The 114742-nt window shown below is 45.0% G+C and overlaps 1 protein-coding gene across 4 annotated transcripts; it reads right to left on the bottom strand.

The window, feature by feature from the left end:
- Positions 1-2159: 2159 nt before the first annotated feature.
- On the bottom strand, positions 2160-68880 carry LEF1 (lymphoid enhancer binding factor 1). Of its 4 annotated transcripts, XM_065836542.2 has the most exons (12): positions 68433-68880; positions 67526-67589; positions 65885-66018; positions 30252-30384; positions 25700-25790; positions 23416-23499; positions 21440-21562; positions 20645-20807; positions 17971-18078; positions 14775-14823; positions 14072-14112; positions 2160-2669 (listed from the first exon to the last, which is right to left on the bottom strand). In XM_065836542.2, exons 1-11 carry the CDS (start codon positions 68640-68642, stop codon positions 14078-14080), a joined length of 1194 nt encoding a protein of 397 aa, XP_065692614.1. In that variant the 5' UTR covers positions 68643-68880; the 3' UTR covers positions 2160-2669; positions 14072-14077. The 4 variants fall into 4 exon arrangements, with proteins under 4 accessions (XP_065692614.1, XP_065692613.1, XP_065692616.1 ...); XM_065836541.2 differs by lacking the exon at positions 14072-14112 and having other exon boundaries at positions 68433-68879; XM_065836544.2 differs by lacking the exon at positions 23416-23499 and having other exon boundaries at positions 68433-68878.
- Between the last annotated feature and the right edge of the window lie 45862 nt (positions 68881-114742).

Below are 114742 nucleotides of genomic sequence, written 5' to 3'. Positions count from 1 at the left end.
GTGAAAGGTCTTTGATCTATGAATGAGCCCAACACATGGTGCTTGTTCACTGTATGTTAACAGTAGAAATGTTATTTTTAGCTCCTGAATTCTTCTTCACTACTAGAGCTGAAAGACCTTTCGTCCTTAAGAAAGGCAACTGTTTGCTACATCGTGTATTTGGGACGATGTGCTACGTAAAGCTAACACCTCTGTTGGGAACAATACTTTGGAAAATGAGTAAGCGTCTTTTTAAATAGCCATTAAAAAATCTAAATAAAGTCGTCATGTTTTAAACAGTTTTAAAAAGAACTGTTATCTTTGGAACATGTAATTTAGAGAGCTCGCTGCAGTAATCCTTGATTTAGAACAATTACTGCACTAGAGTATTTTTCCCTTTAAAAAAACCAAACCCAAACCCCAACCCAAAACCCAGACAGGTTTCCAGCAAAGGCTGGGATAATTAACTGGAGTGGAACTGTAGCCAAGTCTTGCAAAACTCTGTATACAGTTGCTGTTCTCTCAAAGGTCTTTTCTCCCACCCTCTGAGAGCGTTCCCTTGCCTGGTCAATTGTTTTGCTTTTTTTAAGGTAATCACTAGTTGCTAGAAGTAAATATTGCAAGGACTAATACGCTGGTTGCATTCTTACAAGTGCGGTGCACGCTGGTTCAAGAGGAAGCTGTTTTATAACATTTTTTAATTACAAAATTTCTTATGCAACCAAGTTTAAGGGTCAGTTATAAACAATCTAATCTCAAAGCTTCCTTAGGCAGTAACTCACCATTGTAATTTCTTATAGCTCAAGCTTAGTCCAGTCTCTCATCAAACAAGACTCAGGAGCTAGAATACAAGGCACGCTGATTCAACGTACAGTTCATAATACATCTTTTGCAGTGGTGCTCACAAACAACTGGAGTAGTTTATCTATGGGTATGGTGTTGTTTTCCTTTGAAGCCCCTTAGTAGAAGTGAGGCTGCTGTGTGTTTTTTCAAAGCTGTGGAATACCAGTCCTTGAACAAAAGGGGACCAATGTCAGAGAAATTACTGGTAGTGTTTGAGGCTTGAAAGACAAATTCTGCAGCCAGCTCACTGCGGGATACATTTAGACAGCTATAAGAAATTTACCTGTGGGCTCCTACCCCTTGTGTGGGCATGGACCGTCTCCAGAAAGATGGGAATCCATATTCCAGATCATCAGCTTAAAACCACTGCTGCATTCTCTGAGATTTTAGTAGGACACTGAAGATGGGGGGAAGAGAATCACGGACCCTGGTACTTCCGCTTGGCACCTTATTCCTGCTATGAAAACAAGAGAATTCTGCATTCTTCAGGGTGAAAAAGGAAGTCATCATCTTCCAAAATGACTTGACTTCAGGTGAGCAAACAGACATTGTATTTCCTATGAGGAAAGACTGAGCCAAAAGTCTTCAGCCTTAGAAGTGACTGTGCCTTCCTGGGCTTGCTTCTACCTGTGAGGGATTCTCCTCCATCTCATGCAAGCCATTCTCATTTTTTTTTAAAGCCAGGCAATTGAGTTCAGTTTTATTACAAAGCTTTTATTAAAAAACAAATGCTCAGCACATTAACTCAAACTGGAATGACAAAAAAAAAAAAAAATAAAATGGGTTGACAGTATTTTTGGCAAAGGCTGTGCCTTACTATTTTAAAAAATGGGTACATCAATGCTCATTTCAACAACTGGCATAAAATCCCACTAACAGGCTAACAAAAACAGATACAAATACAGAACAATTGAAGTAATAATTCAAGTGCTGGGCTTTTTACAAGGAGAAGGGGAATGGGTGAGAAGGAGAACTCACTGCAGTCAGATTTGCTGGATGTATTGCTTATGTTTACAGAGTAGACGATGCAAGACTGATGTGTCTACTGACCAGCTGACTGTTGTTACATTGATTTAGTTCTACAGGACACTGTATTATATAGACTGAGAGGCCACTATTTGTTACAAATAGTTTAACAAAAAAGCCACCTTTTGTCCATACAGGTTTTTCCTCTGGCAGAAAAAAAAAAAAATAAGAGAAAATAACCACAAACACCTTTTATTTAAAAAGTATTCAGATTTCTGAAAACACTTGTTTAAAAGCTCATACCTAGTAAAATATACACCAAAGAAATTACAAACTAAAAGTTAAAATATAAAAGCATTCAAGTTTCTTAAAAAAAAAAAAAAAAAAAAGCTAAAACCAAAATTGATCCTGTCGCACCATTAAATAAAATGAAAGTCGAGTGTGTCGTCGTGGTCCAGGCCGATTCCATTCCTCGCTGTGCTGTATGGGGCAGCTGTGCTCTACGTTATTCTGTTGGCTGAAGCAGGCAGAGACAGCCACGCTACTTGGTTTGCTGACTCGTTATGGACACAGATGAGACGGGGGCTTAAGAGTGCAAGGCAGAGGTGAAGACAAAAGCTGCTCTGCTGACCCAGGAGCTCATTTCTTCTATTTATATGGGGGCTGGACCTTGTGAGAGTGAAGGGTTTTGGCAGTGATTGTCTTTATGATTCAGTGTCTCTAGCAGTGACATCAGGGTGAATGACATCCTAGACAGACTCCTTGGGGGTGGTCTGTGTGGATGAAGGACACACCTAGGGTTTAACAAGCTTCCATCTCCAGAAGGGGTCCTGGTGTCGCCGCCTTTGCTTTGCAAGTTGAGAAAGCATTTCTTTTCCCGCCTACAAAGAAAGAGTGATAAAGACTATGAAACTTTTTTGTTTTCTTTTCCCTAAAAAAAATAATTCTTCAGAGAAGCTAGTCATGGGTTATTGAAACTCTATGACATAACTATATTAGTGGAATGTACATTTGCAATGTCTAAGTGCAGAGTATTATTTGCTCTTGCTTGAGGTTTGCAAGAATATTTATGGAGAGGACTTTACATATAGATGTCCACACCAACCAGAAAGGTGGGGTTTTAAACTATTTAGACATTCAACGTATTACAGAAGTAACTCCCTTTGGTACCGGACTTCATTTAGCTACAACATTTGACCCAGATACCTGTTACAAAACTTGACATCCTCAGGCATTGGTACTACTGTGGTTGAGGTCGATTAAACCTCTACCTCAGAGCCTCGAGCTCTCCAAAGAAATGCTGTCTTCTGTTAGCAGCTGGGTAGATGAATGTGGTGGGTGAGGCTTGTGTGAACACTAACTCTGCCATGCATCCACACAACGGGGGAGGATTCGTTCTGCAGAGTAGGGTATGTCTTCCAGTTGTGTAGGAACCACAGGCCTCTTAGCTGGCAGTAAAGCTCACTAGGATCGTGGAAGGATATATGTTCTTATAGCATGCAAAAAGGTCAACAGTACAAGCCTTATAGGTATTGCTTATCTGGAGAAGAACGGTTCTGCATCATGAGGTCTCTGGCTTACATCAGCTAACTTATGCAATTGCTAACTCAACCATCACGGCTGCCCTTCTGACCCAGACAACTGCGTTATAGCAAGGACTCCACCCAAAGTCTGTCTGATGAGTCAGGCTGTTTTCCAGAGATGGACTGGTAATGGTCTCAGGATTACTGGCATGTCAGAAAATCTGCTTTAAACCTCTAGGCCTCCAGGTACTACTCAGCTGCCAAACAAGTAGAGGGTTCAATGAGCGGAGCTTCTAAGAATGACCAGAATTAGCACAGGAATGCAGTTTGGTGGAGAAGGCGAGCGAATTTTCACCAGGAGAAACACAAAATGCTTAGTCACGCAAAGAAGAAACACTGCCAGCACCCTGAATCACACAAGGCAAGACAGAACAAGTTTGTGAAGAAATGGAGTTGTTGAAACCGCAAGCAAAACTTCTGTTAGACTGATCATAATAGATAGACTGCTTGAGCCTGTAAGAGCCACGAGGAGAATTAATCAGCAAATATTTAAACCAGGGTCATTTGGAACGGGGCACCCACCTCCCATCTGCACAGCTTCCCTGTAAGCCATTACAAAGCAAAGCATATTGCCCACACTGGTTGAGTGCAGCTCCTGGATCAGGAGTTACACAGGTTAATATATTCCAGGGTAGAAAGCCTCCAAAACTGATTTTGGACCCTTTGATTTTAGTGAACGCAAGCTAAGGCCCCAGAATCTTACCAAACAAGTTGTCTTCTTGTCAGAGGCCACCGACGTGACCACTGTTCTATGGGAAAGCGTGGTGGAAGACGCCAAAGAAATTTAGCTACAGACTCAGTAAGGTAGAAAGAGCAAGCACAAATTTATATCAAATTGTCCTGTCTAGCTTTAGTTTGAAGGACACTCTCCCTCACCCTTACCCCCTTCCCTGATACATAATAATTTTCACCTGCTGCTGGTAGCCACAAAAGGACATTGAAAGCCACCGTGGCCTATTAAACAGCATGGCTGAAAAGTCCAGTGGCAAAGCAGCGGCTTCAACAGAGGTGGTCTGTATTGACTAATGCAGTTCCTATTTCCTCATAAAACCAGCCCAAGTCCCAACTAAAAAAAGCCTTCTGAGCTTCCTGCCTTTTTTTTTTTTAATAGAGTAGCACAGTGCTCCGTAACACATGCGGATCAAAGAGCTACGAAGGGCTCTACCTTCCCAAGGAGCACGAAAGAGAGGCCAAGCAAACAGCGGAGGAACACTGGGGAGAGCACCCTGCAGCTTTATATTTATTTTGTGCCTTTTCATCCCAGATTTTCAAAGGTTTGGTCCAGGTTGCTCTTCCTGGGAAGGTTTTCCTCTCAGTCTTACATGAAAACATTCAGCTTCCTGTTGAGGAATGGCCTTGAGGCGCCAGGCCAGTAGTTCACAGCAGCCTGACACAAGCGCCGTGATTCAGAGCTACTCCCCATTAGCAGCCAGGAATGTCTCCTTCACCGAAGGAAATGAAATGCTCTTCTGTTGAGATGGTTCCCTGCCTCCTCCCCCCTTCCCTTACCAGCAAGCTGTCTTTGAAGTCAGGAGGTTAAAATAACCACTGCGGCCTTGCTCTGGCCCTCAGCTTTTTCAAGCGGCGGCCATCACTTCTTTCTCCATCCCAAGGCAGCTTTTGCAGCGCCTGCCTCCTTTCTGTAGCCCCTCTTGGCACCACGTTATCCCCCGCTCCAATACAGAGGCTGCAGACACTACTGTAACTCTAAGTCAGGCACAGTGAAGCCCCAAATATTTCTATTTCCAAGTGAATACTGCAGTACAACAAATTACACAGTAGCTGTCCTGAAAACAGCATCTAGAACCCAGCCTTTCCCCAGCTGCACATTAAGGCCGCGCTCTGGAAATTGCTCCTAGTGCTGATAAACCAAATAATACCTAAAAAATATGACTGATGATGGTGTTGCCTTACAGATATAAAACAGGTCAAATCAGGATTCTTTGCAAGAAACCACAGGCATGTGCTAAGGAGACTGAAGACTTCCCACATCTAAGGCTTCACTGGGGGGCTGTAGCTGAAGTCTCGCCAAGCGAGGCATGCCCTAGCAAAGCCCAATCCACGAGTGAAGTCGGCGCAATCAAAGGCTGCAATTACAGCTCCCTGGCTGTGGTTAGGCTTCAAAGAAAGTGCTGCAAGTCACATTTTACATATGTGAAGTCTTGAGCCTGAGCCACAATAATAGGAGGCACTGTCTGTGCCATTTGCAGCGTACATCTGACTGCAGGAGGAAAGGGGGGTGGGGGGAGAACACTTTGAGAAAGAAACAGAAATAAAACCCAACGATAATTCGGTGTAAAGAGAAAAGCCTTACCACTGGAGTGATAAAACCGTATTTCAGGAATCGCTACGGTAAAACTGAAGCCTCCTAGCAAGCCTGGGCTCAAGGGCTGAGGGCAAGAGCAGAGGGGGATCAGAAGTCCTTCCCGTGCTTGGGAATGGGATGGATTGAGGGGTGGGCTCACAAGGGCCTTGTGTTCCTCCGCTAGTCTTTAACTCATGTCTATTGCTCTAGAACAAGAGGGTTATCCAGCTTCATCCAGCTCATGCTAATCAGAAGAGGTTATAGAAGAAAGTCAAGAGTGTCTGGGTTGGTGCGGGAGTAAGCACAGAGTAAAAAACATAGCTAACCTTTCACAAAAAAAACAAGAGAAAGTAAATTCTAAACCAGATGCTTTTTTTCTACACCGTTCCCTACCATAGGTAGTTTTCATGCAGTTGCAACAAGAAACAAGACTGCATGTAACAGCAGTTATATGTATTTAAAAAAAATGTCAGTCTCCAAACCTGGCTTTTAATCCAATACTTCAAACAACGTGGCAAACTCAGGGACTCAGCAGCTGAAACTGTCATTTTCTTTTGAAGTCCAAACCGAACACGTTTGACTTACTGCCAGGGTTTATCCAATACTCCAGAAACTCGGGTATGCAAAACCAGGTCATTATTTATCAGAAAGGTTCCCGCTGTTTGTGAAGCCCCTTTGTATTTTCTTTAGCAGCAGAGCTGGAGAGAGTTCCAGGCGCAGGCAGATCGATGCCGGCGCTGCCGTCTGCTCCTCTTCCTGCCCAGCTGTGCCATGGTTTGTGGGGTGAGCCTAAACCAGATCCTTGAAATGTTCTGGGCAAACAAAAACAAACACTCCACAACCTTTGTTGTTTCTAAACAACAACAAAAAAAAGCGCCTCCCAACAAAACCCCAGTCATTTTAGTAACCCAATTTGCTGCAGGGTCCCACAAGCTATTACAGCACACGGATGGAGAGACCTACAGGAGATGGGAACAAGCCTCCCTGCAAGAGCTGGATACCAGCAGAGGAAACCTCTCAAGTTGCCAAAGAAATTACACAAACTTGTACCCTAAAACTGCAACAGATACTGCCATGTAGAAGCTATGTCAGTATTAATGGTTCTGTTTGCTCTGTGTGTGTCTTGCTTCCTTCTCCTCCTTGTGTCTTGCTTCCTTCTCCTTCTTTTCCCCCCATTGCTGGTAACTGTGAATGGAGGCTCCAGTAACAAATTATCCACTAGTGTTTTAGATGCCCCGAAGTAACTACCCCTGAAAATACCTCTCCACTGACTACAGGTGGAATCTGGTGTCCTAAATTCTGTCCTCTTCGTTTGACCTAAGCAAGATGCATTAGGTGAACAGCGTGATTCAGAGACCTCTTCCCGCCCAGGTACCACACAGGGCTCTGGCTTTGTAGGGCTGAAGTTGGTGATGCCAAAGCAGGTGTGGATCTTATCAAAGCCCCCAGTGTAGGCAGCATGAAACTAGAAGCTCAATCACTGTGCTACGATCTTTAAAGCGATTCTACTAAAGGACCCAGGACGTGTTTTTCCTGTTGGGGGTGGACGGGGAGAGGGGTTCCATGTTTATAACAAAGAACTGATTACCTCTAGACAGCCATCTCTAGCAGGTTCTTAAAGAAGAATCATGTACTAAAAGTGATCTGCAAGGGAGGAAGAAATAGGCTTGTCCCCTTTTTGTATCTTTATGGCATATAATAAATATTCAGAAGACTATTTCTTAAATTATTTATAGACTGAAGAGCTGTGAAGAAAGATGCATCAGTTCTAGGGGCACTGAAATTGCTACTTCAGTTTTCACCTGCTGTAACAGAAAAGACAGGACGTACTGATAAAGCAGTACGTGAAAATTCTTTCAAAAGAAAAAAATACCATAGGTGAAGTGTCCTTTGTAGATCACCTTTTCACAATTAAAACACAGGTTAGAATTTACACTGTACTTTGCAAGACAATCTCAACATTTAAATCTTCTAACACATCGAATAATTTAAATAGTTGTTTTCATCCAACCCAAGGTAAGTCAGACGTAACCTGAATCTCTTTCTTCTTGAGATTCATCAACTCTCCTGCAGTCAGGCATTTGCACAGCCACACTACCAGTGCGAGACAGCAGTACAGAAACCACTACAGAATCCAAACACATCAACTCCATTCGGATGCCATTAAGTCATCTCAGCAGAAAACCTCTACCAGTCTGAAATACACAAGCCTCTTTGCATATCTCAAAAGACACACATATGGGAAGAAACCAAACTGTTCATCAAAATGTAATCTCAGCTAGTGCCGAGGGAAATGCACACACCATAAAACGAAGTATCAGTACATGCAGATATTTTGGCAATAACATTTTATCTCATGACATCTCAGGTATCCCTGCGACAAACCGTAGAGTGGTCTCACAGAATCACTGAATGTCTCAGAACTCCCAAGCTTAATTCCGATGCAACTTTAATGTTAAGGAAGAAACATGTATCTTACTGTTGCAAGGAGGAAGCAACTTCAGAAAATACGTCTCTCTGCTCAGTTAAACCTCCTTAGTTCTCTTACCCCCAACGCCGCTCTGCTGACGCCTGTGGCAAGAACGCTACTTAACATGGTCACTGGTACCATCTCCCTCAGCCGCATCTGACCCTGCTCACCCGCTAAACGCCAAAAGCTCAGACTAAAACCCATCCTGCCTGACTGGCTGCCAGGCTCAGGTTTAACCGGGCAGACGGTGCTTCGGCCGGCCCTGCCGGCAGCTTCCCTCACTTCCAAAATTGTTTGTATGGTGCAGTCTTAATAAGTGGAAAAGGAAAGAGATTTAAAAGGTGACTTGTGTAAAAAGTCTTAAATTACAGGATTAAGGAACTGACTGGTATGAGAAGGTGGGCTCTGTTAGCAGTGACTTTTGCAACATCAAATTTAGGCTTTTTGGTTTTGTTTTGGTTGGTTTGGTCTTCTGAGTAGCTGGTTTTGCATTCATGTACATCAGAAAACCTCTTCAATCCAATCAGTCTCTAAAAGCCAGAGGCAGACAGAAACAAAACTCAGTCCCTGAGTTTGCCAAGCTTTGGTAGAATTTCATTGAATACAATTCTGTTGAAATTAGAAGATAGGTTTTACCCAAGCTTGGTCTCCAGAAACAAATGGGAAAGACTTCAACAATGTCCTAACAGCTTGCTTTCTAGGTGGCCAGTTTAAATTTCACATTTTGAAATCTTTCATGTAAATACACACACCACAAAAAGAAAGAAAATGCAGTACAGATCTGAACAACACTAAAATGCTGATGCTTTCTTCCAATTGGGAATGAAACCACATTTCAAAATCTTACATTTTCTTTATGAAACAGTTTCTTTCTCTGGAGTTCTTCTCATGACCTTAGAATTCTCATTCTGGCGGCAAGTTTACCCAATCCATTAAAATACATGGTTTTCATCCAGAAAAGAATGGTGCAGCAACAGTCAACTCCCTGTCCCCACCCTGTCCCACAGGAAGAGACAGAACAATACTCATCCCACTGTCCCTTCATTCTAGGCCGACCCGCCTACTGCTGACACCTCAGAAGTGAAATGACATTGTTTTTTATCTTGTAAATTGGGTGAAGTTCAAACTTCATTTTTGTGTCCCTAACTTCACAGCATAGAATCATCATAAAATCATTTCGGTTGGACGAGCAGCATCTGCAACTTGAGCATCTCTGCCAAAGTAACCAGGTTCTAGACTTTAACCTACTGAGTCATCTACTTTTGCCCTTTATCAGTTTAGAACATAAAACACTGACTTCATAGCTGACCTTGCTACGCCCTTTGGTTGCAAAAACTAACATTTTTTAAATACTTCAAAAAAATTTCTCCCGTTTCTCCAATCCCATGTCTACGCTGATTGTCTAGCTGAAAGTGTTCTGCTGGGTTTCTTTTATTTAGACAAATTGGCCCTACCCTGACTTACCCTTATCCCTCTCATAGTCTCTGATTGCACCCAAAATAGCTTTGTTACATTCCCTTTCCCTCACAAAGGCTCCTCCACCGGGCTGGTCAAGGAAAACGGGGAGCTCTGCTCCCCCACATCTCCCCCAGCAGTGTCAGTGCCCATTGGTAGCTGACACCTCAATGGGAGCCAGCGTTTCTTCTTCATTTGCTCTTTGATACTTTTGTTGTCCTTAGAGAGCCTGAAAGAGAGGCAGTTTTCTCTCTTTCATCCCCCAAGATCAACATCACGTCACAATTAAGTTACAGGAGGGGATGTGTCTGAGGGCTGTACCTCTTGTTTTTGGAAATGTCTGCGCCTTCCTGAAAAAGCCTGAAGTTAACTGAAGAATTCAATAATATAGATGTTTCAGTCCAGGAAATTCCCTTCTGTTCATTCTGTCCCGCTTGCCTATGCTGAAGGCCACCGTTCACGGGCAAAACATGGGTCAACCAAGAAACATAATTTTAAAGCAAATGAGAACATCTCTGCACCACCATCGCCACAAATCCTCACACACGCTAACTTCTGCGCAAATCCTTCAGGCTCCGTTTAAAGCTTCTGAGCAGTCAAGGGCTATGGGAAGGGTTGGAGTGCTTGTTTCATTTTCAGCTACTCTAGCAGCAATTTCAAGGGCACCAGACAAGCCAGGTTAGAAAACACGTGCCTCAGAAATCAAGGTACCACATCCTCTTTGCATGTCCTACCTAGGATGCTGGCCAGAAACACATGGTCAACCATGACCACAGTCACCAGACAGTTCTTTTCCACAGTATTCTGGCTATAGATCAGTCCACTTTACAGTCTGCTGTCATAACCTCACTCCATTTTATTTCTAAGTAATACAGAAGAGATAATCCGGTCATAAATTAATTCTTACAACACTATCAAAAAATCTGCACCGAAGTTTGGCTCTGATTTTCATTGAGGAAGTCTGAAACATTATAGATAATTCATTGTTTAAAGTTAAACAATCTTTTAAGTCCTGATTGTAAATCAGTATTAGTCAAGTTTTCTCGTTTTTGAAAGCTTTGCTAATCTAAATGCTAATTGTCATGGAATTTTGCAAGCCACAAATACACTTCTCTCACGGGTTTTCAAATGTCTATTAAGTTTCTCTATCACTCTTTTTAGCCCACCAACATATGCCAAAATACAATGTTAAATTACATAGCTTCTGAGGACTTCCCAACTGCATCCTGCTGTGTGTCAATGATGTGCCTTTTGCAATCACCATACGTAAGCCATAAGAAGTTAACTATTTCCACACTGCAGCACAATCAGGAAGAATTTTTGTTAGTACTCATCCATTTCCTCGGTGATTTAAAAGTACATCTGAGATGCTAAAAATCAGCATTTTTCCTGCCAGAAATCATATAGGAAATTAGGAATCTCCACTCCTGACACACAATTGATCCCATTTACAAGTCTTCTAGAAAGTTGTGCTTAAAGCAACAAGAAAACACTCACCTTGCTGAAAGGTGCTCAACAGACGATCCTTAAGCTGAGCTTTCCTCACTACCCCTTCCCTCCTGGCCTCTCCTAAACTCATTTTAGCATCATCAGGTTTTATGCCACTCTCGGTTGATTTAAAAAGGAGCGAATAAATACAAGTTACTGCTTCAAGAAATAAAAATTATTTCAAGCATTGTGTCAACTGGAAACAAAATCCTGCTTGGGGACAGTCCTACAACTCCTCAGGAATGGCCACGTGCTTTGGAGTATCGCAGGGTAATTTAGCAAAGACTGGTCATCTTATTCCTAAAAGCACTCTAATATTAAAGTGTTTTGGCAAATTGGCTATTCAGCAGGCTGGAGGGGATGGTGGAACTCAGCTAAATCCTAAACAGCGAAGCTGTAAGAAGCCTGTTGCTGTGTACAACCCCAGAAGAACAACAACTCAACAGTACTACCTTGACTCCAGCACTCCAGTAATGTTCAAGCCAAAAAGCAGGTTAGAGGTCTACGTTAAAAATCAGTTGTGTGCTCAAGTGTTCACAGACACACAAAAAACACCCCAACCAACCCAAACCCATGACCCAAAACTTTCACAGTATCTTAAATAATTTCTGTTTGCATGTCTCTTCCGTTACTTTGCTCTGAACATCCCACCACACAACCCGCCCACCGTTTCATCCTTCTCACTTACATCACCGTAATTACAGCCCTGGCTGATCTCCTTTGTGCTGATCTCCAGATTCTTTCTTTGGTCTTGCCACCTACTCATTTCTGATTCTTCTCAGATAACAGAGCGCTTGTCTCCTTCCCAGACCTCCCACCCTCCTTCCCCCTCTTCCTTGCACCATCCGCACGAGTCAGAAAGCTGGTGTTTTCCTGTCTTCAAGAGCTCTTTGCGGCACTCACCAAAAGGCATTCCCAAACTTATTATCTCCATCCAGTAAAGACTACAACAGCTCTGCTGTGGGCCTGGTAAGATATTACGCTTGTGGGCAAAACATTCTTTGGATTAGGCTTGCAAAGGGCAAGAGTCTTAACCTTCAGAAGTTTGCTTTGAAGTTGAGCTGATTTGGGTTCCCTAAATCATTCCGTGCATTTACTTCCAGCTAGAGCACATCTGTACGTCTGCAGAGGAGACCATTCCCTTGGCACGCAACATCCAGCGAGGCTGCCTGCATGCTTATAGATGGAGTCAACAGCACTTTTCCCCTTCAGTGGAACAAGATACCTGCTGCTCTCACACTCCGTGTTATAAATTGCACAAAATAGGTATTACCGGCAGGTTCCACACTGTTACAGAGCTTAAGGGGAGGGGAGGGAAGGAGAGGAATAGAGATAAAAGGGAAAGGGAGAAACCCCACATACTCAGAACATTCTTCCTCTTTGATTTCAACTCATCCTCTACTATGGAAAAAGCAAACACAGGAACTCCAACAAAAGTAGTTCAGTGTAGGCAAGGCAGTCATCCTTAGATGGTAAGGCGTCCAAGAAACCCAATATCGCCCATTTTTTAACTGTCACTTGAACCTTAGTTGTATTCCAATCCTAACTGAGTTCTCTGCATCAATTCAGATAACATTATGTGTGTTTTGCTTACTCGTCCTGTGTCAACATCAAAGGGAAAAATTCAACAAACGTGGACCTGGGCAACTAAGCTGAAATATCAATTATAAAACTAAAGGTTGAAGCACTTGACTTTTTTTTTATTTTTAATATGTATAATACTTATGACAGTCACTGTAATTAATGAGATTTTATAGCTTCATTTGCTGTGTAGGCTACAGAACCCAAACGCTGCAATCCACATCTAAAATCAGCACGAGTCAGGCATATTGCGAAGGGCAAGACTGTCTGCTTGCCTCAAGAACTTTTTCTTAGCAGAAAGAAACAAAGAACACACATTTCGCCTTTTCGCTTCAGTTAAAAAAGCCCCCAAAACATAACATAACACGAACAAAACAAATAACCAGCATAATGGCCTAACTACAGAAGATGCCCGGATCATGCTGACTGACTGACAGCTGACACTCTGTGCAGAACCAGCTTAACTTGGCTTTTTCTGGCTGAAGGTCCCAGCGGAGTGAAGAGCCAACAGAAGGTCACTCCAAGGGCTTTGTGTGGCCAAACAAGTCAGGGGGAGAGGGGACAAACAGCCCATTTCTGTTATAAGTGAGTTTAGCAAGCGTTATTTTTTGCATGGTTCCTGGGATTCTTGGGGATCTCCCCGGAGCAGTCTGGGTTAATTAGACAGTGTAGAAGCAACTATTATGTCAAATGAATGCCATTGCTACTAGAAAACATATCACAATGAGAGGAAGAGAAGGAGCAGCCTTCCAACACAAGCGCTCTGGAAGGAGGAGCTCACTGTTGCACTGTGTGTGCGCACAAGCAGCCTAAATGGTGTTACTGGGTATGTGGAATCACTCATCACTCCACCTTCTGTGCAGATGATACGATATGAAGGGAGAAAACATGCTGGACAACAACAAAAACAACCCGCGCCACACATGAAATACCACCGTACAGTTGAGGGAGAAATCTGTGATATAACTGAAATACAGTCCCATTTTCTTCACGCATGTTTTGTTAGTATACAGGTGAATAAACCTTTCAAAAGTGATAGCCAGCCAGCACCTTGTAGATGTCAGCATATAAAATGTACTCTGCAGCCAGCATCTAACCTGCTCCTGTGACAGTCTGTGGGCTGGGAGGGTTTGCACGTGGAATTAACCCATCCCTGTGCTTCACAGGCAGACTTGCAGCGACTCAGTGAGGTACATGGTCAATTTGAAAAGGTTAAGAAGTGAAATGGTGAACACCTAATAGATAGCCGGTATAAAAACCATCAGTAGTCAAAGTAACATTAGCTTTAGGATAGGATGCTTCTGCCGGTTTTGCTAAATTAATATTATTGCATAAAATTTATAGGAAAGCTTATTTTACAATTCAGTTTTATCACCAGGAAAGCTTTAGAGATGTTCTTACCATGCTTCAGATGTAGGCAGCTGTCATTCTGGGGCCTGTACCTGTAGAAAATTGTTTTCCTTTAACAAATTTCTGTTACAGAGGTTTTTGCACATTCCAAATAAGTTTGCTTGCTACAGTGTTACACGGATTTTTCGGTGCATTTTTGGTTTTGTTATTTGTTCGTGGTTTGTTTGGTTTTTTTATGGTTCTTATACCAGCCATTTTTGTTGGGAAAAACAGTGTGTTTCTTTGTGTATAATTTACAGGCAAAGAGGAGACCTCACTGATGCTTTTAGCCAACCTACTAGGCAGCTGTTAGCGTGCACAGAAATGTAAAACACAGCGATAAAAAGCACAGAGGCTACAAAAAGGTCAGTGTGAAGTTTCCAGCGTCCAATAATCCCACACAGTATTTGAGACATAGCTGGAAGTCTAAGGATGATACGACATTGATGAGGAAAGCAAAGCTAAAGCAGGACGGTGATTGCAGCAATGCAGAAGTTCAGCCAAAGATGTGGATGCCGCCAGGACCGCTGCATGGAAAGGCGTAAGGGAAAGGAGACACACACTGTGTGCGTTTTCACAAGCTTGCATTCAAAGTGAAGTATCTTAAAACATCCACCGAAAGCGAGGGTTAGAGGAAAGTTAAATAGCGCAAGCCCTGGCTTCCAAAATACACCTGAGGTGACAGGTAAGTAAGTAAGAGTTGGTTGTGGCCTACCTGATGCTGATTCCTGCAACTTTTCTCTCTTCCTCTTCTTTTTCTTCCCCTGAAAAATAGGAAATGTTACCATATCATTACACACACAGAACTTTTTTGGTCACTCCCCCACCTCACAGCGTAGAAACAAGCGCCATCTGGACACTGAGAAAGCGGTTAGGAAAATAACAACTGATTTCAGGGTAACTAAAACCTTTTCTAACCCACATCCAGCTGTTTCAATGGTAACAAAGTTTGCTCTCAGCATCTACGGAGGAATACGCACAGAAGCAATGCACAGTTTTATATCCACATAGAATTACAATTCCTGGCAGTTTTTCAACAAACACTGGCAGCCGCAAGCGTCTAAAAGACTTCTCACGCTTAATAATCTGATGACACATACATTGATATCATAATTTATGGCTCTTACAAGAACTCTTCACACATCCAGATACTTACCCTGTCATACACAGCAACACCAGACAGGGTGTTGAAAATACCTAGGACAACCATGGCTTACCCCCAGGGTGCAAACCAGCCAACTAAAACTGTTCTGATAATGCTCGTACCTTAACAAAAGCCAAGTCTCGTATGGCTGTGCCTCGAGAATGTGCTGTGCGATGAGCAAATAGAAGACTGTGGTAGAGTTGAGCAACCTGAACGTGGCCAAGGTGCAGGACAGAAATGGTCTCTCCACACCACAGTGGCAGCAGCTGTGCCAGCCCACACGCTCAGCCTTCTCCTGCACCCCATCTACGGCAAAGGCCAGAGCTCCTGGCTCACAGAGTCTTTCAGGAAACAAAAGGTCAGTTTAGACCCACAATTTTGAACCTTGCTCATCTCTCTGCTCTGCCCTGGTGAGACCGCATCTGGAATATTGTCTCCAGTTGTGGGCCCCTCAGTTCCAGAAGGACAGGGAACTGCTGGAGAGAGTCCAGCGCAGGGCAACAAAGATGCTGAAGGGAGTGGAGCATCTCCCGTGTGAGGAAAGGCTGAGGGAGCTGGGGCTCTGGAGCTTGGAGAAGAGGAGACTGAGGGGTGACCTCAGTAATGTTTATAAATATACAAAGGGTGAGTGTCACAAGGATGGAGCTGTGTTTTAATCTCTGTGGCAGGCTGACTTCAAGTGCTAAAACATACTGAAAACTGATCTAATCTAAGGTCCATCTATGAGATGCCAGAAGTAGAAGAACAGCAGGAAAAGGCTGGGCTGAAAACTAGTTGTCAGCATTCCCAAATGAGGGAGTTTCTGACAGCTCCAGCACACACAGACACCATCACTTTATGGAAATACTGTGCTTCTTGAGACTATCACACAACTTTGCAGGATTACTTTGGGTGTCAGTAACAAAAACATAACAAAAAGCACAGAGATACTGTCAACAGTTGACTAGCAATGCTTACCATTTTCTTGAAATTTCTGAGATCCTGAATAACCAGTCAAGCCAAACTCAAAGACTTAACACCAAGTAGTACGTATGTTTCAATTGTGCTGTTCTGTGAAATTCAGCCACGTGAAACAAAAGTCACCCCAAGTGACTTCCGACTCTCAAAATATTGTAGTATTTACTGGGCTAAATGAATACTATTTCATTGCTTGACTGCTCAAGTTAGAAAAAATGAAAAGCAGGAAAAAAAAGATGATATATACCTGAAAAGGTTTCAGTGATAAACTGTCACCTACTACAATCGTCACCTTGCCACCACTGCAACAAACATGCACTCCTGGCGAGGCAGCGAGGAGGGCTGCAAGAGGAAGCTAGCAGAGTTCTCCGTTGTAACATATAGGACTGGCATATGTCAGAGCTATACTGTCACACAGGATGTAGGTTGGAGGCACATCAAAGAGAGAACTCATACGTGCCACCTTACACACTCCGAATGTCTATCAAGGCATTTAAGAAACCGCAGGCCCACTGCTTCTGCTGTATGGCAGTAGCTGATGTTCTCAAAGTCAACATGGGTGAGCATCACAGGACAACCTTGAAGGCTGATGTCCAATAAACATGAGCTGACCAGGCTCCAAATTGGGTTGATTTTCCATCAAGTTCACGACAATTGAATAGTATATCACCCCGTTTGTTCCCCAGTATATTTCAGGATAGCTCTGTTGACACAGTCTGGTTACTGGAAAAACAAAACCCTACCTGTGTAAGGTCATGACAGCTTATCTGCTAGAAAAGGTGACTGTATAAAACAGGCAGAAACAAGCTGGTAGGGCTTACGGTAGTGTCTATGCTTACAAAACTGGGCACGGATCTCAGCAAGGCCAAGGCATTTACTCCAAAGACGATCATGTCGTTTCTGTGTCAAAGCTTTGCATGCCAAAGATCTCCCTAACTCTAGCTTACAAGGAAGATTTTGTTTAAGCTGAACAGCAGCTGTGCTGGATTGGAAATGGTCAGGTACTTCTACACTTTCTGTCAACACTGTATTTAGGTACCTCACTCTCTAATGTCCACAAGACAACTCTGAAGTAGAAAAATCCCACTGTCTGCCTGATACAGATGGGAAACTGAGGCAGATATAGGATGTAGACGTCCTATCACAGGAAATAACGCCACAGCTGACGGGGGGATGGAGAGGAGCATGGGTCTCAGGCTCGGTTCAGTCTCTCAGGATCACAAGTTTCATAACCTAACATACAACTGCACTGGTAGCTCATTTTAAGCACGACAGTTAAATTGTGCAGTGCAAGCCGCGCAATGTGCTAGTAACACTTGTATGATATTTAATAACCAAGTAAGAGTAACTGTAGGAAAACTTCCTAGCTCCACCAAAAAGCAGAATCTGTCATGAAGTTTACTTATACACATTTTGCAGGCTTTATTTCAGAGACTGATTATTCTGAATTGCTTTCAGCTTAAATTCAGTCTTCATTAAGACCCCATGGCTCTCAGTTCTCTTGGAACATACCCCTTCTTTGCTCAGGTCCAAACAAGATTTCCGGATAGCAAGCGAATAGAAAATTATGCAAAACTCATAGCTGTACAGTGGAGCATAAGCTTTCAGACAGTACTGGCCATTGTCTTAGAAAACAAAAAATCCATGTTAATTTTTTCCCCTCAAAAACTGTGACCTTCATAAGCAGCATCTCAACGACAACAAAATCTCAAAGTTTTCTGGATACTTGAAGTGCAAACAAATATAAGGCTTATATGTAAAAGTAAAGGAAGTTAATTTAAAAAGAAGAGCCTTTAAGTGAGTGACTTACGTAGTTGTCTCTTGCAGACCAGCCTGGATAAAGCTGCATGTGTAGCTGCCTTTCTTTACGAGCTAGTTCATAATATTTCGCTTGTTCTTCACGGGAGAGAGCATGCCACTGCAAACAGAACAAACATAGTGTTGGGCTAGGAAACAACTCACACATATGCAAGGGACGACATGAGCAAGTGTTTCTGTGACTCTGATTTAGCCCTTCCCCACTGCAAAAATGAAATTCATTAGCAATTACAAGCACCTGTGTTTATTAATGAACTTCCAGGCGGTTGTCAGCTCTGTGACTGCCAAGTGCCTTGAGCAAGACAAAAATCATTTATGGAAACGGGGCTCACCAAATAATCTGCTCACAGAACCAGGGTCTCCCAATGCTACTTTAAAAACAAACAAACAAACCAACACCAAACAACCAAAAAGCACCCTTTAGCTCTTGATAAATCAGGTTCTGTGCTGCCTTTAAAGGGCAGTGAGCTCCCCACCAGAGAAGGGCTGGCTCCCTTGTTTTTAAGCAGCAGCTATACACAGGTTTTCACACAGAGGGCTTTCTGGGCTCCTGCTCCGAGATCAGCCTCTAAGTATTGAGCTAAAGGTACCTCCTTTCTGATTTCTTCTTTTTGTAATAGAATAAAAGAAAATGGCAACTGCAAAAATTTTCTAAGATATAGAAACCACAGAACTATAGTCTTCCAAATTACATGAGTTGACTCCTATAGCCAAGCAGGGATAAACTTCCTGCTTTTATGTACACAAACCAAACCAAAAAAAACCCTTCACATTTGAACAGGCGCCAGCTACATCAGTATCTAATAATTTTGTTCTTGTTGAAACACCTATCATAGACCTGAAACAAAAAAGGTAAAGGCCTTTTATTTAGAATCAGGGTCCGCTACTGCAGCATTACACATCGTCTTGGTTTACTTTGAGAACGTGCATGGGGGCCAGGGGAGGGAGAAGATACTAAAAAAAAATACATATATATGTATAAACACACAAAATCATTAAGACACTAATGAAAGAGAACTAGGATTTCAGATCAGATCACATTTGTATGATTTAATATGTCATTTTGTTACGTCAGAAGACGTGAACTGAAGCGCTTGTCTGTCTCGTCTTGGCAAGTTCGATGTGTTACTGCAAGCGCAGGAGTTCAGCCCATTTGCAGCTCTGAGCCTCCACACGTGCGTTCCAAAGCTGGAAGGCAGCGAACACTGTGCCGCGGCATCGGAGAGCCCAGCAGCATCCACAGCATCAGCTCTTGAGAAAAGAGGTGGCTCCTGTCCCAGAGTGGCACAGGGTAACGTCAACACTGACCAGGACGACTGAACACAAAGCAGTTGATAATAATTAATCTCCAAGCAATCATACTGGATAACTCACGCACTGCCTGTACCACAGTAAAAGTGGAATTTGAGATACTTTCATGGAGAACAGTGACTTGGAAAGCAGGAGTGCAAGGTGTGGATAAAGCAGGCGATGGAGCACTGAGGCTTCATTCATTATACGCCACTGCCCTCATTCAGGCCAAGAAAACAAGGCTGATGCACTAAGCAACTCAGATTGATTACTGAAAGAGTGAGAAGTAAAACATAATCCTAGAGAATTGCATGAAACAATGGAAAAGGCAAGAACTGAAATGTCCTTTAAGAGGAGGTAACAATATCAGAGAGAAGGCAGAAGGCTGCAGGAACCAGAACGAGTACCAGTAGATTTCTGCTTTGTTTGGGCTGGGGGGGGGGCAAGTCTTCAAACCGTAACAGAGAAGTAGCAGTTAAGGTCATTTACTGACTTCCCACGTCAAAAGCACAGGATTTTCAGAGCTGCAGTGCCACTCAGTACTTCCTTAGCGGCCAAGAAGAGGAGTTCACTGAGCAAAGGGATTTGAATAATCTCTACTCAGACTTGGGTTGATAGCAAAAACATCCCTTTTCTCATTTTTGGGACAGTCAAGAGCAAAACGGGCATTTACCTCTTTCCCTTGGAGGAACACCACTGACAGTGAACATGCAGTTTGGAATTGTGGGTTGGTCTGCATGTCTTTTCTTTGGAGCATGGAAAGAACAAAACATCCTACAATGCCACAGAAGCAAGTGTCTCTCAGCAAAGCTCTGGGACGTGTACTGGGATCATCAGTACTCACTTGTCCACTTTAGATACATTCAAAATTTGACTGAACGAGTCCCTGAGCGACCTGATGTAACCGGACCTCTTTGAGCAGGTCTTGGACTAAACGACCTCCATACGTCCCACCTAACCTACGTGACTTTATAATTGGACCACGTTATATTCACTTTTGAGTTCCATTTCCACTGGCATCCAGCGTTCATCTTCGAATGCTCCCCCCTGCTCTGATAGACACCAGCCTAAGGGAGGACCCAGAGGGTGATCTGCATGTTCCTACCATGTGTGAATAAGGATATTTCATGCCTGAGGTGCCGACACTATAACATGAGTGGAACAGGCACCAATTTGACGATGTTGCTAATGCTGAAAAAAAGAAAATCAAGCTACTGCTTTTCTTTTTAGTTGCATTTTTTAATCTTCTATAGCTAATTTGATAGTTGCACATTAGTTATCACCTCAAGCAGAAAGTGAACCATCACACCCAACTAAAGGGAAACGCACACAAATTAGCAGCACATGCGAGTACACACACCCCCTCCCATACATACCCTTCTGCCAAGAATCTGGTTGATAGCTGCGCTTTCTTTCAGAGTACACTCTGCTACAACGTTCGCTCTCATTTCTTTCATGTACAACATGAAAGCATTCAGAGGTTTCTTAATATGAGGTCTTTTTGGCTCTTGTTCTTTTCTCTGTTCGTGCTGAGGCTTCCTAAAACGTGGTGGGGGAAAGGGAAAGGAGGAGGGGGGAAAAAAAAAGCATCTATTTACCTTCAGCCTAAAAAAATCCAATGGAAAATTACCAACCTGTGGTTACAGTAGCATTTAAGTAGTAAGAATGAGAATTTCAGCAGCCATATTCACTCTCATATCTTTTCAGAGAACTGACTTAATTTAATACTCAGGGGGATGTCAGGTTGATGTTCTCTAACAAATAACATTTGATCTGTGAATCGGCTCCAAATTCATCGCTTGTCTCGATTCTCTTTTTGAAAGGCTACCCATGGTACCCTAGAAGACCAGGAGGATAGCACCTCATCCATTTCTTTCTTAGGCCTTTTGCCTTCAAGCACTGAGCAAAAAGGCTGCTTTTTACCAGTAGATCTTGCAGTTAAGACTTTTCCGGTAGAAGTTTGTGAGCTCACACTCAAGGAGCATCCACAGGTAGACAGGTCCATGATTACATCTGAATCAAATGACTGTTGCTGATCAGTTTAGTTATAGGAGAGGAACTAAAATTCAAAGAGGTCTTGAAAAGCACTTCCTTTGTTTTTAACCTTCTTCGGATAGATTTAGTTCTCAAATATTTAAACATTAAAGGCTAGTGCAGAAAGGCAGACTCACACATGCATTAGCTCACTGTCGTTGTGCGGATGTTCCTGTTTTACTTGAGGTGTTACAATAGCTGGGTGAGGGATTCCAGTTGTGTGAGGGCCCGGAGGACCAGGAATCATGTGATGTGAAAACCTAAAAGAGAAAACAAAGGAAAGCCTGTAACCCTGCTGAAGACAGGCATCAAACATGTATGACTGTAGCTGGATGCCCCAAGAATGCAAACGCTACAGAGCTTGCAACGGAAGACAATTCTTTAAGAGTGCATGAAAAATATTTGGCTAAGATTTGTGTATTGTAGCCCATTTATTCAAGAAAATCAAGTGAACAAACAGACAAACAAATCATTGAAAATTTGGGTTGTAAATAAATTATTTTATTACCTTTTAGGCAAACTGTTTCAGCAATGCACACGGGAAACATTTAATGGTTGTACTGTTGCACTGACTAGCAATAAAAATACACATTTCTTAACCAAAAACGGTATTTCCACGCCAAGATATAAACATTTGTAAAATATCCACCACCAGCCAATGCAAAGGAGGGAACTGCCATGCAGAAACAAATAAAATAAAAGAAGAGTCTTTTCAAGAAGTCCCTGGTGGCTCTCTAAGGAATCTCTTACTTTCCAAGGTACTCACACTACAAGTCTTTAGCATCACTTCATCTAAACTCACTGTGCTTCCCTCAAATGCTTTAAAGAAAAGTAGATTTTAAAAAATCCTGCATCCTGGAAGAAGGGGAGGAGAGAGGCAGATACTTTTGTCCTAAATAAACCTTCCTTTTCTGTGTACAAGAAGGAAAATGGTAAAGAAAACTAGAAGTACCACTAACTCAATCATCCCACCCTACTGACCCAGGTCATCCTCAAGGATGGATCTTGAAGGTGCTGAGCATTGCAAGCTCAAGCGCAGCAGAAAACCTGCATGCTTTCTTTTGAGCTGGTGGAAAGTACCACTAACAGCAAAAGCAAGATCATGCTCCAAAGCTGTGCTGAATGAGTGCTAGTTAAGGAATCACATCCAGCCTCTCCTTCCTCCATTCCCGCGTCACCTTGCACTTTTCCTTCATGCCGTCAATATAAAGCAAAGACAAAGCCCTGTAACCAAATCGGGTCATTCTATTATGGAGAAATAATGGGTGTTCTTCCCAATCACCTTGACAGGCACATGCTTATCATTCCCCTGTAAAGAAGTAAAGGGATAGTGACAGCCCACACAAACAGAGGCAAGAGGACCCACCACTTATCAAGTGGCCCATCTTAAGTCCCCATGCAAGAGGATGTGTCTTCTACAGGTCACACAAAAAAAAGCCCAAGAATGCTGTATTTCAACCTCATGTACACCAAGCACAGGACGCAGAAGCTGTCTGTAGAGCGCAAAAGCAGAGGAGAGAAGGTCTGGAGTGTGTCATGGCCAAGTCTCAGTTAGCATTGCTTGCTTGCACTTAGACATAAAGACACAGTGCCTGATTCACACACCAGTACAAACACCCTGTGCTGGCATCCCTTGCCATTAGTGGCTTTGGGCTATGAAATACCTACTTATGAGCAAGTTTCCACACGGAGTGAAACCTAAATAATTCAAGACTAATTACCAACAATGAAATTAGAACTAGAGAACGCAGATGAGAGTGACATTCCACCTGGCTGCATACTTGCATGAGCAAAACCCAAGGATGCACACTATATGTTGCATCTAGAAATGAAGTAACGACTTATTTCAAATTAAATAACTCAATCGGTTGTTGACAATTCACTGGTGCTCCTGATTGCAATACTTCAGAAACTGCCAAGAACATGCTGAATGAGACCAGTGTGGGATCCAGGCAAACTGTATATACACAAATATATTAAATAAAAAATATATGCATAAAGTTTTAGCTGACTGAAAAGCAAGCAAAGGCAGACCAAGATGCAAGCAGAAGAGCAACCTGCCCTCTAATGCCAGCAGTTACTCCCCAGCCAGTCATTCACCTCCTACACCTACCTGGACATGGAAGGGTCGACTGAGAGTGAGGATGGATAGGGCTGCCTGAATCCACTCGAGATGGGATATACAGGCTGACCTTGCCTGAGGTCACAGAAGAAAGGAACCCATCAATCATACGATATGGTATTCAATAATTACTCTAGAGTTACAAGCACTTGATGGGAAACTCAGTAGTAGTCACAAAAAATAGGCGTAGGTAAAACTTTCAAGAGCTCTGCTGTATTCAAAGCTAATGAACGCTTCAGACTTCCCTCGCTATTGAAATATTCCCAGTCTGGGTTTCCACTGGGGAAGAAAGCAAAACAACCGGCCTTCCCCCCAAAGCACACACACATGCACACACACACTCTACCCCTTTCTCACCTAGTTTTAAGAGCAATGGAATCAGATTGGGTTAACTAGCTCTTAGGAAAGAGGCATTTTATTCCAAATAGTTCTACTGTAGATCAGCGCAAGAACGCCAAACGGCGAACAGTCAAGCTAGAAAACTTTTTGACCAGTTTTATTAATTCTTGAAAAACTTAGGACTCTCTCCATCTGCATCTTCTAAAGTGAGGTACAAGTGGTCAGCTTTTTCAAGAAAGTAGAAGTTTATTTGATTAAAAAAACCTTACAACCACCTAAAAGCCCACAGCAACACAAGTCCATCTTAACTACTTAAAGTTCAAACTAAAAGCAGCTTGTGTAAAATTCTTACCTCCTTTATACTCCCACATACACAGAATATTCTGTCACCTGTCTGTCATTTGGACTCTCTCGTTTTTGCCATCATCACCACACTTTGGTTAACTTTCAGTTAGTGACGGTTCAGGCTGTGACTACAATTAACACCCTGAAGCCGCATGCTATGGTAATGCAACAAAATACCAGTTCAGCCCAAATACCTGAACCAGCCCAGAAAAACCATCGCATGCATCAATCCTATTCACACAGTTACTTACTGACTGACAGATTGGCTTTCAGAGGGGGGAAAAAAAGGATATTGGCCTTTGTAAGGCTTAGGATGCAGGTTTCACCCTTGGAGTATGTTAATGGAAATGAGCAGTGCTCAAAGGGAAAAAGCCATAGAGCGTAAGGGACAGCTGGGTACATCCTGCCCTGATGCTGAACGCATCCCCAAGCTTTGTAAGATCAGATCTTGTCTCTCCTCTTCTTTTTCTTTTCCCTCTTCCCTCCCCCCAGCCTCTGCATTGAAAAACCATTCCAAAGGAATGATTGGCCACATATAGAAAATGAACACCAGGAACTGCCCGGTGGTGGTGGGGAGTCAGCTGAGCAATGAATGGGGAGGAAGGGGGAAAACAATAAGAAATTTAAAAAGAGAGTCAGATCCTTCCATATTTTAGCCTGGTATCTGATAATAATTTGTTCCAAAAAGGCACATGGCACTTCCTGAAAGATTTGCCAGCAACACAGCATTTCACCGTCTTCTGGTCTCTACTTGCCATGCCCGTTGTCATCTGGATCATGTTTCCCTCCCATTAACACACTAAACAACAACAAAAAAACCCCACAAAACAAAACAACAAACAAAACCCACCAAAAAACCCCAAAAACCCAACCTGCATTGCTCATTGCATGGGCACAGGTTAGTCAAGACACAGATTCTAAAGCACTGGAATTGTTGCTGAGCTTCCTTATTCATTGTTCCAAGAGATCTGAGGGCAGGTACCTATCTAACCCAAGCAGACCTGAAGCATCCTGCCAAGCTGATTACTCTGAAAATACCATGTGTTTCCTCCAAAAGGAAAATGACACCCTGAATGGCAAAGAAAGATCCTGAGAGGGCCAGTATTAGCCAGAGCAGCAAAATTTCCCAAGGACAGAGCCTTCTCTCCATACAGACAATGCAAAAAGCAGCAGACTACAAAAGTTTGTTCGCCATTTTGGTTCAGTTTCAAGATTCCCCCACACATACACACTTCAAAGTTCCTTCTTACCTCCCCTCCCCTCAGTAATTGCATTTTTGTTTATTAAAAATTTACATTTAATTCCTTGAGAACTGTTTTCTGCTATCATTCCAAATGCCAAGAGCCACAAATCTGAGCCATAAGAAATATGAGACTTCAAAGTGCAATCTACACACTTCAATTTCTGTACGTGTTCAAAAACCAGATTCAATTCATTTCAAAGATGGACATTTTTTGATCTTTTCTACTAAAATAACATAGTAATTTCTTACTGTAGCGACACTCTTATTTTGTAAATGCTGCGATTGATTCCACACCAGTGAATGGTGTGAACATGCACTTTTGTCTGAAAAGTAGCTAAAAGATCTTACCAGCCAAGAGGTGGTGTTATCTGTCCAACCCCCCCTGGAGACAAGGGATAGAAGGTAGGGAGATCAGGAGCTGGAGGATGCCTGGACATGCCTGTTAAAGAGCACAGAACAACAAATGACTTTCCCCTCAAAATACTGCATGTGAGCTACAGTTCACAGCTTACACAGCCAATGCAACAATGGAATTAGGGCTCTGGATAAGAAAGAATCACCTTGGTTAGTGATAAAAGCAAAAGACTACCCATGTCACCTTTAAAATAGTAACTTGCACGTGATACTGTGAATAAAAGGGAAATACTAGAAAAAAATAAAATGGAAGGAGGAAATAAATGTATGGGTAAGGATCTGTGCAGGTTTAAATCTCCTGTAAAGCATGTTAAGGCAATAGTGTCCTCTCCATGGTTTCACCAAACCTGATCAGATCCCAAGGACCTTTTCTAACACAGCATGGAACAAGAGGAAAACAAAGCGTTGTCAAAGAGGCAACACAGCAGAGCTATTAGATTGGGTAAATTGCTCCTTGTACATTTTCGCGGGTTCCCTTATGGATTCACAGATTTTGGAAACTTGCTACCACTGAGGATCAGTGGTTAATTAAGAATCATTTTCAGGCCTGTAATGGTCACACTTGATATGATTCATTTGGCTTCCAATTGTCACTCCAGCTCCAACTAAGCTCTTCATCAAGTTGACTCCTGTGGGCTCCAAGGTCAATCTGTTTTGCATTGGTACTATTTAATGGAAAAATAAAAGTCCCATCAGGAATGATCCATCAGCTCGCATTCCCCAGAACAGAGTCCTACAACTGCAAGAATCACCTCAAGATTAAAGCTAATCCTTGTCCCAAAAGGGTCTGTGGTCTCCATTCTTCACCTAAACCTTGTGCTCCCAGGAGACATGGAATTACAGTTGCAGAGGCCACAAAGACATTGCTTTATTTAAATGTGTTTGGGGAAGAGGGGGCTGGAGCAGAAGGAATTGTTAAGTCTACTTCACATGTTAAATCAACTGCTTTAAAAGGGTATTAAATATTTATGTGGCGACACTCCAAAGGTCCAAGACTGAGTGTGTGCTACCTTGAGACTTGGTTTATAGATTGATGCTAGTGATTTATTCCCCCCTGCCCTAGTTTGTATTTAAATCTTCTGAATTTAATTACAAGGTTTGAAGAATATCTTTCAGGACTGTGTACAGGAAAGGACGGAAAACAACAGTGGTGGTTTTACTGTCTCAAAAAAGCTAAATTCTCAGACTTGGGACCACAACCCGAGTGAGGATCAAATTTCTGGCCAGTTGTCTTTTTAAAGGTGTGAAACAGCTGGTTGCTGACAGGAGAGGGAACAGTTCTCTCTCATCTCTGGTGCCGGGTGATGCTCCTGGGAGAGATGACACGAGTTCTGCGCATGTGTAGAGCCGCACTCCTGACCATGGAGATGATATGTCACTGCTCTCTCTACAGTTATCACCAGTCCAAAACTTACGGCCTCTTACAGGGGGCTGCCAGCTACCTACCACCCAGCAGGAGCACACACGGTTACCGTATGGTCAGCGCTCCCCAGAGCAAGGTCTTGCTCATAGGAGGGTTAAGGAAAAAACCAAACAAAAGGGAAGAACAAAGTGACACACTTTAGCAAGGTGGTGGCTGCGTGTCCATCACAAAGTGCGAAGGGTGCAAGCAGTAGCACTGTGAAGATGCTGTGGACCCCCCACCATCTCCCTGCAGGGGGATTTTGGTGGGACGGGGCCACGTTGGGGTTGGGGCACCAGGGCAGCGTCTTGCTCCAGACCCACAGCGGGAGGCAAGAACAGAAACAATGGTTGGAGGCGTTTGGCAGAGGACCTGAGGGAAAAAAATCTTCTCTTCACAGCAACTGCATGGGCCACTTCACTGGGGCTGCTCCCACATGCCAGCGGCACCGAAATGGGGAGTATGGAAAGACCACACACATCAAGGAGACCGTCACAGCCAAAACCAGAAGTCTCCAGCCCATGTTATCCATCCCCATCTCCGCCAGACGCTGAGCAAAGGGATCGAGAGCCCATTCAGGAGTGCCAAAGGGACACGAGCTCCACGCCAGAGATGCCCCCAGCTGCCCCCCCATACAGCCCCTTGGTGGCTTCTGCTCAGGGATGGGGACGTAAGCGGTGGGATGCACAGGGCTGGAGAGGGTGAGATGAGGGAGAAGGGAGGACAGGCAGCAGAAACCACACACCAGATGTTGTTCAGTTTGGATCTGCAGGAGAGGAGTACTGGAGGTAAAGGCATAGAACTGGGGTGCAGTAAGAGGAAAAGCTCTTGAGCTCACAGTATCACAGTATGTTTGGGATTGGAAGGGACCTCAGAAGCTCCTCCAGTCCAATCCCCCTGCCAGAGCAGGAACGCCTAGATGAGGTCACACAGGAACATGCCCAGGTGGGTTTTGAATGTCTCCAGGGAAGGAGACTCCACAACCCCCTGGGCAGCCTGGTCCAGTGTCTGTCACCCTCACTGAGAAGTTTCTTCTCAAATTTAAGTGGAACCTCTTGTGTTCCAGCTTGATCCCATTACCCCTTGTCCTATCATTGTTCGCCACCGAGAAGAGCCTGGCTCCATCCTCATGGCACTCACCTTTTATATACTTATAGACAATAATAAGGTCCTCCCTTAGTCTCCTCTTCTCCAAACTAAAGAGACCCAGCTTCCTCAGCCTTTCTTCATAACGGAGATGCTCCACTCCCTTAATCACCCTTGTTGCCCTGCACTGGACTCTCTCCAGCAGTTCCCTGTCCTTCTGGAACTGAGGGGCCCAGAACTGGACACAATACTCCAGATGGGGTCTCACCAGGGCAGAGGAGAGGGGAAGGAGAACCTCTCTCAATCTACTAAGCACCCCCCTTCTAATACACCCCAGGATGCCACTGGCCTTCCTGGCCACAAGGGCACAGTGCTGGCTCATGGTCACCCTGCTGTCCACAAGGACCCCCAGGTCCCTTTCCCTTACACTGCTTTCTAATAGGTCATTAGAAAGCTCACGGACTGCAGCAGCGGGGTGTGCCCCAGCCATCACAGCCAGCTTGGGCAAGAGGTGGAAATCCTGTACTCTAATGTGCACAGCACCCGAGGGACTTCAAGGAACGAGTGTGAATATCCTTCTCCTGGGGAGCGATGCAAAAGAGGAAGACAAACGAGGACAAGAGGTCTCCACTTGCTTCTTCCAACTCTGAAAATGATATTATAAATGTATTTACAGGCCAGGCTTTCCAGGCAGAGTGCTTTTTGTATTCTTGCTCCTTAAAAAAACCCAACCAACTAATCAACAGAAAACACAAAACCACAAGGCCATGGTATTTTTTGGACGTAGCCCATGTTATTATCCATGTAGCAAGGCCAAAAGAAAAGCTAGGCATTCAGGCAAAGTCAGAACTAAAAAAAGTCTCTCTCTCTGGACAATGGTGGCCAGATACCTTTGCAGATAAACAGGACAACTGTGGATGTAGATGTGTGCCCAGGTAAAGCAGAGCTTCATGAACTTGTCAACTAGGTGTCACACCATGTGGTGGTGAGACATGCGTGTGCAGAAAGAGGCAGTGAGAGGCACTCTCCAGGCCCAGCATTGATAGAATTCATGCCCACACACCGACGTTCAAACTACAGCAAACATCTACATAAACCCTCTGCTCCCTCTCCTTCCCTCCTCACCACCCTGTGCAGGCTTCTCCTGCTTGGACCAGTTACCCAAACCCTGGCTGGGGGTCAGTCTGCCCCTTGCACAACCATCACGTTCCCCCAAGCTCCTGCATCCCAGGACAAGCAGCACACCCTACCCAGGAATCCCCTGGGTTCACCAGGCTGGAGCTCCCAGTCCAGGCTGGATTCAGCACCTTGGACCTTTTTGGTGCCTCCTCGGGGGTCTCAGACTGAGCCAGCACAGGTGAGGATTGGGGAGGGTTGCGTTTTTGTTTGCTTTAAGGAGTCCTTGAGGCACAGGGAAAACTGACACCCGCAAGTCAAACATCTAAAACGATGCTATTTGCAGAAGGCAGCAGACATGAGAAGGTTAAAAAATGTCATGTTTGCAAAGCCTTAACTTGCGCAGGCTCAAAATCGTGTTTTATGGGCTACACTTTAGTTATGCCAGCTGAGGTATGGAAGAATTTGGACAGACAGAATACAGGGACATGAAATACCATTTTGAGTAAAAGGGATTCAATAACACCACTAATAAAGTAATCTTCTCCTGGTTTTGGGAAGGTAGGGGATGACTGCTGTTTCCACATCTGCATGCTGCAAGTCTTGGGCACTACATGGGATGGTGAGGACTGGCTGTTGCTTATTGAGACTTTAAAATGTTCTGATGAATAAAGCAAGCCTGAACTCTCACATTAGAAAGAACATGAAGATCTAAACGGCCAAGTTAAACATCAGCATCACAGCAGAATGACTGTCTCTGAAAGCAGACACACATGCCTGGAAACCTCCCTGTAAAATCTGAAAAATCAAGCTCTATCAGCAGCATGGGGGGACACCAGGACTGCTCTGCATCCCCACAGTGCTGGGATGGGGGGGACTCACCTTGTTTCGAGCTGACGTCGGAGGGGATGTGAGATGGGTGCGACCCCGGGGAAAAGTGCTCATCGCTGTAGGTGATAAGAGGGGTGAGAGGGTGAACCGCATGAGAAGGCTGTACCACTGGCACCTTGTTTGACTGCAAGAGAAGAAAGAAATTAAATTAAATGGTGTTAGAGTGGTGGGGCTTCTGCATCAAAACAAACAAAAAAAGGGCACTTCTAAAATGTGATTTTTATATATTTGTATTACTGAAGTTGGGGAACAGATGGACAGACACAACATAGACACTGGTGGATGGCAACCAGATTTGCTGCCAGAACCATGGGTGCCTGAGGAGGGATGCGGGTGGTGAGAAAATGCAGGAAAATGGGTGGGGGGTGGGAGCAGGAGGAGAGGTGTTTGGGAGACAGGGAGATGGGGCCGGGGAAGCAGCAGCTGCAGAGCCACAGGGCAGGAGGAGCATCGTGCTGGGCTGGCGGGCACCATGGGCCAAGGGCTGTGAACAAGGGATGGCAGAGCCAGCGGCAGCGCCCAAGAAACTCTTCAGTTATGGGATCAGCATTAAAAAAAAAGGGGAGTTTGAAGTGCAGGCTTGCCACATACTCAGCCTTAAGAGCAACTCAAGCTTCCTCGACTCCACTCCTCTCCATTGGCCTCCTGCATGGTCATGGCATGGTGTGGTGGGGACAAGCCCCTACTGTTTCCAGATGGTATGGTGGGTTTTTTCCCTTGCAATTTTACAAACTTTGGTTGAAATCTCTTGGTCTCTGCAGCAGGTAACTAAAAACCCACCCTTTAAAGTCTAATTTCATACATAAGTGGTTGGCAGCAGCCTCTCGGAGGGGTCAATTAGGAAGGAGACGTGCTGACCGCCTGGAGGTGGCTGAGAAGCCACATCACATAAAGGAGAAACCAAAGTGCTACAAACAACCGAGAGGCTCCCAAAATGGCGACATCCATGCAGGCCAAGACACACGCTTCCCACCAGCCCTTCCCACAGAGGTGCAGGGGAGGGAAAACTCGGCATGATGCCGCCCAAAATCACGCTCTGGGATCAAGGCTGCAAGACAACAGGACTTGTCCGTCCGGAAGAAATGCTGCTTGAAACACAAGTTGGTCTCCCCATGGCAGGATGAGCCATAGTGGTGATGCCACCATGTAACAGGCGCTCCTCATTTGTACCTCACCACTCCACCCTTCTCCTTTGCAAAAATAAGTATAGCACAAATAGGTTTTTAATATAATAAGAGGAAAAAAATAAGGAAATAATTAAAAAAAAGGCTGTCCTTCAGACAGAAACAGTGATAAAACTCAGCAAGGACAGCCTGTCAAATATAAGGATTTAAGAAAATCATTTAAAAGCGCAATGAAATTAATTTTCTTTGAGTTCACTATTGAAATCCCAGCACAAACAGATGTTTGGACAATACTCCAAGTATAAACCCGGGATTTCTCTAGACTTCTGGAAGCAAAAGGGTTATTGAATGGACAACTCAATTTATTGTTAAGGCCGGTAGGAGTAGAAGAAAGGGAGCAAATGGGAACCGGTGCAGCATTTTCTGCTTGCCTTGTTTCCAGAGCACCACCTTAAGGAACTTGCATTAGCAGGCGGTATCTTCTTAATGTCTGACCTATCCCTCCAGTCATATAGCTCAGAATCTGGTGCCATGAATTTTTGCTAAATTATGCTATCCTTGCTCTCCTCTTAATTTTACGGTTTTCAACACAGATTTGCTTTCCTGTGGGAAAGAGATAAGAACCTGAGGATTTTAATTTAAGCTTCGGCCTTGTCTTATATTTTGCAAGATGGAGAGAGAAAGCAGTGCTAGTAGGTGTTTAAAAGCCAACAAGCATTAGGTCCATTTTTTGTGACCAAATAATAAAAGCAATATGAATTCTCAATAATATATATATCAGTTGAGTTGTAAAGGGGATAGTTCAGTCTGCTATTCATCTTCCCTGTCTGTAAAAATTCAACAAAAAACTGATGCCAACAAATTTCAGATGATTTACAAATCAAGCCTCAGTCTTTAGCTATGAGACTGTGGGCCAGCCCACCATTCAGCAATGCCTTTATCAACAATAAACTGTATATTATGAATAAAGATCAAGCAAGAGATGTATTTAGGTCACACACACAGCTGCTAATCAGCATTAATTTCTCAAAATTTAGTAATTAACATTTTGTATTATACTGGATGTAATTGTCATGCAAGCCCGTGGTATCAGGGTTGCTTGCTTTCAGAAATCACCCGTTTGTACTTCGAGCAAGCCAATCCCCCCCGTATCCCCTCGCTCTCCAGCATCCTGCAGATCTTATTTTATTTTCTAATTCTCGGCACCTTATCCCCTAAGCCCACGGCAGCAGCTTTCAACGGGCAAAGGAACCGTGAGAAGTCAGGAGAAAAGCAAACCGCTTGTCAGTGGGCTTAAAATTAACATATAAACGGGCCGTATCTCCATTAAGAGCGTTTGGGGATCTGTAGAGCCAGAAACTGGGGGAAAAAAAAATAGCAACAATAAATAATAACAATAATAAAAAGCTGTCTGGCCTACCCGCCCCATATTGCTGAGGAGGACCCAGGTAGATCTGGCAGCTAAATCCTGGTGGGCACCCAGGCCTGCCAGTGGATGGGGGCTCAGGTTGATCCCCTATTCCTTGTGGTTCCCCCCAAGACGACCACAGTGATTGACAGGGGGAGAAAACACAGGGCAACACGTGCAAAATGAAATGAGGATGAGAAAGGCCTGATGACATATTTTCCAAAAGCCCTACAGACCAAATCAGTTCTGCTATGGCACCTGCCCCACAAGACAACCCAGATGGGTTATGTGTGCCCTCCTACCAGAGAGGGTTCAGGGCAGGAGACCAAGACCTCATATGCAGTCCCGGATGTCACTCTCACCACCCCTCAACCCTCCTGCCCCCAGGCCAGAGTGAGATGAGGAGTAGATTGGCCCCACACATCTCGGCTGCCCCATAGATGCTCACCCAGACTCTTTGCTCTGGGGACATCTGGACAGGGGACAATGCCAAAGCCCCTTCTAACACCTACTGCTCGCAGTGGGCATTACCACACCAGAGGCTTTTCAGGGCTGCATGACATGGCCAAAATCCTGCCTCACACTGAGGAACAAGACAGTGTTGATTAGAATCCTCCTACTGCAGCCCTGTGTCTTTTCCCACCAGCTTCTCCTCCTCCCACAAACGTGCCATCCCTACTACATTACATTTGTCTCTCCAAATCTGCTGAAAACGGTGCATAAGTCTGCAGAAGCACTTGAGCGACTGACAGAGACTTGAACTGAGTGACCACTCATCTGGGTCAATGTGATCTCCATGCAGGGGTAATTGAGTCCTCCATGCTTCACTCAGCCACCGCGAACGAGGTCAGCAACCACCAAGGCTCTCCTCGACATGCTCACGACATCTACATCTAATATAGGCAGAGTCTGCAGACCAGCTTTTCTCCTCAACACAACCTTAAAATTTTCTCCTGCAAAACCTGATCAGTCCACCTGCCTTCAGTAGGACAATTACATAATTACCCATTGTCCTACATGAGGTTCTTCAGTATTTCAGTACAGAAATTATATTTCATTCACCCAACATAAGGCAATATTTTAGTGCAAGTTGGTACCTAAGCAGCTTCTAGAAACACAATTAAGTAGATAAGGATGCAATTCTCATTTCCAAAAGAATTTGAAGAAGCTGGACATCTGTTGAAATGTTTCCTAACGGAACTCGAATGCTACATATGTGATGTACACCACATCAGTCTAGGCCCCTTCATTAAACTCTGGGCCTGAGCTTCTTCACATGACCTGGGAAGTAAAGGAAAATGAATGTACAGCCTAGCTCAAGATCCATTAATTAATAAAAAAAGAGAACAAAAACAATCAGGACTTCTGGTTTACAAACCCGAAGACCTTCTGTTATGCTTTAAGGCACCTTGTCATGCACGTCTCATAACCAGTCATTAACATCAAAGGTTAACGGCAAAGGGATCACCCATGCCTGTTGGCCTGGGGACACCCAGCTGTGCCCCAAGGGACACGGCTCAAAGGGACACTCGCTGTGAGCGACTAAACCTTGGTGGTGTCCATCTCAGTGGCCACTGGCCCACCCGGGCTCCAGTTCCACTGTGCAGTCTTGCAGCACAGCCTGTGGCAGCACCCTTTGGGAAATGGTCTTGCACTCAAGGGACCTCTCCCCAGGGCACTTCTGCTGCTTGGACATTTGCTCATCAGCTTCACCTTCTCAACCAGTATTTTTCATTTCTCCAGAGCATGTGCTGAGGTGAGGCAGTGGAGGAAGGGAACAGTCCCCTGAAGGGACACCAACAGGGCAGACAAGCAGGGCTCGGAGAATATACAGGCTCTGGAAACAACAGGAGCTGAATTATTTGGGCAGCTAGTGCTAGGATGAAGCTGCTATTGGGTTTTATGACTGACCTGAAAAAAGACCAAAATTCCTAATAAAATGTTGGTGGGCAAAGGGTAAGAGCTCCCAGGAGAGGGACCCTGACCCAGCAGTCGGCATTACCCCAGCAGGAGCTTCGCTATGCACCACATACCACCTTAAAACTGTTGTTGTGTTAAAATGAAGCAGGAAAAACCACCCAGTTTGGTACAAGAGCAAGTGTTTCCCTTGCAAACAGCAGTCACGGTCAGCAAGTGGTAAGGCTTGAACTGTACTTGGGCATTTTGAGAAGAGCAAGGATGGGGGGAAGAATTCCCCCTGCTGCAGCATTGGCACAGCTGCTGCCACATGGCTGGGTAACCCCTGCAAGGGCTCTGCACTGGCAAGGCTGTACCTGGGCTCGCAGAGTTCCTCACCATTTTAAACATGTACTTGTCCCCTCATCCACTTTGAGACAGTATAAATTAATCTCTGGCGAGTTGATGGTGAAATGCTGCATCTCGGATTTCGTCTGAATCCAGGAAGTTTTCCCTCACTTTTGAAATCCTTCTGAAGAAAAGCAAGACTACCAGAAAACAACAAAACCAAACCCCAAACATCTAGCTAACGCTTCAGCAAAGGCCCGCACCTGTAAGGTATCCTACATGCAACATGTGTGCTAAAACTATAAAAAGCCTGAGACAGACATGGCAAAAATGCCTGTAGGTCAGCGCCAGGCGAGGCGGGTGGCTGGGAGGTCCCGCTGGAGCTGGAGGGACCATTTGTTCCAGCTGCTGCACAGAGTAGATATTAAATTAACGACCCTTCAAAGGACGTGCATCCACAAAGGCGGCCACAGACGGGCAGGGAGGTTTGCAGAGAACTGCGAGCAAGTGAGCCCCTACACATGAGACCCAAGCATCCCTGGGTCAACACCCAATGAGGTGCTGGGTTCATTTTTGGTTTGGTTTTCCTCTTTTCTTTAAACATAAAGCTGCCTTTAAAAAGCAAAAAAAGGCCCCAGTCTTCCCCTCTGCTGTCAGCAAGTTGTACATTTGGTACAGGCATTAGCAGATGGTCTTCTCAATTCAAACTAAAATAAGCCAATTTAAAAACCAAAACAAAAACAAGCCAACAACAAAACAAAGAAAATTTAAGAACGGAAAAACGCACTCATTCCCGTTTGCTCCCGAAAGAGAAGGCTATTTTGAAAAAAACGTGGCTTCAAGTTTTTGACAGCAAATGTTAAATTCAGGAGGAAAACACAACAGATAGCTCCTCAAAAAAACACCAGAAGACCAAAGAAACAACAACTAAACCAAAACAAAATGACAAACCCAAACAAACAGAAAACCAACCAGCCAACCCCAAGTCATTCCACTATTGCTACAGCAGTACCTCAAAATAAAAGGATCAATGACTTTTTGGAGGATTTGGGGATACCTTGACCTGAAGAGACAAGAAAAATCCATCCTTTTTTTAGCCTATTTAACTTCTAATTTCCAGAGCCCTGAAATCATCCTTAAGCAGAAGGTTTTGGCAAACCCCGAAGATGGCTATTTCAGTTGTCCTCAAAATAGGGATAGCATTTAAATGGCTAAACTAACTCTGCATTTATGCCTTTGCTGACCAGCTGTTGCAATAAAAATGCAAGACCAAGAAGAATGTAGTTTTGGAGCAACGTCAAAACCAGGCCTGTGTTCATCATGGACAAGTTTTAGCACATGCAGCCCAGAAGTGGAAGAAGAGGAGGTAACAGCAAGGTGTTTTGGCCAGAACTAGTTACCGATAGATGAAACAAGCTCATCAACAACAGCAATAATTGCAATTACAATTTCCCACCTCCCTGGGAGCTATCACATAATGTCATTCTATGGACAATTTTGCAGATGATTTGCAGCAAGCTCGATATATAGACAGCTCAGGTTACTCTCACTCATCCCCAAACCATCTATTCAGAGTTTTGTGTCAAAAGCCAACCTTCTTCTAGGCTCTTAACAGCAGAGATAATTTTATGCCTAATTTTCAAAACCTTCTGCAATCCTTAGACAATACAGCTGGGAAAGCAACATAGCAGATCTGAGGGTGGTGGATTTGTAACCTTACTTTTAGCCACACCTGAAGCTAAAATGAGCAGGGACAGGAAAACATGCTCACAGTAACACCCCACTCACAGGAAACAGGGGCTTAGGAATATTGTGATTTATGAAAGCCAAATAAAACAAGCACAGCCTTTTTACCCTGCTTCACAACTCGGCAACGGGAGGCCATTTATCTCACTGACCTTTCGTGCTTAAAAACAGCGGGGGTGACACCCCAGGGACTCCCCACGGTAAGGAGGCAAAGTGAAACGTCGCATCTACTCCAATGCAAAGATTTACAGCTTTGCAACTGCTAACACTTAGCCAGAACAAAACTAGAGTCAAAATCGCATGTTTTGGGGGGTAGACTGATGGCTTGTAAGGTCAGAATAAAACCTCCTGGTCCCCCTTTTCCTCACACCCTGTACTTCAGTGCTTCACCATGTACTTAAGTTGTATTTAGTGCTGGGAGCCAGGGAAGGGGAGAAGAAGAAAGTTAATTTAAGTTGATCATTGAAAGCTTCCCCCCCTCCCCAGGACACATTGCATCAGGCGACCACAGTCACAGCATCCCAGGAGACCCCCAGGAGATGGACAGAGGAAGCCGCCAGCACATCAGTCGGCGAAGGAGACACCCAAGACCCTCGCTAGACCTTCCTGTGGTTATTCGGGAGCAGGAAAAGTTTGTGCCCTTTTTCCAGTTGCCCAGCCCACCTTCCTTTTTGGGAAGCCCAGCGGCAAGTGGCTGTAGCAAAGGGGGTGGCACGGCTGGAAACGCAGGCAGCGTACGAGGAGAGGCAAGAGGAGTCGGAGCAAATCGCTCTGCCTGAAGCCCAAAGGGTCGGCGAGTACAACAGCCACAGGAGCATTGCAAAGAAAAGAGTAAATGCGATTTGATAAAGCCTGGGATAAGCATCTATCTAGACGGATTACAATCAGTATCTGGATTCAGGTTAATTGCAGTGTTAGTGAGAAAACATCGCGCTAATGCCTTGTCTACATTCTTGTCTTTTTCCATCTTTTTCTTCCCCCTCCCCTTCAACCTTGGAAATTAATATAGCACAACTGTGACGGGTTTTTGCTGAAAAGGTGTAATAAACATTTGAGTTCCCTTAAGACAGCTTTAAGAACACGGGTGTTGAATCTCTGACAGAAACATGCTTTATTTCAAATGTTCATTAAGCACCGCCATTAAGTAAGTGATTAAAGCACACCGAGTATTAAAATAGCTTGATTAGAAATCCCCTGCTATCTCTGTTTTCTTCTCTCCCGTGACTTTTTAATTTGTTTGTTCTCGCCTGCTCAGGAAGGCTGTTGGGAGACCTGGAGTGCTGGTGAACCACGCAGGGAGCCAGGCAGGTCCTGCAAGGCTCCGATCGGGGAAGGAGAAGCCCCTATTTAAGTACTGCAAGTTCACATATACACAGATTATACTTAGTTTTGCACAGCCCAGTAGTTTTAGAAATACGTATTAATGACTGACAGGGCATTAAATTGCCAGCAAAGCCACATGCTTGCAGGGAAAGTTTTCCCCGATAAAATATTTTGCAATGTTTTGTTTCATTCTCCTACCTAACTGCCAGTAAACGCTCCGCAGTTTGCCAGCTGATGCTCATTTGAAGCTCCAGTTACTACAGGATGGTCCTTTGCCCATCCTGGACAGTTCATCTTTTTCCTGATGTAAATATGTGCACCAAGAATCCTGCACCCAACAAGCAGCAACCTGCAGCATCAGCTCATACACTCAACCCCAGGAGTCACTAAGCACCCCCAAAACCTGGTAAACAGGACCACCAGCACTGGAAATACTTTGGATGACAATATGCTCCATGGGCTGCACCTCCCTAGCCTTCACCCTGAGCAGCATCCCTGCTTCCCTTGTCACACACAAGCTGGTCCCATCAGCCGAAAAGGCATTTTCCCCCATCATTTCCTGAGCTGCTCGCAGCCCTTTCTGGTCTTTATTGGCCAAGGGGAACACAGGCACCACAACGTTTTAACAAGCACAAACTCAAGCCTCTGAGTCGCAGGGGTCTGGTTTACTAATTGCTTTGATGATAAGGAGCATTGCCCTAAATCAGCAGAGGAAGCCCATGGGACATCAGGGCCCGTAGCCTGGGGCAGGATCTGCAGGGGTGTTATGTGCCAGGGAGCCCCAGGGGTTTTGGGTGGTGGGAAAGATGCTGGAGTTCATTTCAGTGTCGCCCCTTGTGCCATCTTCAGCTCTTCCCTGGCGACAAAGCTGCTCTGGTTTCTGTCATCAGAGCCGCCTGCTGAGTTAGGACAAAGACACAAGCTTGTTTTGCTTGCCTCGAGGTTATCAGGATCTCTACTCACAGCAACTTTGATATCTTTTCCGGGGTACTCAGGACCATGAGCTAATGTGCATCTCCTGAGCAAAGGGATGCACTTTGGTCCAATATTCACACCAAGGATGCCTCTGCACCATTGAACACCCACTTAAATCAAGCAAGAAAAGCGCTCATGCAAGTGAAACGCCATCTCTGCAACATAAGCACACAAGTTTTGTGTGAAAGCAGGCGGTGTGACAGCAGCTTCTCAAGCCCAGCGTTCCTGTTCTGGCAGACAACATGCGTCACAGGATGGGACGACTTTTCCTCATCGGCCTCCTCACGTCCCACAGGATACGGACCCAGGCTTCTGGGGGAACCCAGAAAAAAACCCATCCTGCACCCTGGTGACAGGAAGATGCCTTTCGACACTGCACACAAGGCAGATCAAAAGTGCTTGAAATAGGACCTCACTTAAATGTATTTATATTAAGTGTACGTTACAGCCTATTCAACACCACATGCAATAACAAAGACCGTCAAGAGGCCTCAAAGACTGAGAAATGGGTCAACTTCTCTTTGAGTGGCAGTTTTTAAGATACACTGAAGAGAAATGTTCTTGATTAAGAAAATTCAAGAGCTTGACATGCATTGGGAAGACATCCTAGCTCTGTCGTGTAGAAGGTAAGGACAAGGGCTCAGATGCCTGTGCAAGCATCTGACACACCTTTACATGTGCAAAACCTCTGTTAACCATGACAGCGTATGAAAGAAGCACCAGAGGGGCCACCTTCTCCAAATTTGAGGCTCTCAGGCACCGCTGACCCTGCATATGCACTGGAAAAAGTTTTCAAGTAACTTCCCTGAGTCTGGCTAAACCGTATTAACAGATTTATCCAATAACATGCAAATTCAGGTTTTAATGAAAAGTCTTAAGTCCCAGCTCTAAGTGATTTGGACTTTTCTGCTAATGGCATCTGCTAATGACCAAAGATTTAATGCATCAAGTCTTAGCATACATCAGTGCAAACAATATAACCATTTAGTGGAGGTAAAAAGTCATCTCATTAGACATCCATCACTGGATGTGGGCAAGATGGTCTAAAGGCTTAAAATAAAATATTCATTTTTGAACTAAAAAAAACCCCAAAACCTAAAAATGTACAAATTATTAGGCCAAAAGTAGCAGTCCACTAAAGCTTCACTAGGATTGAAAATGCAAACCGCAACGTTTATCTCGAGGTAAAACGCATTTGCAAGTACTTAATTTCTGCAGCACTGTTTCACAGAAGGCAAAACCAATTTTAGCAGGAATTAAAGCAATAGGGCCCTCCAGAAACAGAAAGCCTCTTCAACAGGTGATTTGAACCATCAGTTAGTAGAAGGCCAAAACAGAAATTATTTTTCTACCACATTGTGCAAAATGATTTCAGTACAAACAGAAGTGTTGAAAAGCTACTGATTTAATTTTATAGGTCAGTCCCACAAGGGTCCATCACGTGAACGACACGCAAAAACATGCCCTAAAATTACATTTACATATAACTAAAAATACAAAAATCACACCACAGAGCTAAGGATGAGCAAAGAATGACTCGAACAAGGCACAGGCTTAAAGGAGCAGGGCTGCAAATGCTTTTTTTGGCCCAAACTGTCAATGCTGACTGCTTCATTAGGGCTCTTGGTGCAAATGTGATCAATAAATCTACCACAAAACACCACTGTAGACTGAGTTACCAATGTGTAATCTAAATGCTTGGTAATTTTATTTCCATTTGCCAAACGGCATCTCAGAAGGCAGAAAAAAGGGACTGACAGCTCCAGGCACAGGGTACCGGTGGGAGAGGACTCAGGTGATGGCAGCTCTGTAACTATAATGGGCCTGTGCAAGCAGCCAGCCTGCCTGCAGAAGCAGCGGAAAAAGGAAGGGAAGAGGGGTACCTGTAAAAGCTGGAACACCTCACCTTCATGCCTGTCTCCCAGGGAAGCTTTAGAAAGACGCTTTTTCTCTCCCTCCCTAAAAAGCAGACATGGCAACCTCATGGCAAGCTGCGCCTCCAGCTGCAGAGCGGAGCCAACGAAGGAGGCCTGGAAGGATGCTCCTACATCAGCTTTGGGGCTGGATCAGCCTCCGAAAGCTGCCCATCCCTGCCAAAACACCCTCATGACCCAGGGAGTCCTCAGGACCCAAAACACATCTTTCTCAGTGTTGGTGGCATTGGCTCTCAAGTGGCTGGGGTGGCCCCAGTTTGGGCAGCCCTTGAGATGGGGATAAACGTGGAACTCATCTGCTTCCCCTTCCACCCTGCTCAATTTGGTCTGTTACTACTAAGCTCCTTTCCTCAGTTGGCCACAGGGCTTAAAAAAAAAGGTTGCTGGTATGCACAATGCACGTGATGCCTTTTAAATCGTGCGTAGGACATTTCTGCCTGCTGCTAGACTTTTTTTTAAATTCAAGAGCTAGCTGCCCTTTAAAATTTAAAAAAATCACTCTTAAAAGGAAAAAAAATATACCCAGTCCACAACCTAAGTTTTGTGCAGCAGGCATCTACATCCTCGTAAAAACCCTGGGCTGGGCTTTGTAACATGGGTAGAAGTCTAAACATCGTAAAAAAAGAACCTAAATTGCCAGATTGCCCAAGCCTCCAGTAAATCACCCTTCCAGATGGGCTTACAGCTGCACACGGAGCCCCGCTAGTAGCAATGGGTTACCTTGCAATTATATTTCAGCCCTAGTAAACTCAGCAAACACTACATGAGAGTTGTGCTCAGTTCCCTTAAAGAGGCACTTCTGAAGTTTACTGTTGCCCCATCATTACCAACAGTTTGATTTTTCATGCAATTAGCACTCCCCTGTGCAATTAACTGTCCCCCGGAGCATGGCAGAGGAAGAGATGGACAATTTCTTATCATAACTGCATCCCTCCTCAGTACTTTTGCCTGCAATAAAAGCCACACTTGGGAGAAATATGGCTGTATTAGACTGCTAAACACTGCTAAACAATTTATCAGGCAAAAAACTAGCTCATGCCCGGCAAGCTTGGGGAAGCACCCAGCCACCGACAGAGGTGCCCAAGTGCAACACTAACCCCTTTCTTTTTGGGGCTGGATACAAGAGGTATCTCCACAAGACCTGCCCGTTGCATACACACTGCTCTCCCCTGCATGTTGTTTTAGCTTTTTAGCTCGATGCTCTGGGATCTGAGGATCACCTGGCGGCTGGGCAGCAGAGATGGGTGCTCCTGCTGCGGGCCCTGTGAATGCTGCACACAGATGTATTTTCAGTTTGCTCGAGCAGCCGTATGTCCACAGGTAGTTGTACAGCTTGCCACATTTCTTTGCAGATGAGGTGAATTTTTTTATTTAAGAAACAAGCTGGAAGACAGATTCAGGGGCAGCTACTTCAGACATTTAAACAGGTAATAAAGTGCTTGTGTTCCAAGACAAATACTAATTTTCCCCTTTCATGGCACTAAGTGTCCTTGTTGTGTAAATACCGCATGCTGCTGGAGACAAGGTTTGTCTAGGTCTCTCTTAACTCCTATCCTATACCTAGGAGAAGGATACCTTAGCCTCATTTAAAAATAAAAGCTACCCCCAGTTTCAGGCTGTTAACATGCTTCCACCATCTCACACGTGCTGGGTCACAGCCGAGAATGCTATCACACTGTGAAACGCAGGCAGAAGTCACCCCCCCTGCCTTTCATGTCATTTCAGAACCCACGCCTGAAGACAAAGCTGGCAAAAAGTCTTAAAATATATATATATATATATATATAATTCTATGAAAAACACCAAACCAACCAACCGGACTCAGGATAGTCAGCCTCCAGCTACAGCCAGAGATGGGGCTGTAAAACATGGGGTGATTCCCCTTCACCCCAACTCAAGGGGTGCAGCCCCTCACACCACCGAACTAGCGCAGACGCAAAAATACAGCATCTAACATGTGGAAGAGGAGATGGGATTTGCTCATCTCGAACATCTCTTCCTTCCGCTCGCCCTCCCCTGTCCACGCACAAGCTGCTCATGGGGGATAACCAGCTCAACATGAATAATTAAATACCAGCCTATCAAAACAGTGAGAGAACAATATCCTCTCTCTGGAAGGTATTGTGGATAACTGCTCACATAACCAATATTTTGGAACTCACCGTTTGCATCATTCGCACCAAACTAGGAGCTGAGAACATGAGAAAAGCAGCTCCCTCGGTGTGGCACAGAGACAGAGCACAGCTTTTCTCAGCATCAAGCTCTCGCACTAAATCAGAGGAAGGAAATACTGCCTCCCCCGCCTTTTTTTTTTAAAAAAAAAAAAAAGAAGAAAAAAAACCACCTTTCCTCTTACAGAAAGCCCAGGCCAGGTGTTACATGCTCTCAACATCAAGCTAAGGCCAGGGTGGCTAATCTGTAGGTTCACTCGTTAAGGAGATAAAGGATTTGAGTGTGGTGCTGCAGCCGGGCTGTGGGAGCCGTGGGCTGGAGGAGTGCTGCCGGCAGCCCTGTGTCACTCCTGAAGGAATGCCTGACCTTTCCTGGGGCTTTGATCATGCTGGCTCGCAGCGTGAGATAACCAGCCCTCTGCAGAATCCGGAGGTAATAAAAAAAGCAGCTTTGAGGCCTTGTGTTTTTTTGCAGGCAAATACTTACCTGTGCTCCCAGCACACTGCCCAGTCCCAACCACCACCACCCTGCCCAGATACCGCCTGCTTTAAAGCCAAACCCACCACTGTCAACTAGGGGAATCACATAAAGCATTCAGGTGAGAGTTGTTTGATTTCTCTTAATTGAAGAGGGTACTTGTGTGCGGCTCTTATGGAAGATGCACATACAGAGACGCAAAAGGGAGCAGAGCAGCAGAAGTATGGTCTCCAATTAGTATGTGATTACGCTGTAAGCAGGATAATAGGAGGAGAAATATTGCATCTTACACAAACAAGATAGCAAAAGAGATAAATAAAAGCATAGAAGGGGAATAAAGCTTTATCCCTGGTTCCCCTCTGGACACTGAATCCGTACAGAACAGAGTGGATTTGCTGAAGGGTTTTTGTTTGTAATTATTTTAAAGCAGGGGGGTGTCTTTTTCAGGACAGTTCATGATGGGTGATTTAAACAAACCGGTGTAGTACCAGATTAGTAAAGCGTGAAACACCTGGAGCTCTGGGTTGCACGTGCTGAATCTGCAAGCAATAACTGCATCAGTCTTGACTACTTCCTTTAATAAGTCTACGCAAACACCATGTCCACCCAACCTGCTTTTAGTCACCAAGCTAGAGAAGTCTGCATGATCTTCCCAGGCTGGGGCTGGTGCTTTGTTTTGTTTGGGCCACTGAAGTACAGCGTCTGAGGTTGGAGCCGCAATTCCTGGGCGCTCTCTGCAGGTTGAAGAGGCGGCGCGGGGCTCGCTCTGCAGCACCGCTCAGCTGCAAGCATCCTGATGCCAAACCCAGCAGACCTGGATAAGTTACCCCTCTGGGGGGAAAAAAGAAGTTGTGCTTAGCTATGCCTTCTTCCTCACGGGGGTTAACTATGTAGATTTCAGATGCAAATTTTACTTTAGGGCAGGCTTTATGGTATTAAGAGCCTCTTTTTCAGCCTTCTGAAATTTCATATGTATACATGCTAGAGCTCTCTCATCTCTGTTAATTGGGTTTTGTGGAATTTCAAGGCCCGGGGGCCAAGCGGGGAGCGCTGCTGATTAAAGCACGCCGTGCAGAAGTGTTGCACAGTAACAGGAGGGGAAACTGAATTCCTCTGAGCTACCTGCCTTCACCCCTGCACCCCGCCTGCCGCTTCGGAGGAACCCCATCTTTTGCTCTGGCCTTCTGAGGGTGTGAGGGTGGCTCCTGCCCCCTCTGACAAGCGTTGCAGGGAGGATGCTCGCCCCTGCTTCTCTGGTCGTGCACATCGATTTTTGAGATTTTGAGGCTGGTCTGCAGCCACATTTGCTCATTGCACGGTGCCCGTGTCCTTGCTGCAGACCTGGATGGGCTGTCTGCCCACAGCCATGACCCCAAAGCGGTGACAACGGAGGGAAGGCAGAACCCACGCCGTGACCTACACACTTTAGGACCACTGAGGAGGAATAAAACGCTGTTTAATCTCATTTTATCCCCTTTCATAACCCAGTATATACTTGTGTGTCAGAATTTGTTAGGCTGCGATGCCTGAATTGATGAAACGATGTGTGTGTGTGTCTGGCTGTGTGCATTCGTCCGTCCCCACAATGAGGGCGCAGAAAATACCCATTCCTGCATTTGGCCAAACTGTATCTCTCCACGTATGAGGATCCAGTCCAGGAGCTTGCTCGCTGGAGCTAAATACAGATATTCACACACCCATTATAAATGCAGTCTGGTTTCATTTTTAACCCACAGGAGGGTGTGGAGGGAGAAGACATCAAAGCACGGACACAGGCTACCCTGGCATTCTGGGCGTGCAATTTTGTCTTCCCCTCATTTCCCTCCTCTCCAAACCAGCTGCTACAACTATCATGATGCTTGCCCTCCGGCCAGTGTGCTGGAAAACTGGCTTCCAAGGCAGTCATTAATCTCTCCCCATTACCCAGCTGGCACAGGATTTTGCTTAGATCAGGGGACAGGCAGCTCTGTGCCCTCCGAAACACCGGTGGCAGCTCCGGCAGCCACGTGTGCCAGGCACCCACCGGCCCCGCTGCCTGGCACCACAGGCGATGCTGCAAGGGATGAAGAGGGTAAAACTCAAACATGTGCACCAAGAGCACTGAAAGAAGATCTTTGATACGAATCAAATACAATTCGCCTGTCAGCAATGATGGCGAAAAGAAGTGCGATGCATCTTTGGGGGAAGGTGGCTCGGATCAGGGCCAATTTTAGAGGCTGACTTCTTGCATAGCAATAGCAGCAGAGAGTAGCCCCTACATATGCAAGTTATGCAAGTGAAATGAAGATTCACAGTAAACCTTCAGCAAGAAAACACAGCTGGGCAGTGTTACGCTCTTCCTTCAGCCATCAGGTTTCAAACCATCTGGGGTAACAGAGCTGGAAATACACAGATAGGTACGTGGTATGCTGAGCACAAGCAAGTGCTGCTCCAGTACAGCTGAGCTGACACAAGAATAAAGCAGGCTTAGAAAGTAATGACGCGTGCCACTGCAAGTTTGCAAGGGAGGTAAAGTGACAAGAAGTGTGTTTTATGTGATTACCACCTGAAAAGCAGCCGTTTTACCGTCCCTCATCATATACTGCACTGTCCCAGCAACAATATGAGGCAATGTTTGACCAGCTACCTCGGTACAAAAATCATCTTTTGAGGCAATACTGTTTTGGTGTGTTGATGGGGTGATTCATACTAAACCTGTCATATCCTCTCAGTAATATCGCTCATTTGCTACTTTTAGAGGGGAACAACGGGGCCTGCTGGGAGTCCTGTGTACACGTACATAAACCTGCATTTGATCTGTCAGTAGGACCACAGGTTCCCCCAAGAAGAAGAAACAGGCAGACATGGTTTTGATCTTCCTTAAAGTACCGCTTATCTCAGCTTTTGTTTGTTTTCTGTTTTTCGGGTGTGGAGTAGCGTCTGATGTGAATGCCACCCACCGTAAGCTATCTAGGCAACGAAACAACCATCATAAACCACCACTGGAACAAAAATAGCAGCACCTTTCTCTCCCCTGCCTCCCCCGGGCACAGGCCGCATGCAGGATGGTACTGCCAGCATGCACAGCTACACGTACATTTTGCAGATCACAAACTCAGAGGCTCTAAGCGTGGGTTTCCTATCATTGTCTTGCACCCAGAGGAACCACAGAGCCCTTCCCGATGGCTACCAGAAAGAGCAGCCCTTCCCAACCAGCCATGGAGCAGGGAGGGATGGTTCCCCGCTGGTGGGAACAAACTCCAGCTTGGCCCAAGGAAAGCTGCCACCTGAGGTACAACTGAGTGAGTGAGCATCTGCAGAAACAGCTCAGAATGGTTTGGACCCATGAGACAAGCCTAAACCACAGGGTGCTGAGCCTTTCCTTGCTGCCCAAGTCTTCATCTTCTCATTCCCTCCTCGCTGTCTAGAGGGAATGCCAGTCCACAGCTGGACACGCAACAAGGTGCAACAGCAATGGTACCAAATCCTGACTTGACTGGGGAAGTGGTCTGAGAGGGATTTACTTGAGGGTGCAGGTTAAGCCCATGCTTGCAGTTTAGTCCCTCTAAACTCGGGAGCATGATGGCCAACTGTGGGGAGAGGTCTCCAAGTGACTACACTCCTACTGGTTTTCAAAGGGAAGAGAAAGGACCGAAAAACCCAGCAGCCAGGCAAAGGAAAGAGCTCTTAATTAGCAGGAGGCAGCAATCAGCTGCTATACTGTCTGTTTTGCAGCAGCCAGCTAGACAAGCACACAGTGCATGGGGCCACCAGCGAGTACCACGTGAGCTCTCCATCCCCGGGACATCCTTCCTCACTGGGAAAGGACACAAACCCCCGGGAAACCGAGCTGCGGGGTCTGCTGCCGAAATCCTGCAGGGCTCCTGCTGCAAAGCGCACTTAAAACGCATGCTAAAAATAGAGCCCGCGTTGATGCTATGTTTAGCAGGAGGGTGCACGTTTTCGGAAGGGCTGTCGTCCCCTCCAGCAGCAGTGTGAGCCCTCAGGATGGTTCCTCAAGCCGGCCCCACTGCAGCCTCAGGAGAGCTGCATTTTCCTATGGAAAGGAGAAGGCGGGTGGCAGGAGACCATTTGCAAGCCCACTGGGGTCCCTGTTCTGGAGCAGCCGAGCTGCGCCATGGCCTGTCCCACGAGTGGTTGCTTCCTTCCCTGTGCCCATGTCTTCCACCTGTGTAAGCGCAATAATGATAGTCCTGCTCTTCGTAAAACACTTACGGACATATTGCTTCATCCAGGCACTTGGGAGAGCCAGGCATGGCTGTAGGAAGGAATGTTTAATAAAGGCCACTGAAAATTTGTCCACTAGTGAAAACACAATATGTCTCACTTAGCCAAACATCTGTCAAAACCCTTCACTAACCATCTCTCAAGTAAGAGCAAAACACCCATCCACTGGCTGGACCACTTAGACTATGGAGGTAGACATGACAGACACCGGTTTCTGCATCAGCAAGCCCAAAGGGGCAGGTTTGCACATTCCACATTTCACGCTGGGTTTCCTCTCTCCCAGAGCAAAGCCGAGGCGATGCACAGCACGAGGGGAGGATGCCACGCGGTTCTGTGGATGCTGCATGGGACAAAGTGGCACCTTTCCCCACTGATGTGCAGAGCCCCGTGGGGTGGAGAGTGTCCCACCTCCGGCTCTTGGGAGGAACCACTGAAAGCCGAGATTCTAATTAAGACCATGGCTTCGGTTAATTGAGTCCAATTCACCTGCGACATGAAGAGCCCCAATCCCATCAACAATAATGGAACTGCATCGGCTTACACCAGTAATGACTTCAAATCAGCAGCATAATAAAGCTAATTCAATACTTCTCCAGGTCCAGCTGATGAGGCTGCTATGGGAGAGAGCAGGAGACAACCGCCGTGCCAACACCTTGTGTGGAAGAGAGGGTGATGCAAATGGTCAGGTCGCTTAGAAAGGCAGGAAATGTTAAAAATGAAGTAAGTTTCAAAAAACGAGGCTAAGGCTTACTTTTAACATTGAATTACTCTTGCAGGTGACACTGCGCAGGCGCTGACTATGAGGCAGTGCTCCCCACACCTACCTGCCAGGACGAGGAAAAACAAAACGCTGCAAGGCAGCCATAGATTTGCAGCCCACCATGTGCTGCTGGGCCACCCCGCCGAGCCGGACCCACCGATTTGGGGTGCCGGGGGCAGAAGCGGTGTCACACGCGTGCCGGTATCGCCCGCCAGGCCGTGGGAAGGAGCTGGCAGGAGACGGCCGCGCACTGGTGGCCCCAGGGAGGAAAGCGCAGCAACACAAAAGTTGCCCGACGTAGGCAGACATGCAAATCAGCAGCTGCACGGCTGCACCGGCAACCTCCTAATTGCTGTGATGGCAACCTCCTAATTGCCACGCCGCCACTGCTCTCTCAGGGCAGGGGCCAAGGGGGAAAGCAAGGAGGAGCGGGAAGGAGCAAAACCCTCCTGCCAGGGCAGGGGATGTACTGTGGGGACAGGGCCACCCCGGGACAGCCCGAGTGCCCCGAGGGGTGGGAATGGCACAGCTTGGCCCCCAGCCGTCCCACACAGGCCACTGCCTTGCACACACAAATTTGTCTCTGCCTCCAGCCAAAAAAAACTAAGCCGCCACTCTTCTAAAGAGACACGCATTATTTTAGAGCAGTCAAGTTATGACTGGTCTGATTTCCATAACACACGCTCTGCAAACATCTGCCTGTTATTTAAGGCTTGGCTCCACCAGGACAGAAGTTGAACAGGGCAGACCCTTGAGCCGGTGCATCCGCAGGGGGATCCTTGCTGCTGGAGCCACCTTAGGGCAGAAACCTGCCTGTCGGGAGGTCAGGGTGGTCACTCCTCACTCCCAGGACCACAAGTGACTTCATATTTCTGTGCTTTTCCCTGAGCACCGCCGATGCTCCCACTCCCATCCCAAGAGGGCTCTGCCCTGCTCTCCACCAGAAGTACCTGCTCATGGCAATGAACAGCCCCCGGACCTCTGCCACCCGCAGGAGGGCCCAGCTGGAGTATCTCACCCAGAGAGACACAGGCTGTGTATCACCAGCACCGAACAAATCATTTGGCACCTTCAGGCAATCTGCCATTTTTGCAAGCCGACTGTTGAAACCTGAGTGTCCCAATTAGACGAAGTTAAACGCTGCCCTGAACGATGAGAGACGAGCGTTGCTGGCAAGAAAGTCATCCCGGTGTTATTGGACTGCTCCCTCCCTACTCAGAGACCGCAAATTGGTGTTTACTTTAGAGGCTAAGTAGGCCAGCTTTGAGAAATCGCGCCTGCTTTGAGAAATCACGCCTGTCCTGCCATACCCCAAGCTCTGGGGGCTCCCCAGAGGCCACAGGACGGACCCCCAGATCCTCAGCATGAACCTCTGTGCCGTGCCCTTGCTTTCTGTTTAGCCCCTGCTCCGTCCCAGCCTGACACAGCATTTGGCTGTTGCTTTTATTCCCTGCATGCTGTACTGGGAATGCTGAAATAACGGAGTCCCTGTACCGCACTGAATTGACACAGGCTAAATCAATTAGCTGCTATTGCTGGGATGCTCAGCCAGGCCAGATCAAACAAGACAAGGAAAGAAAAGCCCCACGCCGAGAGGAACCAGGCACAGTCAACACATTCATCTCCAATACTTTAATCATCATATTTGAAACGGGAAGGGCTGATGGCTGATGCTTCCCAAAGTGAGTAGGTGCAGGCTTGTTTTCCTAGGGTGGGGGGGCAGAGAGGACAAGCACTCACCTCCGCTCTGCCCTTTGTTTCCATTCAACACACACCTCAAACAAACACAAACAAAGCAAAATATTCTCTAAATTCAGTTAGGACGCTTTCCATTTCAGATTGGGTTAAGCCCTGTACATCTCCTAGTTTATCCTGATTCAAACCAGCACATTTTGGAGCTTGTGCTTATCATCCTTCAGGAAGGTCACAGAAATGATCACAACACACTGCATGCCTCCCATGCCCAACTTCTCTAGGCAGGATTAATTATTTTGCAGTAAATTTTGCTCTGCATCTGCTGTCCCAAGGACTACTGGTCTTCCTCCCATTGACTTCTGCAAAACCACAGTGGTCCCATACCCTGCATTTTGAGTACCAAGCCCTGGATACATTTTTGCCTCCACAAAACATGTTTCCTTTGAGAGACTGACAATTGCTGCTGACAAGGCTTCACCTACAGCTGGGACTGGAGGGAACGAAAACTGGTAAAGGATGAAAGCGGCTCCACACCACCCAGCTATAGCTGGGCAGCCTCCAGCTTCAGCTCAGCCCTTCGTGCAGCCACTCCTGATGAGGGGTATCATGCCATGCTGCTTTTCACTTCAAAGAACACAACCGTAAGGAGAGCTATTAAAGCAATTAAAAAAAATTATCTTTAAGATGCAATCTACCCGGAGATGAATGGGAAAAATTATCAAGCTGCAGATTTTTGTGTTTTGTTTTGGGTTTTTTTTAAGGCAATAACTGGTTGAACATTTCTTCTGAGTAGAGTTACCTACAGTAACTTCTACTTTATCAAAATGAGAGACTAGAGGTGTCATTTTTTCACATTGCGGGCCACATCTTCCATACCATATCTCATATTAATAACAAGCATCTATACTCACTAACCCTTTTCCTGTTCATTTCGTAATCCCATAAATGCCTCTGTAGCTGCTCATGTAACTGTTTACATAGAAAATCGTGATTTATGCTTTTCTCGAAGCAGTGAAGGCAGCAGTTCCGCAGCCTGAAGTGAGCAGAGCCAGCCCCAGGTTGCCACGTGCCTGTCTGAAATTGCCTCCTCAAACTCTTGGTGGAGAGCAAGACGTAATATTAATACCCTTGCCTCAATTTATCTGCCTCTGCATATCCAGAATCCTTTCTTTTTCCTCTTCTGCTCTGTTGTCCCATCTATGATATGGGTATCACGCCACACTTGCAGGGAAACAGGCTCTGAGACATCAGCTACTGTGCTGAAGTTGTGCATCAACTAGATTTCCCCAAATCCTTCAAATATTAGTTCAATCCTGTATTTTTGCACACAATGTACAATCCATGCCTATTATTATTATTATGCCGACAGCCACCTTGAGCTCCTTCTGACAGGACTTGAACATGTGCGCTGGTCCCTGTTATAAACCTTTAAAGATGCAACAGGAATAGAAGAACCTCAAAGCCAACAGACCTCTTTCAAGGAAAGCTTTTTTGGTTTGATTGTACTCCAAGATGTTGATCCTGAAGAGGGACACAGGGGCTTAGCTTGTGTATCGGAACTTCAGGGTGCAATGCTCTCTTCTTTGCAGCTTAAGGCTTAAGCCACGTACTTGATTCAACCAAGACAATTAACTGGCATTGAAAATTTCATAGATCAGCTGTCATAAAGGGTTAAAAAATACATTATTTTTTTAAATCAATATTTTTAAATTCCTTTTCAATTTATATTTCTTGGGAGGCAGAGGAAGGGGGGAAATATCACCAGAAAAATAACAGTTTTACTTTTTTTTGAGATGACGCGTCTGTCACCAAATACTTAAAAAGAAATCTTGATTCATATTTGTAATAACAAGGGATTATCAGCGTCCTTAATTTCGTGTTGAAGTCTGGGATGAAGTTTTGTACCTCAAATGAAGTGCAGCCTAATCCCTGCGTGTGACTGCATTTAAGAGCGAGAGGGAGGTGTGCGGAGGGTGGGGAGAAGGAACTTTTATTGAAGACAACGCTTCAGGCAGCCCCGGAGCAGTGTGGATCCAGTTTGAAAAGAATTGGCAACCCTAAAACTTTTTGATAAGATAAAAATTCATTGATGTTGGCTCGCACTAGGCCCACTTCAACTCTGCACTTGTCCTCTGTGTTTCCTTGGCATATCTGTTCCTTTCCTCTATCTGCTTTAGCATAACTTTATTTTTCTCTTTTATCTTTAGCTAACTGCACCCAGGGACTGGAGGGATTGATTTTTTGTTTTGACTTATTGTTTGAAGATCTGTAACTCAAAGCAGCTTCTTGCGCCTCTGATGTCTAAGCCTGAGCAGTATAAAAGGTAAAGCTCATCCTGTGTACCGAACTGAGCGGGAATACCATTTTATAATCAGTCATCTGTGTTTTATTTTGCCTTTTTGGGAGGAAAACTATTTTAAGACTTTATAGGCAATAATACTTTAAATAAATATTCTCATGGCAGATACTACACATGCCAGTTCTCTTTTTAAAGACAGTCAGCTATTGCTCACCACTCAGGGGGAGAAAAAACCTGAAGTTCCTAATTAAAGGAAGCCATTATACACCAGAAGATATTTTGAGCATCACGTCACACTACCGACAGCCTACTGCAGCCAAAATGTTACCATGCAAATCGGAGAACGCTCTCGCTCGGGGATGTGCTACCACGAGGCCAGCCTAAATCCCCGCTGGGAGGGGGAGGCAGGAGATGCGAGACGGCTCCTCGACGCTGTTCCCAAGCAGCGGTCCCTCACCGCCGTGGCGATACCACCCCGTCCCGAGACGCAGAGGAGGATTTTATTTGTTTCTGATGGACAAACTCGCGAGGTTTCTCCTTTTCCCAGGCAATTCTTCCCTCCCCACCCCCAAAAACGCCGCTGGGCTGTTTTAAACAAGCAGCTCTTCGGGACGCAGCACCCAGGTTTCTCACTGCACGTAGGCATTTCGGTATCATAGAAAGCCGATAGCCACGGCACACACCCACTCTGTTTACCATCGCCCGGCTCCGCTATTCCCTGAAGTTGCCCAGCTTGCTGAAATATGGTTACATATGCAAACATTATCTCCCAATTGTAACCTCATTTTCTGCTCTGCTGGACAGCGTGACCAGCATTTGTCATCTTGCCGCCCCCGCCCGCCACATCATTCATGTGTCTATAATTGTCATCAAGATGTGGCATGTCAGCAGGACTCCCGCGTCCGCTGCTCCCCATCTCTACGCAGTCACTCAGGTAACAAACCCATAATCTCGCCCTGTTTTCATGATGGTTGAATTACACATAATTGTTTCTGCACAGTGATTGATTTCTGCCTGAATAGAGACCTCTGCCTTTTTTCAATGCGAGCGAGTGGCAGCCAAGTCTCTCCATCTAGGAGGAGGCAGCAGCCTTTGAAGAGATCAAAGCCAAGGCCGCGAGCAGTTGTGCGCCCTGGGAATATGGAAAGCCTTTATGCTCTCAACCCCATTTCCAACATCATGTTGGATTGCAGCTGCATTACATTCTGCCAGCATTCTTAATGCTTTTAGTATTGACTCTGACATCACCGATAGCTGTTTTAAAGTAACAAAAGCTGAAGGATGACTTATTTTCACAACTCCGTAATTGGAACATGCAAAGTTAGGGGAAGGGAGCATTTGTTTTTAATCTGAGATACAAAAGAAAGCACAGAAAATTATATAAGTTCCCTAAAATTAAAAACACGTTTTTCATATGGAAAGAACAGAGGGGGCATTTTTATAGCCTAGACCACACAAAATGAACTGATTATGCACATGCTTTTTCAAGCCTAAGGGCTGAAGTAAAAATACGATTGGGCAAGCGAGTCAAATCGGGAAAAAATATCGCGACCCACGGTACGTTTAGTGACTTTTAGCACCTGATGCAAGGCGAAAAATAATGCAGGTGCCCAGGCTGTTGCCTTCCCTCTGCAGCGCCTTGTAGCAAACCGATAGTGGTTCACTAACCCTAAACCAGACACATGGCAAACGAACACTAAATCTCTATTAATTATCTAAAAAGAGAAATAATCATCTAAAAGCATAAAATACCACAAAGCTTCCACTAAGACTCCCTCTCCTCCGGACAGACAACTCTTAGGCTGGCTTAAAATTACTCTTGCCACAATATTGTTTTGAGGGGGCACCCAATGCTCCCGCACTCCTCCTCTCCACTCATCTGGCTTCGCTAGGGAAAACAAAGGTAAATCTCTATCAAGAATAAGGATAAGGAGGATGTAAAAAGCGATAAACAGGGAGGGGGCAGCAGCTGAACCACTCACTGGCCAGTCTGAGCACCACTGCTACTTTGACAAATATTTTTATTCATGTTAAAACCACTGAATAGGAGCTTTTAAGAGCAGTAATTTTGAAATATGGTAGCTGCCACTACAGCGTGCAGAGCGGTGAGGAAGAATGTGCAAATAAAGCATAAGCTGTAAAGAATTATAAGCTGTAAAGAATTAAACATTATGAGCACCCATGTATTAGCAATAAAAATAATTTCCTCTTAGCCGTATCGGTTTTCTTCTGCTGTTCTAACACTCCTTTTTTTCCCCTGTAGTCATTAAAACCCTGACTCAAAGACAACAGCGAAGGGATCTGCCCTCCCTCCCTGTGGACACAGAGCTTATGGCCCTGTCATTTCAAGGCTGGGAAACTGTCTTGTTTCTACTTTGACTGTTCCTTAACACACACAAACCATACTGAGGCTGAAACTAGAGCCAAATGTAGCAAGCTCTTTACCAAGATGTAAAAGCTTATGTTTTTTTAGTGGTATTAATACACTAGTCTTTTCTGCGTTAATCCAAGGTTTGGGGTTTCCCTCGCCCCTATGCTCCTGCCATCCCCAGCCTATTTACTGCTTCCTTTGCACAGCCTGCTTGCTTAAATCAGGACTAATTCTTTGTGGCTCTGGTGTTCACTTCGATAACCAGAGGGATGCTCATAAGGCAACACTGAGGACAGAGCGGCAAGATACAGAGCGCTGGAGCACTCACTGTAAACAGAGGTATCTGCTGCCATGTCGGCAGGGCAGCTAATTCAACTTCTGCCTATCCCACAAGGAGTCTCAAGTGTCTGGAAATGAATGTCAGCCTCCACAAACTGAGCAAGCAACATGTGTAGTATTGCAAAGGTCTCCAAAACACTCACCACTACGAAGAAACAGCAGCAGAGAAATCACTTTTATATGATGCTGCAACCCTGCCTTTCAGCGTCAAACCATTACTGTGATGAAAATGTCTGTTTTACCGTAATTACCGCTTATTTCCCCTCGCAGGGACTTTCGTGTTCATTTGCAGAGGACTCACTTGCTACTTGATACTTTTGCCTGAAAGCTTGCTACTTTATTTTTTGCAGCTATTCACTGAACTTTAAGAGACATCATCCAGTCCAAAAGAGGTAGGTGAAGTCTGCTGGCCAGGTTTTCACCCTGCACAGCCCACCACATTTACCTGCACAGGCAGCTCTCTGTGCCCAAGCAGAGGCACAACTTCTCATTCAGGATTTTTGGTGACCTCATTAGGAAGAGCCAGGGGATCTGACAACAAACCTCACCAGTTCCTTCAATACTGATCCCTGTAAAGCAATGACCTCCATGACTGCAACAAACTGAGTTTTAGGTTGGGTTGTGGTGCTGGGGGATATACGTTCGCCAGCTGTGGCCGTCATGTATAAGCTGCAGCTTATACAGGGTAACCCCAGGGAGGTGATGCCACCGCGGCACCCAGATCAAGAAACACAGAGCTGGGCTGCAGAGAGCACAGCCTGGGCACACATTAAAGTAGCAGGTATTTCAGGATGCTTGGGAAGAAATGGAAAGCCTCCAGCTTCAAACCAGCCTGCACCTCCTTGCAAACGGCTCTTCCCACCAAAGGCTGCTGAGGCGCAGGCCATGGACATCGCTGAGGCCACGGCGGGTGCCCACCGCGGCTGCAAAAGGAAGACAGGTGTCATCGCTGCCGAGATGCCATCCCAAAAAAGCAGCTTGGAGAAGCAGCTGAGCAAGGTCCTCCCAGCTCCATGGTAAATGACAAATGCTGCACCACACCGGTGCCCTGGGGACCTTGCTGAGAAGCCCTGGTCACCTGTTCCCAGCGCATTGAGTGCAAGAGCCATGAATTAATGGTGGCTTCCCGGGACAGGGAGTGCATCGTTCTGGTTATCTCACTGTGTTTGCATTGAGTTTCTGAGATAGGGACAGGGACAAGAGTGGTGGGGTGCAAATAATGATGCTGAGAGCTGAGCCTGTTACTCCTGTGGAGGGAGAGCAAACTGAAAACAGAGTGGGAAAATAGATGTATTGCTGCGATGGCAGGGAGGGAAAATGAGAAAAAGTCTGACTTTTGACAAAAAGTTTTTAAACTAATTTTCTTAAGCCTCTTCTTGCTTTTACTTAGAAACTTCAGCATGATTGTTTGGTCCTTAATTGAAAGGTTAGGTATGGAACACAGCCACAGCCAGCATGGACACCAACATTCTTCTTATCGGCACTGGCTTTAATCCTCTCATTCCCTCCCACCATGCACATCCCAGTTTTTCCTTTCTCAGACTTCTGGTTTGCTCTCATGAAAGAAAAAAAACACAAACCTACAACCCAAAATATATATCTGTAAAGATGAGCTGTATTCCAGGTGGGCTCCTGAAGCAAACTCGGAAAACGTGTATTCTGTTCCCATCTCTGCCACCACCTTCCTCCAAGTCTCTGAATAAACGTTGCTTTTTCGGGTCCTCATTTGCAGAAGCCTCCTCCCACCCTGTGCCTCTGCTTTTGGGAGCAGGGTGAGGGGAGGCAGAGGACACGACCCCCTCAGCAGTGCCAGCGTGGGCGCCTGGGATACCTCCCGGGAATCTGCCGGCAGCCACCGACGCGCTGCAATTTCCACGGGTCACGTCCTCACGCTAGACTCTGCGTCGGGTAATTATACACAGAATTTACCTATTTCATGCTTAATTGCACAGGAACAAACTTTTGCTCCACCCCCAAAACAGCTATAACCTACCAGCAGCACTTGCATTACTACAGGCAGCTCTCCCAGTCCCGGCTTAACTCGCGAGGCTCAAATCTCAGCCACTGTCTTAACCAGCCACCCCCTCCTGGGAGAACCCACAGAGCCCAGCAGAGGAGAGGGGATAAAGGTAATATGAAAAAGGTCAACATCGGCCCATGGGTGAAATGCTGCCCCAAGTTGAAAAGTGTAAGACCCATCCACACGCTCTTCTGCTGCTTGAATCTGAAAAAATGCTTTGTCCAGTAGACGTTGGCTTGAAAGATTAATTTAATGGAGAAGGGCATTTTTTTTGTGCAGCGAGCATAACTGTTTAGCTAACTTAATATATTTACTAAGAGTCCTGGAGTTAGAGCTGTAAGACAAGCTCCCCTCTGAAATCTCTTTCTCCTAAAAAGTCTGCCCGTGCCTCAAACACAAGGGTTTCTGAACTAGCCTTTATTAAGCCACATTTCCCAACTGAGTATTTATTGTTCTCTCCCATTAGCCTATAATATTCTCATTTACACACATAACCCTGGAAAGAAAAAGGCAGTAAAGGAAGGATTTAAAGTCACAAATACAGAGGGAAAGCCTTCTACACAAGTTGTTTTGGGAGGGCCCTTGAATTAAAAATGTTTCATGCCAAACAGCATTTTGACCAGCTCTCCTAGAGTCTCTTAGTATTTCCTTATTACAAAGTATGAAGTCATCTTTTACAGGTCACTCCAATAAGAAGCTTAATAGTTGCCAGCGTAAAAAGAACCCAAACCATTTTGCAATAGTGCTGTCAAACTGTCTCAGCAGTTGCCTCACAAATTAGCATTTTTTTATGCTTCTCCTATTCCAAGTTTTCCTTCTGAAGATTTACATCTAAAACAGGATCTCTGCACTATTATCTTAAAAATGTCCTCAAAATAACGGGGAGAGAACAAAAAGAGTCTCAACAAAACCAGAAAAATCTGCACACTTAAAAGCTCAGCTTTTTAAAGTTTTATTTCTTTTTTTCCTTTCAATCCTGCACAGTTTCCTCCTCTCCCTATACCCCGGGAATTTAAGACATGAAATAATGCATGAGAGAGAAGGTTTTGAGTAAAAAATTTTCCAAATCCAACATGCTCGGTTCAAACTTACTTTTTAAGCTGAATTTCAGTTGTGTGCAGGAGGAAATTGGGCAGTAAAGGACAGACACAAATCCAACGCAGCACGCTGGTGTCGGAGGGCAGCGAGACAAAAAGCTTTAGGGGCGTTCTCCTGGGTAAATATCATCAAATATCCTCAAAAGCTCTCCCAGTGCCGGTTTGGTGAGCTCTCTTTTCCTCTCCATGCCGATCCCTGGAGGGGACCTGGGCACGCTGCTGCCTGTCCCACCACCCTGGGCCCCTACACCTGACCCTCACCCACCTGCTCCCAAAAGCTCCTAAGAGGCTGAACTTGCACGTGTGTTTCTATTTGGAAGAGGAGGACCCGTACGTGAACCATCTTTACTCTTCACAGGGATTAATTCATGTGCAGACGTTGAAGGGAGAAATCAGTCTCCCTCAGTCCGGAGGGGCCCGTCTACTTCCCTGCTTCACCTCGATTTTTCTGTAACAAGGGTATCTTCAGTTTAAGAAACAGAAACTCCGCCAACCAGGCTGGAAGGAGCAGCACACGATGAAACAAGCTGCCACAAACCCTCCATGGAGGAGAGGGCGCAGATGTGAGAAGGAAGCTACTTTGTAAGAAATGAATTTGGAAAGCTGCGAGGGGGAAAGACGCGCTATGGTGCTGTTTTGTGGGATGTAGCACAGGTCAGAAGTGGGAATCCAGCTCACCATGGGGGTACGTTATGCGAAACTGCAAGGAACACCGTACAGGATTGGGGATGGGGGGGATAGAGCGCAACCAAAACCACAATTACCATTTGTAACTGCAGCTTCCTAAACCTGATACAGCACCAGTCAAACTTCAGAAACTAGAGACCCTAAACAAATCACTGGATTGTGACTTTTTAACAAAGTAAACACAATTGCACCGCTGGACATAGTTTATCTGCATTTTAGCACATCACCAGGGAAAAAAACCTTCTCCCCAAGTACCGTCTGCATTTGACAAGTGTTGACACCTTTAATCGTCACCCCCATGTTTTGTACTTTTTTATGCTATACAAAGCTTGCCAATGCGAGATTTAGGGGGGATGAAGAAAGATCAAGGCAAGATGATATGCCAAAACTGCAGAGAGACAACAGACGTTCACAAAGATAAATCTCTGAGGCAGTTTTCAAATACAGAAGGAGGCAGAAAATTGAAGAATTAGAGTCTTGTAGCATAGCTAAGTGACCAGTTACTGGGACAGAGCCTTGGCTCTGAGCAGCCAGTGTCACTAGGACCCCAACCAGAAATACAGGGCCTACAGGAATAGCTTTGTAGGGCTCACAGCTTTTCACCTCTGAGGCAATGAAACTGCCCAACAGAAGCCCCATGTTCACCTTCTCTGTTTTTCTGGATGTATGTGACAAATCAGACCATTTCCAGACTGATTTTCTTTGGACAACCCCTGCATCCCCATCCAGAGCTCTGTTCAAAGCAGCCAAGGGGGCAGCTGAGCTGCCACCAGCTTCGTTCGAAGCACCAGCACTTTCACAAGGCACTTTGTGGCAAACACGTGCATGGAATCCCAGGCTCTGAAGGGACTTCTCCCCCGTGCAGCAGGCTGGGTGAAGCAGAGCGGCCTGCTGGCTTGTGCGGTGCTGTTTGAAGTACAGGGCTACAGTGCTGAAAGGGCTTGGACAGACAGACGCCTTTGGGAATTAACTGCTCTCTGGCTTGCTTGGTAATTCCCAACCAAAGCAATTCTCTTGTTTTACGTGTTACAGCTGGTGACAACAGTACACTTACTTTTAAAGTTTAACTGCCCATTTTATAAATATTCAATCAAAGCCTCGTAACTTTACATTCGTTATTTGTGCTGACAAAGCTCATTCTATTGATTTTATGCCTCGATTTCACCTATACCCACAGACACTTAAAGAAAATAAACAAACGCCTAATCGACTTCTCAGGCCCATGAAAATGCTCTTCTACACGAGGGATTTGGTATCTCTGAAGATCACAGGTGAAGATATTCTAGGTCCTTCATCTCAAGCTGAAGCATCAGCGAGCAACACCACTGCCAGAAGCCAGGGAAGGCAGGTACTTGCAGTTCAGACCACTTTTCTGCCCCTTTAGGAGAACAGGCAATCCCTGGTTGATTAGCACAGTTGGCACACACGTTACCTCCCTCTTGCACTTTCAGCTCAATCCCAAAGATTCAATGAATACGTTTTTATTTAAGTGCTCAATCACTTTCTTGCTGAGAGGACAGATTCCTTTGAAGTGGGAAACCCAAACTAAATAAACATATCCACAAGATCCAAGTCTCGAAATAGAAGCCATTGGGTTGCTAGATTAACTTATTCTGAATGCAATTTTCTTAAGTAAATCTAATGCTTAGGAAGGGCCAGAGTGACAGAGACACTAATCCCCGGCTGCCTGGGCAGGAGCTGCACACCAAGCAGCTGCGTCCCACAAGAAGGGACCAAACCCCATGGTCAGATGAGAACAGTCTTCACGCCAAATGTGCCTTATAGCCAAAAGCAGCTTAGCCATGACTGCCTGCTAGCCAAGACAGGGGCAGTTTGGGGCAAATGGGAGTCATTCGTGCACAACCGGAGCATCACAACGCATGGGGAGGACGCACGCCCAGGACAACCTGCCTCCACCAGGTCGAGGGCTCACAGACTGCCCAGCTTCACAGCAGTGTTTCTCTCAGATGTGTCCGTCTGTGCAAGAGCAACGTGGGAGATCACAGCGGGCCACACAACACACAAACCTCAGGATACAGAATGTTCCGCGTCCATATTAAAGGATGCTCTCACACGTGTGTCATCTTCTGAGAGACACAGTGTTTTACTACTAGCAAAAAAAGCACATGTTTTAAAGGGATTTCAGAAATATTACACCCGCAGTAAAAGGCTCCTGTGTGGGTTATTTCCTTCCCGTATCAGGAGTTTTGCCTAACTATAAACAGAAGTTAAGTACTTGGGAAGAGCCAGGCCTGCAATACCCAGGCTTTTTGACGCCTGCAGCCATGCAGTGCTGCAAGTATCTAGAAAAAGCCTTTTCCTTTTTTGATGCCTGAACCTATGGAGCTTCACGCTTTCTTCTTGAGCCATATCCTCCCTGGCACTCGCAGCCTGTTACAAGCTATTAACATTTTTTCTGCCTGGTATTAAGTTGGAGAAGAGGTGGCAGAGCACCAAAACAACAGGAATGACAGCTTGCTTTTAAACTGCCTTAAAATGAAAGCGGCAGCTCCACCTTTTACAGTTTGTGTCGAATTAGTTCCTAGATATATAGGAAAAAAAGCAGATTTAGGACGTGAGCATGCACACATATCAATATACAAATTAATAATGGGTGGGGTTTTTGATTATGTTGCCCGTGCAATGCATTTCTCCAGGCACAAACCTGGGGTTGCAGGAGGAAGAAAGAGATGTGCAACAGGACCACAGCTGCCTACGGCCCTTGGAGCATCCTGCTCCAATGCCAACTCAGGAATTACTGCAAAGCTTTCTGATGGGTGAAACGGGAGCGGGAGATGAGGCCCAACATCTGTGCCACAAAGCCCGTTTCATTTTGGGCCTGGGAGCTTTCAGCTGATCCAGGCTTCCAGCAAGTGCCTACGATTGCGCAGTCAGCAGAAGCCGGCTCTCAAGAAGAGGTAATACTATGAAAAATCAGGTTCACGTCCTTCTGCAGTTGGATATGCTAGCTATAACACTCCCGTACATTCCCCTAGGGGTCCCAAAAATGCCCCACAAGCAAGTGAACCAGCCTGCTTTCCGAGAGACAGCAAGATGCAGCTAGGGAAATAAACCCCTCTTACTGGAGGCTCTGTAGCCGCTTGTTCTTGCTGTTTCTACCCTCATCCTTCCTTCTTGCTCTTTCTACCCCCATCCTTCCTCCTGTCCACATTATCTGCAAGATTTTTCCTGGAACATTAGCTCTTCAAGACAGGACCTATGTCCATACCCCATGCCACGCAGAAGCACAGGAGGAATATCCAAAACTTGGGCAAAGTAGGGAGGTCCTGCGTATAAACATTGTTCCTTGCATTCAAACACTTTCAGCAGAATTCCTTATCATTTGCAAAATGGATATGCTATGTTTTGCAAGTCCCTGTAAGGTGTTTATAAATTGTACCCTCCAACCTATTTAACACCTCCAGCTGCTATAAAGAGACAGTTTAACCACAAAGGAATAAGCCCAGACCCCAAGAACAGATAAGAACAGACAAAAGGGAGGTTGCAGATATCCTCTGTCTTTCCACAGAAAGTTTAATTCATTGGGAAAGAGAGAGGAACAAAGACAAAATTATTTTCTGGATATATTTAAGACAGAGAAATTTCTTCTTCAGTCACCTCTTTTGTCCTCACATTCCCAACACAAGGACAAGAAAGGTTTGCTACTTCAAAACTGGTCTTGCTAAGGAAAAGGTAAGAAAAAACCCACACGTGTTAGAAAACAAACGTCTGTCTCCATCTCCCATCTTCAGTACCGTCACGATGCTGAGAAACCACCAAAAGATATCTCGAGCAGACAGGATGCACGTTCACCAGGTGTCACTGCGGTTTTAGTACCACCATGTGCCACTTCTCCTGCAGCCTCCCAAACAAACTGCTTCGCTTTTTCACTTACTCACCCATCTGATAAGAACACCTACTGCGGTGCGAGGGCTGTAGCTGAACTTGTCATTAACACTCTCCCGCTCCTACAAATCTGACTTGTAAAAGGCAAATTGGTTGCCAGTAATGTGAAAAAAACCCTAAAAATAATTAAAAATAATAATAATAAAAAAAGAGTAGGAGTAGAGGAGACCACTCTAACAACAGCAGATTTAGGAAAATTTGAAATCCTCCTCATACACCCTCTCCCCTCTAAAAGCTGCACTGAAATTACACTATAGTTTTCTCCTTTTAAGGCTTATTAGACAAGTTGCGTCTGACTGCAGATTTGTATTTTTAATTTTACAGAGCAAAGATGTAAAGCATTTTTTCTTTCCTTTTCTTTCCTACATATGTTGGTGAAGGTAACTTTTTCCCCATTCCGAGAAAGCTTTGCTCTCTCTGCACTGGTGTAGCAAGCTGAGGCCACCTCCATCAGAGATGGTCCTGGGTCTGGCTGCCTTTCCCCCAGGGTGCATCCCCTGGGTCCTTCCAAGGGTTTGTGCCGGGAGGAAAAAAAATTCAGCGCCCCAGGGCGGCTTTTTAATCCTGCCTAACACCTCCAGGCAACAGATGCATTAACAAGAAGCGGCTTTGTCATGCAAATGGCAGGGCCAAGGTACACACCGCAGGGCTGCTCCCCGCACAAATGGCGGGGGACTGACACCCCAGGGGAGACCTCCACCTCCAGGCCTTGCAGATCTCGGCTGCTCCTTGCCCCCCAGCCCTGGCACAGCCCCCTGAAACCAGGAGCAAAAGCAAAGCAGTGATTGGGACCCCGCAAAGGTGAGCAGGCAGCAATGCAGGCGCCGGTGCCCCGTTTAGCCATGAGGCGAGCGAGCGTGTCATCTCCTGGATGTGGCGTTTTGATTTCACACGTATTAAACCCCAGCTGTCAGCTAGGAGATTGACAAATATTACAGTTCAATTAAACCAAAAAAATTATTTAATAACTCAAGCGTGTAGCCTTGTGGTTAAACTGAAAGAACTCCAGGCTTATGTCAACATCGCGGCCCTGCAACAGCACTATTTTGCCGAAACAGTGGTGCTCCTCCAACATGCAAGAGCAACACTGAGCTACATTAGCCCCTCACATGTTCAGCAGGCAGCTTTACAATCAGAAAGCAGATGTATTTTCCCCCCTCCTCCCCTCCAGTGTACCCGTGTAGGATGGTTCCTAAAGTACCTGAGCAGGCAGCCTCTGCAAGAAGCTGGTATTTTGGGGCATCCATGTGAGATCAGCAAAGAGCAGCAGCCCCACGGCATGCATACATGGAGAAAATCCTCAGTGAATAATTAAACTGGATTTTGTTGTTCAAACCAGCACTAGGGACTTTCTTAGGAACGTAACATGGGCTAAAAAAAAGGCTGAAGTTTCCCTGTCCTCAAAAGGTTTGAGACTCGGTGCCCTCTCGAGAAGCTGCATCCTTTTCCCCACGATTCACCCCAACTCAAGTTTTCTGTAGAGCAGCGTTTACAACAACAAATATCAACAGATAGTGGTCATCATACCTCACCCTAAATGGCTGTAGGCCTCTGAACTGTACCTTATACACAAACAAGGTCCTTTTTAAAAACAAAGCTATGGAAAGCAACCTAGTGCAAGAATTTTGCATCTTTCAAACACAAACAGCGACATATAAAAGGGCAGATCTGTGTGTTTCCCGGTGCCAAACCGCCCTGTCATTCTGAATCCAAACATCCAGTTATCTAACACGCTTTTCTACCGTCAAATTACCAACACAGATCAGGCTCCCCCTTTTTTGTTTTTGAAGTCAAAAGCCACAATCCTGAAGAAAAATAAGAACGTCAGAGAGTAAAATAATGCCAGTTGTTTGACAGAGACCGCCAAGTAAAAATCTAAGAGGCAGTAAGACAGAAAACTGCTTAATCCCAGGGAAATAACAGCATCCAACTTCTTGTATCACAGCACACACAAGTGCAGTGGTGTTTTTTCAGCAGGATGCCTACAAGCTCATTTGTTTCCTGCTCCACTCCAGTCCTACTTTTCCACAGCTCATTTTAGCATTGCCTCTCCATCATTCTACACGTATACCAAAAGGTTTGCAAAAACGAACGCGAATTGGCTAATTAAAAGTACATTAAAATCCATCAAACGTGCATCTACACCAATGGAAACAGAGGGATCAACCTGGAAGTATCAGTGCCCGCAACAACGTAAAAGAAAGCTGAAACTACTGTGTTGCGGTTGATATTAATTCTTCAACAACCATTTCACAATTTGTGGCTGAAGATACGGAATATGTTTCAAAGCAATGCTCCCAGATACATAAAGCCTTCACACAGAGAACTGACGGCAGAAATAAATATCAATCAGCAAAGAGAAATGCCATATATGAAGGTAAAAAAAAAAAAAGAATCTAATATTTTCATCTTACTGACAAGCAACTTCAGCAATTCTGCTTCCAGCCCTTGATTTTCCTCAACAAATGAAGAGTTCAAGCCAGAAAATTCACATCTGTCCCAGTCACTACAAAGACGGCATTTGCATCATTCCATCATACATTATCCTACAGTCGTAAACCAGGGCTCCCCCCAACAAAGCCCCCAGCCCTGTTCAAAGGATGTCAGACGCTGCAGACGTTAATCTCAGCTTTTCCACCGCCACTGCTACCAACACTTCTAAGAGCTCTCAAACTCCACTGGACGAAGGCTCTGAACAGCAGAAGTGCAACCTTCACCGTAAGTGAAGCGACCCAAAAAACCCTGGCATGAACACGCACGGCAGATCGAACAGGAGAAAACCCAGCTCGCCAAAACCGGTCTTTGGAAGAGATAACTCACTGTTCTGGGGATGGGTGGCGACAGAGATCCATTAGGCATGTACGGGTCGTTATTCATATTTGGCATCATGATATACCCAGAATAACCAGAGTATGATGGTCCCTTGCTGTATAAGCCACTGTCTGGATGCTTTCCTATGGAAGAGGAAACAATGATTACATTATTCCCCACATACACATTTCTTGTGAAGTAAAGCACTTAAACAGGTACTGTGCATTCATAAAAAATGTTCTGCATGCAAACGTGTCCTTACTCATGGAAATTACCTCTGACAGAAAGTGATCCCCGGCAATTTGCAATAACATTTTTTCAAGAAGAGTTAATTCTTAAAGGACCAAGTACTCTCAGTGAGTAGCTTATGCTTAAAATAAGGAATAGCCTCAGAGTAACCCATTTATTTTGCTAGTCCCTGTTCAAATCAAGGCAGGAACATCAGCAATGGTATCACATTTCTCAAGCAGCAGTTTTCCCCGATTTTATACATCCCTCTAGGATGTCTGGATTCAGAAGTATTGCCAGGACAGGTTCCCAACAGCATTGTTAGGAAAGGGAGGAACAGGGCAATGATAACTAGATATAATCATTTCCTTCTCTTGTTGAGCCACTGTGTACAGCAAACAATTAATCCTTGCCACACTCACTGGGAACAATTAGAGGGCAGGGGCTGACTTGGAAGGAGACCCTAACGATTTGGGGGGGGGGGCTATTGAACACACACAGCACTACAGTCAAGAGGGAAGCCAAGTGAGGGAGGCTATTTTGTAGGAAAATAAAGAATTTGAGTCCAGGTCCTGTAAAAAGGGGCGAAGAGGTCTCCCATGTACATGACCGTTGACAATGATACCACTCAAAGGTGAGATTTTAAGAGGATTCAAGGCTGAGAAGAAAACCATACAGAAGGGATCTCCTCCCCCTCACTACCAAAATGCTGCGAGCATGGCCACTATTGCTTTTAGGCTGTTTAATGACCAGTTTGGAGAACGGTCCCCACAGAGTCCCGGAAAACACCAGAACTGAACTGTGGCTGTCTTCACATGGAATCTATGATCTGGTTTAGTTCGTGACGATAATTTTAAACATAATCTCCCATCCTTGACAGCACAGATTCTTTGTGTGTGTGTCCAGCTTCCTAACTGATATTCAACAAACTCTGTTATTTCCTCCGTCCTCCTTAATCAAAATTAACCAGCTGGTACACTAACAAAAAAAATCAAGAGGTCTGTTCATGCTTAGATTTGGAAGCAGGGATTTAAGCAACAGACTTTGGCTATGAGGAAAAAAGCAATGAGTTTCTGAACATGCACAACTCGGCTGTGTTGTATGAGTGATGAGATAGATGTCTTTTAGCTGATATCCTAAAATCAGTTATTTCTTCAGTGAAGATCCATTTGGCCTACTTATCAGTTTCTAAACAACTGAAATACCATTTGGTCACTCAAGATAAACGTGCTGCACGTTCATCTCCTTTTTAAATGCGTTTTGATAGAACCCTGGCATCCCCCTTCCCCAAAAGGTACTAAATTTATGTTTTAAAAAAACAAACCAAAACAAAACAAACAACCTCCAGTTTGAGGAGCTTGTGGAGGTTCACAGCGGGACTAAGCGGAACAATATTGCAAGACAGGACCATGCGCTTCTCACCTTCCTCAGGGTGCTCTCTGCCTTTATCATGGTAGGAATCCTGCGCTTGGGTCTGCCTGGAAACCTGACCGCAGGGAATCCAGCACCAGAAAAGAAGAAGAAAAAGAAGAAACGTCATTGTATGGATGCTCATTTATTGATCACTGCGCTACAGCTTCTTGCAGAAATAAAGAAGTTATGGCAAGAGATAAGCATCTTTCTTTTCCCTCTTAAGTCACTTGGAAGGCAATTGTACCAGAAACATTGGTTTAAATGATCACCTTATGAAAGCACTGGTAACTATGGGGCTTTGCAAAGCATTTCTAGCAGAAGTGTTCTACATTAAAGAAAGGGGCTCTTTTTCTGGAAAATATTTGGAGCTTCGGCAGTCAAAACAAAAATAATAATGAAAATCAGGTTGCATCATTACCAGATCTTTAGGGAAAGGGAAAAAAAATAAAGAAAAATAGGCAGGCTCTCCACTGACCCTGAAGTTCTTTAAGCGCTGGGAATTTCTTCCCAGTTTTATGCAAATCCCTTAAAGAGTTTACGGTTAATGCTCCAACCCAGCTGATTTTACCGACGAGATTGCATGGTTGCTTGAGGTCTAACACCACCGCACCGTCGGGGGACTCGCGGGAACTTTCTGGTCCCGGGCCGAAGCGCGGAGGGGGCCGCCCCCCAAAGCCCGACCCTGAGAGCGGAGGGGCGCGGAGCCCGCCCGGCTCTGCCCGGTGCCCCTCTGCAAACGGTAATTGGTGTGGGATGATTTTTTGGGGCTGGAAATTCGTTAAATAGGAGTTTCCCCTGTGCCCCGCCGAGGCTCCCTCCCTCGCTCCCTCCCTCCCGGCAGCGTCCGGCGCCCGTCGGCATCCCGCGCCCCCGCGGCCTCTCCGCGGTGCCCCGCGGAGCCCCCGCGGCCGCGCACCTCGTGCCCGTTGGCGCCGGGGGCGATCTCAGACTCGTTAACGAGGGAGGACTTGATGTCGGCCAGGTCGCCCTCCTCCTCGGGGTGGCTGATCTCGGCGAAGATCTTTTCCTTCTGGGGGTCCCCCTCGTCCTTGAAGGGGATCATCTCGTCGGTAGCGCAGAGCTCCGGGTCCCCCCCACCGCCCCCGGCCCCCGGCAGCTGCGGCATCCTCACGGCAGCGCGGCTTCTGCTGCGGCCGCCGGCCCGCCGCGGGAAGGGGAGCGGGAGCGGGAGGAGCAGCGGGGGGAGGAGGAGGAGGCAGAAGGAGGAGGAGGAGAGCGGAGGAGAAGGAGGAGAGAAGAAGGGGAAAAATCCCGTGAAGTCCTCGGGGTTGCTCTCGGCAGCTGGAGACCCCCTCCCGCCCGCCCCCTCGGGCTGAGGCACCCCCGCTCCCGCACGGCACCAGCACCCCGGGAAGCCTCGCCCCGCCGCGCCGCACAGCCGGAATAAGTCGAAATACACCCGCTTGTGTCCCGCCCGCCCCCAAGGACGGCGCCGGGGCCCGCCCCTCAGAAGCCCCGTCCCCCCCTCAATCCACACCCCCGGGGCCTGGGCTCACCCTGGAGGTGAGGGCAGAGGACCCCGCCCGAGTTTTGCCTCCGAGTGAAGTTGCCGCCACCCGGACCGGCCCGAGTTAAAATGGCTGGGGGAGAGCGGGCAGAAGAAGGGGGAGCCCCGGGGGACGGGGACAGCGCTGCCCGCGGCGCGCACCCACCGCGCCTTTGTCCGCCGCTTCGGCCGCGGCTCTGGGCACGCCTGGGCTCGGCTCGGCGGCACCGCGGGGGGCAGGGAGAAGAGGAAAAAACAGCCCCGGGAGATGAGGGAGAGATAGAACGGGTAGGGAGGCGTCCCCCCGCTCCCTTCCGCGCCCGTGGGCAGGCAGAAAAGTTGCCTCCGCGGAGCCTCCGCTTCCCCGGCCGCCTCCGCGCTCAGCGCCCGGCGCGGGACCGCCTGCCACAGCCGGCGTGCGCGGCGCCCCACGGGGGGCGGCGGTGGGGCGCGGAGCGGCGGCGGCGCAACTTCAGCATCGCGCCCGCCCTCCCCTCCCGCTCTCCCTCCCTCCGCCGTCGGGGCGGGGCGGGGGCGGTGGAGATGAAAGGAGCCGCCGCCGTGACTGACACCGCGCCCGGGTCGGGGGGGCCGGACGGCGGGGGCGGAGGGAGAGGGCCGGGGCCGGTGGAGAAGGGGAGAGTGGGGTGCGGGGCTACCCCCGGGCAAACTTTGTTCAGGTTGCGCCGAGCAGCCTGTGTGTGTCTGTGTCTACATGTATATGGATGTGCGGTCGTGTGCGTGCACTGCTGCTCCTCTTCCCCTCAGATAGGAGCCCGCTGAGGAGGGCAGAGGCACTCGCCGCACCTCCAAGCAGACAAACCTGCTTTTTCTGGGCTGCTTTGTGGAGACTTCCCCTTTTGGGGGGGCGGAGGGGGGTGTTGCGGCCACATGGCGCTGCTCGGGAAAGGGGAGTGGGGGGAATGTGCGAGGATTTGCCCGGACGCTGCCCGCGCCCGCTTCGGACGAAGGGCAGGATTTACACATCGCCATTAAATTCAGCAAGTGCCCGGCAGGAATGTGTAGTAGTCCCCGAGCGACAGAGAAAAAAAACAGCTGGGGTGAGCTCTCCCCTGCTTCAGCCCGGTAAATGGTGTCAGAGCAGCAACAGAAATTCACCTCTCGCCCCGTCCCATTCCTTCCGCAGCCGCGCTGCCCCGTTAGCTCCCGTGTGACACGGCATCTCCGCGGTGAAGGGTACACATAGATTAAAAAGATAAACAAAAAATAACAAAAGCAGGCGCTGCGTTTGGGAAACGTCAGGATCCGCAACTTCTTTTATTTTCTGACTGCGATGGGTGCACATTTTGCAGGAAACAACTTCTCACGATTTTGGCATCGGAAAAGTGTGCTTCGTGCTTTGCATATGCCCCGCGAGGTTGCTAAACCTTCAAGCGCCGGGAGACGGAGAAAGGGGAACATGTGGATGCTCAATCCGTTTTCAGCAGATGCTGGCGGCGGCTCGGCTGGCTGGGACCCGGGCGGGCTGAGCCCGGCTCACCGCACCGCTGCTCCCGTCCCTGCATCCCTGCCCACGAACCAGTAATTAAAATCCAGCTGAGAAATGAGACCCGCCAAACTCCGAGAAAAGGGAGCAGGTAGTGGGAAACTGGGGGTGGACTTGTCAAGTCGAACGAGCGCGTAAAATATGTAATCGAGAAACCAAGAAATTAGAAATGTAAACCCTGGGAATGGGCTTAATTGTGCAACGCTCGCCGGATGGAGGGAAAACCCCGTCTCTCCCGAAGGCGGCTGGAGAGAGGATATTGGGAAGCGGTTGTTTGGCACACGGCAACTCGGAGATGGTTTGTTCGCGGAGATGCCGCCGCATCCCTCCCGCCCCTCTTCCCTTCTCCGGCGCTGGGCGGACACCGGGCACCTGGGCCAGGGGAAGGAGTCCCGGTCCGCTTCTTTTCGGAAACTCCCCCTAAGGCGAGCGCCCAAGCGATGAGAGCGCTCCCCACGACGGGGCGGCCCGGCCCGGCAGCAGGCAGGGGTCCCCGCCGGAGGAGTCGGCAGCGCGGCCACCCCTCTGTTTCATTACCGAGTGCCTCTGGAAAAGCAGCCTCCCCCCGCCCCTCCGCCATCCCAGGGTCTCCCCCTTCATGTGAGCTGGAGTTTTTCCCAGATCAGTTTTTGGTGGAAGGATTTTGAAGGCAGAAAAGGGCCGGGGGGGGGGGCGGCGGAGCGGGGGGGGGGGGGGCGGACGGAGGTGGGGACCGTAATGATTTATGACAAGAGGATAAACTCAGGAAACCTCAACTCCAACGCCACATTTGACTGCAGACAACACAAAGCTGTCGCTTTACTCGCAGTTCGAGGGGCTGGGGAGGGAGGCACGGCCGTGGAGGGCAAGGCCCGGGGAAGGGAGGGTGACCCGCGGTACCCCCACCCGCGCCGCGCCGTGCCCGCTGCTTGTCGCCACCGACCCCGCACCGGCTGCAGCGCGGTTTAGTACCTTAACAGCGTTTATTTTTGCGTTTTAGGTATTGGTTGATTTGGGGTTTGTGTTGTGTTCTTTTTTTTTTTTTTAAATTTCATTTTAGCGTTTTTTGTTGTTGTTGTTTTGGTTTTGGGTTTTTTGTGCTTTTCTTTCTTTTTTTTTTTTCCCATTTTGGACGTTTTCGCATTTTAGCTTTTTTTGATCGCTTGAGCGCGTTTTGGCATTTTAGCCTTTTTTTTCAGCGTTGTGAGGGACCGCACTTTAGCACTCCCCAGTCAGCCCGGCTCGCCCGTCCTCGGGGAGGGAACAGAGCCGGGAAACGTGCCGCCGCTCCCGGGGCGGACCGAGCACCAGCGCTCGGGGCAGCGGAGCGACCCTCGCAGGGTTTCCGCGGGGTGATCGGGGAGAACGGGGCTCCCAAGGAGGACGCCCCCCAGGGCGAAATAAGCGAGGCGGGGGCGGGGGGAACACACTTGCGTGCAAAGCGCCGTCCGCCGCCGGCGCCCCCTATATAGGGGAGGGCGGGAGCGGGGCGGGGCGGCAGCGGCTTTGATGTCCCGCCGGCGGCCCCTTTCATCCCCCCTCCCCGTCCCCCTCGGGCCCTTTGTGTGACTAAATTTGGCAGGAGCATGGAGGCGCGCCAGGGCGCCCACGTGTGCGCCGAGCTCCCAGCTGAGCGAGCAAGGGTTTTCTTCCGGGTAAGGAGACAGCGGGGGAGATCAAAGAGTTTGGGGAGCTGGAGCCGAAATGTGCGGTGGAAATAAAATAAAAAATAATAGAAAAAAAAATAAAAGCCCCTCCGCCCTGGACGCATGCCAGCCCGGAGGCATGGGCGAGAGCAGGGGAGCGCTGCGCACATGGTGGGGAGGGACCGGCGGGAAGGAGCTGCTTTTCTCCGGGAGGGGAAAAGTAAATATTTTTGCAAGGGGGGTTGCAGTTATTTTTTGAGACGGAAACGAAAAAAAAAAATCAACAAACCCAAATCCCAACCCTTTTGTTTAAAACCACCGGGCTGTGGAGTCAAGCGGGCTGTGCCTGGAAGAGCCGCCCGACGGCACGTCCCTGCACCCGGCCGGCCCGGGGCTGCGCGGCCCTGGGGGGAAAGCTCCTTTATATTGACCAACAAATGAGCAAAAAGGCCTCCCCACCACCCCACCGCCCGAGAGGACAGTGCCGGTTTGGAGGGAGTCTTTCAAGGCAAACCCTCCACGGGTTTGTCTCCCCCGGGGGTGAAATGTTGAGGGTGGCCCCCTGAGGAGTGGGTGCGCTGGGGGGCAAGAGTCCTTTGTGGCACCCCACGCTGTGCCTTGTGGCTCCCCGGCGGGACAGGAGTGCACCACGGCTTTTTGTGAGCTGAGAGGTGCATGGGTGGCAGAGCTGGGGTGCGGGAAGGGAGCCCAAGGGGACCCCACCACCACCCTGCACACCCCAGGCCCACAGGGACAGCCACCCACCTCTGGGTTCCCGCTGCTCCCCCAGGATTGCAAAGCACGCAAAAGGATGTAGGATTCCAAAATCTCTCAAATCAAGCTTCCACAGTGCCTCTTTGAGGCAATGTGACCAAATTATGCATGTTCCCCAGGCCTGTGTTTGCCACCCTATTTAGATAACATCCATGATTTATGTGCAAGTTGAATATATAGGCTGAATTCCCAAGTTCCTTCTGAAGCAAATAAATCCTCCTCCGTCAGGACGTGGGGCGAGCGGGGCGTGAGCAGGGATGTGACGATTAGCCCCGGGCTCTGCAGCGGTATCGCTTTGGTCTCCCACTTGCTCCGCTGCTGTGCGGCACTGCCAGGGAGCCAGCCCTGGGCTGCTCAGGATGCACAAGTGTATTTAGAAATAAGGACCTGTTCCTCACCTCTAAAACAAGGATAATACTACTAAGCCTCTTTTTCACGGTGTGAATAAATGCGATGTGTATAAGAGGCTCGTGTGCTCCCCTGATAAATGTCGTAGGAAAAGCTGTAAATAACAGATCAGGGTGGTTTTGGGGCAAACCCCAAAGCACCATCACTCTTGTGTTTTACCAAGCAGACAGTCTCTTTGGCAGTGCAGTCCTTTTTCAGTGATTTTACTAACGCAGGGTCCAGATAGCTGGTGAGGCTTTGGATTTGGGTCCAGGTTTGGGTTGCAGATGCTGTGGCCTCCATCCCCATCAGCCCCATCCAGCTGCTTGTCGGTGTGATTCACCTGCTGTGGTCTCCAGACACTGCTGGGGCTGTGGGGTCTTGGATGATGAAGCAATGATGCCAATCCTCAGCAGTTTTGGGGGAGCTTAAGCAGGGGTGATGTGGGGAGGATTTCTCACTGTGTGTATCATCACATGCCTTGGTAGCTAAACCAGCTTCTTTCCCACAGTCTGTGTTTGGGCGAAATCAAGAGGACGCTGCTGACCGAAGGGAAGAGCTTCATATCTGCTGCAGATTTGTGCGTGGAATGGAGGAAAAAGCAAAAAAGGAATAATGTGTGCTGGTTTTGGAAACTCAGTTATTATGACTCTTTATGAAATGTGGACTAATTTTTTAAAATTATAACAAAGGGCATCCTGACTATGTTTCTAGCAGCTATATCAAAGAGTAACTGCACTTCTCATTCAAAGCTACTTTGAAAGAGATCACATGTAATAGGTATTAGGATATTGAGAGTGTATATATGCTTTTTGCTTTTTAATTTACACATCCAGCTTTCCAGTTCTGGGATGCCATTAATGTTCTTAGCTCAGAATTACTCTATTTAAAGAGCTAGGTTTTCTTAGCCCTTGCGACAACATGGGCTTTATGAGATCTGAGTGGGCAAATCTCACCAGTCCATTTTTACTATAAGAGCTTTTGTTTAGAGGAAGGCATTGGTGGCTCAGATCTCACAAATATATTAAGTTATCTTATTTTGAGACTAAAATAGTTAGCAGTTCAGGGGCTGCTTTCTTCTTCATCGTTTAAGCACAAGATAAAATACAAGGGAAGTGGTACGGTTTATTCAAATAAAGAGTGACATGAAGTAGCTTGTGAACTAACCCTTACAGTGTCGTTGCAGGATTATTATGTTTCTGATGGCTCATCAGATCAGATAATCCACAGCATGTGGATAAAAGCGGAGGGAAGACTCAGAGTCAGAACCAAACCCAGAAAGCCACGCATATGGGAGAATGCAAAATGCGAGGTTAATATATTAAAGGTAAGACCTGAAAAGAGCATAGCAACTCACTGCCCCCCAGCAGGGATTTTTAGGCTGGGATTTTTGAAAGGACCAAACAGATGTTCAAAGGGAGTAGAGTACTACATCCCCGAGGGGGCCTTTGAAAATCCAAACTTTAGTAGTTTTGTTGGACTCTGCATTTATGAGAGATTCTGGCTGAAGAAGCGTGTTTTAGTTGCAGAGCAGCAGTTTTCCCATCTACGTCAACATTTTCTACTTTCTTAGAGGTGGAAGTTCCGCTCCTGAATAAATAAATGTTATATGTGGCCCAGAAGGAATGAGATTTTCTCCATCCCCAAGAGCCAGGATGCGATACCCGGGTGCAGGGTCCATGGACACGCTGTCAAAGGCACCTCTGACCACGTCCTGCTTCTGCTCCTTTGAACTCCAAAGTGCTGGTGCGTCTCTCACGCTGCGACTTCTTGGATGAACCGGAGAAAGACACCGAGGGGCTTTTTCAAGGGGTTTCGTGCACACATTGTCAGAAGCCTCACACTGAAAATGTTTATTTGTATTGGTACTTGCTCGTACAGTGCAAAATTAGTATCTGTAGCCCTCAAAGTACGTGACGTACTTTGAGGTCATCCTTCTACAAAAGTCCTCGGCTATAGCTAGGCCTATTTTGGAATTCAGCTTAAACCAATTGGTAATATTCTGCCGAATACATAACAAACATGCAGAGCTGAGTATGCACAGCGTTTCCTCCCAGCTTTTGAAAGGGCGGCCGTTCCCTTTCTGCGCTCCCAACAAAATCAAAGCATCTCGTAATCCCTCACTTGTTTTTAAGTGACAGTAGTCCTCTGTGCCCTGTCAAATATTGCCAGCAGTAGCTCCAGACAAGGTCCTTTGAAAGAGGTGGGAGGGGAGGGAGGCTCCGCGGGCAACTTTCCAGCGGCAGCTGTGCACTAATGGCATGGGAGTGTGGGAGGCTTCTCCCGGGTTAGTAAGACAGTTCAGCAATGCAGTGAATGTGGGCTGCCAGTGCACGACTCCTATTTAGTTTTTTACAATTCTTTGACCCCTGTCTGACCAAGTCTGTCTCACATACGCAGCTGGATGGGGAGGGGAGAGCAGCCGGGCTGCACCGGGGATCTTGCTGCGCTCGGAGAAACGCGTGGCACTCCCCCAGGGGAAGTGTTTGAGGCGAGTAAAGAGGTGGTGAATTTTCCTTCTTGCCGAGGAAGTTATTTGGAGGTGGGTTTTATTTTGAAGTACCATCTCTTTCTTCCCAGGGAAGCAATGGCCATTAATTTGCCCGATGGAGGTATTCAACAGTAAAAGCTGAATGGCAGTCAAAGGCGGTGGTGATTGCTAGAGAAGTGCCAGAAGAAAGTTAGAAATTTGCAGGAGTCTGGAATATTCTTCAGAGCCTTGTCACCTTAGCGTTGCCGCTTCATGGTTTTGAGTCTAGTAACAATCCAAAAATACGTGTTTTCGTGGTGTGTGGAGTACAGAGAGGCACAACGCATGGGGACAGCAGTTGAGGCTCACCTTTCGATGAAGAGCGAGATCAGTCTCAGCTTGCAATTGAGAATTTCTCTAAGGATGAGGGAACTAAAGGGATGTGAGCAAAAGTCCTACAGGTATGGCTGGATTGTCAAAGGAGGGCAAACCCCCCACACAAGGAGGTTTTGGTCAAATTCTGCAGACCTTGATTCATCATTGCGCTGGAGCAGGGACTTATAGATGAGACCCTGAGCTGAAAAAAGAAGAGGAGGAAGACATTAAAGGCAGTGTGGAGTAAAGGAGAAAACCATAAGTGAATGGTTGCACTTACCGTCCCAAAATTCCCCGTGTGGTGCTGGCCTGAGCCCACTTGTGGTTCCTGCTGAGTTCAACCAGAGCTGTGGGTGCCCAACCGCGTGGGAATAAGCCCTGCCTAAGGAGGAGGATGGTTTCTGCCTTGCTGGAGAAGGTAATGAGAGGAGGGACCTGCTGAGAGTGGCCAGGCGACTTGCTGAGGGTTGAAACCAGACAGGGTCCAGACCGTGGCTGTTGTTTCACATCTGCCCGGTCAGGCCCTTACGCCGTGATTGATCATCTGTGTTTGGGCTTGCACATCTCTGCAGAAAGCCATGTTTTCTCCTCACTGTTTTCCTTACCTCCTCTCCTGCTTCGTGCTGGCCAGAAGGAAGGAGAAACTGCAAAGCTTGCGTATCTGGGTGAGCCTCCAGCAGCCTTGCCCACCCAGCAAGGCTTTTCAACAAAACAAGGGACTCTAGCTGGTAATACTCTTCTTGGCTAAAATACTTTATAATAATAACTTTTACTGATTTCAGTACGTTTTTACACAATGTGTAATTAAATTATGAAGCTCCTTGCTGTAAGATGTTATGGAGGCTGAAATGATGAATGGATTCAGAAATGGATTAGGCAAATTCATTTTGGCTATGAAACATGACTGGTCGGATACAATCTCCAGTTAAAAAGTCCCTGAACCTCCAATTGCAGGAAGTCCTTCCAGGCACAGGGAAGGTAGCACAGCAGAGGAGGAAAACCAAAAACTGCAGAAACCCACCCAAACGCGTGCTGTGATGGAAAAGTCAGATGTCTGCAATCCAATCTAACTTAAATGAGATTTAATATATCAATCACGAGGATCACCTCTTTTTTTTCCTTCAGAATTTGGATTTGCAGCATGCCGTCAGTCACCGGCCTCAAACTATAACCAAGATTAATACCAGCTGATGTGCGTATGCCGCTACTATGTTGATAATGAAATAAAACTTTCCCTGGTTTATTTGTCTGTCCCTTGAGGAATTCAGTCTTTCAGACCTCTCTCGCAGCCAAGACTACTTTTTATAACGTTTATTTATGTTTGCTGGCCATGAAGCATCTAAATAGTGTTTCATAAAACAAAATCTTTATACAAGAAAGATCGGAAGTGTTGCATGGTATTTATATTTCTTTAAAGAAGGTATCATTGGCATGCAGACAGGCTATGGCTCAACATTATGTGTTAACAAAAGATCATCCATGAAACATTCACCACAATAAAATAATATTAGATGACTAGAAAAATTAGCTTTTAATGGGATTTAATTTAATTTGTGATATATTATTTTGACTTTCAGTAAACCTTTCTGTTTTCCCTTGAATGCAAGCAAATTCCTTGTTATGTTGAGCTCTCTTCTTTTCCTCTCCTGCACCCTGCATTTAGCCTTGATACGGGTGTAGAATTCACAAGATTATTTTGCATTAGAAGAGTGCTATCTTTAGCGAGAGCAATTAAAGCAAAGGGGCTGCAGGCCAGAGCACTAAAGCTGTATAAGGATATCCAAAGCTGTAGATTAAGCTATATATTAATTACTCAGTTCCCTACTTGGAGCTATGAACAGTGAATTCTTTAATTTTATGTTGCGTTTTTAAGGTAGTTTGTGGTTCACTAAACCCAAGACATCAGGAGATTTTGTATGTAGATACTAAAATGGTGGTGCTTTAGGAACTACTATGGTGTTTGAAAAGCAGCTGAGGCAGACTCCAGAGGCAGATCCAGAAGAAGGGTGCAGAGCAGCTTTTGGGGGTGTTCAGGTCTGTGGCTTTATGCAAGTTCTTTTGCAGGGTTGCAGTGAGCTGGTTTTCTTTTATTTGCACTGTGACCTATGCTGGTGAATTTGATGTTGTGGGTCTGAATGAAGGTCTGATTCGGGCAGAAAGATGTCCGAACCTGCTCCTGGTTTATGTCATGGTTTATGAAGGTGCCTACGCAGCCTCTGCTGTGCTTGGGATGCCCTCCGAATTAGCAGGTCTCTGCCCCAGAGAAGCTTCTGCTTTGGAGAAAGCTCTTGTCTTTGAACATATTTGAATGATCCTCATCTGGGGACATGAATTATCCTTCGTGTCCTCACCTCTCAGAAGATCCCTGCCCCCTCAGTCACAATTTGTCTCCGTTGTTATTGCTGCACATCCTACCTATGAGCTCTCCCCACATCAGCAACATCCCCTGGGACTGACTGCTGATTTCAAGCCGGGCAGCAGGGCAGCTGCATCGTGCCCAGTGCCCAAACAGGAGAGGTTATGTTGATGTTATTTTGTTTGGTTGATCTGGATCTTGTAAAACATAGGTGCTTTCAAAAGTCCTGACTCTGACCTGGGAAACAGGTGGCACCTTGTAAGCCTTTTCAAGGGCAGTTCTCATCTGCTGTGTAATTTAGGCCCCTTCATTGAGTATATAACTCAGTGTGGAGCAATGCCTGTAACTATCATGTGTGGGCCAATGCCTGCATGTCAGTTCAGTGGCAGTCTGCATAAATATTCCCATCACAAGCACAAATACTCATTTAATATATAGTAGAGGAAGAAATGGTGGCAGCAACAATTTTTACGCTGATTCTGAAATCCATCTCAATGATAATGGGGAGATTAATATAATATAACATAATTTAGTAAGCACGCAATAGTTAATATTAAATGTCTCTGCCCCTTTGGTTCTGCCAGGAGCATAAATGACGGCCATCACTTGGGTGATGTGGAAAAAGCGTGGCTTGAGATTGACCTGACTTCTCAGCTTCCTCCAAGATTGCTGTGCAGCTGGACGATCACAGAGAAAGGCGTGAGATACTGTCAGGCCCAGGAGGAAAGTGCCTGTGCCTTGATAGGGTTGTTGAAAGTGGTTTTGAGGGAAGATGGGCCAGGCTGGCTGGGGACAGAGACCATCCGGCATGGTGGTGTGCTTGGCAGAGGAGCCTGGGAAATGCACAGGAGCAACTGGTGGCTAAACCAAATGGTGTTGAAGAAGATGGGGGAAAAATCATTGAAAATGGCTTGCTGAGCATCCCAAGGCTGGAAGAGCGTTCTAGTTTCTCTCTCCGTACTGAAGGTGCAAGCTCTTCTGCCTGTGAAGTTATGTGCAACAGATGGATGGTGCGAAAATCGCCCGAAGGTCCCTTACAGTCTCTTGGTCTTAGTTTTATGAGACACAGACGTGAGGCCAACAAAGAAAAAGCAAATAGCATTGACCAAGACCTAGGAGCCTTTAATGTCAATTGGTGCTCAGTGAAGGACAGAAGACATGAACACTTCTCAGAGCAAGTCAAGGAACTGATTGCCGGAGCCACCGTGGTGCTAGTGGGCTTAGGGTCCTGCAAGAAACCATTTGAAGGAGGCTGGTTTCTCATTCCTAATCTCTCGGCCCCCAGCACAAGGGACAATGGAAGATTTTTCAGGCGCATACTTTCAACGGTCTTGGCAGCAGTTGCTTAAAATTAATCCTTGCTTGTGGTTTCAGAGACATGCCTCTTGGAGCAGGCCCCTGGTATCCTCTGCATTTGTGTGGCGGGGAACACAACGGGACTCCAATCTCGATTAGAGTCTGAATATATACCTATATGTGCGTGTGCATATAAGTGTTTGTATACATATAGCGTATATAATCAGGCTGGGCAGCTTAGTGTGAACATCTCTGTGGCCAAGGCAGTGGCCAGAAGGGCCTGGGCTAGCCTTCCTTTCGCAGGGCCAGCAGCACAGCTCCCTGCCTTGCCACAGGAGGAACCTTGCTCTCCCCGCTTCTCTGCTCGGGTGAAGTGTATTTGGCATGCCTTTCTCCCGGCAATTCTAACACTGCAGGTCTGTGATAGTCACAAATACTAAATGCATGTCTTATTTTAATTCATAAGTGCTTCTTACACTCTTTGATCAGCTCATCTGGAGGGTGGTGGGGATCTCTCAGAGCACCGGTATTCACTTCGGCCATACAGCACAACACAGCTTTGGTTCTGACAATTGAACATGTCTTTATTTCAAGTAGATGGCCAAGCTGGAAAGCTGTAAGGGATTTTCCTAAGGAGAATATTCAGCCCCCTCTCTGGGAAAGGTGGGAGGCTGTCGAACCAGGGCATTTTATTTGTTGGTACCTCCTTGTTCTGCCTGAGTTTAGTTCATGTAGCTATGGGGCAATGCACATACACCTAACTGGGCTAGTTTGTTGGCTACGCTTCTCCTTTCCAATGAAAGCTTTTCTTCTGTGCAAGTTACTGTATATAAAAGCAAGCTATTGTGCTGGGCTATGCCATTGCCCATACTTAACCTAGGAGGGTTTCTGTAAACAGTCTGCCGTTTGTTTAGTAATGGTGAGTAGCTTTGGCCATTGGGATGCACCGGCATAATGAGAAGGGTTTATTGGCAGGAGTTTTGCAGGAATACAGATTTATTTCATTTACATGAAAACTATAAGGAAAGCTCTGTAAGTTAGTAAGGCTTTAAATGTATAAACCAAGTGAAAATATTAGAAAAACACAAAACTGCTCACTCAACTCTGCAAGCCCGGATCCCCTTTCAGAAACCCACTTCTGCTGACTGCAGCCTACATATATATTATCTGCAGTGCATAAAGAGCCTTTGCTGATGCTGTCCTGATTCTGAAATGATTTGACAGGAGAGTTGGTCAAACATATTATACTATCCCATCCTCTGCATGTGCTTTCTTGTGTGTTTTAACTTAAAAACGCTTTTTTTTCAGCACGATTTTTGAGCAAGATTTATTTTTAGTTTCTTTTAAGGCAATTTTGAGCCAGAAAGGAACAAAAAAGCCTTCAAACCCCAAACAAAACAGTGTCACGGTACAAAAGGGCTCCTGTTCGTAAACTTCCAAGTGTTGGTGCATATTCTACTGGAACAGTTTTTCATCTTTCACCTACACAGTCCAGTTTTTAAAATACTAACCCATTCAAGAGCCAAGTACTTTTTAGTGCCTTTTTGAGTGCCTTTCCAGTGCTGCGTCTCTTTCCCAGAAAGCTGAACTTGCTTCTCTCCTATCGATCCTCTTAGATAATGACTCCAATGAGTGTTTCAGTTTGCAGAGAAGCAAAGTTAAAGAGGCTGAGCTGATTCTGTCCTGTAATCTGTCAGCCGCAGAGCCTTCATCACTTAGTGATCCTCACCTCATGTTTCTGCCACTTGCAGCACAAGAACAGGACTCTGTTTCAGGAAAAAACAGCACAGGCACAACAACAAAAATCCCTTGCTCCCCCCCTCAATTTTCCTTTGAATGTAGACATGGTCTAGCCAGGAGACATTTTTTTCTCTGCACTTCTACCTTAATGTTTCTGTCTACATTGCTTTGCCTTTCTCTGCCATCAGAGCTAAGTGTTTGCTGAATTAAATAAACCATGCTGCGTTGACAGAGCTCGTGAATGCTGCTATTGTCACCAGAATCCTTTTGCTGATCTGACCCCAAATCCTAATGCCAACTCTGCGCTTACTGGTGCAGTAGTAAGTGGACAGGAATTGATCACGCTGCTGAAGCTAAGAGAACCTCCAAAAAGTCATTTTATAGGCTGGTTTTGTCACCAAGCGGCAAAACTTTGGGTGTGTTATACCTGTTCCGGTCCTGCCTGTCAGGAAAGATTTTAAATTAGTAAATGCTCAGTAAATTAGCAACACAGTTGAGAAGAACTTTTCGTCCTATCACTGAAATAAAAATAGTTGATGATTTCAGTTGCAAGGTGGTTAATACAGTGGATTTAATGGATTACCAGTGTTTGCGTAATGCAATAGGGGATGGTGTAAGGAAATGGATTGTTTCTATCTGTGTTGTGGTGAGGAACCATAGGGCTGATGCAACATGAATTCTTTAAGATGAAAAATTAGAACAATTTCTGGCAAAACAGTTTCTTAAGACCTTAAGAGGAGAAGTCTGAATTCTCAAAACCAAACCATAATAATTAGAGTCCCCTAATTTTGCATGTTTTAAATGCCTATATGCTGCTATATATTCCAGAATCAAATACTACTGAGAAGTTCATGTAAAATATTTGGTCTACTCTTTTTGTGTGAGGTCTGGAAACAGATGTGTCCACCTTGGACTCCAGTCGGTCTTTGTCAAACTACACAGGAAAAGAACATCCTACATCAAATCCCACGCGGTTAGTTCCTCTGACACCTATTGTTTCTTCTCCTTGTGGGCATGCTGAACAGTAGCAGCAGGAGAAGAGACATTTTGGGGAGTGATGACAAGGAGCTGGTGGCTCAGACCGGTATTGGTGCTCCAGAAGTGTTACTGGCTTAAGATTTTGGTTTGTCTTTTAAAGTATTTGCGTGAGGTAGAACAGTAGCCTTTTTTTATTTAGCAATGTTTTCCTTTCCACTTTGTTTTTCTTTCTGACAATATAGTGCACGAAACCTGAATGTGGTTGTATAGAGAGCTGGTGTGTGAATGACTCACGCTGCCTCCAGATATTGTGTTTCACCCATGTGCATCCTAACCCAAGAACTATGGTCTCAGCGCTGTGGTTTAGGTGAGTCACGCTCAACCCAGCACCTGGCAAGAGGAGAAAGGCAGCTTTTGGTTACTTTTCCCATTTCGGCCTTTGTCAGGGCTTAGTTACTGCTGGGCTGATTACCTGTGGTCTCGTGGAAACGCTCTATCTGTTAGGCAGGGCCCCCCTTGGTGCTTTGGTGTCAAAGAAGGTTGGAAGATGCCTCATTTTGCCAAAAATGGGCCCTTTCAGTGTGAGCTTCACTTCTTTTCCTCAGCCAGGGGAGACAGAGACCCACGGTTTTACAATATCTCTCATCCAAATGACGATGCCCACCTTGCCGAGGCAGCGATCAGCAGAGTCTGGGTTGCTGTTTGTCTCCTGCTACGCAAGCAGAGCCTGGTACAAACCGAACTGATAATTCACATGCACTGGAATTCAGATTGCAGCTCAGAAGTGACTCTAAAAGCTCTGGAATAATTATTGCACCTGGAGTTGGAATTTTTTCTCCAGGCTCGACTCACAGTTTATAAATATGTGAGATAGGAGATTGGTAATTCAGTTTATAGTTTGTATGAACCCTGAAGCTTATGTCAATGCTGTTATCTATTATAGAAATGCAAACATGCTCTTTGATGTGTTATTCTCAGTGACTTGGGAGGATAAAGACGGAATACTCTATGGGCATTTGTAAAAGAAATTCAGAAATTGCAAGTCTACTAGGACCTAATAACGTGTTTTCATTTATTTTTTTCCTCTTTTGCAATCTGCTTGATTACAGTAACTTAAAAACAGGAGAAATATTGCAGCTCTCTAGGTTTCTGCAGTAAGAGAGCTCAAACTGTTTTCCCTGCTATGCCAAAACCCCTTTTTTGAGTACACCGAGCATTTATTATATTGTAGCGGAAGGGAAATTGGGTGCAACATATCTATGATTTATTCTGTTGGACAAATTTTCTTGCTATAGGAGCACCTCCTGCTGGCTCTGCTCTGCACTGCCCTTGCATTGCTGTTTTCCATGCTTGGGAATAAAGACGGGAGCCAAGCGAGGTTTCTTGAGGTAAAGGAAAATGGTCAGTGTGGGATCGGCTCTGCTGCTGTCAGTGGTGACAGGGACAGCTCTGGTGACTGACACTACCCGGTCTGCTTTGGATACGTATTTATATAGTCACTGATGGAGTGTTTGTACTCCACTAACTCAGTTCAGGAGGGTCGGAACACACTTTCTGTTCTCGTATTTCCCTGGTGACCCAGCTGAGGTCCACAGAAGAGTTGGCAGTAAAACTTGGTAATAGGGAGGTGAGAAATAGCAGGGTGACATTGTGCTTATCCCTTCAGCTAGTCCATGAAAAATGATTCTGAATGTTTTTCCAATAAAAATACCATTTTTATTAAAAGAGCAAATGTCTGGTTGGTTTGTGGCCATTTCAGTGAATTTTATTTGAAAATATAAAAGCAAGATATTAATACGCCTCTTTTGATTACTGCCTCAACAAGCAGCTTCAGTGTTTTGTTTCCAAGCAATTTTTTCTTGAAGGTTTGTTTTGTATTTTTTTAGGAAGCAGTTAAAAAGTCATTGAAAAAAATAACATAAATCAAATTACAAATGATACGTTAAATGTAAGCTAAATAAGCTATCCTGACCAGGGTGTTGTTTTCCCTGGAAAACTAAAACAACTGACAATACTTGCTGTCATTCAGCTGCACAGCAAAAATAAGTTTGAAATATCAACATTTCCCCCAGAAGGAGAACACTGCCAGCTCTGGCGTGTTCCCTTTGGTGATCAAAGCCCTTAGGATGGATGGAGATGACAGAAAGAAAACCTGGTTTGTTCATTTAAATGCAGTGGGTGGGGAGAATGAGAGAGCAGAGTGTTGTACGGAGCAGGGCTCAAACAGAAAATGCAGTAAAGATCTGTTCATCAACACCTATTACTAGTAGTAAGTGTTAACACTGCAACAGCACTTAAAGGCTGCTGTTATTTATTGCTATTCCAATAGTATATAAAGAGGCTGTTGAGATAGACACCAGAAAACAAACACTAGAAGACACAGACCTTGTCTCTACAGCAATTAAGCTTTTGTTTTACAAAGGGGCGATCCTTGGTTTATTACAAAAACGTTTCTCTCTTTATTGTCCTGGTTTAGTATTTTGGCACACCCTAATGAAAACACAGCATGCCACTACAATGCTATATACTGTACTCTGTTGTCGTGTATTTTGTGGCTGTGTGCACCCTCCGGTGTGTTTCTGGAGCCTTCTTCCTTGGTTAATTGTCCCCTGTGGCTGCTGGCTGCTCCGAGGGACCATGCTACCAAGGTAAGTGACAATGTTCACCTGACACACACGCGTCAGCCCAGACACGCTCAGCTGGGACAATGCCCACGGTCCTACACCCTGTGTGGCACACGTTTTACAACAAGGAAAACTGGGAAATAATTTGGAAATATTGTAGAAAATGGTTTAAAACTTTTCTGGGACTATTTTGGTAAATCTTGCTGCTTGTAAAGCCAGACTCCTTTTATCTCATGGAGACTGAAAGGCAGAAGAAAATTATGACTACTACATTTTTAAGAATCAGAAAAAAATTCCTGACTCCACATATTTGGAATTTCAGAATATTACCATTTAAGGCTGTGATTTTCAAAGGAGCTTATTGGGAGTGTGGCACCCATACCCACTCTTTCCCCCATTTAAATGCATATTAATTTGCTATCAACTTTCATGTGAGGGATCAAAACTCTTCAGCTTTCACTGAATTTCCCTGGGAGTTTGGTGACTGTTGCAAAAATCCCAGCTCAAACCTTCTAGCTGTCACTCTCCTATCAGGGGGAATTGGGTGCCTATTGCGAAAATACCAGGCTGAACAGCCTGATAACACCTGGCTTTCTGGCCGGGAAGCAAGCACTGTGCAAACTACCCAAAAACCAGCAGGAATCTCTCTTTTCCAGTGCAGAGGGTTTTGACATTTTGCCTTTAGCTACATCCCTCAAGCTGGACAGAGTCTGATCTATCTGAGGCTTGTGATGGGTTTCCTTTATTCGGGGGTCAAGGAGAATCTATGTTTTGGCAAGAGAAAGCAACACTTGATCTGGCTGTAGTGATCCATTCTTGTTAGTTACTGTTTGAAAGGCGCCCAAAAATTTGCAGTGACAAAAAGTGGGTATTGTGAGCTGGACCAACGGGTGAAGGTGGCTGGGGGAGTCACAAGGATAGATTGCCATATATTCCCAGCCCATTTCAGTGCCACTGTCACACAGGTGCCTTTCTTTTTCTGAGACAAAAAGTGATACGTGTGTTATTTCATAAGAAATTACTCCAACGAGGTTTGCTCAGACACTTTGCGAGTCAGCGCAGGACATAATGGGTGGTGGTCAGTGGGATGCCGCGGGGGCAGAGGTGGTCACTTGTACGAATCTAATGACACGAGTGTTGTGTGGGGGTGCGTTTGCACGAGTGTACGTGGGGGTGCACACCCTGCTGCTTGCACACGTGTGCGCAGATGAGCGGCAGCTACAAGAGGGCAGAAAATCTGCTTTGCAGCAACAGCTCTGGATCTGTGTTTTATTTAGAAGAAATAACGCTCATGTATCAAACAAATAAAACAGCTCCGCTTCACCATCTCAAAGTGATTGCAATTACATAGATTTTTGGTCAGTCCTGTCATATTTACTCCATTAAGTTGATTAACCTATGTAATGAGTACAGGACTGTGACCAAGACTGACCCCACATCAAAGGCTGGTATTGCTGCTGTGTGCTGACCTGAATTTTAATTGTTCGCTAGGTTTTATAATTAAACCACAAAAGTGCTAAAGAAGAGATTAGGCATTTTAGCTGGCAGTGTATGCATTTTCCCAGTTGTGCCAACTGTGTATACTATAAAACGTCTGATGCCCACATCAATAACCAAGGATCGAATGACATGCCACTTCACAGATACCTACAGCCTCTTCTGTATTTTTTTGTGCTTGGTATCTTAGACTGGGTAACAAGTGTGATTTGTATGCTAAAACTTTTCTATATACATTACTGTACATCGCCAGGGCTCTCGCATAAAGGAATATAAATAAATCAACAATGAATAAATTAGGACTTCAAGTGTCTGTGAAGTTCCCACAGGCTTACACACTCGGTCCTCAGAGTCCAAAAAAGCTACTGCAGACAGATGTGTTTTTCCTTCTTCAGGATCATCAATGTGGTACATCTGTTGCTTCAGCCAGTGGCTATGCCAGACTCAAGAGAAAACACATTGCTCCTTAAATGAAGACAACTATCAGAAATAAATGAGAACATTTGGAAAGCTACCCGTGCCTCACTTTTGTTTGAAAGACACTTCTCTTTTGGAACCCTTTGCAACATAAAAGAGAGGAACTGCACTGCCTCGCTCCACATGAGCCCTCCCTCTCTCATTTTGCTGGAGAAAAACACGTGTTTCAACATCTGAGTTTTCCAGCTTGTGTTGCCTTCTACCTCATGTGCCTTTTCCTTTGGTGAGGAGCAGTCCAGGGTCTCTGTTGGCACAGCTCCCTCATTTGCTTCTGACCACGCAGAGGAGACTGAACTAGAATAAAGTGGGTTAATCCGGAGTTGGGTGGGTTGCACTGGAAGGGAACAACTGGGAAGAAGTTCCGTCTTTCATTCACAACATTTTGTTTGAAACATATGGGAAGAATTAGGAGCTACATTTTGATCTTGATGAGCTGGGACTTGGGAGCATGTCTTGAGATTTATGCAAGAGCGTGAATTTGGTTTGAAACTATTCTTTGCTGTGCTTATACTTCTTCCATCTTCCTGTGATTTAGCCCTCTGTGATCTACCGGTGATGGGTGTCGTCAGGACTCAGAAAAAGCTGTTGACTCTGTGGATTTGGTTGTGAGCAGAGAGCTTGACTGAAGGAAGAGCAAAACACAGATTTCTCTCCTACAGGAGGACTGTTCTGTATAAGGAATAATGAAGGCAAGATGACAAAATGCGGCAGGCATGGGGAGTAGCAATCTCTGAAATGCAGGCTACTTGTCTCCCACCTTTGATAGCCAGAGTTCTTCTAGTATGGGCAATTTGTAGTTCTTTACTGATATTCACATGTGTCTGTGTAATTTACTGAGATGCTGAGACAGTCTTATTTTTTTTAATAAAAAACCCCCTGCAGACCCTGTAGACTATAGCAGCACCCACCTGGCACTGGATAGTGTCTTGTAGACACTGGTCTTAATGTAACATTCTCAATGTGGTCTCTAGGGACAATCTCTGCTTTGTTTTCCTTTCCTGTGTGCTGCCCAGAAATCCCAAAGGCATCTCTGGGAAGATTTTTCTTTCAACGGGAGAATTGTTTGTTCAGCCATGTAGTTGAGTTCACCAGCTGGATGTGTTTTTCCCTTTGGAGCGTGCTCCAGTGTGCCTTGGTCCACTCCGAGAGCCCCAGAAGCCAACAGAGCGCTGCTTGGGTGTGAACTTCTCCGCCTGTTTCCCAGCTCAGGTCACTCTCAGGCACAACCTGCTTCGGTTGTTCTTGCCATGAGGGTGATTTCTACATGCTGGGATTTTTAAGAGCACCGATTTTTTGTCATACTGGCAGCAGCATACTGACTTCTTTCTGTCGTTTTGCAACAGTTATTCATCCATTCCAGCATGTGAACAGCCTTTAAAAACCAGTGAGAATGCTGAAGTGCGGACTGCTGGACTGCTTGAAAAATGATGCCTTCGTTATCAGACCTTAATTCAATTCGGTTCAGAAACACACTCGCCTTTACAGAATACAGCATTTCTGAAGCCTGCTGGGTCTGGCCCTCTTGAATGTATTTGCAAGGACTGAGCATTAAGTAAAATACCTGCTAGCTAAAGAAATTAATGTAGCTTGACCTAAAATAATGATATGGTATATTCTTTAAGGGTGCATCTGAAAGAGGGGATTTTAGATTGTAAGACCACCGAGTTTTCCTCCTGTCTCTGAAGCTTACAATGACAAAAGCCTGTGCAGTGCACAATGATGACTCCAAACCGAAATGTGTAAATGTGCTAAGAAAAGAGAAATATTTGCTTTCCAGAAATCTCAAGCTCTATGAAATAAATACATTTTGACTCTTAAATCAAGACAGTGGTATTCAAATAAAATTAAATGGTGTATCCCAAGATTGAAATCCTAATACAGGAATTAACAGGGAAGAAAAATCATAAAAAAATTACTGAAATATAAATTTAAGGTAAATATGTTAATTTAAAATAAGCTTGCATACTAATTTGAAAGGTGTAGTTTCAAGAGAGAATAACCAGTTTAAAATTAATATAATTTATTAACAATTAAAAATGATAACACAAGCAGAGAGAGGTTGGAGGTGAAATATTGAGTTTCCTTTGATAGGTAGAGTAATTATGAAGTATGCTTTTGAAGTTCAAGAAGAGAGCCTTAGGACACAACATTTTTTAAAGTAAAAATTGGCTTGCACTCTGTTCGAGTGATTTATTTTGCACTAAGAAATGGGTGTGAGACATGATGTGATTTAAAATGTCATCCCTTGATGGAACTGCTTGAGGGTGACATAATTTTGTTTTTCTTTTTTTTTTTTCTCTCCTTTTATTTATATATTGGGCTGCTTGATTTCTAATGTTTCCTATCTTAGGGAATCTACTGAAATGATACAGAAATTAATAAAAAAGATCACCAACGTCCCTGCCCTCCCCAAAATAAAAGTTTCCCCTAAATTTCAGGAAGCTAAAAGCTGGGCTCTGGAGGGAGCCACTGGGAAGGAATATATTTTTCACCTGGATGTGTCATCTGTGTGGTTTACCTGGTGGCTGTCCCTAGGGAATACCATTTGGATGCGCCACCAAACAAATGCAGGCAATAGATGTTGCAGGATCGTTGCTTCTTTTCAAAAGCAGCTGTCCAACACGTCCCTGGGCAGGCAGGACTGCTCCTCCTCTGCTCTCCCCATGTGCCTTTTTGCAGGAACGCTTCTAAAAGCTGGGATTTGACTTATGTACAAACAACACATTACACGATATACACGGTAGCTAATCAATATGATCACGTTTGTGACACATTAGCTGGCACTGGGCTTTACTGGCAGGAGGAGATGAAGCTGATTGTTGTGGCAAAGAGGTGGTATGGCCACCCTTGTTTACCTTTGCAGACTCAGCTCTTGTAAAGCTTTTGCTTAAGCCCTGGTGACTTTTATAATAAACCTCACCACTTTTGTTCGAAACCCTAGATGTTGGAGGCAAGGATGTCTGTGAAAATCTGATGATGTTTCACCTGCTGCTAGCTGAAGAGATCTTGTGGGTCTCGAGTGCCGCAAGCATCTGGACACAAAAAAGCTTGGTGGGGCTGCTATAGGGAACATCCACCTGCACTTGCTACCTGCAGAATTTCCAGCCAAATTAAAAAAAAAAAAAGAAAAAGGAAAAACACAAAGCCTTCAAGTTTCACACAGATGTGGACTGGGAAACCTTGAGATGTGGATGGTCTTCCCTCTCTGAGCTCTGCCAGCTCTGTGGGGCTGAGCGACTGAAAATCAGGGGAATGTATTTCATCACCGGCATGAATAAATTGTAACTGAATACACACAGGGCACAGATCTGCCAAGTAAGAGAAGCCACTTTCTTCTTTGTCACTTTTCAAATGAAATTGCCATCTAATCTAAAATACAGCAGTCTTACTGGAAGTCTATGAATTCTCTTTGTACGAGAAGCTGCAGCAAAGTTCGTAGCCAGACTCGTTACAAAAACACAGAAGTTAAAAATAGCTGCGCAGTCATGGAGCAGCACCCAGCTCTAAATGGGTGGCCCAGTTTGCTCTCACATTCAAGTATCATAAACAAAAAGCAACCCTCGTCTTTTCAGGCTGCTGATGATAGCTTGTTCTCTTGCTATGGGGAAATGTTGGTGCTTCACCATCGTTTGACAACTCTCGATTATTCTTGTGGTCTGTGTTTGGGAAAGGTCTGTGTCAAGAAAGCACCAGTATAATTTTGACTGTGAGCAGCACATCAGTGTTTCTAGTGGAGGAGAAGGAGTAGCTTTATTGTATTTTTATTCTTTTTCAGAAGACTGGAAAGATTTCTGCAGGACCTTTTCAAGGAGCTCACTACACTTTTTTCCTGGGCTTTCCGTGGGACTTGCTATTGCTCTGGTTAGCAGAGAGAACTGCTGCTGCAGTGAATTGGCTCCTGCTCCCACTCTGATAGCCATGAAGCCTCTATGAATTACACAGCCCTGTGTTTTGGGTGGAGCGATTCTGGAAGATTCATCCCAGCTGTGCTTCACACCAGGTGGCAAAACAAACTATAAAGGGCTGAGGATGTGGATTCCCATCTTCCCTGCTGTGTGGAGGGGTTGATGTGTGTGATTGCTGCTCTCCTTCTACCATGGAGCAAGTTGAGGCTTTGAAGGAGGAGAGGGTAAGAGGTATCTAAATTGGTGTAAGTCTGTGACAAATAGAAGTATTGAGTTTTTTTTTTTTTTTTTGAAATGTTTAATTGAAGAACTGAGGCAAACTCTCCATGTTTTTTCATGTGTGTTAATCCCCAGCCTTGCTAGAACCTGTGCTATTTTATTTTACAGGCCTTGTGTGTGTCTATTAAATACAGCACAGAGAGGTCTGTCTATCTGTGAAATGGGAGCGTAACGTTTATTGATCTCACAAGGGTTTCTTGAGATAACTTTTTGTTTTGTTTTTTGACTGTAAGCCTTTTGAGGCTGAGTTCTTGTCTTTTGTGACTGCTTGGTGCCAAGCACAGGTGTTGTTAGATGCAGACTGTAAAACGTGTTTTAAAATCATGGTGTGTGAGGGCTAAAGAATGGAAAGGCATTCCTTTATTTTACTTGTTTAAAATGTTGATGGTCTCTGGAATGCTGTAGGCATGTCCTCCATTACTAACTCATATCTTAATGTGTGATCTTATGAGTGCAATATGTTGTTTTTTTCTAAAGCTCGTATTCCTAATGCTTTACACACCTCTGATACGCTGTGAGGAATAAAGCCAAAATATGTATCTATTGCCCAGGATGTATTTGATGATGTTGTAACCCGTGGTGTCCTACTGCTGAATCAGCTTTTGCAACAGGCTTGGAAAGCTGTAACAAAGCTGGAAAGCACACGTCTAATCCATAAAATCTTAAATATGTGTAAAGCAATGTGTAAATGACACCTACTAACTGGAAATTGCTACAGATAAAAGAGATCCGGCAGCTGAATCACAAAATATTATTCAGAGTAAATACTTACACCAACTTAATAGTCTAGAAACAGTTCCACCACTTAAACAGCCTTCAGAAGTATCAACTAATTTGAAAGAGTGGGCTGCTGTTAAAATAATAATGAATCCAGGCTTTTCCTTTCTCCTTGGTCTCACCCAGGCTTTCTCTGGTGGTGTTTCTGGTGTCTTTTTTTTTTTTCTGATTCAGTAAAGCACTAGGCAAATTTTAATCTTAAACACAAGCTTAAATCCCTCTTGGTTCAGAATAGCATTTCAACATGTGCTTAGAGTTTAGTGTTCCTCTTTATCAGCAGCAAGAGCCCTCTTGGAACAGCATGTGTTGTCTCTTGGCTAGTGAGACCTTGAAGTAAGGAGGCAGCAAGCCTGCTTCCATGCTGCTTAACTAATATATAAGCACTTGAGTGAATGTCAAATTGTTTGTGTCGGGATGGAGAGATGGGATGGCTGTTGTCTTGCAGGCAGTTTTGGCAGGTGGTGTCTGGTGGCCCTGACCAAGCTTGCATGGGGCAGACTTGCAAGCACAGGAGGAGACAAAGGTCTGTCATGAGCCAGGGAGTTTGTCTGTGTCTGTCTGTTCCTCAGTACCTGATTAGTTGAGCATCTACATATGGGCTGTTCCTCACTCTTCCCCATCTCAGCTTCCTGCAGTTTTAGCTGTGGATTATACTTGGGCCACCACACCATCCCCAGCAAGGTGACTGGTGATATATGAGGATTGGGGTCCTCTATGCTGGTGGTGCTGTTGCCCTTCTTTACTTGTGGGTCCCCTGCTCTGTGGGTCTGGGCAGCAACACCACCTGTGTCGACAGTAACTACATTTCCCTGTGGTTGGGGTCATTGCCCTGTTTTGCCTGCTGTGAGGATTTAAAATGACTTTCTAGCATTGCTAAATATCAAAGCAAGACTCAAAGGTGACACTGTTGTGTGTGGCTGAGGGTTTGCCATACAAGAGCCTTAAATACTGATTACCTTATACTATAACAATTTCAGTGACTGTAGCAAAAAACCCCTAAATTCCAGGAGAGATGTCTAATTCTTTCCCAGAAGGGAGTGGGCCTATTAAAATGAATGACTAAGAACGTGCCATGTTGATGGTGCAAGTCATTTGCATATTTAGCTAATGAAGAACTCCTTGTTTTAATTTAAGTGAAGTTCCTGCTGCCTCATCAGCTTGGTGTCTTGCTTTGTAGTTCAGGAACTACTGGGCATGGAGTTCAAGAGAGCTTCTTGCTTGTGTCTGAAGGAAAAGGATACCCTAGAAATTAGAGTGATCTAGGATGTGACAGATTTAAGTCCACCTCCTTGCTCCTTAACTGACTGCCTGTCTGATATTAGGCTTAGCCTCCCTCTACCTCATCTTCCTGCTGAAAAACAGACATAATGAGGACACAGTGGTGGTGCGAGACTGCTAAAAACTGCCTTTGGATAATACAGTGGTAGTATGGTCTAAGGTATCCATGCAGGTGAACATAATCTAGTTTCTGTATACTAACATCTAGAAAACTTGGCAGTGGGTTGCACAAAAGCTGCTCCTGGTACTCTGAAGGAAAAGGAACAAGAATGTTACTTTACTTTTTTTAGTTAAGGACTTCTGGGCACTATAATTGCAACAAAATTAACTAAATTCTGCTCATTGTGGGTCTCTCTTGCAGTGTTCATAGGGAGGTCACCTGCTTAGCTCTGGGCTGTGTCTGGTGGGGCAACTGGTTTGCTGAAAGCTTGATATCTGCTTTGCATTGCAGGGTGCAGGGGAGGCAAACCTTTAGCAGATGATTTCCTGAGCACTGGTCCTTCGTGTGCAGCAGATACTCCTTAGTGACTACTGCTGCCTTGTGTTGGTCACTTCAATACAAAGTGAGTTCTTGCTTATCTTTCAACTGCGGGATAGGTCAGCGTTGCAATGACTAGTGTTGTGTAAGGAGGAAATATAAAAACACAAGCACAACTCCTGTTGGTGGATACAATTTGTTATTTATATTTGATTAGTGGCTGTTGTTCCAGGTTATATGCAGGTGATCTCTTCATAGTAAAGAGAACAAAACTCTGTCTAAATGAGATTCCAGGTTTTCTGTAATCATCCGTGAACTGTGGTTCAGTTTCTCTGTATGTGATGTCTGGAACTGGGCATGAGATATATAGGAAACTCTTACATAGTGCCTTTTGAGTTTTGTGCTCATAAACACCATGAAAAAGGCTACGAGGGCTTTACAGATTCATAAGAAGCTGGTATATTACTCATGCATCTGTTCCAATGAGTAGCCAATGCTCAGCATCTCTAAGGACCAGGTCTGTACTTGTGGGGAAAAAAAAAGAGAATTAAAACCAAACTTATTAGGCTGAAACATTGATTATAACTCTTTGGGCTCATTATTGGAGACCACTGGCAAATGTTACAAAGAAGAAAATAATCCATATTATACCTGTCACAAGTAGGAGAACCCCAAGGGTGCGTGCAGCCCAGCTGCAGAGCTGTTGGCTCTGCTTCTCTCAAGGAGAGCTGCGAAAGCCGCACGGTCTCTCAGGATGCTGGATTTTGTGCTTGGACCTCTATATGAAAACTCCTACAGAGTGACAGCTCCCTATTGGATATACATCTGAAGAGCTGCAAGACTGCAAGTTATTTCAGCAAGGGTCTGGTATAAATTACACTCAGTAATTGGCTCCAGATAAGTCTATTTTGGACTGTGGAACATGAAGAACTTGTGTGGTGCATAAAAGCCTCCTACTTCTTGCCCAGACCCTGTCTCTTCGCAGGGAGCTGCCCTTGCAGTTGCAGAAATACAGATCTGGAGGTTGGCAGGTTTTGGATGGCAAAAGCCTACTGGATCTCATTTTGCACAAAGACTGCTGTTAGCCTCCTGGGCATATTATTTAACAACTGGAGACATGCAGTGGGATCTAAGAGCTGTATCAGATGCTTCATTTAGCTTTAGCAAGATCTTTTTAAGTGGCAGCATGCATCTTGATTTTGATACGTGAAGCCTGTAATTATAGAAAGGGTAGATATGGTATAGCTGTTTAAACCTCAAAATATGCTTTAAATAATTGATTTCCATGCATCTAAAGTAAAGAACCGCTCTTCAAAACATTTATATTTGCAAAAAAAAAAAAAAAACAGTATGACAAAATAAATACTTATAAATAAATTAAAACATATTTGGAGGCTTTTAGTGTTGAAAATATGTCTGTAACAGCGGTAAAACCGCAATAAATATTATTTTATAATTATTTGCATATTTAATACATAAGCATGCTATTGAGTTAAAGTTTTAATTAAAAGTTTGGCAATGGGGTATGAGTTTACAACACCGTCTCCCAAGTTTACTCTTGTTTTGTGAAAGGTGTGCCCAATTATAAGTATATGAGAGGAAACTGGTGTTTATGTTAAGAATCCCTAATTATTGATCCAGTACAGATGCAAACCTGTGCTTCATGATGTGACAAAGCTGGGCCAGAGGAGGTTTAGACTTGACCTTAGGAAGCATTTCTTTACTGACAGGGTGGTCGGACACTGGAACAGGTTTCCTAGAGACCTGGTTGATGCCCCAAGCCTGTCAGTGTTTGAGACACCTGGACAATGCTCTTAATACTATGCTGACTTTAGGCCAGCCTTGAAGTGGTCAGGCAGTTGGACCAGATAGTCATTGCAGATCCCTCTCCAGCTGAGCTGTTCTATATCAAGTGATGAATGTTTGGTGGGGCTCTCTAGGCTGTGAAAGCCAAGCAGTGCAAGGTGAATTTTAAAATGGATGGAGGCAGCTGAAGAATTTCTTTAAACTGATGAGATTTTGACTGGTTACTGTATATGCCAATAAAGTTCTGCATCTTTGTGGAAACTAAGGCAAGTGCTTTTAGTGGCATGTCAGGGTTTAAGATACGGAGAGCAATATTGCTAAGCTCAGTCACCCACTGGAGTAAGGACTGAGACACCTCCTAGAAGACATTAGGTCAAGGACTTCTCTAGCACTCTGCCTTTCTCAGAAGCTGGGCTGCTGGCCCAGTGACTGTGACCATTCCTGTTCTCTGCCCCCAGCAGCAATGCAAACCCTGGTCCCTTTGTCAGGGAGTTCTAGTTCCATGCCTCCATCCTATCTACTGATACATATGAAAGGTGAGGTATAATTCTTGCTTTATGACAAAAGAAACAAGCTGGCTGCCCTTCCTTGGGTAGAGTTTCTGCCAACTTCACCGAATGCTTCCTTGGAATAAGGGCAGCAGGGCATGCACCATAAGAACATTTAGACGCTAAACATTTGGTGTCACTCGGTCTCAGTTGTAATGTAATTAAGCTACCTGCCTGTAAAGTGTTCCCTTCCTGTAGTAAAATAACTGTTTTTTGAAATCCATTTCAGATATTGAAGTTTTCTTCCCATAGTGAGATCAGTCCTGGCAAAAGTAAATATAGGTGGATGTAATAGTTTTGTAGTCTGTAGGTTTTTGACCTGGTTTTGACTGTATGCCTGTTATATATTGTCATAATGCAATTGGCTTCCTTGGAAATAATTGCTGATTGCAGTAATTTGAAGGCTTGGCTACATGGAGTGTGTTTAATAACTGAATTAGGGTGTGAATGTAAATCATGTTAGCTTTTCTTCAAGTCTCTGTGTGGATACTCTTGCTCTGAGTGCCTTCATGGAGTTTGGGCTAATCTACATCCAAAGTTAATTAGCATATTAATCTGTTCAGTGGTAACTTTTTCCATGGTTGGCAGGCTAAATCAATATTGCACACAAATCACCTGTCTCTTTTCTTTCATTTCGTTATATAGCAGTGTGATTATATACTCAGTGTTCCTAAAATATTCTCAGCCTGGAATTCCCCAGTTAGGAGTTAAATGTTTCATGTTGTGCCCTCTCTGTCCCTCAATGTGCTGATGAGGGTACCTGTATACATGTGAAACTCCTAGGTCTCTACAGTGGAGAAGTTTAGGTGAGAATCTATCTTCCATACTATCAAGTACTATTTTGCATGCTTTTATGAAAAGGGTAATGCAACACAGAATGCCGTACATGGGTTCTTCCAGCTCTGAATTAGTCTCTTTTATCTGTCTCTGACCACAACAGATGTTGGCAGCCTTTCTATTCCATATCCTTAAGTCAGACTAAGAATATCAGTTCCGCTTAGAGAAGCCGTAGGGGAAAAATTTAACCCTTTCAGGAGGTTTATTCCTAATTTTATTTTTATTTTCTTTTCCTTTTTAATTTTTTTTAAGCTCTTGGCTTAATTTAAAGGGAAAAAGTCAGCAAGTATCCAAAATGACATATGTCTTTTGGACATCCTAAGTTTAACTTTCATAGAAGTATTCATCGATCTCCACATTTTCAGTCAACTTCCCTCTTCCTGAGGACACAGAGGCAGAGGTTAAAAAGATCACTGAATGTTTTTAACACACAGTTGGTAAAGGAATTTGCATGGAATGTCAGCAGTACTGTAAAAGGCTTGTGAGCGTAATCTTCAGTGTAGACAGTACTGGCCATCTCTGCGGAAAATCAGCACCTCTTGCACTTCTCAAACCATCAATCAGTTCATTCTATTGCACTGATTATGGTATGAAGAGAAGCAACCTATTTTTCCCTATAGGCAGAATTAACAAGAGCTTTGTGTACCTGGCTTCTCTTCAGGATAACCTTGGGCTGTTTGCTTTCATCTTAAAACTGAAACAAAAGCAAGCAAGGAAAACAAAGTAGTGAATCTACAATTTAAAATAATTATGAGTGTGCAAGTATTTTAGTCCTATGTTTTACTTAAAAAGCTCATCAGAATGTCATAATAAAAATAAAACACCATAGATATAAACTGTAGTAATCTGTGAAGCACCCATTGTATCTCCACAAAGCCCTTGCAGCCTGTTCACTGCCTCTGAGATGACCAGCTATTGGAAAGACACTGGCAATGGCAGAATTAAGCCAGTGTGGTTCTTACCATTCTCCTGCTGCACTTGTGCCTCTGTAACATCCTTGTACAGCCTGATGTGTAGCTAGTTATGTGTCTTCAAGGGAGAGGGCTGTAAGGATCTAATTTTACAGGCTGACATGGACTGCAGAAGTGTATGCAGATTGCTCATATCCTTTGTGGAGTTAGAAGCAGAGCCACCTTTTTTCTTTTTCTCTTTTTTTTTCCTCCACCACACAGAGACGCCATCACATATGTTCAGAGGCTGATGAGCTGGAAAGATCTGGGAGCCACATGTGACCAGCAGCATGAGCATCAGACTAGAGTAGAGTTTCAGTGGGAGATGACTTCTGGGAAAGTTCCCACAGAAATACCATTGTAGCATTTCTGCCCTTGCTGGGCCTGATTTCGTTTATTCTGAGGCTACTTTACACGTCCCTGGCACTGCAAAAATACCTTTAAAGTTGGCATAAAGCACACATGTGATCATATCAGGGCTCTCTGGCATTGCCAGAGGGTGCCAAAGGGCTGCTTGTGTCAAGGAGGATCTGTCCCACTGTGTTTATTCATACAGTAGCTTCTGCTGAGTCACAGCCGGGAAAAGGAAAGGCTTGTTTTCATTAGGGGACATCAACGCTATCTGGTGGCTGCAGAGCACTGGGGCGCAGAGCGTGCCGAGGGAGGGTCACAGAAGGCTTTCTGGAATGCTGAAGCAGTAACATTTCAGTGTGATGAGTGATGCAGTTGGAAAGATGATATTTTTCAATAACACAACAGTCTGTCCATAAGGCTTAGTCTCCCAAGTGTAGAGAGTGGGGGCTGATCCCTTCTCCACTGTGAGAAGCGAAAGACCTGAGGAAGCGGGGGTGACTGCACAAGTAGGCAAGTCTCCAACCAACTTGCTTGTGAACGCGTGGGCATCACCTTCCCTGGGGGCAAACCTGTAGGTCCCCTGGCCTGAATCATCTTCTGAATTAGCAGCCTCTTCACAGAAGGGAGGGACAAAATCACACTGGAGAAAATGTAGAGGAAAGAGAGTATTTTCCCCAAATTACAGGCTCTTGATATCTTGGGTAAAGTTTGTTGTCTAGCTTATAATGGACTTCTTGGGTGGACAAAGTGTGTGGAGAGAGGGAATGGGGGTAGGTGTTAAGGGGAGGGCTGCTCTGTGGGAGCACTGGTCTCAGTCATCTTGTTTAGTGCTGGAGATGGGGCTGTGGAAGCCATTGAGTTTCTGCTGATGGAAATGTGAACCCACAGCCTTCCAGCAAGCTGTTAGATGCAGGCAGGAGGAGTCAAGATGACAAGCAAGGGCACCCTTCAGTCCTCCCTCTTGATGCTAAGAGAGTGTGGTGAAGTATAGACATGAGGTCCTACCTCTGAGGGAGCTGTCCTGAGCTCTGGCTGGGGAGAAAATCTGATCCCACCAATTTATTAACTTATGTCTAAGTATTTTACATATGAGACTTGCAATTTGGGGAAAACTGCAAGCCAAGCATATTTCAGAGGCAGTCACCCCCACTGCTGTGAGGTTGTTAGGACATAGCAGAGAGGTTCTGATCTCTGCTGCCATGAGTTGGTTTACAATTTATATGGGACCATGTAGTACCCACCAGCACCACATTCCTGGGTTCCCATCTCCTGTATTGCCAGGGTACCATTAAGGGCCTCTAGCCAGCATACTCCTGTGTACATGAAGATGATTTATGCCCCCTCGGGCAGACAAGGGATTGGAGACTGGGTGAGTGCTCCATCCACTTTTAAATAAACGAGACATGCAGTGGCCTTCTGCAGTTTTGTGCATCTGTCCCTTTGCTTCATTTGATTCACCTCCAGGTGCCCACAAATGAAGTGTTTCATACTGAGGACATGCTTTGTGCCCACTGAAATGGCTCGCTTTCACTGTTGTGAGAAAATAAATGAAAATTTCAGAAAGCTGGCAGTCAAGACCTTCCCCTGCCCTCCCTGCTTTGTTGCCAACACGAAAAATCAGTTATGCCTGGAGTTGGACTATGGGAGTAATGTCAACGTGTAAGGGACAGATCATGAAATGTCTTACTGTGCTGAGGGCTTTGGAGCTTCTACCAAGAGACTTGTCTTTTCTTCCTGTGAATTAATCTCTTGTGCTTCGTGTGTGATTTAAACAGCAACATATCCTGCAATTACTATAAGATAATGTTAACTGATTTTGGAGCACGCCAGGCCTGTTGGTGAATGTCTAATAACTGATAGATGGAGGGTTTCTTAATTGCTTGTGGTAATGTGGTCTTCCTCTTTGCAGTATTATTGGTCTTTTAAGTGGGATACAACAACTTTACTCAAAAGAGTGGAATACAAGATTCAGCCAAGAAATGCTTTGAAATGATGTTTAACCTAAGGCTGCCAGTGTTACAGAACAGGAAGGGATAATATTCTCTCTCCCCTTCAAATTCACATGATTAATTGAATTATTTATCCATAGCTAAATACTGTGTAAAGCTCTATCTTTATTAATCTCCATTGCAGTTCATCAGTGAAATATTTTTGTGTGTTTTATATAGTTTCAGCTCAGTGTTAATTTCTCTATTTCATTAATGTGTACTTTTGCATATATATAATTATAATATTCTGGGATTTTAATGATAATTCCTTTTATGCTTGATAACCATCTAGTGTTCATTGAAGAATATGGAAAAAAAACTGAAGATGAGCCAAATGACACAAGTGACAGCAATACTGGTGACTTCCCGTAGTCTAATCTGTGTGTTTGTGGATGGTTTTCTGAAAGGGATTCCTGAAAGCCTCCTAAGCTCCTTCTACCTTCCTAAGAATATGAAAAAGCCCCACTGTCCCCAGGTTGGCTTACACTGCACTGTGGGACAGATGTGCTAGAGATGGCTCTATAGAAACTGGATTAAATTCCAGAAAGGCTGAAGACATAGCCTGGGATATTTTAAACTGGTCTAAGAATAACACTTAGGGAAAGGAAAGGTGTAAAGGAATGAATTAGGTGCTCAGAAGGTTCTCTGTCTCTGTGTTAATGCACTCCTCTCAGTTTTCCAGTCCAATATAAAACTGGAGTTGATACAATTCCTCCAGTTTTACTTTTTACTATATTTGTACTCATTTCTGTGAAGTAAGCTGTTGTGTCAGGCAAACAGGCCATCACTGGTGCTCTGCTCCACTGGTTGCAAGTGAGTGTGAATGAATGGTCAGAAGTCTGTGAATCTGAGAAAAAGAAAGGCTGGCCTATCATCCAACAGGTAGAGACTAAGACTTGAAAATATCTGTCCAAATCACATTAATTTCCTTGAGCTCTGGTGTAGTGTTGGAAGAACACAGGGCCCAAGCTGCTGGGTACTTGGTTGTCTTCTGCTGGTTCATTCTGGAGCCAGAGTTCTGTTAATGTTGGTGCATGTTCACATGGGTCATTGAGTCATGTCACAATTACAGATCATATTGCTTCTGCTAAAAAGGCTGTGGGTAAACCACACAAGCTCAGATTTTCTTTAGGTTTGTTATGCTCTCTGGGTCTTTCAAAATGTTTCCATGTGAAATAGTCCCAAGATTAAATGCTGTTGCTAACCCCCTATGGCAACTAAACAGTTTCATTAACTGGATGCTGAGGTCTTTGAGGAAAAACTCTGCACTTGTTGGGACAGGAGCAGGTGTCAGTGTGTGGGGTTGTGTGTGTGTGGTGTGTTTTTTTATCATGATCCTCTGGGATGTGAGACTTTGAAAGTGTTTTGATTTGATGGGCTATTGGTTTCTTTCTCCTCTGCATAATATTCCTTTCTTGCCTGCATATTTTTATTGTGGCATATGACCAATACCAAAATATATTTTGCCTCAATCAGTGACCATTATTGCAGACAAGTGTATCTTTTCCTGATACTTAGCTCTCAAGGAGTGTTTAAGACTAGATTCTAGAACATCACTGAGACTGTCCATCTATGGGCTTTGGCTACATCTGGCCGCTCAGATTCATAGACTAAAATTCCATTCTGCCATGGCCTTTTTTTCTTCTTATGTCTTGAATGTCACCTCCATCTTGTTGGAAAAAATAGGCTTGGATGAGAATAGCAGCTCCCCTTTCCTATTTTGTTGCCATCTGACGTTTTAGCTGCAGATGGTGGCTGACGAATGATGAACATCCTGTTCCCTTCTGCTGCAGGAAGTCCACGCAGGAGAAATAAGAGGACAGATGCACCAGGAGCCTGCTGGGCTCCCCACTGAGGCTGTCTGCCCTCCATCCTTGAGGAGCTGCAAGGGGCAGCTCGGTGCTGAGCTTCCAGAAACTGGGGATGGCACAAGAGGCTGCTGGGTAGCTCCTAGTGCCTCTTGGATACTTGCAATGGTGATGCACCTGACTCTGTGTTCTTCTGCATTTGGGTGTGTTGTTTATTTCTTTTTTAAAGTGAAACGCTGCGGTTTTGGGATTGGCCATTTCAGTCCATGGTTTGAAATTTTTTTTATGGCTTTATTTGGAGGAAAATATACCCCTGGTGATTGTATCTCTGCTCAAATATGACCCTACCTGAGCAAGTGTTGGTAAAAATGAAATAGATCTTCAGAGCAACACAATTTTTCAGCTTGGACAAGAAATCCCTGCATATTTCAACTCCCAGGACTCCTGTGTCTTGCCTGGGTGGATGGAGTAAAAAATAAGGAGGCTCTGAACTGTTAAGTTCAGCTACAGCGAACTCACCAGCTTTTGCTTGAGAAGATACTCCTCCTTGAGCTATTCAGTCTCCCTTGAGCCAGAAAAGCTCTGAACTCTCTGAATAAATCCACATTAATCCACTCTTGTAGCCTTTGAAAGGATCCTGAGCAGAACTTGAAGTTGTCTGGACTGAATGTGTTGAACTACTCTTCACTCTTTCTGCTTTGGTGGCTTGGAAACTTGTCTGGACCATCTGTCCAGTTTCAGGAATGCTGATCCTCAGAAGTGATAGAGCTTTAATACACAAGTCATTTCAGAAAAAAAGTGTACAAAGATTATGTTCACCCCACATGAGGGAGTTAGCTAGCTAATATTATTCAACTGATAGGGAAAGATACTAAAAGTGTAGGTTGGTATTTCTCTGTTTTAATGCTTCATGGATTCTAGTGTCTGGCATAGTGAACTTTGTGTGATAAACTACACTTTGTTTATTTTTACTTGCTTCACTTTTGCCATTACCTCAATAAAGTCCCATGAACTTATGTGAAAATCTTCAGAAAATAATTTAACCAGCTAAGAAATTGTAGTGTGGTTATTTTCTTCTTTTTCGCACCTGTATCTCTAAATACTACATATGCCTAATGTACAGGAAAGAAAATATTTAGGAATAAACTGAAGCTAGATTTAGTAAGCAATGTGTCACAAGCATATAGATGTAAAACCAGGGCATTTCAGCTATTAGTGACAGTTATTCTAAGCCTCCCAAAGGACTACACAAGAACTCCTTAGGGATAGAAAGGAGCCAGATGATGGATGTTAAAGTAGTGTCATTTTTAGGCATTTTTCAAAATGTCTATTTTTCTTGCCATTTGGGAGCCACATAGCAGGATTAATGGTAACTAATGCAGCGTAGGTTTAGACACAAAGGAGTCCCAGCAAGCAATTTAAGAAGTCTCTCCAACATTATCTGATACTGTAAATAAATCACATGACCTGATTTGTTGGCATGAGTATGGGACACTATTGTTACCTTAAAGTAGCATATCATTTAAAATAACATGAAAAGAGTTTTCCAATACCCATCCCCATCACTCTATATGTACTGCATTTCACAATATTTTGCTATATAGTGTGGATTTTGCATGTGCTTTCTCTCTGGCAAAGTTTACCAACAGCTAGACAATTTATAAGTATCTGGCTGTATATACATCCATTATATTAATTTTACTCCAGGTCACAGGGGAAGCATTCATTGTTTCTATGCCTTGGGAAAAAGTTGTAAACCTTGTAATAGTTGCTTTATAAAACAACAGCTGCAAATACTTATTTGACAATGCCCTTTTTCTCCTGCTTTTTGACACCTTCTGCAAAAGATTAGTAATTTTTGAAAATGGAAACATCATAATCCTACCTAAGCTCAGAAGTTAAGTTTGGCAATCTTAACTTCAATTAAACTCTTTCCCCACAAAGATGCGAAAATAGAGGGAAAACAGTTGAAAGAAATATCCTAGGCAAAAATTTGAAAACAACCAAGATTGTTGAGAAAAGAATACCACTTTTGGTTAGAAAATACAGCTATTAAAACAAACAAGCAGTGGACTAATTATAGTTGTGGGGCAGCTATTTCATGAGAGTTGCAAAAATGAGGATAACGGTCCACACTCAGGGGAGAGAAGAGGAGTGGAGACAGAGGATGCTCCGTTGTGAGCCAGGCAGATAATGATACTTCAGCATGTCTAATTGTCTAATGCTGCAGTGTGTATAAACTAGGGCAAGCTGTATATTATACAAATTAAAAGCAACCCAAGGCTGTCGTCGTTTTGCGTGAGCTCTGCTCTACTGCAGAAGAGTTGGCTTTGATGGGAGTTGTGTTTTCTGTGTTGCTCGCCACTTGGCTCTAGCAATATGGAAGTGGAGGTATCATTCAGCTGGTTTTGAAAGATGCGAGTGTGTCAGCACAGTGTTACAGTGAAAGACTTCCTATAATTTTGTCTTTGAATGATCTCAGCCTCTCCTTGAGAGATTTAAGTTGTCAAGTTAAGCTGTCAAGTGCTCAGCATTGTTGTCTTTGGGTGTGAACTAAGGTCTCATGAACTTCTAAGCTGGTGTGTGGAATGTTCCCATGAGTGCATCCTGTGCAGAACAGGAGAGGTGTTGGAGTGGAGAGGCTCTGCATCATCTGGCGTTGGTTGTTGGAAATGCTTTGATTAGGAGCTTATTCTCCCTGTAGTAAATGCAGAGACAGGCTCCTCAGATGAGACTCAGAGTACCTAGACTAGAGGCCTACCTCTTTCAAAATTTTTCTGTTTTGGAATTACAGCAACTGTAAAATCCCTCCTTAAGGATATGAAGACCTGAAAACCCCTTGTTTGTGAAGCTGCTGAAGGAGATGGGGCCTAACACTTTGAGGAGAGGGAGAAAGAAATAATGAAGCTAATAAAGTGTAAAACAAAACTCCAAACAAACAAACAAAAAACCCCACCAAACAAGAAACAACAAAAACCATCAAAAGGCAAAGAAAAGTTAGCTTGGGAACTTCTGTTTTCCCTGTGCCACAAGGTTCTACCTTGCAAACTCACCAACCTCTATCACAGAAATGGAAGGTGGCCAGCTATGCCTCAGTTTCCTCCATGGACATTTACCTCGACTAAGCATCATTTGTCTGCCTCTTCATCCCCACATCCCTTGAACCTATCTTTAAATCTTAATTCACCTCAAGCGTTTTGGTAATGTTTAAGTATCTTGTTGAAGATCTTAATTCAATCCCTGTATTGTCTTTGAGTGGCAGTAAGCGCTGGCTGGTCAAAAAGTTAAACTGTGAACTAATCTTTCTGCAGTGGGAAGAGCTTGAGGCTTGTGTCCCATCACATTTTCCTGGACTGGGTCATTTGGGGTCCAGCTCTGTTCCAAACTTTTTCTAGCACAGGCTGCTGGCAGCTGCTCATGTGGGATGCTACTGAGCATCCTGTGCCTCCAGGACTGAAACCATTTTGGCTCTAGCTTTAGCAAACTTTAGGTTTTTTGCCATAGTAAGAAAGATCTGTGCAAAAACTAATGTGAATTAGCAGGGCACTTAATGTGAAAGGAGTAGCGCTGCATCCACCTATGGCATACGAATAAAAGCAACAAGCAAGTGCTTCTTTTTGCCAGCATCATTTTAACAGGTGCTGAAGCACAGGAACACCAGTGCTTTCGCACAAGCAGTGTATGAAATGGGTGGTGTGTTTCGTAATCCTCACACAGGATGAGAAAATATCAGGTAGGGAATTTCATCTCTCAGTCCCCAAAGTCAAGTTCTTGTTTTGGTTACCTGGTTAAAAACTAAGTAGCTGTTGTCCATACTCTGCCTTGAAGGGATAGGAACTGTAGAGAGATTTGCAAAGTCCTTGTGCTTGGACAAGGATTAAGCCCCTGCCTTTGCTCCCTCTGCAGTAGAGCTGAGTTTATCTCTAATTTTTATCTTTATAGTGTCAGATTTTCTTGGTTCTGGTTGGGGGAGAGAATGGGAAAACGTTGAAGCCTGTGAGAGGGCCTGAACCTGAGGGGTTGCCTGGTTCAGGCTGAAGGCTCACCAGATGGGGGTCGTTAAGCAATCACATCAGAGTGTTTATCAGAAGTAACCAGACTCCTGAACTGCTTGAAGTTGTCCTGTCAGGAGTTGAAGGTTACAGGTCAGATCCTCTGTCAGGTTTCCCTGCAACAGGCTTTCAAAAGCAAGAGCCAGTGCTCCTCAAACTGCCAGCATTAAACATCTCCTTTTGTATCATGCAGACTAATGTTGGCATATGCAGATGTATGCATGTATCTCTAGTTACCACGACTCCTTCCAGTGTTGGAGTAAAAAATTCCACAGAACCAAATCTTTAAACACCTTGATACAAAACCAGAGATCTCAGCACACCCAGATTTGAAGAGTTTGAAAACCTTATCCTGATTGGTATTTTGTCTGGAATGCGCATCTCTACTATAGCCACAAGTTCAGTTCACTCATGCCTTTTAGTAGTTATGCAAGAAAATACCCGGAGACAGATTTGTATAATTAAAATCCTGATTACTGAGGGGATCAGCATGTGATGAGGCAAGAAATGGTAGCTAATATCTGATGTTATCTTGCAAAAAAGAGAGCCCTAAAGCTTGCATTTGTTTAATGCTCATTTGGCTTCCCATGTATGAGTGATATTGATCATCTTTTGACAAGCACCACTGATGATAATGAGTGAGAGCGGGAGCGTTACTTATTTTGGTTTGCATCTCTGAGCGTGACATTTAAAAGCATAGAAAGGCATTTGTTTCAAACTTTCCAAGGAGCATTTTCAGAGTTGAGCTACTTGAGCTTCATCTTCCCATGTCTGTGAGATCAGGTGCTCACCATCTGTGACCCATCTTCTATGGTACTGCTGAAGGACACCTCTGTGGCTGTTGCTGGTTTTGGTATGTCTATAAAAAGGTTATATGATGTTTGATTTCTGGGACAAGGGACTGGATTCGATGACCTAAAAATCCCTCTGAGAACTAGGTATGTTTGTATATTGTCAGCCTTTCTCATGAATTGGAAGCTTGGCAAAGAAAAAGACCAGAATTACTTTATTCCCTCTGAAATTTCAGTGTTTCTGAAAATCATATCCATAGAGAGCTCTAGTTAGGCACTGACAAAGAATCCTTGCCTTTTAATTAAATTGTAAGTGTTTCTTGGTAGTGATTACAGTTATCATTTTAATTATTTCCACTATGTACAATACCACTGGTTCACAGTAGAGCTCTTCAAAACGTATCTCTCTCTACCTAGAAAGACAAATAGCACGCTCTGATCAGTGAACTCCGTGTGGTTTGGAGATACTGTAGTTTAACAGAGATTAGCGTTACTATGATTTTAAAGATTTAGCTGTCATCTTTCGTCTACTTTTAAACCTCACTTTTCTTCTTTTTATCCTGAGGGCATTACAGAAGCAGTTTCTTGTTAAATTTATCTTGGAGTTATCCAAACTGAGAAAGGAAAATTGAAGAATACCCATAGTTCCTATGAGAGGTATAGGAAACATGGAGATTATTCAAGCTTTATTAGAGAGAAAAAAAAAAAGGCAAGAAAAGAATGAAGATAATTCTACCATGTAGGTCAAAAGGGCACCCCAGCTTGCAGAAGGCATTGTGTAGACTGTGGGGTGGGTATGGGTTGTCAGAGCTCCCTGGTAAGCTGTCCCCTGCTTATCTACTCTCTACTGCTTTCACCTCAGAACTGTGCAAATCCCCTCCTGCCCCAGTGCACAAGCAAGGGGACCTGCTCCTGCTTCTTAATCAAAATGACAGCATCACTCACACGAGGAGCATGTGTGGTGCTGTATGATGGAGGGTGTGCATCTCTATGAGATTGCCTGATAAGAGCTGCATGATAGTCCTTCCTGTTCCTGGCTGGGGAAATTGTTAGAGGTGGGACCCAGTGAATACTTCCAATTGTGAGTAGTACACATCTGGCAACGTGAGGGAAGGTGTCCTGATATAGACCCCACAAATGTGCCTATCAAGAGCAGTATGTCTCAACCAACTGTCCACCTCAAATGTAGCCTGGCCACTGGAGTTAGTGTTCCTGCCAAAAGAACATTAACATTTTGATCTGTTTCATCCAGAGAGAAAAAAATTGTATTTTAAATTTGTAAATGAAAGGTTAAAACAAATATTTTTCTTTGACTTAAATAATTTTGCAAGAAACAGACTGCAAACAGCATCGTCACCTATTCTGTTTAGATTTTTATAGATGGGACTGTTTCTAATTTGCTTAACTCCATATATCTGTCTAGTTCACAAGGAGAAGACAAAGAAGTGAAGAGTCCTTGTCCCAGCAGGACAGCCAGCAATACAAGAAAGTATTGTACAAGTCCCAGGTGGGAACACTGTCCTTCAGGCAAATGTCCTACTTCAGCTTGTATTAGTTCCTGTAGTGTCCTATGAAACACGGATCCAGTGGGTGTGATGCTGCCTCTAAGGGCTGGTCCCCAGTATTAATTCTTGTAATTTCTTCTCAGTGTCTGAAATTACTAAGCAATTTCTAAGTGCTCTGCTGGGTGACAATTGCTATAAGGACTCATTCTTCTTTGCTTCAAAAGCTGTGTATCTGTGTTTTCCTTCTGATATTTTCCCACTTCCCAAGTGCACTTTTAAAGTGTTTCTCAAAGGTTCTCTAAATGTCTACATGTCATAATTCCCCAAGCACATTAAAAAATGTCATCCCAGCCTGTAGCATTTCCATATGTTACCTTGCCTGTAAGATAAACGAACAGAAATAAAATATGATTTCTCACTTATACAAAGTTTCTGCTTCTTGTTAGATGATTTCAAAAAGGCATCTATTATGTTAATAAATTTAGTTATTCATATCAACTTTCGAGGTTTGTGCTTCACTTTCAAATACTTGCAGAAACATTTCATTCTAAACCTCTTCCAGCCCAGATCAACTTGTTTTTCCTTTTCTCCTGATTTTTTTAATAGGCTTTTATTTTTTTCTTTGCAAACCTTAACTGGCTCTGCCTTCTCATTTAGTTTCTTCCTCCTCCATTTCCAATACAGATTATTCTTCGTCCTTGGAGCTTTGAGTAGTCCCATGTGAACACTCATCAGTTGCTGCTTTGCTGACAGGAGTGTTGCAGCGTGCAGAATGGGAGAGTCAGCAATGCTTGGACCTTGATTATGAGAAGACCCTCCCCCTGCTCCTTGAAACCTCCCTTGCAAATACTGGAGGGGAGGGAAAACACATGGTGGAGCTGATATATTAATACACATACAATAGCACCAATTGCCTGCAGGAGTGAAAAAAAAACCCTGAACATCTAACTTGAGAACAAAATTAATTTTAAAATGTAGGTCATATGCTAATACAGCTCCCAGTGTAACCTGTGTAGCACCGCCAAGCACAACATTGAAGTGGATTGTGCTGCCTTGTTTTTCTTGCTATATCTGTTGCTTTCTGTGTATATACGACTAAATTAGCTACCAGACTCAATGGCCACCTGAAAGAGAGGATTCCGTCATCTATTGATCAATAACAAAATTTGTGTTATTCTTATGGTGGCAACTGTTGCTACTCCTCCATCATGGATGAGCAAAGGAGAGAAAGGGAAGGATTTCTTCCATGATCATGTCACCCTGTGGGCAGGCTGTGTTAGGGGGATACTCGCTGTCCTGTTTTGTGCTTTGTAGCCCTTGTGCCCACACGTTCTGGCCAGGGGCACTAGAGAGCTTGGACCTACCAGCAGAAGCAGGTTGTGCTTTGTGACCACCTTCTACGTGGTGCGAGAAGACTTAATGTGTGTGCGCAGTGTGACTTGATTTACATGTGTGGAGTAGGCCTGGCACTTTCCAGTAAAACTGTATGTCCCTTCTCCTTCACGCCTTTCACAGTTTGTCCATATATGAAGTCTCTGACCGTTCCTCTAACTGTTAGGTGGTGGTTGAGCTTCTTTCCCCACTGTTGAGGTTGTATCTTTACCACATGGTTCAGACCTTTGCAAAGTTCAGGATATTTAAATGGAGACTGTGACAGATTTAGAGCTGCACAGTAAGAACTTACGAATACCATATGCTGACTTGGGTTATTGGGCTGTTTACTGCATAATGATATTGTTTAATTTAATACAGGAGGATGGAGAGAAATAAGTGAGAGAAAAAGATGCAAGATAAGCTACTTCTCAATAAGTTTCAGTAATAAGTTGCAATGCTGAAACAAGGAGGCAGAGCTCACAAAGAACAAGCAAGCAAGCAAATGCAGAAATGACATTTTATATGGAAAAAAATAGTGTCTTAGCACAGGGGATGGCTGGTGGTTTGCACCCCTAGAGCACCTTTCTGGTAAAAGGCTGAATATGGGTGTCTGAGGAAACTGAGCTTACGTATCATCTGGAGGAAGCAAGCATATAGGAACATAGCAAACATATTGGTTCTCACCTGTAGAGCCTGGGTGAAGGGCATAGTGTGCATTAAAGTGGGAATTCAGTGATGCCACTTAGTGTTGTCGGAGCTTATTCTTTTGTCTTCAGGTTGTTTGAAAAAACCTTTGTAAAAGGATTTTTTCTTCCGAGACCCTATTAAAACATTATCCTTCAGCTTCTGTATCAACAGGTTTAAGAAATTATAAGTCAAGCAAGACATTATTTCAGACCAGTAACAGTCTTTTCCTTCCTCAGCACTTCCCTTCAGTAAGAAAAACATGGGGAGCAAGGTCTCTTTTGAACTTCCTAGCAAACTGCAAGAAAACCTGTCCATACAGAACAGTTGGTTTGGTACTTTAAAACCTCCCTCCTCCACAAGCTACCAATTACCCTAACAAATTTTAAGACTGATCACTGCCTAGCTGCAGTTTAGCTTCGATGGAACAGCTGAAAACTGGATTGGGTAAAAGAGAGCAGAGGCTTTATGGAGCACTTCCACCCCATACAGCAAGTGCATCAGAATAATGCATGTTCCCCGTGCTGGTGGCACTGGGCTGCAAGCTGCTTGGCTACCTGGTTTCCCAGGAGCTGAGGAGATGTGGCTCCTGCTGTGCACATAAAAGCTGGATTTCTTGGCAGACCTGTACAGCCAACCTTGATCTTCATGTGTTTGGATCTGGAGCAGCTTGGTGTTACTGCTGGCATGGTACAGCTGGCAAAGTGGGCACAGCTTGAGCCAGCATGGGCATTGCTGAAAGCAGCAGAATCAAGAAATACTGCCTTGAGAAGATATAAGCAGGCCCCTTGGAGAAAGAGCAGAAAATAAGTGGAAGTGTTGCCATTAAAGGAAGGACTCATTAAATTTTGTGGTATGAGTACCAAGGACTGACAGCTATTTTATTGGACTGCTTCTAGTAAAGATGAACATGAAGCTCCTAGCATGAAGCATGTGAGGAGAACATGAGAAATCCTGTATGTCATTTTTGTTGCTGCACATATTTATTTGTGAAAGCTCTTTGGATAAGGTGGTAGCATGAGGTGTTGAGAAATGTACACCTGAATGGGTGTCTTACTGAACAAGCAATTGCCTGTTTAAATGTCTGCTTAATTATAATGGCACTCATTTGTCTCATGTTGTACCAGTCGTGCCAGCATTTTTAAAATAAACTTTTATGGACAGAGATAGAATTTAGATAATGAAATGTTGGTCTAGGTGGGTATGTGATCTATAAGATAGGAAAAATGTAAATATCTATTACAAGGCCAAGTTGCATGGGGCTTTAAGCTACCTGGTCTAGTAGAAGGTATTGCTGACCATGCAGGGGGGTTGGAACTATTATTAATAGATGATCTTTAAGGTCCCTTCCCACCCAAACCGTTCTATGAATTTAAGTTATAAGTGAGCATCTTTATTTTGAAGAAAATACTATAGTTGGGCCCTGTGTAGTGGATTTTGGTTTGGTTTTCTTTTTTCAAACTACAGAAAACGACTTTTCTTTTTAAATGTCTCCCAGCATCACAAGAACCCAGAAACAAAAGAAAAATCAGCAAAGTGTTACTGATTCCTACACACCTATGTGTTTTTCTGTAGCTCTATGCTCTATTTTTTAGAGGCACAGCTTTTAATGCCCTCTCAAGAGAGAGAAATAATTGAGAACAAGGTCTTTCCCTGGTTGGATTTTCTAGTTGTCTTGACTTCTGTGCCTCTAGCTCAGCTCTCCAGGTGCTTCTGTAGTTCCCCTCAACACAGCTTTGACTGCTCATTTACAGCACTCTGAAGTGAGGAATTGCTGTTGCCCCCATTTGTTTGACTAAATGTAGCCCAAATGATATTTAATGACTTGCCCAAAGGGGAGCAGCGCAGTCAACAAATGACAGAGTCTGATCTGTCATAAGGAAAAGGCAAATTTCCTTCTTTTCTGGGTAACACATTGTTTTTTAAAGAATTTTTGGCAACATATTCTTAAAAAGCATTAAATAAGATGTTACGCGAGGCTACCACGTCATACCTTATTTTATAATCCCAGGAGTTGTGTCTTCAGAATTGGAGTTTAAATGTGCATTGTCAGTGTTGCTCATCCATTTTTCACATCTGCAGGTGTTCACTTCTGTTATGTTTGTGCAAATTGAGTATCTAAACGTCAAAACCCCTGATACGATCATGTCTTTGGTTCATCTTTCCTGTGTTGAGGTAACTGCAGGGGCCTCTGATTATTAAGTAATGGGAGTTAACAAGACAAATGTAAACATTTGTTCAAAGGGATTGTACTTGGAAACCTTAATTAGAGGGCATGAAGCCATTAAAGAGTAAAAGCCTTCTGGCCTGGGGCTGGTGGGGAGCGCTGGCCCTCACAGCTACAAGCCCAGCCTGTTTCTCTGCTCTCTGCCATTTTTTTTGTTTACAGAGACACAGTTGGAATAGCCCATTTTTATTTTATTTTTTTCAGTTAAGGCTCAGACACTTCCCCCCCTGCTAACAGTTAAATTATTTTATACAATGTCTACCTTAGCAGTGTCTTAAATATACCCACGTGCTTCTTTCTGACACCTAGTGTGGCTGGTGTTGAGCTTTGTGGAAATGGCGATTTTGTAAAAATTATTGCATTTTGTTGTTTAAATTTCTGCATGTAAATAAGGCATAATCTGCAAAAGCCTTCGAAGTTTTTAATGGCAAAGGAACAACACTGAACACCAGTGGCTGGTGACTTTCCTATTTTAAAACATATTCTGCTTCACACTCTTCAGCATGTATCTTGCAGGTGTTTTAGTTGCTTTCAAAAAGCATGACCAAGGGAGAAGGAAAAAAGAAAAAACCCTGTTTTTTCATTTCTGTAGGTTTGAAAAAAACCTACAAAATCTTCCCTAATGAAATGGAGGGCAACTGTTTGCTGTTTGTATAACACCGATCCTAGTATTACTTTTTGTGGTTGCAAAAAGGATGTGTATTTGACCTGGCCGGGACGGAGTTACTTTTCTTTGTAGAAGCTTGTGTGGTCCTGTGTTTCAGATCTGTGAGAAAACGGTGTTGGTAACACACCAATGTTTTAGTCACTGCTCAGCAGTGCTTGTGCAGTGTCAAGGTGTTTTATGCTGCTGGGGGTGCACAAGAGGCTGAGAAGGGGACACAGCTGGGACAGCTGATCACAACTGATGAAAGGGATATTCCATACCTTATGATGTCATACTCAGCAATGAGAACTGGGGGAATGGAGGAGGAAGGGAGAAGGCATTCAGAGTTATGGTTCTTGTCTTCAAGTAACAGTGATGTGTGATGGAGCTTGGCTTTCCTGAAGATGGCTGAACATCTGCCTGCCCATGGGAAATAGTGAATGAATTCTTTGTTTTGCTTTGCTTGTGTGTGCAGCTTTTCCATTACTTATTTTTATCTCATCCCATGGTTTTCATATTATACTTACCCTTCTGATTATCTCTCCCATCTCCCTTGAGGGCTGTGGGGGTGAGCAAGTAGTTGTGTGGGGCTCAGCTGCTTACCAGGGCTAACCCACAACAGGGCAGAAGCGCTTCAAGGGAAGAGCAGGTGTTGGGTACCTGGCTGCCTAAATCATCCGTAGAGGGCATTTGATCTGAGAATATGAAGTCAAACTTCACATGTTGCTGTGCATTTTGTGAAGCTGCTTTTTTAGGACAGGTGGAGAATGTGCAGAAGGTGAGGTAGGAGCATGGCAAAAGGAAGAAAGCTGTAAATAAGAGAGCACAGCTGAGTGCAGTTTGTAGAGGAGTTGTCTTCAGAGTCAAAGTGTCTTTGAATTGCTAGGATGTTCTTCAAAGAGGTCACCATGAATGTTCTTCCAGTCCTTCCCTTGCTAAAGTAAAGGAAACAAATCTGAAGTGCTGCAAGTGAGTGTCCTTTCCTCCTGTAATGTCAGTAATCCACAGGGCTTTTGGACAGTGGCCTCATTCTTTGACAGCTGAGTGCTAATGTGTATGATTAGCTGGTGAGCTCTCGGTCATCTTAATTCTTTACACCTTGTGTTCTCTTATGCTGCCTTGTTCCAAGAATTACATGCAGCATATCCAAATGCTATGTCAATGCTCTGGTTATTTTCTTTATTTAAGTGAAACGCAGCTAGAACACCCTCCTGAGGGTCAGAAATTGCTCCTGTTGAAGGTTCCTATGGGTTTAAGATTGAACCCTTTGTTAGGGCCCGACTGATGAAGCGGTATAGTCTGGTCTAAGAAATTTAATGTCTGTTA

The sequence above is a fragment of the Patagioenas fasciata genome, chromosome 4, assembly GCF_037038585.1.
Source record: "Patagioenas fasciata isolate bPatFas1 chromosome 4, bPatFas1.hap1, whole genome shotgun sequence".
NCBI lineage: Eukaryota > Metazoa > Chordata > Aves > Columbiformes > Columbidae > Patagioenas > Patagioenas fasciata.
This window is presented reverse-complemented; position numbering and strand designations above follow the sequence as displayed.

Excerpts from the sequence above, each read along its gene's own strand:
- LEF1 (XM_065836541.2), bottom strand. The coding sequence starts at position 68,642 with ATGCCGCAGCTGCCGGGGGCCGGGGGCGGTGGGGGGGACCCGGAGCTC. Across the intron at positions 67,590-68,432 it reads CCGGCGCCAACGGGCACGAG|GTTTCCAGGCAGACCCAAGC; the intron begins GTGCGCGGCCGC and ends CCCTGCGGTCAG. Across the intron at positions 30,385-65,884 it reads CGCCACCCATCCCCAGAACA|TCAAACAAGGTGCCAGTGGT; the intron begins GTGAGTTATCTC and ends CTTCTCTTGCAG.